Source organism: Bubalus kerabau, chromosome 2, assembly GCF_029407905.1.
Source record: "Bubalus kerabau isolate K-KA32 ecotype Philippines breed swamp buffalo chromosome 2, PCC_UOA_SB_1v2, whole genome shotgun sequence".
Classification (NCBI taxonomy): Eukaryota; Metazoa; Chordata; class Mammalia; order Artiodactyla; family Bovidae; genus Bubalus; species Bubalus kerabau.
The window spans coordinates 134,789,664-134,933,842 of NC_073625.1; the positions used below are offsets into that span (position 1 = coordinate 134,789,664).

General features: G+C 39.5%; 1 long non-coding RNA gene across 1 annotated transcript; it reads right to left on the reverse strand.

Moving 5' to 3' along the window:
* Window positions 1–224: 224 nt before the first annotated feature.
* LOC129644911 (uncharacterized) lies at window positions 225–111,098 on the reverse strand. Its single transcript, XR_008711045.1, has 3 exons — window positions 110,957–111,098; window positions 49,473–49,578; window positions 225–688 (listed from the first exon to the last, which is right to left on the reverse strand). It is a non-coding gene; the product is annotated as an uncharacterized LOC129644911 (long non-coding RNA).
* Between the last annotated feature and the right edge of the window lie 33,081 nt (window positions 111,099–144,179).

The following is a 144,179-nucleotide window of genomic DNA, read 5'->3' on the forward strand; positions in this document are numbered from 1 at the left end:
AAATGATATATCTGTTAATTCATAGAAATCTATGAAATGGAGCCTCAGAACCATTTCACTGCTGCCGCATCTTTTACTTCTGTCTTGTGCGAAAACTGAGCTCATTGTGGAAGACTTATGTTTTTATATGTGTGTATATGCTTTTATTTATTTGCTTGTGTAAAGGATATCATAACAATTGAAAAGTGGAATCCTCTGTTGGAGACTTGTCTTAGCAACCTGTATGTCCCCAGGCCTCACTAGCCTATTTGTAGGGAGCAGAAAAAAGTCAGTGTTTGTCTCCAAATTGTGCTGGCTGTTAGCTCTCCCCAGGCTGAGCACGCTGGTAAAGGATCCTCCCCCGGCAGGCATTTTGGCTGCCTCCCAGACTGTTGAGCATTTGTTCAGAAGCGTCTTTGTCCACAGGCACTGTTGGCCTTCCTCCAGGCTTCCTCCTGAAGAAGAGTGCTGCCTTGTCTAAGGTGCTATCTCCAGCTATGTTCCAAAGTTGAAGAATCACACACCAGAAGAGAACAATTCCCCTTCATCTCCACAGTCCAGGAGCCTCAGCTGATTGCACACGGGCTTTCCCTCTCCTCTGGGCCTGGACGTGCACCACTGTGTCCTCCGTTGCCTCCATCTCCTTGTTTCACCCCAGGCCTGGCAAAACCAAGGCCTCCCACCTCAGAGGCCTCTTCGTTAGACTTCACTGATTCAAATAAACAGAGGCCAATGAACTCATAGATGCCCTATGAATTCAATCTCAGTTATCCCCATCCTGTCATCTTAAACATCTCTCCCTAAGATCCTGTATCAGAAAGATGGCAGCTATGCAATTTGGCCTTCGAGTCTAGCACTGGGCTTTACAACAGTGAACTAAATTCTGGGTCTTAGTTTGATCTGAGGGGTTTAAGAACATACTCTGTGCGCTGCCTTTCTCCCTTGATCTAGGCACTCTGTGCCATAGTGTTGTTGTTTGTTATGGGGATAAAGGCAGAAGGACACACCCACCATCAGACACCTGTGTTTTGAACCTCTGTTTTGAGATGTGTACATGGCCTGAGGCATCACGTTATTTTGTTTCCAAAGGAAATAAAAACATCAGAATAAATGGTCTTGCCTCCCAGATAATACAGAATAATTCATGATTTCAATTAAACTGCTCCCAAACCTGTTGCACTGTCAACCTGTTGCAGTGAATGCCAACTAAGTAGGCCATATTTTTATTTTAAAGGAAAACATTTTCCAGGCAAAGCTGGAAACCATGAGTGACATGAAGCTGTGGCTAGAATCACTATGTTTTCCATAGGAGAACTAACAATTAGATCCAGTAGGCTAGATACACTTGTATGGATTGAAAATAATATTAAAGTGATTAAGTTTTCAATTTAGTTCAGTTCAGTCGCTCAGTCGTGTCCAACTCTTCTCGACCCTATGAATCGCAGCATGCCAGGCCTCCCTGTCCATCGCCAACTCCCAGAGTTCACTCAGACTCACGTCCATTGAGTCAGTGATGCCATCCAACCATCTCATCCTCTGTCGTCCCCTTCTCCTCCTGCCCCCAATCCCTCCCAGCGTCAGAGTCTTTTCCAATGAGTCAACTCTTCGCATGAGGTGGCCAAAGTACTGGAGTTTCAGCTTTAACTCAAATTAGCTAAAGGAGTGGCAAGAGAAGCTGAAATCTGTAAGCTGAATTTTAGTCAGTAGTTCTAGTCCCACCTTCTATCATAAAACCTTTTAATTAGAATTGCAAGAAACAGAACATATGAATGTGAGTTTCCCTTTCTCATTCTTTAAATACCCTGGCTCTAGTCAGGAGTCATTATCCATCCATCCATCCATGCATCTTCCACTGATGGTATACTTCAGATCAATGGCAGATTCATGTTGCTATATGGCAGAAACCAATACAATATTGTAAAGCAATTATCCTCCAATTAAAAATAAATTTAAAAAATAAAAAAATATTCTGCAAACATTAAAAGAAATGGAATAACTATGTTTTATGTGGGGGCTTCCCTGGTGGCTCAGTGGTAAAGAGTCAACCTGCAATGCTGGAGCCACAGGAGATGCAAGTTTGATCCCTGGGTTGGGAAGATCCCCTGGAGAAGTAAATTACAACCCACTCCAGTCTGGAGAATTCAATGGACAGAGGAGCCTGGTGGGCTTTAGTCCATGAGGTCTCAAAGAGTTGGACACAAATGAGTGACTGAGTACACACGGTTCAGGCATCCAATATGGAGCCGGAGGGCCATTGTGGATGAGCTTTCAGACACGTTCCCACATCACTGAGAACTTGAGTTTTCTGAACTGCATCCAACTCAATGACACCACCAGCTGTTTTCAAAAAGTATCTCCTAGCTGCTGCTAGCTGCAACCTTGTCATTTCAAAGTCCTCGCCTCCCAGCTTCACAACTCTGTAAACATTTTGAACCCCAACCAATCTCTGCTTAACAAATACACTTACTTCTAGTCAGTTCCAATCTTACTTCCTGATGAACAATTAATAATTTATGTAACCTTGTGTTCTTTTGCCTTTATAATCTTGCTGCATTTTGTAGTCCAGCGGAACACAATTCAAGTGCTTCTTGGAACTGTGTTTCCTGTGCTGCAGTCCTAACAAACCCTAAATAAATGCCTTTTTTTTTTTTTTTCTCTGCCTCAACCAGGGGTCTCTGCCCTTGGAATTCTTGGTTAGCAAACTACCATGTGCTATTTGTGCCTAAACATAGCAGCGAAAGGGGATACCAACAGGACAGGCAGAAGCTGAGAAGTTTTGTTGGTTTGTTGGGCATTGTGGGGTGAATGGATGTAGGTTCCTCTGGCTAAGAAGCTTGGGTGCCCTGGCCTGTTTCCCCAGTGTAACCATGATTGATGACACTAATAACTTGTCAGCCCCTCTTTGGCCCTTTTTAGGTGGGAAGCACTCCTGTGAATGATGTCTTAACAGCAGTCTCAGAAAGCACTGAGAGGTTTATCAGTCACACAGAGGAACAAAACTCCAATGGGAAGACAGCCAAGAGGGTTAGGTAGTGAGAATTAATTTTCTCCTCCAAAGACCATGTCAGGAAGAGTAGAAGGGGTCTCAGTCTTTCTTGAGGTTCAGTTATCTAGATTCTTTTGAGAGCTAAGTTTCCATTAGGAGACAGTTTCCACTGTCTTAGAGATGCTGTGCAGTTTGCTATGCAGTTTTACTAAGTGTTTTTGTTTTGTTTGCTTTTTTTTTTCTTTTGGTTTTTTGCTTATAAGTCATGCCTCACATTTTGAGCACTACCAAAGAATAAGGTGTTCCAGGTACTTGTGATTTGCTTCTTAAGATACTAAAGCTGGTTAGTCTTTCATGGAAATATTCTTAAAAACTATTCCAGCATTTTGGCCTTAAGAGCTGAGTTCACTAGTGTTAAGGAACGTATTTCTTGGCAGATCTTAAGCTCAGGCCCCTATCTTCCACATTGGTTTGTATCTACTGATACCTATAATATGTTCTTTGGAGAAGGAAAGATAAGAAAGAGAAGGGAAGGAGAAGGATGGAGGAAGTGCTGTCCTGTCTGTTACCCTGTTACTCCCTTGTACTTACTGTGAACTGGCATCGGAAGCCCATAGTATAGCTATAAGGACCAGAGGCCAGCACAACTGTTTTTTGTGATTATTTGTGATATTCCAGACCCAACCTGAGTCTGGTTAGCGTCCAGCTGAAAAAGCATAGCAACGAGTTTGGAAGGTGTCATTTTGTCTGTGACTGTAATCAAAAGAGCTCAACAGTCCATAATCTTGGCTTTAATGGTGACTTTCCAGGGGAGCTCTACAGGGGTGGCAATCTTATCGGAAGGGGGTGCTAAAACACATATTTTGATATTGATTTTGTCTTGAAACACACATTTTAACTTAGATTGTAGATTTAGTTGGCAGCAGATTCTAGGAGAGCACTGATGGAAATTGTCAGGGAAGGAGGGAACGGCAGCCTATTCAGGTTATCCCTTGAGACCAACTTGTTTGCTATGGTTCTCACATGAACAGAAATAGATTAACTGTAGCAGAGGGTATTTTAAAGCAACTTAAGGGAAGTGGACTTTGTGGTCATTCATGCATGGAAGTAAGGTCAGAGAGAAGCAGTGTGGTGGACACTGGGATAGAGTGAGGTCTTTCTTTAGCGTGGAGATTCAGAACTGTATTTGAGTATAACCATAAATGTGAATCTGTTGGTAATGCCTGTTAGCATTGGAAATATATTAAACATTATCTCAGTGTTTAAAATTTTACCTGTCTATCCAGGTTACTGTGTACTGATTTGTAATACAGAACTGCCCTTGAAGGGTACAGAAGTTCAGAAGAACATTTTACTACTCTACATGGGTCCAAACTTCCTGAGGAGGTTCAGTTTGGAACCTCACCACTTCTTCTCCTTAGGCTTTTACTCACTTCTTGAATTATTTGTGTTCTTTGGATATCTCTTTGAGGTTGGAGAGTTTCTCTTACTAATCTTTGTATCTATCAGTGGCTGGCACAAAGCTTTTATGAAGTAAAAATTCATATTTTATGTCAAAATGAGAAAAACTTAAACATAAAAAATTTCCTCTGTCCTTTGGCCTCCCCCCTCCCCTCACTGTGTATTGTGTATCTGTGTTATGCATCAGCCAAAATGTCCCCATTGGCAGAAATACCTGCTCAACTGTAGACAGCAATATTTTCCTAGCATCAACAAGACAACTCCTTAAAAGACAACTTTCTTTCTTGATCTTTTAAGGGGGCATAGATATGGGTTATGTAAATTGTCAAATGATATTAATACATCATTTAATGTACAGCCCTCTGTCTCAAAAAACTTATATAACTGTGCCTTGACTTCTCATGGGCAGACCTGTTAGCAGAGCTTTCTGAGATGCTCTTCCTGGGTTATAATCCTCAAATTTGGCTTGAGGATGGAAAATAAACTTTTCCATCTCTTGCTTAGCTCAGACTAATTAATTTTTTGTCAACACTTTTCACATAACAGGCACTCAATAAATGTTTCATAATGAAGTACAAAGATGATGATAATCATAGAATATTAGTGCCATATTCCTCAGAGCAGGATCCTATTTATGTTTTTATGGACGTCTCTGATTCATGGCAGACATTCCTAATATGATTCCAATGTCTCTTGTCCTCCTCAAACCTCACATCCTCACCCCAACCAAAGCAGACACTACAGATCAGGTCTTGACCTTGAACTTGATCAGCCCCTTGGCCTTTTGATAGAGAATTTTCCCTTTACCCTAAGAGAGATTATTTCTTCTACCCTTGTTAATTTTTCCTACAGAATTGCTTTCAGTTCATCCTTGCTTGCTCTATACTGCAGAACCCACTATTTATGAGAAAGAAACAAATCTAGGGCAAGAAGGTGGTGTGAATATATGTACAAATGTAGGAAAATTAAGGACATTCTATAGTGAACAGTGAGTAATTCAATATGGCTAGTGTTGAAAATGCAGGAAGTCAAAGAATTGAAGTTTTTAAAGTTAACTAGGACATGGAAGAAGGAGTTTGGGTTGTGATATAGATAATGAGGCGATTTAAACAATATTTGCAAAAAGAAGTATTCTGAATAAAAATGTTCATTACATACATTAAGCTCAATTAAATTTATGTCAGTTAGACAAGTGAATATTGTATTTCTGAGATCATGTCAGTAGAAGGTATTTAAGTAGAAGAGATCTTATAGTGAAAGTAGTCCATATTTTTGGTGTATGAGCAATTTGAAACTGAGTATGTTTTCTTAGATATAAATGTAATAGTGAAAAAACACACGCAGTTGGAAATATTTTATTCAGGGCAACCCAACTAGAATTCTATAAAAGACATAGGCATTTGAGCATCTGCCTTTCTCATTTGCTTTTCCCTTTCCCAAATCCCAGGAGACCATATAGTGTTCCTTAATACAAAAGTCAGAAAATGGCCTCTCACAGCAGAGTCAATTATATTTGTTCCTTGAGGGTCTTTTTTGCAATTGCATCTCTCAATAATGGTTCTTCAATTCATCTGAATTATAACCTAAGCTGGGCACTTACAAAAACTCATCAATTTTTTCTATAGTTTCAGACTGTAATTCACTGAGTATATTGCTAGGTCACCAATCATCAAACCTCATTCTCTAACCTCAGAAATGATGATTGACACACCCATATTTGACAACATTTATTCTTTATATCCTGTGTTATAGGAAGTTAAATGCAGTTTAATTGGTGGAAACCAGGATCACTATTTTTCCTTTTGCAGGAAACTTGGCAAGAAATATTTATTTATGAGATCAAGTGGGAATAGAGTTTGGTATTCACAGAGGAAAGCCCAATTCGCTTGTGTTTTATCTTCCTTTCAGCATTAAATATTGGTGCAGAATCCAACAAAGGGGTGTTTAAGGAGGAGGGTGTTAGCAGAATGGGGGCAGGGCAAGGGGGATGGTTGCTGTATGAGTCACATAGTAACCTGTCTCTAAAATCATTCACATTGAAAGTGTGGGTATGAATGTATTTCAAAAATGTAAAAATATGGATCAAGATCTTATATATAGTTAAATCAGGGCTAAACTGTTTACTTGATTAAAACTAGATTAAAACTTGATTAAAACAATTAAAATTGTTATTTTGCACTTGTAGACACTGGCCAGAAGATTCACACTGGCTGTTTCCACACAATTACAGCTGGCCTCTAGCATTTTCTGGATTTCAAGTTTTGCTTTTGTTCCTCTATCAAAATTTATATTCTTGGCTTTCCTTATGAAAACCAGTGACTGAAATACAAGATCTGGATTTGATTGCTTTGGGTACTATCTCTGTAACGTGGTTCTTAGTCTTTGAGAAGCAACAACTTATTCAAACAACAATGTTATCTGATTAGCGTAATCATGGTTGAAATGGCTCATAAAATATAGGTGGAAATAGAGCAGCATAATCAGCAGCTGTGGTCTGTTCTTTTCCACCTGTGACTGTAAATCACATGGTCACCCTGATGAGAGCAAGTTAACAAAAGGTTTTCAGGGACAAAGTTGAGGAGCTATCTCAACATTTTTGGGAAAAATTATTTCCTGGAGAGTGTTATTATAAAAGTCAAATAAGTCAAAGTGAGATATTTTTCTGATGCACTTAGAACAAATCTGAAAGTTCCTTTTAAAAGACTAGGGGCTTTGGATTTTAACATCAGTTTGAAGATAAAGATCTGGACTGGAACATAAAAATGTCCTCCCGGGACATTCCATTATAATTCCTAGATGATTATTCAAAGTCATGCACTCAGACTTCAAACTAGTTTCAGAGGCAAAGTTAATGAAATGACATGGTATAAATTGATCTGGTGTTTTCTTCAAAGTTGTACGTTTAAGAAAAAGCCTTACCAGATAACAAAACAATTTGGGGCAATAATGAATGAACATAAAGAATTTCAACTTTCCTTTCTAGTCACTTCAGAAGCTTAGGCTTTTAATAAAGAGAGAATAAAATAAATCTCTAAGTTTGTCAGTAATCTAGCTGACTCAAGCCCTTAAACCTCAACGAGGCAATCAACAAGATGGTATTAATAGTACTTTATTATTTTACAAAGGAGACATAAGCATTTATAAATTGCTTTTATAATCTTGGACTGCACCATTAGCTAGTGTGAGGTAACATAGTTTTAGTAATAATGATCACTTGTTGAATGCTTACCATGTGACTAGCACTTTGTTTTATTTAATCTTCTCATCTTGGAGTTGTATGGAAGAGTTTATTATAATTTTAACTTTACAGATAAAGAACAAATGCTCAGAAATATTAAATAATTTGCTCAAGTCTGACATTTAATCAGTGGCAGAACTGATGTTCAGATTCAAGTCTCTGATTCCAGGTCCCTTTTGCTTTTTTGCAAGGTCTTTTATATTGCCTGAGTGAACACTGCAAGCAATAGAAGTTTACAGAAACATTTCCTGCTATTTTCCATTTTCCATTGTGGTATCCTAGGATAAATTCAAGTCTCACTTTGTAGGCTTCCTGTCAAGGCTTTACCTTTGGCAGCTAATGCACCTGGACAGACATGAACAGATGACCCCTAATTTATCTGAGCAGGGTAGGTAAGTGAACAGAGGTGCACTGAGCATATTCTATGTGCTAAGTTGGTAGGCACAGTATTTCTTTTAATCCATATGATAGTCCATTTTGCAGAGGAGGCAGGATCAAAAAAATTGAGTGACTTGCCTAAGTTTGCATATCAAGTAGGTGATGAGCTGGGATCTGAACCCAAGGGTGTCTGACTCCTGGCCCTACCTCCCTTCCCCTATTTCACATTGTTCTAGGCATCGTAATAGAGCACAGCCTTCTTTGTAGCAACCTGTTCTCTATGTTCTGAAAGAGCAATTGGTATAGGTTAGAAAATGGAAAACTATTTTGACTTCTTTTTTTTTTACTGTTTTTATTTTTTATTTTTTTAATTTAAATCTATTTAATTGGAGGCTAATTACTTTACAATATTGTATTGGTTTTGCCATACATCAACATGAATCCGCCACGGGTGTACATGTGTTCCCCATCCTGAACTCCCCTCCCACCTCCCTCCCCATACCATCCCTCTGGGTCATCCCAGTGCACTATCCCCAAGCATCCTGTATCCTGCATTGAACCTGGACTGGCGATTCGTTTCTTATATGATATTATACATGTTTCAATGCCATTCTCCCAAATCATCCCACCCTCTCCCTCTCCCACAGAGTCCAAAAGACTGTTCTATACATCTGTGTCTCTTTTGCTGTCTTGCATACAGGGTTATCGTTACCATTATTTGACTTCTTCTGAGAGGCCCTCCCCACTGCCCAGTTTGAGGTATTACAAAAATTAGTAACATAGAGGTAAGATGGATCATACTGAATAAATGATGTATCTTCTCAATGAGTGTGTGTAAAAGGGAGAAATTGACGCTAGGCAACATTATACATTTTCTGCAGTGGAATTAAGCCATTTTCTTTAGTTTCTTTAGTTAGGAGACATTCTGCAGCTGCAAAAATGAATTTGTGTGTTTTCAAAAAGCCAAGGCAATAATGAGAAACATTTTTTAAAAACTGAGCTGTTCGTGGGCTGGGTACCAATGAATCAAGGGATAAAAAGAAATAGATACACTGGAAGCAGGTTTTGGTTTGTTTTTAATTCTCTGAGGCTTGATTAAAGGGAAGTGAGGATCTGCCCTTACTTGAATGCTTGTGGCAGTTTAAATTTTCCCTGGCATGATTCAAGTCTCATATGGATGAGGGGACTTGGGTGAACTAAGAGATCTGGGAATTGGGCCCAGACAGAAATAACAAGTAGGTGCTAATCCATGTGGAACTCAAGGCTCTGAAGTGGGCAGGTGTGTCTGATGTAATTTCTCATCCCTGTAGTGCAACTGTCCTTTGGGTATCCTGTGATCTGTGACCTTCTCTCAGGAGAGCTGGGCAGGTGTTTTCCCTATGAAATTAGACCAAAGTCCTGCCCAGAACTGAAGGAAAGGGCTAGTTGGGGTTTACCCATGACATCATGGATGGCTCAGAGATGTCATTTTAAGTCGAGACCTTGAATACAGTCCACCAGTATTGATTTGTAGATATTTACAGGGCATTTTCCCCTGTAGTCAATGCATAGGCAAACCATGAGGGAAAACTTGGAATGAATTATGTAAATTTGCTAAACCTTAAATCACATAAACAGAAAATTGCATTGAAGATTTACTGAGTATGGCCCAGCCCTTCAGAACAAGACCCAGTGTCCCCTTCAGTCAGTCTCTCCCATCAGGAAGCCTCCATAAGCCTGTTATCCCCTTCCATCAGAGGGCAGACAGACTGAAAACCACAATCACAGGAAACTAACCAATCTGATTAGTCTAACTCAATGAACTATGAGCCATGCCATGTCAGGCCACCCAAGATGGATGGGTCATAGTGGAGAGTTTTGTCAAAACATGGTCTACTGGAGAAGGGAATGGCAAACCACTTCAGCATTCTTGCCTTGAGAACCCCATGGACAGTATGAAAAGGCAAAAAGATAGGACACTGAAAGATGAACTCCCCAGGTTGACAGGTGCACAATATGCTACTGGAGATCAGTGGAGAAATAACTCCAGAAAGAATGAGGAAATGAAGCTGAAGCAAAAACAACACCCAGTTGAGGATGTGACTGGTGATGAAAGTAAAGTCTAATGCTGTAAAGAGCAATATTGCATAGGAACCTGGAATGTCAGGCTCATGAATCAAGGCAGATTGGAAGTGGTCAAACAGGAGATGGCAAGAGTGAACGTCAATATTCTAGGAATCAGCGAACTAAAATGGAGTGGAATGGGTGAATTAAACTCAGATGACCATTATATCTAATACTAAGCAGAAGAAACCCTTAGAAAAAAGGGAGTAGCCATAATAGTCAACAAAAGAGTCCAAATGCAGTACTTGGATGCAATCTTAAAAGTGACAGAATGATCTCTGTTTCCAAGGCAAACCATTCACTATCACAGTAATCCAAGTCTATGCCCTGACCAGTAATGCTGAAGAAGCTGAAGTTGAACAGTTCTATGAAATCCTACAAGACCTTCTAGAACTAATACCCAAAAAAGATATCCTTTTCATTATAGGAGACTGGAATACAAAAGTAGGAAGTTAAGAAATACCTGGAGTAACAGGCAAATTTGGCCTTCATTCTGTGGAGTACAGAATGAAGCAGGGCAAAGGCTAATAGGGTTTTGTCAAGAGAATGCACTGGTCATAGCAAACACCCTTTTCCAACAACACAAGAGAAGACCCTACACATGGATATCACCAGATGGTCAATACCAAAATCAGATTGATTATATTCTTTGCAGCCAAAGATGGAGAAGCTCTATGCAGTCAGCAAAAACAAGACTGGGAGCTGTCTGTGGCTCCGATCATGAACTCCTTATTGCCAAATTCAGACTTAAATTGAAGAAAGTAGGAAAAACCACTCAGGTATGACCTAAATCAAATCCCTTACCATTATACAGTGGAAGTGGCAAATAGATTCAAGGGATTAGATCTGACAGACAGAGTGCCTGAAGAACTATAGACAGAGGTTCATGACACTGTACAGGAGGCAGTGATTAAGACCATCCCCAAGAAATAGAAATGCAAAAGGGCAAAATGGTTGTCTAAGGAGGCCTTACAAATAGCTGTGAAAAGAAGAAAAGTTAAAGGCAAAGGAGAAAAGGAAAGGTATACCCATTTGAATGCAGAGTTCCAAAGAATAGCAAGGAGAGATAAGAAAGCTTTCCTCAGTGATGAATGCAAAGAAATAGAGGAAAATAATAGAATGGGAAAGACCAGAGATCTCTTCAAGAAAATTAGAGGTACCAAGGGAAATTTTCATGCAAAGATGGGCACAGTAAAGGACAGAAATTATATGGACTTAACTGAAGCAGAAGATATTAAGAAGAGGTGGCAAGAATACACAGAAGAACTATATAAAAAAGATCTGGATGATGCAGATAATCATGATAGTGTGATCACTCACCTAGAGCCAGACATCCTGGAATGCTAAGTCAAGTGGGCCTTAGGAAGCATTGCTATGAGCAAAACTAATGGAGGTGGTGGAATTCCAGTTGAGCTAATTTCAAATTCTAAAAGATGATGCTGTGAAAGGGCTTTGCTTAATATGCCAAAAAATATAGAAAACTTGGCAGTGGCCACACGACTGGAAATGCTCAGTTTTCATTCCAATCCCAAAGAAAGGCAATGCCAAAGAATGCTCAAACTACTGCACAATTGCACTCATCTTACACACTAACAAAGCAATGCTTAAAATTCTCCAAGCCAGGCTTCAACAGTATGTGAACCATGAACTTCCAGATGTTTAAGCTGGATTTAGAAAAGGCAGAGGAACCAGAGATCAAATTGCCAACATCTGTTGGATCATAGAAAAAGCGAGAGAGTTCCAGAAAAATATCTACTTCTGTTTTATTAACTATGCCAAAGCATTTGACTGTGTGGATCAGAACAAACTGTGGAAAATTCTTAAAGAGATGGGAATACCAGACTACCTGACCTGCCTCCTGAGAAATTTGTATGTAGGTCAAGAAGCAACAGTTAGAACTGGACATGGAACAACAGACTGGTTCCAAATTGGGAAAGGAGTGCATTAAGGCTGTATATTGTCACCCTGCTTATTTAACTTTTATGCAGAGTACATCATGATGGGCTGGATTAAGCACAAGCTGAAATCAAGATTGCTTGGAGAAATATCAATAACCTCAGATATGCAGATGATACCACCCTTATGGCAGAAAGCAAAGAAGAACTAAAGAACCTCTTGATGAAAGTGAAAGAGGAGAGTGAAAAAGTTGACTTAAGACTCAACATTCAGAAAACTGAGATCATGGCCTCTGGCCTCATCAGTTCATGACAAATAGATGAGAAAACAATGGGAACAGTGTCAGACTTTATTTTTTTGGGCTCCAAAATCACTGCAGATGGTGACTGCAGCCATGAAATTAAAAGACGCTTATTCCTTGAAAGAAAAGTTATGACCAACCTAGATAGCATATTAAAAAGCTGAGACATTACTTTGCCAACAAAGGTCCATCTAGTCAAAGCTCTGGTTTTTCCAGTAGTCATATATGGATGTGAGAGTTCGACTATAAAAAAGTGAATGCCGAAGAATTGATGCTTTTGAGCTATGGTGCTGGAGAATACTCTTAAGAGTTCCTTGGACTGCAAGGAGATCAAACCAGTCCATCCTGAAGGAAATCAATCCTGAATATTCATTGGAAGGACTGATGCTGTAGCCGAAACTCCAATAGTTTGGCCACCTGATATGAGGAACTGACTCATTTGAAAAGACCCTGATGCTGGGAAAGATTGAAGGCGGGAGGAGAAGGGGACAACAGAGGATGAGATGGTTGGACGGTATCACTGACTCAATGGACATGAGTTTCAGTAAACTCTAGGAGTTGGTGATGGACAGGGAGGCCTAGTGTGCTGCAGTTCATAGGGTCACAAAGACTCGGACTCTACTGATCGACTGAATTGAACTGAAAGCACATAAAAACACTATTGTTTTTACTTTCTACTGAACTGAAAAATTAAATTTTCTTTTACTAAAGCCTATTAAACTGGTTTGAACCGAGTACATCTGGTGGGCGAGAGCAACCATTGGGATTCTGTATTTAACTACTTCTCTGGAAATAGGGGATAATATTAATACTTACTTTTAGATAAGTACTTATTTCCTTTACAAGATAATACTTGTAAAGGACTTAACACAGTAACTGACATCATAAACCTACAATAAACAATCACTTAAGCTATTGATTATAGTAAAAGCAATGGCAAAAAAGTGCAGGTTCCTACCAGGAAGTAAAACAGGAAGACCTAGTCTAGATTGGGTGAAAGGAGCAAGATAATAGTCCTGGAAGAAATATTTAAGCTGAGACCCAAAGGATGAAATAAGAACAAAGGTGTCAGAAGGAGAAAGGCCAAGGAGCTGGGTGTGAGAGTACACTGGACAAGAAAGCCTTTAGCGCCTTCTAGGAACAGAGAGGAAGCCAGAGTGGCTAAAATGGATGAAGGAAGGAAGGAAGAAATGGGGAGTTAGGCTGGAGAGGTGAAGAGGGGAACTTCTCCTCCATTAGTTCTTCCCTTGTCATTTCCACTGCCATCATGTGAATTCAAGCCCTATTATCTCAGGTCTAAATTAGTTCTGTTACTTTGCAAGTATTCTTCCTGTCTGTACTGTCTTATATCTTCCACTCATTGTGCATGTACCGGGCAGATGAAAGGCCTAGAGCATTACTTTGATCATGGCACTGCCCTACCAAAGACCTTCAAAAATTTGTTATTGTCTATCAAACTCCAAACTCATTAACCAAACATGCAATGGCATTTTCAAACTGGCTTTTACCTGTTTTGGGTCTTTTTCCCCCACAAGTTGTGCAAAACTTTTCTCAATTTTGCTCCACATTTCTCTGCCTGGAATATACCCTTCTTCCCTTTGTTTGGAGTATGGACTCATGTAAGTCCTATCTATCTTTCAATGTCTATCAAATATCATCTCTTCCATGAAAACAACTGAGATAATGCCAGCCAGAAGTTATATTCTTGTATTTATAATGTTAAATCTTTTTTTGTTCTATTTCCTAGGTATAACTTTTTCCTCTAAAAAATAAAAATTTTTATCTTTCTCTTTCTGACTCACTTCACTCTGTATAATAGGTTCTAGGTTCATTCACTTCATCAGAACTGACTCATTCCTTTTTATGGCTGAGTAATATTCCATTGTGTATATGTATCACAACTTCTTTATCCATTAATCTGTCATTGGACATCTAGGTTGCTTTCATGTTCTAGCTATTGTAAATAGTGTTGCAATGAACAATAGGATATATCATATTCTAATGCATATATACAGAATCTAGAAAAATGGTACTGAAGAATTTATATACAGGATAGCAGTGGAGAAACAGACATAGAGAATAGACTTATAGACATGAGGAGAGAGGAGGAGAGAGTGAGATGTATGGAAAGAGTAACATGGAAAATTCCATTACCATATGTAAAATAGATAGCTAACAGGAATTTGCTGTATGGCTCAGGAAACTCAAACAGGGGCTCTGTATCAATCTAGAGGGGTGGGATGGGGTGGGAGATGGGAGGGAGATTCAAAAGGGAGGGGATATATGTATACCTATGGCTAATTCATGTTGAGGTTTGACAGGAAACAACAAAAATCTGTAAAGCAATTATCCTTCAATAAAAAATAAAATAACTTTTTTTTTTTTTTTTTACTTTTAAAAAACTACATATAGAAAAGTGTGAAAAATCATCCAAAATTTTCTTACCCAATCTAGGTCTAAATTGCTAAACAATAGTTAGCATTTTTAGATTTTTTTTTTTCTAGTGGCACATTGGAGAGTATGAACTTAATTCTTAAAAAACTTTCATTATAATCTCATGTCCAGTGGGGTGGTCCCAAGATGGTGGAGGAATAGGATGGGGAGACCACTTTATCCCCCACAAATTCATCAAAAGTTTATTTGAATGCTGAGCAACTTCCACAAAACAACTTCTGAAGGCTGGTGGAAGACACCAGACACCCAGAAAGGCAACCCATTCTCTTTGAAAGGAGGTAGGACAAAATATAAAAGACAAAAAGAGAAACAAAAGGGTTAGGGACAGAGATCCGACCTGGGGAGGGAATCATGAAGAGGGAGAAGTTTCCAAACAGTAGGGAACCCTCTCACAGGTGGGTCTGTGGGGAGTTTTGGAATTTCAGAGGGCAACATAACTGGGAGAAAAAAAAAAAACACACAGAATATGCACCTAACCGCAACTGCCAGTGGAGAGGTAGCCCAGAGGCTCACTTCTGCCACCAGCGAGCAGGGGATGGACAGGGAGGTGCAAGCTGCATAATCAGTGCTTAGGATACGGACCAGGCCTGAATGCCCTGAGGACAATCTGAGGGAGCTAACCTGAGATAGCAGCCCAAACTGTGTGATCGCCAGAGAGAGAGAGAGAGAGAGAAAATGAGAACTTCCCCGCAAAAGGTTCTAACGCGCAGCCTGGCCTGCTCACAGAATAAAGGATTGAGCCAGTACCAAAAGAGAGCTAGGCGGCTGTATACAGCCCTGCCTCACCCTTCCCCCACCAGGAAGCAGAGAGGCAGGCATGTGACAACCAGAGCCAGAAGGCAAGGGGCTGCTGCAATCTCGGCCTTAGAGACTGGCATCCTCCACCAAACTGTGAGCAGGGTCCCAGTTGCTAACCACATCTTCCTGGGATCCTGGACAGTTGACATCCGCTAGGAGGGTTGCAGTCTGAGTCAGCTCCCCCAAAGAGAAACATGGCACACCCGAGATAGTACTCTCGCAGCGCACCTGGGAAACTGAGTGGCTGGAACCAGGGAGGTGATTAAGATGCACGGCTCACCTGGGACAGTGCGCTCGCCAGTCACCTGGTCACCCAAGCTGCTTGGACCTGGGGAGGGCACAAAACACATGCCCAACCGAGTCTGTGCCCTTGCAGAGTTCCTGAGAACCTGAGTGGCTTAGACCTGGGAAGTACAGGAAATGCAGGGCCTGCTTTGGACAGTGCCCCTGCAGGGCACCTTGGATCCTGAGCAGTGTAGACCTGGGAAGCACACACCACCTTGAGTTGGGGCAAACCAAGTGTGGTCCATACACTGTGAGCACTCCCCACACACACCAGTGATGTATGTTTGCAGTGTCCCTCCCTCCCCAGAACACAAGTGAATAAGTGAGCCTAAATAAGTGGCCACCTTTGCCCCCTTCTGTCAGGGCAGAAATTAGATAATGAAGAGACTTGCAAACAGAGGAAGCCAAAATAAACAAGGGAACCGTTCTGGAAGTGACAGGTGCAACAGATTAAAACCCTGTAGTTAACATTGACTAAGCATTGGAGGGAGTCCATAGACCTCGGAGAAGGCAATGGCACCCCACTCCAGTACTCTTGCCTGGCAAATCCCATGGACGGAGGAGCCTGGTAGGCTGTAGTCCATGGGATCGCTAAGAGTCGGACACGACTGAGTGGCTTCACTTTCAGTTTTCACTTTCATGCATTGGAGAAGGAAATGGCAACCCACTCCAGTGTCCTTGCCTGGAGAATCCCAGGGATGGGGGAGCCTGGTGGGCTGACTTCTATGGGGTCGCACAGAGTCAGACACGAGTGAAGCAACTTAGCAGCAGCAGCATAGACCTTGAGAACAAGTACAAGCTGGAACAAGGAACTCTCCGAAATGGAACTGACCCCACACTTCCCACAACAGCTCCAGAGAAATTCCTAGATATATGTTTACTATTATCACTTTTTATTTTTTTTTAGTTTAAGTCCTTTATTACTCCTTTAATTTGCATTTTTATAACCTACTATTACATTGCAAAAAAGACCCTATTTTAAAAGCAAATTTCATATATATATATATATATATTGTTGTGATTGATTTTGTTTTTATTTTTAATATTGTATTTCTGAGAGTCTAACCTATACTCTAGATTTTTAACTTTGCTTTTTGGTATTTGTTATCAATTTTGTACCTTTAAGAATCTAATCTTCTGTATCCATTTTTACTTAGAGGTGTGATTACTGGCTTGATTTCTCTCTCCCCTTTTGACTCTCCCTTTTCTCCACCAGGTCACCTCTATCTCCTCCCTCCTGCTTCTCTTCTCTGCTTAACTCTGTGAATCTCTCTGGGTGTTCCAGACTGTGGAGAGCACTTAGGGAATTGATTACTGGCTAGATTGCTCTCTCCTCTTTTGACTCCCCCTCTTCTCCTCCTGGTCACCTCTATATCCCTCCTCTCTCTTCTCTTCTCCATTTAATTCTGTGAACCTCTCTGGGTGTCCCTCACTGTGGAGAATTGTTTCACCATTAACCTAGATGTTTTACCATCTGTACTGTATGGCTGCAGAAGTCTTGAGACTACTGTAAGAATAAGACTGAAAGCAAGAGGCAGGAAGCTTAACTCCAAAACTTGAGAACATCAGAGAACTCCTGATTCCAGGGAACATTAATAGACAAGAGCTCACCCAAAAGCCTTCATATCTACACTGAAACCAAGCTCCACCCAAGAGCCAACAAGTTCCACAGCAAGACATACCATGCTAATTCTCCGGAAAAGCAGGAATACAGCCCTGAGCATTAAAAGACAGGCTGCCCAAAGCCATGCCAAACCCATAGACACTAGAAAACTCACTACTGGACACTTGGTTATATTTCAGAGAAGAGATCCAGCTCCACACACCAGAACACAGACACAGGCTCCCCTAGCTAGGAAACAGGAAACCTTGACAAGCCACTAGTCCAACCACACCCACAGTGAGCAGGCTCCACAATAAAGTGGAACCATGAGCTTCCAGCCTACAGAAAGGGCACCCCAAACACAGCAATCTAAACAAAATGAAAAGGCAGAGAAATATTCAGCAGGTAAAGGAATATGATAAATGCCCACCAAACCAAACAAAAGAGGAGGGGATAAGGAGTCTACCTGAAAAAGAATTCAGAATAATGATAGTAAAGATGATCCAAAATCTTGAAAACAAAATGGAGCTACAGATAAATAGACTAGAGAGGATTGAGAGGATGCAAGAAATGTTAAACAAGGACCTAGATAAATAAAGAAAAGTCAATCAATAATGAATAATGTAATAACTGAGATCAAAAGCACTCTGGAGGGAACCAACAGTAGAATAAGTGAGGCAGAAGATAGGCCAAGTGTGGTGGAAGAAAGAATGGTGGAAATAAATGAAGCAGAGGGGAAAAAAGAAAAAAGAATGAAAAGAAATGAGGACAACCTCAGAGACCTCTGGGACAATGTTAAACACCTCAATATTAGAATCATAGGAGTCCCAGAAGAAGACAAAAAGAAAGGGCATGAAAAAATACTTGAGGAGATAATAGTTGAAAACTTCCCTAAAATGGGGAAAGAAATAGCCACCAAAGTCCAAGAAACCCAGCAAGTCCCAAACAGAATAAACCCAAGGTGAAACACCACAAGACACATATTAATTAGACTAACAAAGATCAAACACAAAGAGCAAATATTAAAAGCAGCAAGGGAAAAGCAACAAATAACACACAAGGGGATCCCCATAAGGATAACAGCTGATCTTTTAATAGAAGCTCTTCAGGCCAGAAGGGAATGGCAGGACATAAAGTGATGAAAGAGAAAAACCTATGACCCAGATTACTATACCCAGCAAGGGTCTCATTCAAATATGAAGGAGAAATCAAAAGCTTTACAGACAAGCAAAGCTGACAGAATTCAGCACTACCAAACCAGCTCTTCAACAAATGCTAAAGGATCTTCTCTAGACAGGAAACACAGAAAAGGTTTATAAACTTGAACCCAAAACAACAAAGTAAACGGCAATGGAATCATACTTACAATAATTACCTTACATGTAAATGGGTTGAATGTCCCAACCAAAAGACAAAGACTGGCTGAATGGATAGAAAAACACAACCCCTATATATGCTGTCTACAAGAGACCCACCTCAAACCAAGGGACACATACAGACTGAAAGTGAGGGCTGGAAAAAGATATTTCATGAAAATGGAGACCAAAAGAAAGTAGGAGTAGCAATACACATATCAGATAAAATAGACTTTGAAATAAAGGCTGTACATAGAGACAAAGAAGGACACTACATAATAATCAAAGGATCAATCCAAGAAAAAGATATAATAATTATATATATATATACACACATATACACACCCAACATAGGAGAACCTCAACATGTAAGGTAAATGCTAACAAGTATGAAAGGGGAAATTAACAGTAACACAATAATAGTGGGAGACTTTAATACCCCACTCACACACTATGGATAGATCAACTAAACAGAAAATTAACAAGGAAACACAAACTTTAAATGATACAATAGACCAATTAGACCTAACTGATATCTGTAGGACATTTCAAGCATCTTTTCTGATTACAGTGCAGAAATATTACATGTCAACTACAGGAAAGAAAAACTACTAAAAATACAAACATATGGAGGCTAAAGAACACGCTTCTAAATAACCAACAAATCACTGAAGATATCAAAAAGGAAGTCAAAATATGCATAAAAACAAATGAAAATGAAAACATGACAACCCAAAACCTATGGGATTCAGTAAAAGCAATGCTAAGGGGAAGGTTCATAGCAATACAAGCTTACCTCAAGAAACAAATCAAATAAATAAACTAACTTTACACTTAAAGCAACTAGAAAAAGAAGAAATGAAGAATTCCAGGGTTAGTAGAAGGAAAGAAATCATACAATTTAGAGCAGAAATAAGTGAAAAAGAAACAAAGGAGACTATAGCAAAAATCAACAAAACTAAAAGCTGCTTCTTTGAGAAGATAAATGAAATAGACAAACCATTAGCCAGACTCATCAAGAAAAAAAGCCAGACTACTTCTTCATCTTGATAAGAATCAAACCAACAAAATTAGAAATGAAAATGGAGAAATCACAACAGACAACACAGAAACACAAAGGATCATAAGAGACTAGTATCAGCAACTATATGCCAATAAAATGAACAACTTGGAAGAAATGGACGAATTCTTAGAAAAGTATAACCTTCCAAAACTGTAACAGGAAGAAATAGAAAATCTTAACAGGCCCATCAGAAGCATGAAATCAAACCTGTAATCAAAAATCTTCCAACAAAGAAAAGCCCAAGACCAGATGGCTTCACAGGTAAATTCTACCAAAAATTTAGAGAAGAGCTAACACTTATCCTACTCAAACTCTTCCAGAAAGTTGAAGAGGAAAGTAAACTCACAAACTCATTCTATGAGGCCACCATCACCCTAATACCAAAACCAGACAAAGATGCCTCAAAAGAAGAAAACTACAGGCCATTATCACTGATGAACATAAATGCAAAATCCTCAATAAAATTCTAGCAAACAGAATCCAACAACTTATTAAAAAGATCATACATCATGACCAGGTGGGCTTTATCCCAGGGATGCAAGGATTCTTCAATATTTGCAAATCAATCAATGTGATACACCACATTAACAAATTGAAAGATAAAAATTATATGATTATCTCAATAGATGCAGAGAAAGCCTTTGACAAAATTCAATATCCATTTATGATAAAAACTCTCCAGAAAGCAGGCATAGAAGGAACATACCTCAACATAATGAAAGCCATATATGACAAACCCACAGCAAACATTATCCTCAATGGTGAAAAATTGGAAGTATTTCTCCTAAAATAGGAACAAGACAAGGGTACCCACTCTTACCACTACTATTCAACATAGCTTTGGAAGTTTTAGCCACAGCAATCAGAGAAGAAAAAGAAATAAAAGGAATCCAGATTGAAAAAGAAAATGAAAAACTCTTACTGTTTGCAGATGACATGATCCTCTACATAGGAAACCCTAAAGACACCACCAAAAAATTACTAGAGGTAATCAATGAATATAGTAAAGTTGAAAGATATAAAATTAATACACAGAAATCCCTTGCATTTCTATACATTAACAATGAGAAAACAGAAAGAGAAATTAAGGAAACAATCCCATTCACCATTGAGACAAAAAAGAATAAGTACTTAGGAATAAATCTATGTAAAGAAACAAAAGACCTATAAATAGAAAACTATAAAACACTGATGAGAGAAATAAAAGATGACACAAATAGATGGAGAAATATACCATGTTCATGGATTGGAAGAATAAATATTGTGAAAATGAGAATACTACTCAAAGCTATCTATAGATTCAGTGCAATCCTTGTCAAGCTACAAACGGTATTTTTTACAGAACTAGAGCAAATAATTTCACAAGTTGTATGGACATACAAAAAACCTTGAGTAACCCAAGCAATCTTGAGAAGAAGAATGGAACTGGAGGAATCAGCCATCCTGAGTTCAGACTATACTACAAAGCTACAGTCATCAAGACAGTATGGTACTGGCACAAAGACAGAAATACAGATCAACGGAACAACATAGAAAGCCCAGAGATAAATCCACCCACCTATGGACTCCTTATCTTTGACAAAGGAGGCAAAAACATATAATGGAGAAAAGACAATCTCTTTAACAAGTGGTGCTAGGAAAACTGGTCAACCACCTGTAAAAGAATGAAACTAGAACATTTTCTAACACCATACACAAAAATAGACTCAAAATGGATTAAAGATATAAATGTAAGCTCAGAAACTATAAAACTGCTGGAGGAAAACATAGGCAAAACACTCTGACATAAATCACAGCAAGATCCTCTATGACCCACCTCCTAGAGTAATGGAAATAAAAGCAAAAATGAACAAATGGGACCTAATTAAACTTAAAAGCTTTTGCACAATGAAGGAAACTATAAGCAAGGTGAAAAGACAGACTTAAGAATGCGAGAAAATAATAGCAAATGAAGCAACTGACAAAGAATTAATCTCAAAAATATACAAGTAGCTCCTGCAGCTCAATTCCAGAAAAATAAATGACCCAATCAAAAAATGGGCCAAATAACTTAACAGACATTTCTCCCGAGAAGACATATAGATGGCTAACAAACACCTGGAAAGATGCTCAACATCACTCATTATCAGAGAAATGCAAATCAAAACCACAATGAGGTACCATCTAACACTGGTCAGAATGGCTGCTATCAAAAAGTCTACAAATAATAATGCTGGAGAGTATGTGGAGAAAAGGGCATCCCCTTACACTGTTGGTGGGAATGCAAACTAGTACAGCCACTATGGAGAACAGTGTGGAAATTCCTTAAAAAACCTGGAAATAGAACTGCCATACCACCCACCAATCCCACTGCTGGGCATATACACTGAGGAAAGCAGAATTGAAAGAGACATGCGTACTCCAATGTTTATTGAAGCACTGTTTACAATAGCTAGGACATGGAAGCAACCTAGATGTCCATCAGCAGATGAATGGATAAGAAAGCTGTGGTACATATACACGATGGAATATTGCTTAGCTATTAAAAAGAATGCCTTTGAATTAGTTCTAATGAGGTGGATGAAACTGGAGCCTATTATACAGAGTGAAGTAAGTCAGAAAGAAAAACACCAATACAGTATTTTAATGCATATATATGGAATTTAGAAAGATGGTAATGATGACCTTATATGTGAGACAGCAAAAGAGACATAGATGTAAAGAACAGATTTTTGGACTCTGTGGGAGAAGGCGATGGTGGGATGATTTGAGAGAATAGCATTGAAACATGTATATTACCAAAGGTGAAATAGATGACCAGTCCAAGTCTGATGCATGAAACAGGACACTCAAAGCTGGTGCACTGGGACAACCCAGAGGGATGGGATGGGGAGGGAGGTGGGAGGCAGGTTCAGAATGGGGGACACATGTACACTGTGGCTGATTCATGTCAATGTATGGCAAAAACCACCACAATATTGCAAAGTAATTAGCCTCCAATTAAAATAAATAAATAATTTTTTTAAAGGGAAAAACTTTAATAAAAATGGGTAGAAAACCTGTGTGCAACAATGAAGACCCAGTGCAGCCATAAATAAATAAATAAAAATTATATTAAAAAAATCTCATGTCCATAAAATTTTTAAAAATCTCATTTTAAGGGCTGCATAATATTCAAATGTAGGACTATACCATAGCCTATGTAACCATTCCCCTATGAGAGGTTCAGAGTCTTTATCTACAAAAAGAGTCAATGAGAATACCTTTATCCTAGGGTTACTGTGAAGACTGAATGATATATATATTACAGCCCTTACCATAGTACCTAGAATGTGCTCATACTCAGTGAATGATGACCATAGTTCCTTTTATTTTGTCAGAAAATTTCCCCAGGGTTCATCTGCTCTCAGCTGAGAGATAGAACATGCAGTTAGGAGAAAGAGGACTCTCTTATATAACGGGCTTCCATGTGCCCCTCAAATAAAAATGGTTCTGCCTATGAAAAACAGAAGGCATCCACTTCTCCCACAAGAAAATGACTCTTGGACTCAGTGAAATTATCCAAGAAATGCAAATTTGTATTCTTAGCAGTTTGTTGGGTCAAGGAAAGAGGTTGGAAGCTCTAGTAAACATGTGGTTTGGACAGAACTGAGAGAGACACGTGTACCCCAATGTTCATCGCAGCATTGTTTACAATAGCCAGGACATGGAAGCAACTTAGATGTCCATCAGCAGACAAATGGATAAGAAAGCTGTGGTAAATATACACAATGGAGTATTACTCAGCCATTAAAAAGAATGCATTTGAATCAGTTCTAATGAGGTGGATGAAACTGCAGCCTATTATACAGAGTGAAGTAAGTCAGAAAGAAAAATACCAATACAGTATACGAATGCATATATGTGGAGTTTAGAAAGATGGTAACAATGACCCTATATGTGAGACATCAAAAGAGACACAGATGTAAAGAACAGTCTTTTGGACTCTGTGGGAGAAGGTGAGGGTGGGATGATTTGAGAGAATAGCACTGAAACATGTATATTACCATATGTGAAATAGATCACCAGCCCAGGTTCAATGCATGAGACAGGGTGCTCAGGGCTGGTGCAATGGGATGACCCTGAGGGATGGGATGGGGAGGAAGGTGGAAGCGGGGTTCAGAATGGGGAACACATGTACACCCATGGTTCATTCATGTGAATGTGTGGCAAAAACCACCACAATATTATAAAGTAATTAGCCTCCAATTAAAATAAATAAATTAATTAAAAAATAAGAAAATGACTCTTGGAACACACACACACACGCACACACACACACACACACAAAGATGTGGTTTGATGACAGTGATTAAATTAACTTATTTCCATATACAGTTGTGAACTGACTTTAGACTTTCCTTGCTTGATTTTTGCAAGTGGAGTTACCTTTGGGCCTATTTTTTTCATACGCTAATAAATCTTCATAATGAAATGTCTTGGAGGTGGTCTTATTTATTGCATTACTCCCAACTTGATTGCAAGTTCAAGTGCTTTTGCATCCCTCTTGGTATTCAGAGCCTATAAATCTTTGATAATTCCACCTGGCAGAGATCTTTAGCCAAGATGACATGTTTAGTCCTTTGGGTGTTTCTTTAGGCTTCTGTCCTCTTGGCCACAATTGAGGAGGCTGTTTGAGGATACTTATGTGCTCTGCATTTTGGTATCCATGTGACTTCTGCTTTTGTTTCTAAAAGATATGAATGGTTCCATATTTTAAATATATCTGTAATACCTGCAATGGATGGAGGGTAGTATATGAAGCCGTCTAACCTTGGTTCCTTCCTTCACAAGACTTCAAACTCTTTGAAGCTAGAGGCCATGTAATGCTTTACTCTGTATCCTCACACCTAACCTGAGTCTGATACATGGTAACTTTGCAGAAGTATTAGTGACAGAATTAAAGTATTAGATGACAGAATTAATTAACAATGACTATTGCATTTTCACCCTATTAGTTATAGAATCTTTTTAGGACATAGGCTTTAGAATCAAACAGAGTTAGGTTTTAATCCCAGTTTAGCTCATCATTGGCTGTGTATTCCTAGACAAATCATTTATCCTTCCTAGCCCCAATTTCTTACCCAAACTCTGGGGAAAATAACTCTTACCTCACCAAAAATCTAAAGGAAATAGTATGTTTGCCACATAGCACACATACAATAAAAAGAGACATCTTTTTTTTTTTCTTTTGGAGACTTCTCAATTCAAATTACACTTTTTATTCTCTTTGCCTTTTCTCTGTCTGAAACTAAAAATTCATAAGAGAACAAAAATATGTAAAGGGAAGGCTATAAAACATTAGAAAGATCATAAAGTGTCAGGGGCATCCAAACCTCTTTTTTATTTTCTTTCAGTAACTTTAATTTTACAAAAAGAGGTTTCTATTTGTCAGTCAGACAGATTACCTTATCTTAACTTTCCTATTTCTCAGTTGGGATTTTCAAGTGAGAAAGAGGCATGAAGAGAGTGAGGGAAAATGTCAGAACTCTCCATGCTTGTTTTCTGAATGCAAGAATGAGGCTTGCATTGCAAGACGAGTCTTGTTAGCTGTGTTTTTGGTCAGTCTGTCTCTAGAAATAGGGTGAGGTTAGAATAGCATTGGGGCTTCCCAGATGGCACTAGTGGTAAAGAGCCAATTTTCCAGGGCTTCCCTAATAGCTCAGTTGGTAAAGAATCCATCTGCAACACAGGATATCCAGGTTAGATTCCTGGGTAGGGAAGATCTCCTGGGGAAGGAAATGGCAACCCACTCCAGTTTTCTTGCCTGGAGAATCCTATGGATGGAAGAACCTGGCGGGCTACAGTCCATGGGGTTCAAAGAGTTGGACATGACTTAGGAACTAAACCACCACCCATTTACCAATGCAGGAGATGTGAGACATGAGTTTGATCCCTAGTTCAGGAAGATCCCCTGGAGGAGGGCATGGCAACTCACTCCAGTATTATTGCCTAGAGAATCACATGGCTGGAGGGGCCTGGGAGGTTACAGTCCATGGGGTCATAGAGTTGGACACGACTGAAGCGAGTTAGCACACATGCATGAAGAATAGCATTAGGGAATATGGTTCAGCATGCATATGTGGTCAGATGGGTTCTGAGGATAGAATTAAATAATGCATATAAAGAAAATCTTAGTGTAGGATCTGAAACACAGTGTGCCCCACATAATAGCAACAGTTATGATAATGACTGGTGATGATGATGATGGTGTGGTGGAGGTGGTTAGATGCAAAAGCCCGCTAAAACTAGTAAAAGGATTGTATTACTTGTGTTGATTTTTTGAAACCATTTTATTGAGATGTGATTGACATACAAAGAGCTATATATATTTAATGTATATAACTCAAGTTTAAGGTGACTTTTTAATGTGGAAAAGAATTTAAACTTATAGAAACATAATTTGATATTGATTAAAAAATTTTTCCTATGTTTCCTTACTTATTACCTATAGGAAATAAAATGAAATTTATTATTTTTACTTACAAATACTATCTATAAAATGATGGTAATTTTATTGAAATATCTATCTGAATTTTCTACAGGTATATATGCATTTGAAATGTATCATGAATGATGTTTTCTTAAGGTCAAGGATACTTTCTTCTTGACAATGGATTTCCTTTCAAGTTACTTTAAAACTTTCACTCTTGAATTTTTTAAAACATACAATTAAAAACTGGTAACAACATTTCTTTAGAATAACATGGTGATTTTTAAAAACAAGCACTATTAGAAGCATCATAAGAATTTGGATAATTCTGATTTGTTTTTATATTCCTTTTAGGATATAATATCACACTAAGAGTCAAATTAAAGAGTGCTGATATCTAAGCAAACAAACAAAAAAATAAAACATGACCATCAGCCCTGCCCCATTCCACATTTCCCTAGTGGGAGAGATAGATGTCTGTCTAGTTCTAAAATCCCTCTAGGAAAGAAAACAGAATTATTCCTCTGGTTATTCATTCCAGCCTGGTCTAGTGAGAAAGGAATGGATTGAAGGAATGATTATATCAAATTGTTTTCACAAATGATTTGATATAAATCTATAGGCATATCATGAGAGCTTACTCTCTTCTTCCACTTTTCCATCTCTGAAATGGGGATTATGAAACCAACCCTGAATAAAGTTTAGGGTTGTTTTAAAAAGGGAATAAGAAAAATTCGAGCATTTCAATTTTAACACTATGTCTTGAAAGACAAAATGATTTTTTACCAGCCTGTGGGTGAAACTGTAAAATCTTTCTTGGGCTAAAAATCTCTTGGAAGTCCTATTTGTCCCAGAGCATTTATGCTGTTTGTTGTTTTCCTTTAGAAGTTTGAATTTAATTTTCTTATCTTGTCTGTTTCACTCTGACTTCTCTTTGAGCCTCCATATCCTGTGACTATCTATAATTTTATTTCTCCTCAAAATATATTTTCAACACATTTGTTTAGAATTTTTTATAACATGAACCCATATTTTTAAGTTCTCCTACTCCCTTTGTGTTCTCTGAGTCTCCTACCACCTCCACATTTAAATTTCATTTAAAGGCAAACCTGGGAACCGCCACAGAAATGGCATTCCTGCAAGCTGAGTAGCAACAGGAATCCCATGACTGCTGACCCACTCTTTTTATTAAAACTTTAAAAGAAAGTATGGTTTTAAAGGATTGTATTTACAAGATACCAGAGCACAGAAGGAAATCATTCATGTTAGATTTTCCCTGGTTTAACCTCAGCAATTATGAATAGTTTCTTTGTTTTCAGTATTTGTTGATAAGTCAACTTGCAAAGCTGACACATATGAAGATGCACACACATCTTCTGCACAAACTTTGAAGGACTAATGCTAACTGAAGTGACAATGGCGTTTACTTTCGTCTCCACCTTGGTGATCCTATATACAAATTCTCAACTAAAATAATATGTTTCCATTGCTGAAAGTGAGAAACAAACAGCACTAATTATAGCCCTGAAACGTGAACCCTTTAAAAACAAGTGAACAAAATGTTGTAACTAGAGATCTTAAAGGAGTTCGAAGGTATTTGAAACACACAAACATTAATTTTAAGCATGCAATACTGTATCCCACCCACAATTCTTCTTGTCTTTTGGTTTTCTTAATTTATTATTTATTTCTCCTCAGCCATTCCATACATTTCAAATTATTTAGAACTTAGTCAAAAGGTCTTTCTTCAGGAAAATCCAGCCCATTTGTCACCATACACTGCCTTTTCTTACACCTGACTCACCACTGAGTTTTCATGTTAAATCCTTGGTGTCATCTTCACCTCCCTGTAAGAACCATATGCTGCAGCGGAAATAGTACTGGTCCTAAATCTGGTTCTGGATCTTGTCTTAGAAAGCTTCTTGACAGTAGTCAAGGCATTAAATCTTTTAGACCCACTTTTATTGTTGATCAGTAAAAACAGTGGGTTGAGTCTGATAATGTCTGAGTGTTCGTCAACCTTATAATTCTGCTGGTCACCTATTGTATGAGAGTTATCAGTAATGTGCCATAACTGAGTTCTTAGGCTAGCCAGGACCTTAGAGATCATTTAAACAAACTGAGTAATTTTACTAACTAGGAGACTGATGGATTAATTGGTTAATTGGCATTACATAAGTCATCCAACAACAGGACCAGATTCTGGACTTTCTATTAAGGCAAATAACTTCAAAATGAATATCATCATCAGATGAATGATTTAGTAAGGAGAATGCTAGCAGGTATTAGTTAAAATGAGATTTTCTGGAAAATCAAATATTGTCAGCCCAAACTTGTGAATTTCATTTATACTTTTTAGTTCATTTTAAAATATCCATAAAACTTTTAAACTTATACTTGAATTTCTGAACTAAGACCATAGGGTAAACTTAGGTTATGAGGCAAGAGTAATGTAGATTTCAGACATTTCAAAGTGCTGTTGGATATATGCTACAAAATATTCATGGTTCTGTGTTATATTGTGTTTTTCCCCAGGTTTAATCTCTTCTTTCAGCATGCTTCTGTATTGAATGAGAATGAGAATTCAGCTAAACTTTGTTTGTGGCATTGTCTTTTGTGTTTTGTAATTAATTTTGTAATTTCTCTGGGTCACGACTGACATAGTCTTGTCTCTTTTCCACACTACTTGCACACTCTGCTCCACCTTCATGACTCTCCTGTGGTCTAGTTCTTTCGCCCCTAGATAGTTATTACACTTAGTAGGGAATAGCACTCCTGTTTGCTTTGCCCCAGAAGGGTGAGACTATTAGGGAGAGGTTGTCAGAGATAAGGGTGTGTTGAGGATGAGAAGGTGAGAGAAAAAGAGCAGAAACAAGATGCTCCTCAGGGAGGAAGTGAGTAGAGTCCTAGCCATCAAGCCAGCCAGCTGAGCTTGTCTAGAAAAAGGCTACTACAGCTGCCTTGAAATGACTCTGGGACTCCTCCATGCGAGGACTCTTGTTCTGGGGCTCTGAACTATGTTACAGGCACTCTCTTCTTTTCAGACCAATATATGTACAACATCAGTTTCACTTATCAGCACTTGAATTTACTTTCCCATAGACATGACATTTTCAAATGTCCCTGAACCTAGAACTAAGGTGCTTAAACTAGATAATCAGCAGTAGAATTTCCAATTCACAACAGAATTTTCACTGCATAGAATATGGTCTCATCAGCCTGGTACTACATCCAGTTATCCCTCTTGTCATGCAACTAAAGCAGAAACTCACATTACTCCCCCATAAACTCATAGCACTTCTTGTTTCTAAGGCTGGCGACTGTCTATGCCCCTCTCTGCTCTGTCCTATTTACAGAGGCACTTTCTCCTTCTTTGGGCTTCCCTTGTGGCTCAGCTGGTAAAGAATCCACCTGCAATGTAGGAGACCTGGGTTTGATCCCTGGGTTGGGAAGATTCCCTGGAGAACGGAAGGGCTACCCACTCCAGTATTCTGGCCTGGAGAAATTCATGGACTGTATAGTCCATGGGGTTGCAAAGAGTTGGACATGACTGAGTGACTTTCACTTTACTTCCTCCTTCTCTAAACTCTCTCTTCTGTTCTGTGCATTTCTTGGGTACTACTTCTCTGACCATTTTGATCTCCCTTTTTCGCTTTTCTCTTTGCCCGTTCCTCAAATTATCATTTGATTGTTTATTTTTTATTTGCTTTGTTTTATTTTGTTTTCCTTTTAGGATTTTGTTCTCAGCTTATTCTTATCTACATGTTCTCTCTGAGCCATTTCTACAGCTTCAATCTCTGTCTCTGATCCTTAGGTTATACCTTCCTGGGACCTTAGCCGGCATCTCCAATCTATTGAAAAATTTCCTTTAGCTCCTAAATACAACATACATTTGATATATGCATTCGAAGTAACATCCATTTAATTATTACTTCCTACTTCTGTGACCCATTAGCACTATCCACAAGACACAATGTCATTTTCTGCACCAGTCATTTCCTCTTTTTCCCATCTCAGGGACTAGCACACTTCTGACTCCACCCTCAGAACACATCATCGTCTTCCATCGCACTGGGTCGTTGAGAGTTGTCAGTTCTGCAGTCTCCACACCGCTCCTTCACCACTCATACCCCTCTAGTTCAGGCTGATGACATCTCTTACTATAATGGCCACTTTGGGGGTGTGCTCCAGTCCCCAACTCCACCGTGTTGCTGGTTGTCAGTAAGTTCCCAGGCCAGCTTCATCAGCATCACATGGGAGCTTGTTTGAAATGCAAATCCTCTAGAGCTTAAACATCATAAACTCTGGGGATGGGCCGAGCTCTCCAAGATTTAATAAGCCCTCCAGGTGGCTTTGGTGCTCACTGGTGTGAGCCTCATCAGCTTCATTGTCCAAGTCACTTCACGTTCATCCTACTGAACTACTGTCATTTACCCACCACACCAGCCTCTCTACAGCCACAGGGCCTTTGTACACGCTACTTCCTCCTCCTCTTCCCCTGGCTGACTCTTCATCCCCTAGGTTCTAGTGAGGTGCTGTGTCCCCTGGAGGGCCTCCTCCAGTACCCAGAGCTCAAGCAGGGGCTTGTCCTCAGTGTCCCACAAGGTTCCAACATAGACTTTTTGTTGACCCTGCATTGTCATAATTGCTGGTTGCTTTCCTGTCACATCCTCTAGTAACTCCCTAAGGATTTGGATCATGTTTGTTCTATTCACTAAAGCTTTCTCATCAACTAGACTTATTTCAGGCACATAGCAGGTGATCCACACAAAACAAGGTTTGGACAAATGATTCTAGCTTGAAGCATGTTTCATTCCAGCTTCATGTTGCCCTGTGGCTACACACTGAATGTACGCCAGGCCTCTGCTGGGCTTCCATGGTGGTTCAGAGAGTAAAGAATCTGCCTTCAATGCAGGAGAACTGGATTTGATCCCTGGGTCAGGAAGATCCCCTGGAGAAGGAAATGGTTACTCACTCCAGTATTCTTGCCTGGAGAATCCCAAGCACAGAGGAGCCTGGCAGGCTATAGTCCATTGGGGTCACAAAGAATCAGACACAACTGAATGGCTAACACTTCCACTCCCAGGCCTCTGCCATATCAGCTAATGCATCTAAGCTGGTGACTAGGGTATTATCCTTGATCCTTCCTTTTCACACCCTCCTTCTCCAACCAGATCAAGACGCACAATAGGCCTGGTGAGGAAAAGTTATGCAGAAGTCTGTTGTCAATTATACAGAGGCCTAACAATTCAGTCCGGTAGAATTCAAGTAGCTACAAGTCAGTTACTCACCTCTATTCTTTGCCAGGGCTACTCAAGGTGGGCAGGCAATTACTGGCCAGATATTTGCATAATGGCTTCCTTTTGTTGCCTTTGTTCTTTTCTGGTCCCAACTAATTGCTTGCTAGTGACGCTGTCAGTTCTCCGCTTCTGATAGGAACCTTCTCTATTGATGTGTAACTTTTAGGCAAAGGCCAAATTTACCGGAGCTGCTGTCCTATGATTCCTCCTCTCCCTCTTACTCCCTCTCTCTGTCCAAGGCAGCAAGTTACCCCCTCTTCAATTTTCAATAAATTCTTAGGTAGAACTTTATTATAGATAAAGCTGCTTTTTATAAGGATACATTTATTTCCCAATGTGCAGCTTTAACTTATTAAAAGTCAATGTATTCCTCAAAAGAGTGAAAATAGAATTACCATATAATCCTGCAATCCCACTTCAGGATATATATCCCAAAGAACTTAAAGTGGATAGCTTCATGTTCGAAGCAGCGCTGTTTACAATATACAAGAGGTGAAAGCAACCCAGATGCCCATCGACAGACAAATAGATGATGAAATGTTTATGTATGTGTGTATTATTATTCAGCCTTAACAAGAAAGGTAATTCTGAGATATGCTGAAACATGAGTAAACCTCAAGGACATTATGTTAAGTGAAATAGTCTAGATGCAAGAAGGTGAATTTTGTATGATACCACTTTAATGAGATATCCAGAGTAGCCAAGCTCATAGAAACAGAAAGCGTGGTGGTTGCCAGGGGATGGAGTTGTTGTTTAATGGGAATAGAGTGTCAGTTGCAAAATGATAAAGCTCCAGAGACTGGTTACACAACAATGAGAATATACTAACGTCACTAAATTGTACAGTGAAAAATGGTTAAAATGGTAAATTTTATTTATATGTATTTTGGCACAACTTGAAAGTAAATGTACAAGAAAAAAAGTCAACGTATGATAAAGAGTTTGAAGAACACAAATATTTGAAATTTGGGGGAGTTTCCTGATGGCCTAGTGGTTAGGACTCTGGCTTTCACTGCCATGGCCTGGGTTCAATCCCTGGTTGGAGAACTGAGATCCCACAAGCCACATGACAGCCAAAAAGAAAAAAAAAAGGAAATTTGGGGTCATGGGTGGCCATTCATTTTTAACATTCAATGTGTGTTATGGTTTGGTTGTATAGTATTAAAAAAGTCCTGTAGCCTGATGATGCTTTCCTTCACCCCCTCACCTTTTTAAAACAAAAAAACAAACAAACAAAAAAAAACAGCTTGCCATATAATCCCAGGCTGTTCACCTATTAAAGATCTCAGAAATTATATAGAATTGTAGACTGCCTTGGGTAGGACATTGATCCTTCCAATCCAAGAACATGGTTTATCTTTCCATGTTTGTGTCATCTTTGATTTCTTTCATCTGTGTCTTACAGTTTTTGTAGTACAGGTCTTTTGCCTCCTTTGGTAGTTTTACTCTGAGGTTTTTTATTCTTTTTGACAGTAATTAAATGCTTGTTTAAAAAGTTGAAGCAAGTGTTTTTTACCTCTTGCAGAAACTCTGTAAAATTTTAAAGTCTTGATGAACCGTGGTTTGAACACCACTGCTCTAAGAGACAGATTAGATTCCTGCTTGATTTCTACCTCTCTCCATCACTTCTCCCCACATCTGCTAGACTCACCTTTCTAAACCATAGAATTGACCTTGACATTTCTCTGCTCAAAGATTCTCAGCATAACTTTATCCCTGTAGAGTGGTGCTCAGCTCTAGCTACACTTGGTTAGCATTTAAAATGACTTCTTCAAGACCTTCCCCAAATCCAACAATTCAAATCTCTTAGAATGGGATCTGAGTATATTTCAGAAGCTTCTCTAGTGTGAGGTACAGCCAGAATTGAAAAGAACTGACTTAGAGGAAAGTGTACACCCTCCTTAACACACCTCACAAGACCCTCAGGATGGTGTCTTTCCTCAGTGCTCAACTTCAGCATAGCCCTGAATATCTCAGATCAAATGAGATTCCCTGGGCACATGCTCACTCTACCCCATCTCTCTGTTCAGGATGCTCCCTCTGACTCTAGCCTTTTCCATCCTATCCCCTGACAGATTGACAATACATGTTGAAAACACAGTTCACATATCACCAGTTTCATTTTGGTCTCTTCCTTTACCCCTTCCCCTCTTCTCTCTTCTGATCGATGAACAAACTACTGTAATCATAGCTTTTTCTTTTCGTCTCTGCCTCACCAGCTGTTTGGCTTATTATTGATGTGTATTCCCTGGATAAGTTTCCTTACTTGAATGAATGAATGAACAAATGAATGAATAAAGAGAACATCTATCAGATCCCTGAGAAGACTGATCACTCTACCTCTGTTTAACAATTTATATTCTGTAATGCTTTATGGATGTTAATTATCTATAATTTGCATCTCAGAAAAGTGCCCATAAATAGTTACCACTTGACTGTACTCTAATGCAGAGTCCTCCATAAATCCCAATCTCAGCTCACCAAACCCTTTTTTACCCAGAACTGTTCTCTTGGTTCAGATGAAGAGAGCGTAGCTAAAAGGTCAGATAATCTGAGCTCATAACTGTGTACTCTGCAGAGATTTTGATGCTGGTGTCAGACTCTAATTAAAAACTTGAGGTCTTTATACCTTGCTTTTATATTTCTACAGATTTCTTGTCATCAAACTACCGTCCCTTTAGAATTTAAGCATCTGAGTTTTTGTTAAGGCTTCATCATTTGATTTTCCTGTCATTCCCTTTCCCCCCGGATTTTAACTTTGGAAAATTTCAGAGCCAACACAAAAGAGGGGATTGCAGCCAGGGAGATTATATACAGGGTCAGTTAGTATAGCTCAGGCAGAGAGGGAAAGATGAAAACCAGTGTTGAAATACCTTAGCTATAATCATGTAAAACAGAATCATGGCAGTCCAGAAAATGAATTTATTCAAATAAATTTACATGAAATTCCTGACACGGTAGTATTCCAGCACCTCCAGTATTTCTGCTTCCGAAGTCCTAATGCGATTCATGGTGAATGGTGTGTTTGTTTTATCACTGTGTCGGTAATAGAAATGACAATGTGACTTTGTCCCCACTTTCATGCTTTGCATGTCAATTTCATTTCAGTCAAAACTTTCCCTTTGATTATTCAGTGCGCCTGACTGTGCAAACTCAGTGTCGTGCTCATTTCGTGAGGAATGAAGCTGGGGAGAGGCAAGTGGCTTTTAGATGCCTGCATGCTTTTCCCAGTAATGTGTCCTAAGGGTCATTTTCTCCTTCGTAATGATGATATTGGAAATAAACTTTAAACTAGACGTTAATGGAATGGTTATTGAGCTGCACATTGTGTACCTTTGTACCTATTAACATCACAATCAACAGAACATTCCAGAGTGCCCTGTAATCATAATTGATTCAGCAGGCAATGATTTCCACCTGGCTGAGGAGCTCCTTTATGATGTGATAAAAGTGCATTATGGGCAAAAAGCATGAGAATGTCAGCTAGTGACTTAAACTCCTCCCCATGATGCCCATTTAAGGCAGGTAGCTTGAGACTGTGTGACTAATCCTGTTTCTTTATATGTGCCCCCATGATGTCTGGCGTCTGCGTAGAGAGTAACAGCAGGCACACCTGGGAAGACTGAGCCTCAGGATAGAAATCCCACTGACCCTCTTCTCTCCTTTCCAGCCATATGCCACACAGAAACCTTGGTTTAAAGCAAACAATGGGATGGAGGTGTTAACTGAAAAAGCTTCTGTTTTAAATCATTTCCTTTGATTTTAGTACAGATTTATGGGAGCTGTTTGAGAAACAGATTGGAGACTGATACAAAATTGAATTTTCTGTCTTTTAGACGTATGGAAGTTCCTTTCAGTCTGGCAGTTGTAAAGATCCTTGGTTCATTCCTGGACTTCACCAATTCTAACAAAGTTTCAACACCCCCCAAGGTGGTGGTAGTGGGGATGTGGAGATAAAGAAGGGAGAAGACCATGGAAAATTTTGTTGGATTGTTTAAGGCAGAATCAAGAAACAATTAACCTCATCTAGAGGGCAAAAATAGATATAATTTAGACTGGGTTGATGTTGTCTTACAGAGAATGAAACGGTTCTAATGAGAGGAGGAAGTAGTGCAGAGTTAAGGATTAAGGAAAGAGTTTGGATTTTGGAGTAATGAGGACTTAGACTCACATCTTAATTCTTCCAATTAATAGCAGATATCTGACCATAGGAGTTTGTTCATGTCATTCTGAGTTTGTTTCTTCATTTGTAAAATAATGTCTTTCTGCTTATGACTGTCATGCAGCATAGATAACATAGGTAAGGGATAAGGGTGTAGCAAGTGTAAAAGCAGTGGTTTATGCTCTTATTCTGCATTGTCATTGAGGAGTTGTTAAAATAGGTCATCTGTATCTGGATGTGGGGGAATGTGTAGGTAGGACTTAGAAACTTAGTTCCTAAAGGGAAAGTGTCCAAGATGGGAGGCTAATGCTGGAGAGACATCAGATCTGAGGGGGGGACAGATGTATGTTTCGGCGTCTGAGGGTTCAAATCTAAGCATGAAGGAGGCAAAAGCTGACAGGAGTGAGGTGGTTAAGTGGTTGGTGAGTCCAGACACGTTTCAGGGTCACTATTCTCCTTCCCAGCACTGTTTTGGAAAGCCTGGGATCCTATGCCTGAGGGTGTTTCAGGTGATTCAACCCAGTTCCAAGACATATGCAGAACAACTGAGCTGCTTAATGGTATCCACTGAAGACCAGTTATTTTCTGTATTTTCTATGAAATGGAAGTGGGATCATGCCTCTTCCCACTCTGTGAAAATTTTGTTGGGCTGCAGCTAAGGATGGGGCAGACCTTGAGATCCTCATGAAGGTGACATGCAGAAATGGAGTGGGGCACTCATTGGATCACCAGGATTCAAGCCAGGAGGACTCACTCATCTAAGCACACAAATGACTTTGCCTCCTGAGCTTGAGTTTGTTCATATTTAAGTAGGGGACAATATTGCCCATATGCCAAACGTATGGATGTCATAAGACTCAAAGTCAGAGGGGATGAAGTTAAAGCACATTGTAAACTGGAAACCATCATGTGAGGATGTGAGGAATTTTTAATGTGTTCAAATATCTCTTGTAGCTGTGATGAAAGTGAAGTGAAAGTGATAGTCCCTCAGCCGTGTCCTACTCTTTGTGACCCATGGACTGTAACCCTCCAAGCTTCTCTGTCCATGGGATTCTCCAGGCAAGAATACTGGAATAGGTTGCCATTTCCTCCTCCAGGATATCTTCCTGACCCAGGGATTGAACCCAGCTCTCCTGCGTTGCAGGCAGATTCTTTACACCAGGAAGCTGTTATATCCACATGTAAAACTCTACAGCCTCATCATATCGATGTATTGATTTTTTTCTTTTTGCAAATATATGGCCACTACAGAATAAGAAGGCATCAGTAATTTGATATATTAAAAAAGATATTTGTATTCACTATGTCTATATGCATTAGTGGTATATTCTAGAAAATGAGAGTTGCCAACAAGTTTTCCATTAGAGAAGAAGGTAAAGAATGAAATCCTGTGAATGTTACTGATATGAGACTTTTATACTATTTACTTCTCTCTGCAAGTTGGCATCTCAATCAGTATAACTCATTCATTCACTTATTCATTCACCTCACTTTTTCAGTGTTTTTATGTGCTGGCATTTCTTTCTTATATCTATACTCACTAATAAATAATGTATGTTGACAACTTCCAAATTAATTTCTTTAGATACACCACCACCACCAGATCAGATCAGATCAGTCGCTCAGTCGTGTCCAACTCTTTGCGACCCCATGAATCGCAGCACGCCAGGCCTCCCTGTCTATCACCAACTCCCGGAGTTCACTCAGACTCACATCCATCGAGTCAGTGATACCATCCAGCCATCTCATCCTCTGTCGTCCCCTTCTCCTCTTGCCCCCAATCCCTCCCAGCATCAGAGTCTTTTCCAATGAGTCAACTCTTCGCATGAGGTGGCCAAAGTACTGGAGTTTCAGCTTTAGCATCATTCCTTCCAAAGAAATCCCAGGGCTGATCTCCTTCAGAATGGACTGGCTGAATCTCCTTACAGTCCAAGGGACTTTCAAGAGTCTTCTCCAACACCACAGTTCAAAAGCATCAATTCTTCGGTGCTCAGCCTTCTTCACAGTCCAACTCTCACATCCATACATGACCACAGGAAAAACCATAGCCTTGACTAGATGGACCTTTGTTGGCAAAGTAATGTCTCTGCTTTTGAATATGCTATCTAGGTTGGTCATAACTTTCCTTCCAAGGAGTAAGTGTCTTTTAATTTCATGGCTGCAGTCACCATCTGTAGTGATTTTGGAGCCCGGAAAAATAAAGTCTAACACTGTTTCCACTGTTTCCCCATCTATTTCCCATGAAGTGATGGGACCGGATGCCATGATCATCGTTACCACCCCCCCTTAATTTCCAGACTCGTACATGCAACTGCCTATAGTGCATTCCCACTTGGCTGTCTTATAGCCACCTTAAATTCAACACCCTCAAGACTGAACTTCTGATTTTGCTACCATTCCCTGCAAACGTGTTTCACTTGTTGTGTTTCAAAAAAATGAATACTCCATTTTCCAACTGCTCTGACCTGAAATTTGGGGATCATCCTTGATTTCTTCCTTTTGCCACACTCTACATGAATTCATCAGCAAATACTAGGCTCTAGACTCACAATATATCCAGTCTGATAACTTCCCACTATCTCCACTGTTTCTACACTAATTTTTTGCTCCAATTAGTGTAAGTCTTCCTAAGTGATCTCTCCGCTTCTGCTATTATCACATTTCCCCACTCCCGCTGACCATTCTCACCACAGCAGCCATAGTGAACTCAGTGTTAAAATACAAAACAATTAGCAAGGTGAAAAGACAGCCTTCAGAATGGGAGAAGATAATAGCAAATGAAGCAACTGACAAACAACTAATCTCGAGAATATACAAGCAACTCCTACAGCTCAACTCCAGAAAAATAAATGACCCAATCAAAAAATGGGCCAAAGAACTAAATAGACATTTCTCCAAAGAAGACATACAGATGGCTAACAAACACATGAAAAGATGCTCCACATCACTCATTATCAGAGAAATGCAAATCAAAACCACTATGAGGTACCATTTCACACCAGTCAGAATGGCTGCGATCCAAAAGTCTACAAGTAATAAATGCTGGAGAGGGTGTGGAGAAAAGGGAACCCTCTTACACTGTTGGTGGGAATGTAAACTAGTACAGCCACTATGGAGAACAGTGTGGAGATTCCTTAAAAAACTGGAAATAGACCTGCCTTATGATCCAGCAATCCCACTGCTGGGCATACACACTGAGGAAACCAGTAGGGAAAGAGACACGTGTACCCCAATGTTCATCGCAGCACTGTTTATAATAGCCAGGACATGGAAGCAACCTAGATGTCCATCAGCAGATGAATGGATAAGAAAGCAGTGGTACATATACACAATGGAGTATTATTCAGCCATTAAAAAGAATACATTTGAATCAGTTCTAATGAGGTGGATGAAACTGGAGCCTATTATACAGAGTGAAGTAAGCCAGAAAGAAAAACACCAATACAGTATACTAATGCATATATATGGAATTTAGAAAGATGGTAACAATAACCCTGTGTACGAGACAGCAAAAGAGACACTGATGTATAGAACAGTCTTATGGACTCTGTGGGAGAGGGAGAGGGTGGGAAGATTTGGGAGAATGGCATTGAAACATGTAAAATATCATGTATGAAATGAGTTGCCAGTCCAGGTTCGATGCATGATACTGGATGCTTGGGGCTGGTGCACTGGGACGACCTAGAGGGATGGAATGGGGAGGGAGGAGGGAGGAGGGTTCAGGATGGGGAACACATGTATACCTGTGGTGGATTCATTTTGATATTTGGCAAAACTAATACAGTTATGTAAAGTTTAAAAATAAAATAAAATTAAAAAAAATTAAGAAAAAAAATAAAATAAAATGGAAAAAAAAAAAAAAAAAGATTTGTTTCCAGTTGGGAAGCTATTGGAACTATAATTATATAGATCCTTAAAGATGAATAGAATTCAACACAAATAAAGAGGGCCACATTAAAACTTTAAAAAAAATAAAAAATAAAATAAAATACAAAACAGATGATGCTACTTTTTTGCTATAATCCTCCCAATGACATTCCATCTCACTCTGAGTATTAGATGCTGTATGATCTTCTTTATTTCCTATCTCCCAACTTATCTCCTAATAGTCTTCCCCTTGCATACTTTGCTCTTGCCTCAGTGGTCTTCCTACTATTGATCAAACATACCAGGCATATTGGGTACATAAGGAGGAGAGCATCCCAGAAGAAGGGAACAGCATCTTCAAATTCATAGTTATATAAGAACTTAGCATGACTGGAATTTCATATCTAGGGATAAGCCTGTACAAAAGATATAGGCTTAGCCAGGTAATGAATGGTCCATCATGTCATGTTCAAGACTTTAGACTTTATCCCAACAGGGCATGAGTAGCCCATAAAGAGTTTTAGGCAGAAGAGTGACAGTCAGATTTAAATTTTAGAGGTTTAGAGAGGAAGATGTATTGAAACTGGGTATGCCCTTGGGAGGACATGGCAATGGCACAGGCATTGGTGCAACGGGTCTATGGCTGGGACACAGGAAAAAGAAGACGATTAAAGGATTTCAGGAAGTACAACATGACACACTATAGACATGGAATAACTACTGGTCAAAATCAATAAAAGTTTGTCACCATCTAGTTTTAGAGAAAATATCGGGGGGAGATTCAGATCAGTGACTCAAAAACAAAAAACAAACAAACAAAAAAAACCCACAAAAAAAAACTACTTAGAAACAAGTTCAGAAACCTTAACTGATCCAATAATAATGCAGACTTATAAAGGAACAAATCATGTCTTTTGACGGGGTATTCTCTGGCTAGACTCCACAGTATCTCTTAAATGTGAATTTCAAGACATCTCGTTTGATTGTCTCTCTAGGAGTCGAGTGATATATGAATTCTTATATGAAAGTCGTTCAGTTGTGTCCGACTCTTTGCAACCCCGTGGACTATACAGTTCATGGAATTCTCTAGGTCAGAATGCTGGAGTGGGTAGCCTTGCCCTTCTCCAGGGGATCTTCCCAACCCAGGGATCAAACCCAGGTCTCCTGCACTGCAGGTGGATTCTTTACCAGCTGATCCACAAGGGAAGCAGTTTCACTTACTTTATTAGATACTTTCTCATTTCCGGAACTTGTTCCCAGATGTATCATTTTCTATTTCACACATCATAAATATGTGCATAAATATTTTAAAAGTTTCTGTTTATCCAGGTTGAATATGTGCAATTTAATGGCTATTAGGAAAAGGAAATGGCAACCCACTCCAGTGTTCTTGCCTGGAGAATCCCAAGGACGGAGGAGCCTGGTGGGCTGCCGTCTATGGGGTCGCATATAGAGGGGGACATGTCTGAAGCAACTTAGCAACAGCAACAGCAAAATGGCTATTAGCTCTAACTGAAAAGTACCTAAAGTAGTAAGCTGCTCTGGCCTCTAAACCTAAGTTCAGTTCAGTCTTTCACTTGTGTGACCCCTTGGACGACAGCACACCAGGCTTCCCTGTCCATCACCAACTCCCAGAGTTTACTCAAACTCATGTCCATTGAGTTGGTGATGCCATCCAACCATCTCATCCTCTGTCGTCCCCTTATCCCACCTTCAAAAATTCCCAGCATCGGAGTCTTTTTCAATGAGTCAGTTCTTCGCATCAGCTGGCCAAACTATTGGAGTTTCAGATTCAGCATCAGTCCTTCCAATGAATATTCAGGACTGATTTCCTTTAGGATGGATTGGTTGGATCTCTGTGCTGTCCAAGGGACTCTCAAGAGCCTTTTCCAACACCACAGTTCAAAAGCATCAATCCTTTGGCATTCAGATTTCTTTCTAACTTTCTAACTTTTTTTCTAACTTTCCAACTCTTGCATCCATATATAACTACTGGAAAAACCAGAGCTTTGACTAGATGGACCTTTGTTGGCAAAGTAATGTCTCTGCTTTTTGATATGCTCTCTAGGTTGGTCATAACTTTTCTTCCAAGGAGCAAGTGTCTTTTAATTTCATGGCTGCAGTCACCATCTGCAGTGACTTTGGAGCCCAGAAAAATAAAGTCAGCCACTGCTTCCCCACCTATTTGCCATGCAGTGATGGGACCAGATGCCATGATCTTAGTTTTCTGAATGTTGAATTTTAAGCCAAATTTTTCACTCTCCTCTTTCACTTTCATCAAGAGGCTCTTTAGTTCTTCTTTGCTGCCATAAGGGTGGTGTCATCTGCATATCTGAGGTTATTGATATTTCTCCCTGCAATCTTGATTCCAGCTTGTGCTTCATCCAGTCCAGCATTTCTCATGATGTACTCTGCATAAAAGTTAAATAAGGAGGGTGACAATATATAGCCTTGATGTACTAGTTGCCCAATTAGGAACCAGTCTGTTCCATGTTCAGTTCTAACTGTTGCTTCCTGACCTGCATACAGATTTCTCAGGAGGCAGGTCAAGTGGTCTGGCATTCCCATCTGTTAAGAATTTTCCACAGTTTGTTGTGATCCACAAAGTCAAAGGCTTTGGCATAGTCAATAAAGTAGAAGTAGATGTTTTTCTGGAACTCTCTCGCTTTTTTGATGATCCAACAGATGTTGGCAATTTGATCTCTGGTTCCTCTGCCTTTTCTATATCGAGCTTGAATATCAAGAAGTTCGAGGTTCACATACTGTTGAAGCTTGGTTTAGAGAATTTTGAGCATTACTTTGCTAGTGTGTGAGATGAGTGTAATTGTGCAGTAGTTTGGGCATTCTTTGGCATTGTCTTTCTCTAGGATTGGGATGAAAACTGACCTTTTCCAGTTCTGCGGCCACTGCTGAGTTTTCCAAATTTGCTGGCATATTGAGTGTGGCCCTTTCACAGCATCATCTTTTAGGATTTGAAATAGCTCAACTGGAATTCCATCACCTCCACTAGCTTTGTTCATAGTGATGCTTCCTAAGGCTCACTTGACTTCCCATTCCAGGATGTCTGGTTCTAGGTGAGTGATCACACCATCATGATTATCTGCATCATGAAGATCTTTTTTGTATAGTTCTTCAGTATATTCTTACTACCTCTTTTTATCTTCTGCTTCTGTTAAGTCCATACCATTTCTGTCCTTTATTGTGTCCATCTTTGCATGAAATGTTCCTTTGGTATCTCTAATTTTATTGAAGAGATCCCAAATATTAACAGCATCAAGAGTAGCATGTTTGAATTGGCAGGGACCTTAGAGATAATCTGCAGCACCTCCACCTCAACCCTACTCCACTGTCCCTAATTCATTAAAAAAATTAAATTAAATGGCCAGGGGACTTGCCAACCTCATACCTTTGGTGGCCAAAACATTTGGAATATACAAATGATGTATTCTGAGGCCATATTACAGCAAAAGAATCACGCACAAAGTAAAAGAACTTTACTGTGCTTTAGGAGCCCCAGAAAGCATGCTAACAATACAGTTTCTTCTTGCAGAGGTTCTGATTCACCATAAACTTCCACTTTTATAAAGTACCTCTCCACCATGATACTAATATAGATGGTCTATGTACCACAATTTGGGAGTGACTTAAATGAAACAAAATATGTAGGCATGAACAATGAATTTACCAAAAAAAAAAAAAAGAAAAAAAGCATATAGATTACAAATAGACTATAGTATTTCCCAGATCTTAGGCTGACAAACATTATACTTTTAAAAAAGTTCTTCCCTACTAAATATCTGTTTTTATGAAAAATACAGACCATCATGGAATATTTCATGGCTGATGCCAGCATAACATGATAATTATAAATCCAACCATCCCTTTCCAGCAATTTGAGTATCAAGTTCTCCTAATTTTGATGCATTTTACATCTGTATCATTTCTTAGGAGAGCCTGAGATAAACATAAACATTAAATGATGTCTGTGTCCTCAGTGAACGTCTGTCTAGGAAACCAGATGTGATCAGTCCTTTGGGGGAGGAAAAGGCTCATCAGTATTACCTTTGTATTCCACTTAGAATTCCTGGTTTTCCAGAGTCTGAAATAATGCTGTCAAACTATGCCTTTGGAAATGCTTTACTTGAGGGCTAGGAGTAAGAGATCACACATTATGTAGCCTGAACCAGATCTAAAGCTGCTGGTATGATTAAGATAATTCAGACCCTTCGTAAATATGGCCAATGAAAGCAAAAGGCCAAAAAAATAAAGGCTTCTAGAATACAGTATATGCTACAGACGTGACGGTGACGCACTCTCTTGGTCCTGCACAGAAATATACAAACTTCAATTGGGTTATTATTTCAAAAAATCACATAGGGCTGAAACAGACTTTAGGAATAATGTAATCCAGTAATTAAAAAAAAAATTTAGCTGCAGAATCTTTTTTCAAGCAAAGTTTATATAGAATTCCCAAATATAAAAAGATAAAGGCATAATTGCTCTGAATGAAGCTAGGACATTGGGAAAGGCTAGTTCTGGTTTTGTCAGCCTGTCGACTGGCACCTGATCCCGTACATCAGAGCCCCAGGTGTCACAGGAAGGCACTGTTTGAGTCCATGCCTTCATTTTTGAGAGTACTGATTATGACCAAAGAAGTTAAAGGGTTTGCCTATAGCAGGAATGGGTGGTGCCTTAAAGTCAAACTTAGAACCCAGATACCAGCATTCTCCTCCCGAGGCCAAGCTGCCCTTCAGCCCTTGATACAGACATTGGATTATAGTTGATTGTTGAAAGCAGGGGTTGGAACTGTGGTGGATCCACTTATCTGCGGGTATTTTTCAATAGTAAATATGCTACTATTAATACTTGGTCCGTGGTTGATTGAACCTGTGAGTGTGGAGCAACCTCAGATAAGGAAGGCTGACTATAAGTTACATGTGGATCCAAGGATCTACTATATAAATGCATGCTGGGTGACTTCTTTGTACTACTCATGGGAAGCTCTGGCTGAGGGCTGCTTTCTTCATAGTGAGTTTCCATGGGAAAATTGGTCTAAAACAAGGAGGATAGGGAATGCTTCCTCCCCCAAAGGGGGTCCAGGGCTGAGCACAGGAAACATTTTTGGAGGAAGCAGAGTCCATAAGCTCCATTTGCATACCTTAGAGCTCCCGGGGTAGAGCTGAAGGTTCTAGAAAAGAAGTGAGCTCTGAAGAAGGGAAAGCAGTGAAATCCTGGTAATCATGCAATTCATAGAATAAAATTAAAATTAAAAAGTTCCATCAAAAAGGGATTTATGAGACATCAGCCTCTTCTCCATTCTAGACCATACCACTTTTTAATGTTTCCTAGGCAAAATTTTGAAGTAATTTACTTTCAGTTACTAATCTTATGGTCTTTGTTTTATAGTGACTCATGAAACATCATAGAAATTTGGCAATTAAGTTAATAGATATGCCTTTTCTTTCATTCAAATAGGGTCTAGGAAATCTCTCTTGTTTTGGGGAAAAAAGTGTATGAATCCTGCTCCAAACTTTTAATTGTAGTATGGGTTTAACTTTATTTTAAAGCATAATTAAAGTATTAGATGAAAGTAGGGTGGCTGAGAGTATGGGCATCAGAATCAGACTTCTGGGCTGGAGTATTGTTTTTACCAATACAAGCTGTGTGACTCTGGGCAAGTTACTCAACTACTCTGTGCCTTAATTTCAACTGTAGATGGGAGATAACAGTGCTTACTTCACGGTGTTGTTGTAAGAAGTAAACAAGCTCTTGCTGAAGTGCCTGGAATGTAGAAAGTTCTCAATAAATGTCAGCTCTTATGTCTAAGTAGTGGGACAGTGGGCAATTCTTTTAATTTTCCAAAACAAATTTTCATATGATTATGTTATCTGTTTTGTTATGACAGAAACTAAAGTTGTAGATATAAAACATAGAAAAGTATCCCTTTTTGAAAATTGAAAATTTGAGAATTCCTCCTTTTCTTAAACCCAATGTCAACCAAATTCATGTTCCACTTGAGTAGCATAATGTGTTTACTATGAGGGGGAGAAAAGAGGGGGGGCACAAAAGGACAGAAAAAATTGTCACATCAACTCTTCTCGAAAAATCCATTCTCCCTTCTTTCCTCCCGTCTGTATTATGACGTAGCACTAAACGAGAGAGAAGAGGAAGAAAGAAAACAGGTAGATGCAATTTCTCTGTGAAAACTTCCTAAATCGCAATCATTTTAATCTCATGCCAAGCGTTTCCTCTCACTGTCACTCTTTGGGGCCAGTCATTTTTAGTGTGCTGATATGCAAACCAATCTGACTTGATCCCATCTCTTTGTGGTTTTAGCTAAGAAGGTCATTAGAAAGATTCACAGCTCAAAACAAACAATTCAAAGTGTTTCGAATTTCTTTAGGCCTCTTGCTTTAGAGAACGGCAGAATGAAGTTCTGAGCCCAAGCTTTTGCCTTGCCCTGCCATTTCAATCAGTTAACCAGCAAGTGCTTATTGAATGCCTGCTAGAATGTTCTGAGATGACCAGCTCAGACCCTTCCAGATGGCCTCACACAGACCCTTTACAGATGCAAATGGGCCCTGGCTGGGTTAGCTGAAAGAGCTGTGTCTGAGCTCTGGAATGTACAGGCCACCTCTAAGCCATCACTATGGTCCATCTGGAAAGAGACGGGGTTGCTCTGTAGGCTGCAGAGACAGTATCCCTTTGGATCAGCACAGCCTTCCGAGTGTGAATGTAGCCTTGGGTGGAACCAAGTGTATGGGCAAAATTGAGTAATTTTTAGTGCTTCTGTCAGAAATCTGGGGTCTGGAAATCTGCTCACCTGACTGGAGGGCTTGGAAGATGAAAGCTGAGCTGTTGAAATGTTGGAGTAAAAACCTATTACATGTGTTTCATAGTGAGCTTATATTTTAAATAATTTTCTTTTTATGTAAATATTTACCTTTCTTTCTACTAAAGTACCTTTTTATTCTGCAGGAGATGGTTAAAAATCCCAACCTAATAAGTATTTAGTGTTTGATGTGAGCCCAAGAGGGAATCATTTTACTCACATAGACTCTGTGTGGTCATCTAATAGTTGTATGACCTGAACAGATATCAGCTGTTGAGCTCTTTTTTTGTGTGCCAGGCTCTGTGCCACATGTTTTGTATCCATTATCTCATAAATTACTCATGACAGTGCTTTGCATAGATGCTTGTGTTTTCTCTGTGAGGAGCCTGAGGTTTGGAGGAGTGCAATAATGACCTAAGGTCCTCTAAGTAGTGTGATGATGCTGGGTTGCTGAGCCTCAGCATCTTCAATTGTAGCTACCTCCCAGGGTGCTTATCATGAATAAATGAAGGTGTATACACACACACACACACACACACACACGATATATAGATATGTGAATTAAAATTATAAATTCTAAAATTAAATATTTGTACTCACACACTTATGTTTGTGTGTTTCTTATACATAATAAACATTTAATAAATAACATTATTTTTAACAAAGAACCCTTTCTACAAAGACCAAAATTTTACTTCTATAAACTCATATGTGGTGAGAAGTAAATGAAGAGGCTTCATTTGTGGTTTGTAACACACTCCACCGACAGAGTTCTAGTTACTTTCTGCCATCTCCCTGCTCACAGTTTCCTGAAAATCATTCAGCCCATTAGTTAAATGATTTATTTGTTGATAAAGCTCTTCTGTTTTTAACCTCCGGTGGTAGGGGCCGGGCTTTTAACCTCACATTCAGCTTCCAGTTGGAATGAGACCCCTTTCTCTCCTGGTGTCTATCCCTGCCCTGCTGTGTGCTCTTAGAGGCAGGGACTGAATCTGGTCAGGAATACTCTGCCACCTGCTATCTCCTAGCGGGTCAGGTAAACTCCCCTGACACCTCCCACAGAAAGATCACTGGCAAATATGGTCAACCCACCAAATTCTGTTTATTAAAGGAGAAAGAGCCTTGGACCCCAGGGCTCCTTTTTCTACCCTCTATTTCCTAACACTTCCCAGGCTTTGGCTCAACCTGGGATAGTTCATCTCTGCTGGAAAATTTACTAGGAGTTATCTGTCAAGAATGGTTAAAAATTTTCCCTAGTAGACAGAAAAAATACTACAATATCCCCAGAAATTAACACCCATACAGGATCAGTAGAAGAAAAGATAAATAGACCAATGGAGCAGAATAGGATACAAATTCTGTATATCCTGTATATACAAATACAAATATCCTTCATCCCAATATTATGTTTATATAATAATCATGGCATTTAAAATCAGTAAGGAAGAAGAGACTATTTTATTATAACCATTTGGAAAAAAAAGAATATTCCTTTTAATTAATTTAAAACAAATTTTAGGTAGATTGAAATTCTAAATCCAAAAAAATATATTGTCTTAGAAATAGTTTAGGAGAATAATTTTATAATCTTGACATCTAACCCTGAAACCATAAGGAAAATGATAAGGGAAAAGACTGGCATTTTGACTACAAAAATTTAAAACCCTAACACAAAATATACATACAAACAGAAAATAATATTCAATAACATCTTAGGTAAAGGGCATGCAATCACATATAACTTAGGCTACCAGAAAAACATTGAGAAGAAAAAAGTTTAGATAAAATATATTTTTATCTACCTACCTGAAAAAAAAAAAGGATAAGATCTTTAGCCACCTTTAACTTGTATCAATTTTACCTTTTATCAGCCCTCTACTTATTTTACTAGTAGAGATTATTATTTTCATCTTACATGATTCTAGAAACTTCCTGCCTTCCCCTCTTCTTCTGAGAAAGACCATAACATAAGAGATTGCCTTTAAAACTAACTGCTAAAGACCCAGGATTTATTTTAAGCTGAAATAAAATGTTGACTAAAATAGTACATCCTTAGCCTTCCTGTTTGACCTATAGCCACAGTTATTATCTTTTTTTTCTGGCCAATGACATACCACAAAATTCTGTTTTGATTTGGATCTCTGTACATCTTTGCAGCCAGAAATTATTTACAACTCCTGTTTAGGGCAGGGGAAAGTCAGAATGGGAAGGAAAGTTAGAATTCACCTAGTCAGACCTCCATTCCACACTTGAATCCCCCCACAGAATCCCTTCTTGCTCCAGTAATGTGCTCATGCCAGTTACCCCAGTCTGTGTGAATGAGGCAGAGAGCATGGCGCAGAGACGCAGCAGGACAGGGAGCTGTGGCAGACCTCACCCCTTAAAAACGCACTGTTTTATATGCCACTCTACCAATATAGAAAACACAAAAGGAAATTAAAGATTGCTTTCTAAAAGGGGTTACTTTCTGGATGGGACCTCTGTAATAAACTTACACAGAGTGTGGAACATTTATGAGAATGAGTCATTCCTAAATTATCATCTCAAATTATCATATAAATGATCACTTTTGCTCGCTCTCCCAATAGTGCTATAATCTCCAATAAAGCACTTTACACATGTTTTAAGTGAGACTACAAATGCCCCAGGAAACTAACGTTATATTGCTTTAATAATAAAAACGCAAAATTATTCAGGCAACTTTTCTTGGATGCCCAAGTCTCTAGGTCAGGTCCTGTTTAGTCCAGCCTATGTAAGTAAGGAAAACAAGTCAGACTGAACCCTGAATATGGTATTATATGAAGTGTCCCAGGCTTGGTTTAGTAAAAAACCCAGATCAAATTGCTGTTGATGAAATCTGCTCCCAGTCTCTGATTGTCTCCTCTTCCTAATCCTAAAAACTCTTCCTATACAAATTTGGGTCTCTAGAAGAGAAAATAAGTGGAAAATAATGATCCTACCTTTGATGCATGGTGGCCATGATATGGACAATTAAAAAGAAGTTCTCTAGTCTAGTGAAAAGGATGGCTAATATAATAGTTTGATTTTAAGTGATGCAGATTGGCTCTGTGGAAAAAAAAAAAAAAAAAGAAATGAGCCTGAGGGGGGAAAACAGACCATAAATTTCATCATGCATCATGTGGGACAAAAGAGCCACTGAAATTAGAGCTTGTACAAGTGTATGATGATGATGATGATGATGAGGTTTTCATCAAGTTCTGCCAAAGTCTTAAAACCACAAACACTTTTAGAATTGCTAATTGCATGGGGGAGATAATCTGCTTTCTGTTTTAAGTGTGTTTCTGTTCTGAAATCTAAGTGAAAGAAAGAGGATCCTGCCCAGAGAGTTTTCATTTGCCCCTTAGCCTTGATCAGATGATGGATTTCCTCTGTGGACCCTTCTCACAGTCTGTCAAGAAGAGCCTTGCTGCTGAATCTGAAAATGTTGGCAAACACTCCTTGTTAGAAGTACGAACAGTGATGGGTGCACACAACTGCAGTATGTAAACAGTGGCTCTGCCTCAGATGGTTTCTGTTTGTTTTTTGAGTCGAATGGAGGAAGATATTTGAAATCTTTTGCCAGTGCAAAACAACAGGTGTAATAATTAGCTTACCCTTTCATCAAGAGAGTGCATTTGAGTAGGTCCTGCTTACTTGATATTAATATCATAGAAATCTGACTATTCGGTCTCAAATCAAGAAATAGAGATTTCTGAGTTTTCAATACAAACTTTGGTTCTTGGAGAAGGAAGTGGGGAGAGAGGACTTATATGAGGTTGAACAGACTCTTTTGTAACATCAGAACACATATTGCTTGGGGGCAACATCTCCCACTAAGCCTGACCAATTTATCTTAGCCTATAAATGTAAGAGTTCTTTACTACTGGAACCTTGGACCAATTTCTCATTCTTGTTCAGGATTTTTATAGTGAACAATGGACTACTCTGGAGCCACTAAACTTGTCTGTTGTCTGGGATGGAAAAACTATAAGCTTACCCCTTTCATCACCTTACTGAAGCAGAGATGTTAACCCCCTCAGCCAGGAGAACCTCTTTGTTAGCTGCTCTTTTCTTTCTGTATATCTCCTTTGTGAGTTTTCTTGTAGAAGTTGGACAAGACAGAACATCACCAAATAACACCGTTTCTGGTTAAATAATTGATTTCAGCCCAGGTTTTCCTGGCTGCTGAGAGCAGAAGGTTTAGTCCAGAGCTGCACAGACTCCGGGTTTCTACTCTCCTCCTGCTATAGTATCCCTTTCAGACTATGAGCACAGGTGATTATAATACTATGGACTGCAGTGAATAGCCTTCCATGGGAGCTCAAATAAAGGAGCCACTATCTCTGCCTGTTTCTTCCTTTCTATTTTAGTGTTTCAGAGTTTTCTGAGTGCTTCTATCTGCATTACCTCATTTGTTCCTCAGAATAGCCCTGTGAAGAGAGTAGGGTAGACATTTTTTATAAATGAGAGTTCTGAGGCTCAGAAAGTTTAAGTAGCTTCCCAGGATTACACAGATAGTAAATTTTAGATTTGTTGTTAGTCGCTCAGTCGTGTCTGACTCTTTGCAACCCCATGGACTATAGTCCGCCAGGCTCTTTGTTCATGGAATTCTCCAGGTTAGAATACTGGAGTGGGTTGCCATTTCCTTCTTCAGGGGATCTTCCCAACTCAGGAATCAAACCCAGGTCTCCCACATTCCAGGCAAATTCTTTACCATCTGAGTCCCAAGGGAAGACTTTAAATTTTAATCTTGGGAAGGAATTTTATCTTCTGCTTCCAAATTTTATCTTCTTGAGGCCATCATGGTGTAAGTTCTAATCAAAGGCAAGTCATTATGGTTCCAACATTTTGTGACTCAGTCATATTTGAAAATAATATCATTCAATTTTTTGAACTGCATCTTCATGGTCACAGAATATCATCTCCAGCTACTGAATTAAATAATATTTATCATAAGTTCTCAGCCAAAAAGAGACTGAAACTTGACATTATTGAGTTTCCTTTTTGTATTTGTATAACTTAATTCTGGTTTAGATGAGAAAATGAGATTTAGCCAATGATTAGAATAGGATTAGCCAATGAATATAATGTAATTGCTTACATTACTTTGTGAAATGCAAATAGCAGATGGATCATATTTTAAACAGTCAATTATCCTGTCAGTATAATAGCAATTTTTATAATAGCTTTTTTATTTCTGAAACATGTATTTTAAAATATATTAATAACTCTAAGGCAGCCATTTCATACATCAAGTAAATAACGTGCACTTAGTCTGTTCACTTAAAGTTCTAAACCATAAATTATGCTGAACTCAAAGCACATTATTTCTGTTTCTACTATAATCAATTGTACATATAGAAAATTATTCTATCTTGAAAGAGAACTAAGATCATTGAGTTCTTATTTTGTGCCCCCAATTTTATATACACCATCTCTTTCAATCATAAATTTTACCAATGAAAAAAACTGAGTTTTAGAAAAGTTAAATAACTTACTGATGTGCTGTGCTTAATCACTCAGTCATGTCTGACTCTTTGCAATCCCATGGACTGTAGCCTGCCCCCATCCATGGAATTCTCCAGGCCAGAATACTGGAGTGGGTGGGCAATCTCTTCTCCAGGGGATCTTCCCAACCCAGGGATTTAACCCAGGTCTCCCACATTGCAGATGGATTCTTTACTGTCTGAGCCACCAGGGAAATATTATAAGCATTTTTAGGTTACTCAGAATTTCTAAAAAGTGGAATTGGTGGTATTTACTTGGCTTGGGATTCATTCTACTTCATTCTACTTTATTAATAGTAAAGCTTGTGATCCCCCATATCTAAAATTGCTTTTACATGCTTGATATCATACTGGCTTTTAACCTGTTAACAATCCTGTGGAATAGGACTCTTAGCTGATTGCCATTATTTCTTACTATCACAAGAATATCTGTATTGTATTGGATTTGTGCTTCTACATGTTTGTAAGTTGATTCTTCATTACTTATAATAACTTGTATGTACCTTTTAAGCTTGATATATTCATTTGAATCTTGGTTGGGAGGAGAACTGGTATGATGACTTAGCAGATACATGTTACTGGTGGATATAAAATAACCCATTACTGAACCACACTACTCATTCTATTCCTTTACTTACTGAATACCATTTCCTTATGTAACCACCCAGCCAAAATTAGCATCTCTTCTTCCCCACTTCCAGTTATTCTTGTTTAGTATTATATTATTAGTAGTATTTCTGTAGCATTTATCACCAGCTGAATTTATCTTGCTTGTTTTCTTATTTTTATTATTGTCTCTCCAAATAAGAATGAAAGCGTGATAAAGACAGGGACTTTTTTAACAAGAAGTCTTGTTCACATTGTATCATCTAATACATGAAACAATAGGTGAAGAATGAATAAATAAATGTGTGAATGGAAAAGAAAGACCAAACAGTCACATTTTGAGCCACTTGACCCTTTCCCTTTGATCAAAGCTGATTAGACAATGGTTGGGCACCCCATTCTAGGGCAGCCCATCCTTAAGCTCCACAGGGATATTTGACATGACCTGGCATGAAAAAGATATATGTAGAGAGGGGAGCCCTAATGTAGAGTCTGAGACCAAGCTGGGTAAGGGCAAGTAGAATATGGAGGAGAAATGCTCACAGAGCAGAGAGAGAAAACATGCTGGGTAAAAATAAAGCTCATGAGGTTCTGTAGTGAGAAGAAGAGGGGCCCTGTGAAGAGTCAAGTTAAAGGGGTGGAGACAAAGAGTGAAGAAGTACAAGTCTTGCTGCTTAGGGCCTCAGTGCAACTTGGGTCTCCAAACTAGTTTCTGCTTGCAGCTCTTCCTCCAGGAGGACCTGCTCCGCCTGGCATCTCTTTGTCTGGAGTGTAGTGTATTTTCTTGATTTGTGTGCCCTTAGCAGCAGCAGCCGGAGAAGGCAATGGCACCCGACTCCAATACTTTTGCCTGGAAAATCCCATGGACGGAGGAGCCTGGTAGGCTGCAGTCCATGGGGTCGCTAGAGTCGGACATGACCGAGCAACTTCACTTTCACTTTTCACTTTCATGCTTTGGAGAAGGAAATGGCAACCCACTCCAGTGTTTTTGCCTGGAGAATCCCAGGGACAGGGAAGCCTGGTGGGCTGCCGTCTATGGGGTCGCACAGAGTTGGACACGACTGAAGCGACTTAGCAGCAGCAGCAGCAGCAGCAGTGGACCTACGTTTTTACCTCCAAGAGTGCCTAATCCAGCTATCCTTCTTGATGCGTGCTCTAGAGTGTAACCTGTTCCATTCAGCTCTTGGGAAAAAAAAATCATCTAATATTGGAGCAGGATTTTGTAGTTTCAAAGTGCTGTAATATATATATTATGCTATTTGTTCCTGAAAGTAACTCCTCTCCATAAAATGGTTCTTGATTTCCTCTGAAGTGAAAGTGAAAGTCACTCAGTTGTGTCTGACTCTTTGCGACCCCATGGACTACACAGTCCATGGAATTCTCTAGGTCAGGATACTGGAGTGAGTAGCCTTTCCCTTTTCTAGGGGATCTTCCCAACCCAGGGATCGAACCCTGGTCTCCCACATTGCAGGTGGATTCTTTACCAGCTGAGCCATGAGGGAAGCCAAGAATAATGGAGTGGGTAGCCTATTCCTTCCCCAGAGGCTCTTCCCGACCCAGGAATTAAACCAGGGTCTCCTGCATTGCAGATGGATTCTTTACCAACTGAGAGATCAGGAAAGCCCTTGATTTCCTCTAGGTGGGGAATTTCTCTATGTACTTTATCATGTTGATCTCTCTTTTAGCATGAATCATAGGCTTTATTTGTATAAATGTTTTACCGTTGCCATTAGACACTAAGTGTCTAGAAGGCAGAGGCTAAATCCTGTTATTGCATTGCTCACAGTGTTTATGGTCCATCACAACATTGTTACAAAATAAAATCTTTGTTTCAATATTAAACTGATTTTAAGACTGAATGCAAGGCAATTCCATGAACTCTGATTGCACTTATCTATGCTAATAAGAGACCTTAAATTATAAACTTGGGAGTTGTTACTAAAATATTTCTTTCTTCAAATATATTTGTTTAAAAAATATTTCTATCTGTAGATATATTTGCATTATAACCCACACAATGTCCACAGCAGTTTTTGAAGAACCTCCCATATTGTTGTATGAATTTGTGAAAAAATGATCAAAAATAACTTAAGATAGGTGTTCAATTATAAAATTAGTGAACTAGGTGCCAGATCCATTTTTTAGTTCTTTTTTCAAGCCTTTGTTTAGATTTTATTCTTCAAAATCATAACCTTTCATTCCATGTCTCAACGAAGTTCTTTAGATTTGGTGATTGCATTTCTTACTATGTAAGTGGTATTTAGAGGACAGAGTCTGGAGTGATTAAGGTCATTCATTATCCAAAGGATCCATATTTGCCTCAAAAACACTGGAATTTCCCTTTGTTTCATCTTGCTATTTTATTTTTAAAGATGCAGGACTGAAGAGGGGGGATGCAAAGTGTACCAACAACTAGAATGTGCGAGATCACAAGTCTTGCCAAGATGCAGAAGAGATGGCACTAGAATTTTGCTAACATGAATAAATCTCCTTTTTATTCTCATTAGGCATAAGGTCCTAAACAACTATGTTATTAAATACCAAGATCATATGTTTGAGATCCTTGATAATCTTACATTAACATTAGTTAGAATAGGGTATAAGAAGTACCAGACAAGATAATATTTTATCTTCAGATGGTTGTGACCTTGAGAAAAATCAATGAATTTCTGTTTTATTAGTTACCCATATGTTTGCTTATATGGAGAAGGAAATGGCAACCCACTCCAGTATTCTTGCCTGGAGAATCCCATGGACAGAGGAGCCTGGCATGCTGCAGTCCATGGGGTCACAAAGAGTTGGACACAACTGAGTGACTAAGAACATGTTTGCTTATAACCCCCATCTGTCAAATGGGTATTCATGCATTCATTAATCATATGGTAAACATTTATGGCGTGTGTGCTTAGTCATTCTGTCATGTCTGACTCTTCGCGACCCCATGGACTGTAGCCTGCCAGGCTCCTCTTGTCCATGGGGATTCTCCAGGCAAGAATACTGGAGTGGGTTGCTATGCCCTCCTCTAGGGGATCTTCCCAACCCAGGGATCAAGGCTGGGTCTCCTGCATTGGAGGTGGATTCTTTACTGTCTGAGCCAACAGGGAAGCCCAAACATTTATGGAGCACCTACTATATCTCTGTATATTGTGCCAGGAACAGGGGCAATAAGATTAAACATGGAAGGATACATACAAACAACTGATTACAAAATCCTGTGATAGGTGCCAACATAGAACTTAATAGTTCACTCGAGTCTAGTTATGCACAAAGAAGAGAATCGTCAACCCTGCTTTGTGGAGGAGCAGGAAGATGCTCAAGGAGTTTTACAGGCAGATGCTTGAACTGGCTTTGAAGAAAGAGTAGAGTTTTGGGGTACCCAAAAGGCATGAAGAGACCTTTCAGAAAGAAGGTTGACTATAGGCAAAGGCATGGTGATATAAAATGACTTGGGCTATTTTGGATAACTGCAAAGTTGTTTGTTCTAGTTGGAAAGAGAAAGGAAAGTGTTGGAGGAGTTTGGAGAGGAAATGATGATTAGTTCATGGATAGATGGAACATCATCCTAAGGAGTTTATTCCTTATCTTGAGGACAATAGAGAGCCATCGGGAGGTTTTAAAAATGGAAAACAAGGCCAGAGCTTCACAATGTGAAATTTAACTTGGTGGGGGCAAAACTGGGATAGGGAGAGATGATTCCTCAAGTTGATATGTGCTGTCAGAACATTTTGGAGACAAGATTGCAAATAAACTAGTACTTCACTATAAATTGCTATTATTGTTGTTCACATATATAGCAATTTTAAAGTTCAAACATTAAGCATTATTGGCTAAAATAAGTTTGCGCACATGGTTAAATACCATTCCAAAAAGCATATTATGTCTACTTGTCCACCTACTTATTATCCTTATTTTCACTTCAGCACTGGAAAATAAAGTGAAGATGCACTGAAGGATATATGAACACGTGAAAAGAGAGGCAAGTAGATTATTGTCTACCTTGGTGGAGGAGGGGTCCGATATGTATGTCCATAGGTACATGAGAAACAGTGGTGTAGATTAGTGCTTGAATTGGTGGAGCTGGGTTTGAGACCCAGCCCTTGTTCACACTAGTTACGTGACTTACAGAAATTGATTTCTCTGAGTTTCAGTTTCAGTTTGTTCATCCTTAAAATGGGGTAACTGATTCCTGCTTCAACTATTTTAGATGGTCACTATAATAATCCATGGAAACAATGTCTTCAGTATTAGAAGTGCTGAATTTATGCATGCTTTCAAAACAAGGTATTCTTGAAGAATATCAATAGCTAGAGATCATAAATATTACAGGAGAATCTTTGTTCAAAATGCTTTCGTATAAGTATCTGCTCTAGAAACTTGGGTTTACCCCCTCTCTGATCTGTTTTCCCTCTATAAATTGATGTACAAATGTAAGAATTTTTATGAATAGTGGTAAAAATTTTACCATTATGAATGTTATCATGATTATTTCTTCAAGCACTGGGACATTTTCTAGGACTAGCTGCATGGAATATATACTAAGGAAGGGTGGCTGGGTTAAGACACAAAGTTTAATTACTTTTTAAAAAGTGAAATACTTTTGTGCTGAGGAAAGAGAATTTCGGGTGGAATCATATCTCTTGTTCATTTAACTGGCTTAATTAGGATATGAAATTATATCCACAGGGAAAATGTAGATTCACATATCCACACAGTTTACCCCACTTACAAATATTCCTTCAACATTCAGTCACCAAGTAACACGTTATCAGAGGTTGCTTGGGAAGATATATTAGCAACATCAGAATTGGAACTTCAAAGCATTTCTGGTAAAACTTCAAAGCATTTGAAAAGTGAGCAAAGTCAAAAGCTTAGCCATTTTTTAATGCTCTTTTTATCTGCAAAGTAATTAGTATGGCAAGATCATACAGAACTCACTAGTTTTGCATGTATTCATGCTCAGTTGTGTCCGACTCTTTGCGACCCCCTGGACCACAGCCTGCTGGGCTCCTCTGTCCATGGGCTCTCCAAGGCAAGAATACTAGAGTAGGTTGCCACTCCCTTCTCCAGGGGATCTTCCCAACCCAGGGATCGAACCCATGTCTCTGGCCTCTCCTGCAATGGCAGGCAGATTCTTTACCTGAGCCATCTGGGAAGCCCTTAGAACTGACTAGAGCCCAGTAGAACTGTTGTGCCCCAGTCAGTTACCTTTGTCCAGGGCTGTATGAACTGGCTTCTCCTGTTTGAGGAATGGAAATGGATATCTGTAGATCTTGCTATGATGAAAAACATGTGATGAAAAACATGCGATGAAAAATGAATTTTATTTTTCTCCTTCATTTTAGAATCTAAAGATTTTGGGGGGAAAAAAGTGAAAGTGAAAGCTGCTCAGTTGTGTTCAACTCTTTGCAACCCCATGGACTGTGTAGTCCATGGAATTCTCCAGGCCAGAATACTGGAGTGGGTAGCCTTTCCCTTCCTCAGGGGATCTTCCCAACCCAGGGATCAAACCCAGGTTTCCCACATTGTGGCCAGATTCTTTACCAGCTGAGCTACTTCAACCAATTCTGTACCAAGACCACTCAGGTTCCTGGCCAGTAGATGGCTCTCTCTCTCTCTCTCTCTCTTTTTTTTTTTTTTTACTCAAGTCAAGATGCTGTCCAATGTACTGAATTGAGAGGTTGAGTAGCCCGTATCATAAAGATGATAGAAGTAATGGAACTTGAGTTCTTGAGGCCATTTCCTCCTCAGTTATGTAAACTTGAATGGAGAGACAAAATGAATGTTGTAAGTGGATCTTCCTTGTCTTCATAATTAGGATACAACCACGTTGAGGCCTCTTTACATGCCTACACATTACATAGACTTTTCCTTCTGCCCTTATTTCCTCAACAATGCTGCAAATTGATGATAAAGCCAGTGTTAGATCTAAATTATTTGATTGTAGGCAATGCTGACTTGTTTCACTGCATAACATGCTTTCCAATTCTTCTTATATAATACTATCAAGCATCTACCATAAGAAAAAAGCTGTGGCTATTTTATAACCATAATTTATATCTTATTCCAACACATGATCTAAATTATTAGATGTCCTCTACATCTAAGATGATGCTAGTTGAAAGGAGAGCTACAGAAAAAAATACTTGAGGAGTAAAGCCATAGCATATACATATATATGTGGGACAACTAAAAAAAGTAGAAAGAATGAAATTGTAATACATTTGAGATTATACTCAAAAGGCACACAGGGCCTCAGTGTTTTAAATATATGTGGTTAATTTGTGGAGGGCAACAGAAGAGATGTGGTGTTATGGAAACAGCACAAAATGTTCAAATCAGAAGATGGCTAGCTTTCTCTCTTAGAAAAATCACTTGAAGTCTGAATTTCAGTTTCTCAATCTGCAAAGTGATAAAAGTATAATATAATATCTACTTTATAAATATGTTGAACAGTTACACCTTGTCAGATGATACAGGTAAAACTTTTGTGTAACCTGTTATGTAAGATAGAATATCTTTTTGGTCAAAGTCCTTTTTTTTTCTTGGCAGAGTCCATGGGTTCTATTACTGATTTCCTCCTCCTTTGCTAAAGAATGAAACTACCATGTTTCATATTTCTCTTGACAGCATTTCTTTTTGAGGAGGTTTTTGCTGTAGTAAGTAGTGCTTTCTGCTCTCTTTCCACTTACTTTTCACCTTAGAATCAAGTGTTCAGGCTCTTTCCCTCCACAATGGCTCTTGACAATTAAGTGGACAAGAACTGAGAGATAAAGCCTTTGCTATGCTAAGATTTGAATAAAGGAGACTTATTTTAGCAAGAGTGAAAGGCATCATTACTATTGATCACTGACCAGAGACAGCTAGGAAATATTTTAATTACAGTGAGCTACTATTGCTGTAATGTTCATTTTAATGAGACTTGACTTTATAGTCTTATCTTTACTGAAATATTTTCACATTTTCTCTGCTTACTTTTTCCTTTCTCAGGTTAAATAAACATTCAGTTTTAGGGCAATTGTGTGTGTGTGTGTGTGTGGCAGGGCATGGTGAATGGTTTCAAAACAATGTGTAAAGCATGGCCCTCCTTTAGAGAGTTACAATTTGTTTCCCCGTTGTTGTTGTTCAGAAAGTAGGGAAAACCACTAGACCATTCAGGTATGACCTAAATCAAATCCCTTATGATTATACAGTGGAAGTGAGAAGTAGATTTAAGGGACTAGATCTGATAGATAGAGTGCCTGATGAACTATGGACTGAGGTTTGTGACATTGTACAGGAGACAGGGATCAAGACCACCCCTATGGAAAAGAAATGTAAAAAAGCAAAATGGCTGTCTGAGGAGCCCTTACAAATAGCTGTGAAAAGAAGAAAAGTGAAAGGCAAAGGAGAAAAGGAAAGATATAAGCATCTGAATGCAGAGTTCCAAAGAATAGCAAGAAGAGATAAGAAAGCCTTCCTCAGCGACCAATGCGAAGAAATAGAGGAAAACAACAGAATGGGAAAGACTAGAGATCTCTGCAAGAAAATTAGAGATACCAAGGGACCATTTAATGCAAAGATGAGCTCGATAAAGGACAGAAATGGTATGGACCTAACAGAAGCAGAAGATATTAAGAAGAGCTGGCAGGAATACACAGAAAAACTGTACAAAAAAGTACTTCCAACCAAGATAATCACAATGGTGTGATCACTGACCTAGAGCCAGACATCCTGGAATGTGAAGTCAAGTGGGCCTTAGAAAGCATCACTATGAACAAAGCTAGTGGAGGTGATGGAATTCCAGTTGAGCTATTTCAAATCCTGAAAGATAATGCTGTGAAAGTGCTGCACTCAATATGCCAGCAAATCTGGAAAACTCAGCAGTGGCCACAGGACTGGAAAAAGTCAGTTTTCATTCCAATCCCAAAGAAAGGCAATGCCAAAGAATGTTCAAACTACCGCACAATTGCACTCATCTCTAATGCAATGGCACCCTACTCCAGTACGCTTGCCTGGAAAATTCCATGGACGGAGGAGCCTGGTAGGCTGCAGTCCATGGGGTCACTAAGAGTCGGACATGACTGAGCGACTTCACTTTCACTTTTCACTTTCATGCATTGGAGAAGGAAATGGCAACCCACTCCAATGTTCTTGCCTAGAGAACCCCAGGGACAGGGGAGCCTGATGGGCTGCTGTCTACGGGGTTGCACAGAGTCGGACACGACTGAAGTGACTTAGCAGCAGCAGCAGCACATGCTAGTAAAGTAATGCTCAAAATTATCCAAGCCAGGCTTCAGCAATACGTGAACTGTGAACTTCCAGATGTTCAAGCTGGTTTTAGAAAAGGCAGAGGAAACAGAGATCAAATTGCCAACATCTGCTGGATCATCGAAAAAGCAAGAGAGTTCCAGAAAAACATCTATTTCTGCTTTATTGACTATGCCAAAGCCTTTGACTGTGTGGATCACAATCAACTGTGGAAAATTCTGAAAGAGATGGGAATACCAGACCACCTGACCTGCCTCTTGAGAAACTTATATGCAGATCAGGAAGCAACAGTTAGAACTGGACATGGAACAACAGACTGGTTCCAAATAGGAAAAGGAGTACGTCAAGGCTGTATATTGTCACCCTATTTATTTAACTTATATGCAGAGTACATCATGAGAAATGCTGGGCTGGAAGAAGCACAAGCTGGAATCAAGATTGCCGGGAGAAATATCAATAACCTCAGATATGCAGATGACACCACCCTTATGGCAGAAAGTGAAGAGGAACTCAAAAGCCTCTTGATGAAAGTGAAAGAGGAGAGTGAAAAAGTTGGCTTAAAGCTCAACATTCAGAATATGAAGATCATGGCATCTGATCCCATCACTTCATGGGAAATAGATGGGGAAACAATGGAAACAGTGTCAGACTTTGTTTTTGGGGGGCTCCAAAATCACTGCAGATGGTGACTGCAGCCATGAAATTAAAAGACGTTTACTCCTTGGAAGGAAAGTTATGACCAACCTAGATAGCATATTCAAAAGCAGAGACATTACTCTGCCAACAAAGGTCCGTCTAGTCAAGGCTATGGTTTTTCCTGTGGTCATGTATGGATGTGAGAGTTGGGCTGTGAAGAAAGCTGAGCACCGAAGAATTGATGCTTTTGAACTGTGGTGTTGGAGAAGACTCTTGAGAGTCCCTTGGACTGCAAGGAGATCCAACCAGTCCATTCTGAAGGAGATCAGCCCTGGGATTTCTTTGGAAGGAATGATGCTAAAGCTGAAACTCCAGTACTTTGGTCACCTCATGTGAAGAGTTGATTCATTGGAAAAGACTCTGATGCTGGGAGGGAATGTGGCCAGGAGGAGAAGGGGACGACAGAGGATGAGATGGCTGGATGGCATCATTGACTCAATGGACGTGAGTCTGAGTGAACTCTGGGAGCTGGTGATGGACAGGGAGGCCTGGAGTGCTTCAGTTCATGGGGTGGCAACGAGTCGGACATGACTGAGTGACTGAACTGAACTGAACTATTGCTGTAATGTTAATTTTAATGAGACTTGACTTTATAGTCTTATCTTTACTGAAATATTCTCACATTTTCTCTGCTTACTTTTTCCTTTCTCAGGTTAAATAAAAATTCAGTTTTAGGGCAATTTTGTGTGTGTGTGTGTGTGGCGGGGCATGGTGAATGGTTTCAAAACAATGTGTAAAGCATGGCCCTCCTTTAGAGAGTAACAATTTGTTTCCCTGTTGTTGTTGTTCAGTCACTAAGTCCTGTCCAACTCTTCAACCCATGGACTGCAGCACACCAGGCTCCTCTGTCCTCCACTGTGTCCTGGAATTGTCTCCCTAATGTAATTGTAAATGCATGATAATCAGAAAGCCTTAAGAGAGAAGCTTAGAAATAAAATTCTAGGAAAATAGGTGATAGATGAAACTTTCAAGGTGGCAATGACTTATAGGTACCGAAAATATTTTGAGACTATTAGTCACAAACAAATTCGTCCTGAGCATTAAGAGAAACATCATCTATAGGAGAAAGCCTGTGCAGACTGGATTAGGTGTTATAACTAACAAAAAGGAAAGTAGATGTGGCTGCAGTCCAGGTATTTTGCTCACTGCCAGGAATAGGAACAATATTACAATGGGTGCTCTAAGAGTTATACTTCCAGGTAGTAACATAGTTATTTTATTTTCAGCTCCTTTATGATATAAATCAGGAAAAAGGCAAGCAATAAAAAGATATGAGTTGAAGGAAGCATAGTTACAAAAGCCATTGGCAGAAACAGTCCTGCTTGATCTCCTAGGATCACTGAATTTTGAGACAGAAGTTCCAATGCTTTCAACTCTCTCAGAAGGTTAAAGACAGTTAAATGTTTTCCCCTGAATGTTTACATTTGTATCATCCTTTACAGTTTACAAAGTATTTTTGTGTAAGTTATTCCTTTAAATTAGAGAGTGCCTACAATGTTCAATGATCCACATTGTGAGGAAAACACATTTGCTACCCCAAGAAAGTGTAAATTCAGAGGTCTGGGGTAGGTAAAGAACTGACTATAATTTTTGGAGACTCATGGAGGGAACCAAGAGAGAATGAAAATAATCATGGTAGGGAACTGTGGTTGACATTTATTATTTTGTTTTTCTTACATCCTTCTCTTTTAGAAACTGCTTCTTTCTCTAATCATGGAATTCTGGTAAGAATATCAATTAAAGGGCACTCCTCTCCCTTACCCTACAGACGTAGTCACATATTCGCAAATCACAATAACCTTTCCTTCTATCCACTGTGATCAGTGCAGGACCAGTTAACTCACGTGAGGTTTACTGGAGTTCTTTTGAGGTAATTCAGTTCAGTTCAGTCACTCTGTCATGTCCGACTCTTTGTGACCCCATGAACCGCAGCATGCCAGGCTTCCCTGTCCATCACCAATTCCTAGAGTTTACTCAAACTCCTGTCCATTGAGTCGGTGATGCCATCTAAACATCTCATCCTCTGTCGTCCCCTTTTCCTCCTGCCCTCAATCTTTCCCAGCATCAGGGTCTTTTCAAATGAGTCTGTTCTTCGCATCAGGTGGCCAAAGTATTGGAGTTTCAGCTTTAGCATCAGTCCTTCCAATGAATATTCAGGACTGACTTCCTTTAGGATGGACTGGTTGGATCTCCTTGTTGTCCAAGGGACTCTCAAAAGTCTTTGCCAACACCACAGTTCAAAAGCATCAATTCTTTAGTACTCAGCTTTCTTTATAGTCTAACTCTCACATCCATACATAACTACTGGAAAAACCAGAGCTTTGACTAGACTGACCTTTGTCGGCAAAGTAATGTCTTTGCTTTTTAATATGCTGTCTAGGTTGGTGATAATTTTTCTTCCAAGGAGCAAGTGTCTTTTCATTTCATGGCTGCAGTCACCATCTGCAGTGACTTTGGAGCCCCCCCCAAAATAAAGTCTGGCACTATTTCCATTGTTTTCCCATCTATTTGCCATGAAGTGATAGGACCGGATATCATGATCTTAGTTTTTTGAATGTTGAGTTTTAAGCCAACTTTTTCACTCTCGTCTTTCGCTTTCATCAAGAGGCTCTTTAGTTCTTCTTTGCTTTCTCTCATATGGGTGGTGTCATCTGCATATCTGAGGTTATTGATATATCTCCTGGCAATCTTGATTCCAGCTTGTGCTTCATCCAGACCAGTGTTTCTCATGATGTACACTGCATATAAGTTAAATAAGCATGGTGACAATATTCAGCCTTGACATACTCCATTCCTGATTTGGAACCAGTCTGTTGTTCCACGTCCAGTTCTAACTGTTGCTTCTTGACCTGCATACAGGTTTCTAAAGAGGCAGGTTAGGTGGTCTGGTATTCCCATCTATCGAAGAATTTTCTACCATTTGGCTTTGGCATAGTCAATAAAGCAGAAGTAGATGTTTTTCTGGAACTCTTGCTTTTTCGATGATCCAATGGATGTTGGCAATTTGATCTCTGGTGCCTCTGCCTTTCCTAAATCCAGCTTGAACATATGGAAGTTCATGTACTGTTGAAGCTTGGCTTGGAGACTCTTGAGCATTACTTTGCTAGCATGTGATATGAGGGCAATTGTGTGGTAGTTTGAGCATACTTTGGCATTGCCTTTCTTTGGGATTGGAATGAAAACTGACCTTTCCAGTCCTGTGGCCACTGCTGAGTTTTCTAAATTTGCTGGCATATTGAGTGCAACACTTTCACAGCATTATCTTTCAGGATTTGAAATAGCTCAACTGGAATTCCATCACCTCCACTAGCTTTGTTCGTAGTGATGCTTTCTAAGGCCCACTTGACTTCACGTTCCAGAATGTCTGGCTCTAGGTTGGTGATCACACCATCATGATTATCTGGGTCATGAAGATCTTTTTAGTATAGTTCTTCTGTGTATTCTTGCCACCCCTTCTTAAAATCTTCTGTTTCTGTTAGGTCCATACGATTTCTGTCCTTTATTGTGCCCATTTTTGTATGAAATGTTCCCTCGGTATCTCTAATTTTCTTCAAGAGATCTCTAGTCTTTCCCATTCTGTTGTTTTCCTCTATTTCTTTGCATTGATCACTGAGGAAGGCTTTCTTATCTCTCCTTTCTATTCTTTGAGGTAATATTTGGGTGTTTAAAAAGAGGGCAAAGTCTGTCTGAAGACAAAATTTATATAAGTCTGAAGCTGCTGATGTCTATCTACTCTTTAAGACATGGAGAGTCACTTCTGAAAGACATACCCAAACCATAAGAAAAACAGCCAAGAAATGAGGAGAGGACATTTTTGAGCAGTTGTATCTAGCCGTGCCAAAGGTATGCCAAAGCTAGGCCACTCCTGACATTTTTACTTCATAAGCCCATACAATTCTTATTTGCTTGGATGTGTTTGAGTTGTTTTCTGCCATTTAAATGCAGAGTTCTGAGTAATAGAAAGACTCAATTCTTTAGAACCAAGTCGTAATTTTATCTATCTATCATGAAAGATTTCACTGACCATTCCAGGTAGGATAAATACATTTATTAGTTCCATAGTGCTTTTCAAGCACTGGAGAGGCACTGGCTATTCTGTTCTCTCCTTTCCTTTTACTGCTGCTGCTGCTGCTAAGTTGCTTCCGTCGTGTCCGACTCTGTGCGACCTCATAGACGGCAGCCCACCAGGCTCCCCCGTCCCTGGGATTCTCCAGGCAAGAACACTGCAGTGGGTTGCCATTTCCTTCTCCAATGCATGAAAGTGAAAAGTGAAAGTGAACTCGCTCAGTCGTATCTGACTCCCAGCGACCCCATGGACTGCAGCCCACCAGGCTCCTCCATCAATGGGATTTTCCAGGCAAGAGTACTAGAGTGGGGTGCCACTGCCTTCTCCTACTCCACTTAAAAGCTGTGAAAGAATATTAAACTGATTGAATATCCCCATGATCATAGCATGAATGTCATCAGAAGATTTTGTGTTGTTTCATAAAGGAATTCCTTCTTCTCACATTGGATATACAAAATATCAGTGGCATTTGTATGTGTATATTTGGAGGCATTCACATTTTGTCTGTGATTTTAAATGGATAAACATAGAAGTGTCATGAAAGGAGCAACAGAAAGATACTTCCAAGCAAGCGTAGTTACACTTATAAAAGTGTAGTGACTGTTCTAGTTTCAATAATTCAACAGTCTTTTATGGCTGAGACATTTGTGAACTTGCTTTGACTCAGATAAAGGGGGAGAAAAAGACAGTATTCTTTCTTTTTTGCATTTTGGTGATACATTTTTTCATCTACCTGTGTCATTATATATTGTATTATAAACTAAATCTTCATATTCATGGTGGGATCATATGGGAATTAGGCTATCTATATGTTAATTTTCTAGATAACTGAAAATTACTCTGTTAAGTGACAAGTTGCTTTATATCATTAAACTATTTAAAGAGATCTATTATTTTTATTTCTTTAAAATTTATTTTTATTTAAGTATAGTTAATTTTCAATGTTGTGTTAGTTTCAAATGTACAGCACTATGATCCAGTTATGTACACACAAATATATATTTTCAGATTCTTTTCCATTATAGGTTATTATAGGATACTGAGTAGAGTTCTCACTGCCATACAGTAGATCCTTGTTGTTTACCTATTTTACATATGCTGCTGCTAAGTCGCGTCAGTCGTGTCCGACTGTGCGACCCCATAGATAGCAGCCCACCAGGCTCCCTCGTTCTGGGATTCTCCAGGCAAGAACACTGGAGTGGGTTGCTATTTCCTTCTCCAATGCATGAAAAGTGAAAGTGAAGTCGTTCAGTCGTGTCCGACTCTTAGCGACCCCATGGACTACAGCCTACCAGGCTCCTCCGTCCATGGAATTTTCTAGCCAAGAGTACTGGAGTGGGTTCCATTGCCCAAACTCTTAATTGATCTCTCCTTCCCACTCCATCTATCCCCTTTGGTAGCCATAAGTTTGTCTTCTGTCTGTGAGTGTACTTCTGTTCTGTAAACAAGTTCATTTGTATCATTTTTTTTTTAAGATTCCACATTTAAGTGATATCATGTGATAATTTGTATTTGTCTGACTTATTTCACTTAACGTGAAAATCACTAGGTCTATCCATGTTTTTGCAAATGGAATTATTTCATTCTTTTTATGGCTAAGTAATATTCTATTGTATATATATGTCTTGGCTATTGTAAATAATGCTACTATGAACACTGGGGTCCATGTATCTTTTTGAATTAGAGTTTTATCAGGATATACATCCAGGAGTAGGCATGCAGGATCATTTGGTAACTCTATTTTTAGTTTTTTTTTTTAAGGAACCTCCATACTGTTTTCCATAGTAACTGTACCAATTTACATTCCCATCAACAGTGTAGGAAAGTTCCTTTAAAATGCATTAGCTGTTTTCTTAAGCAAAGCATTATTATAATAATAAAGCTGCTATTTAGCCATCAAGTGGATTCCATGTAGTGGTCTCTGTGTTAGCCATTTATATAAAACCTTTCATTTAGAGCTACTCCTGTGAGGGAAGAGATATACTATGATCCTCATTTAAGAGAGGAGTAAATTGAGGATCAGGATAGTTAAGTAACTTAGCCAAGATCACAGACTTGGAGGTGGAGCTGGGACTTAAGCTCAGACCTATCTGACTCCATGGCTGCTATTCCATAGTATCATCATTAAGAACACAAAGCATGTGCTTTACAAAGATCAAATGATGCTCTCCTTGGCTTCAATTACTCCAAAATATTTGTCTTGCTGCAAATGACTTTATATTGCTCTTTCTTTTGAATTATGTCTGCCGTTTATAGTTTCCTCAATATTTTCCCCCTTGTTGTCAGAATGTTAACTGTAACTTTGCTGTTTTAAGTAGGCCTAGCTGTAGCAAAATGTATCCTCCATTTCAGTAGATTGCTTTTTAGCTGCTTTAAATCTAAGTGGGTTTTCTAGGATGTTATTTCAGGTCCTTTTTGAAGCCATGTGGAGGCAATAATGATGACAATAATATGGGGATTATTTATTGAATATCTTCTATAAACCACCAGATGTGTTACACATGTGCTCTACTTAATCCTCATTTTAGACATTTCTGTTGGTTACTCAGGACTCTGGCCCCTTATTTTCTAGATTTCATGTAAATTTCAAACTGATGATAAGTGAGGTACTTAGACATATTACCTATATATTGTATGTATTTATATTCACATATATGGACACTCAGGAACTCTAATTACTCACACAAGCCTTTTTGCCTTGGATCAAATATTGACAAGGGTAAACATGGGACTGAGAAAATCCAGAACAAAATGATATGCCAAGGACACCTTCGATAGAGTCACCATGTCCTCCTTGGGAAATGATTTTAACTACTTTGTTAACTGCTGAAACATGAAAGCATCTCATTAATTCATACGATTATACATTATTATGTATCCTCAGTACCTAGAGCTACAAAAGGTAGAAAGTTTATCTTTAACTGAATGCTTCTCAGTTATCCTAACACCAATGTGTTTTGCTGTAATTGTTCCTTTGGAGCCATTAGGTGGTTAATCTGTAGAATATGAATACACATTTTAAAGCTCAAAGCTGCTTGACAACTTTCTGAAAAGTTTGAATTGTAAATGTATCTTTAGTAAATTATTTTTTGCTGAAATATCTTCACCCACGCAACATGCCAAGACTCAATGATATTATTTGGATGTTTTAGGGGAAATGCACATAAGGGAAGGGAGACCCTTAAAGGGCATCTAGTTGGACAATCTTTTGATGCTTCAATTTAGCATCATGATATTCCCTGCCAGTAAGTGTCCACCCTGCTTTGAAGTGATACTTCATTATTATATTAATCCAGTCACTATTCTTGGAACTTTGGGAATATCTATTAGCTTCTTATACTCATGTTCTACTCTGTCTGGTTTGCCTTCTTGTAGGGTTCTGTACCTCATTAATGATTATAATCATCAGTGTGGTTAAATATTGTAGTATTTCTAAAAAGCTAACTCTTCAGCCAGTGGATAAACTAAACTGTTGTTGTTTGAATTCTTTTATGCTGCTGCTGCTGCTGCTAAGTCGCTTCAGTCGTGTCCGACTCTGTGCGACCCCATAGACGGCAGCCCACCAGGCTCCTCCATCCTTGGGATTCTCCAAGCAAGAACACTGAAGTGGGTTGCCATTTCCTTCTCCAATGCATGAAAGTGAAAAGTGAAAAGTGAAAGTGAACTCGCTCAGTCGTGTCCAACTCTTCGTGACCCCATGGACTGCAGCCCACCAGGCTCCTCCATCCATGGGATTTTCCAGGCAAGAGTACTGGAGTGGGTTGCCATATACTACCAATGACCAAATGAAGCAGTGTAATGGGAATAGTTGAATGACTTTTCAGTGGTTAACATGCCCATTTAAAGAGTAACACAGGGGTCACTCTTTGTGACCCCATGGACTGTAGCCTACCAGGCTCCTCTGTCCATGGGATTTTCCAGGCAATAGTCCTGGAATGGATTGCCATTTCCTTCTCCACAGGATCTTCCCAACCCAGGGATCAAACCTGGGTCTCCCGCATTGTAGACAGATGCTTTACCATCTGAGCCACCAGGGAAGTATTAAAGAGTAATACTTACCTTTAGAAGAATGTTGTTGAACTCTTTGCATGTTATTTAGTACGATGTGAAGAAAACTCTTTAAGAAAGTACCCCGTTTTCATGATTCCTATTTGGAACTGGGGAAGAGGTCCTTATGGCTATTAAAGAAGGAGAAGGGGGTTCTTATACTCCATTTAATTATGAAGCAAAAGGTTTATTTGCTTAAAATGTCATTTAAAGATACTTAAGAAAGTGAAGAGGAACTAAAAAGACTCTTGATGAAAGTGAAAGAGGAGAGTGAAAAAGTTGGCTTAAAGCTCAACATTCAGAAAACTAAGATCATGGCATCTGGTCTCATCACTTCATGGGAAATAGATGGGGAAACAGTGGAAACAGTGTCACACTTTATTTTGGGGGGCTCCAAAATCACCATAGATGGTGCTTTCAGTCATGAAATTGAAAGACGCTTACTCCTTGGAAGGAAAGTTATGACCAACCTAGATAGCATATTCAAAAGCAGAGACATTACTTTGCCAACAAAGGTCTGTCTAGTAAATGCTATGGTTTTTCCAGTGGTCATGTATGGATGTGAAAGTTGGACTGTGAAGAAAGCTGAGCGCTGAAGAATTGATGCTTTTGAACTGTGGTATTGGAGAAGACTCTTGAGAGTCCCTTGGACTGCAAGGAGATCCAACCAGTCCATTCTGAAGGAGATCAGCCCTGGGATTTCTTTGGAAGGAATGATGCTAAAGCTGAAACTCCAGTACTTTGGCCACCTCATGGGAAGAGTTGACTCATTGGAAAAGACTCTGATGCTGGGAGGGATTGGGGGCAGGAGGAGAAGGGGACGACAGGGGATGAGATGGCTGGATGGCATCACCAACTCGATACACATGAGTCTGAGTGAACTCCGGGAGTTGGAGAGGGACAGGGAGGCCTGGCGTGCTGCAATTCATGGGGTCGCAAAGAGTTGGACACGACTGAGAAACTGAACTGAAACTGCATGCAAACTTTATTTACTGTACAGAGTTCTGGATGTATTTATCAAATAGAAAAACCACCCTGGACTTGATTGTTCACCTGTTTTATGATTTCCCTTGAAGAGAAAAATATGTTGTCATAGCTCTTGATATTTTACTAAGTAATGTTCTGTTACACTGAAAGGGATGTTTTTAAAATTTTTATTTGGAAACAAGTTTTCAAGTAGAGGGACAGTTGCTTACATATTGTCTTGTATACACACATCCTAAAATGTTCCATTTATGAGATGTGTGTATATGGTTCAGCCCTGAGTTTACTGTGCTGATTAACAGGTACATATAAAAATAGCTGAAATAGAAAATTGCTGATCAGTTGTGCTAGAAGAACATGGTAGGAGAGAAAAACCCAACTATTTCTTCTTATTAAAAATGAATATAATAAGAACATTGCAAAAGAGACCAAACCCACATTTTGTAACTTTTTACAAGAGCAAAAATTCACAAACTAGTTTTCAACTTCCTTTAGACTTCAAAATTGTTTGGACAGTTTTGTCTTTAACTTGGACCAATTGTAGATTGTTACAGGCTTCCTGGGTTTTAGCATTCCTGTTTTCTCTACCAAAGTTTTTTTTGGAAGCACCTCAACTCTCCTTTGGAGAAGGCAATGGCACCCCACTCCAGTACTCTTGCCTGGAAAATCCCATGGATGGAGGAGCCTGGTAGGCTGCAGTCCATGGGGTCGCTGGGAGTCGGATACGACTGAGCGAGTTCACTTTCACGCATTGGAGAAGGAAATGGCAACCCACTCCAGTGTTCTTGCCTGGAGAATCCCAGGGACGGCGGAGCCTGGTGGGCTGCTGTCTATGGGGTCACACAGAGTCGGACACGACTGAAGTGACTTAGCAGCAGCAGCAGCAGCAACTCTTTTGCCAGCCATGAGATTTACACTGTGACAATGTGATTTATTAGAATACTGAATTTCAGCACGATACTATCTGAGAAAAGCCAGAGGAGAGGCTAAAGGTTTAAATTTGGAGATATAAAGACTTGATAAATAGAGTACGTGAAAGTGGGGTAACAGTGACAACTGCGTGGACCTGGTCATGCCTGCCAGGGTAATTTAACAGTTGGAAATGCTGTAAAGAGCTGCATTCTTGGGAAAACAAACTCATATGACACAGCACTGTTTTGTATAAAGCTTCACGTCTAGAAATGTGTATTCATTTTTTTGGCAGGAAAATGTGTTTATGGTGGCTTCCATGGCCTCTGTCCATGCTTTAATTGATTTTCCTTGGAAAGTTTTTGCCTGCTCTCTCAGGTAGTTTTACTTTACACCATTTGCTGTCCTAGATAGCGTATACACAATTCATGGGGGTAGAATTCCCAACCTGTAAACATAGAAGTAGATCCTGGAGGAAGCACCGTGCAGAGTTGTGACTGCTAGTGACTGTGTGATCTTGCGTTCAGTATGCCTTTCCGTCTTTTTTTTTTTTTTTAATGGGACAGCACAGCGCCTGTTTGTTTAACAGTTTAAATAATACAGACGAGTAGAAGGTAGTAAGTGATCTCTTTCACTCCAGCTTCTCACTTTTATTCTCTAGATATAACTACTATCAATCACTTGGCAGGTTCTAGTCCAGGTCTTTTATTATGTACATACAGAAGTATATATACTATCAATAAAAGTTGATTTGCTACATGTAATATTTTTACTTTTGACTTCATCTGTTTCAGTTTTTTTTTATTGGATTCCAAATATGCTGGAATATAGACATATACTGGTTATTTTACTGAAGAACCTTTAGGTTGTCTCCAGATTTTCAATATTACAAATAATGCTGCAGTGGAAATAACTGCACATAATACCCTTACACACTTGTGCAAGTCTTTCCAAGGAGTACACAACTACAAATGGAATTGCTGAGGTGATAGTTTTGCTCCTTAAAATTTTTGATAAGTTCTGCTGAATTACTCTCCAAAGAGTTTTTATCGATTCATAACCCATCAAAAGTGTATAAGAGCTGGGCAAGTTTATTAAGTTGAGCTCTAATTTTCTTGTGAATAGCATGGGGCAAATTATCTTTTTCTCAAGGTTAATGTGAAGATTAGATAAAGTAATGCTTGTGAAGCATTCAGCATGGTACCTGATCAAAAGCAGGTACTTGATAAATCCTTATTCCCAGCATTTTACTTCTCCAACTCTTCCACTTTACACAAAGCAACAATGCAGCAGTTATTATTTGGATCCAGTTCCTGACCCCTCCCCCCAGATTACATACCATGGTCTCAGCAGTTTATTATCTACACCTACATCAGTACTGAGTTTCTTAAGTTAGTTTTGGACACTATTGTCCTTATAATGGAGAAGGCAATGGCACCCCACTCCAGTACTCTTGCCTGGAAAATCCCATGGATGGAGGAGCCTGGTAGGCTGCAGTCCAAGGGGTCACTAAGAATCGGACACGACTGAGTGACTTCACTTTGACTTTTCACTTTCATGCATTGGAGGAGGAAATGGCAACCCACTCCAGTATTCTTGCCTGGAGAATCCCATGGACAGAGGAGCCTGGTGGGCTGCCGTCTATGGGGTCACATAGAGTCGGACATGACTGAAGTGATTTAGCAGTCCTTATATTGATCATTATCCTTCTGTGATATATGGTACCCATCATAATCAGAATTTCAATATTTTACAAGTATAGTACTTTGTAGACATCTTAGTCTTTTTGTTGTGACTCTTAGTTTCCATAGTTTTGGAGTTTTGAGACATGGATTTGTATTTTGAATGATCCAATATCAACTTGGTCTGACAAAAAGTTATAAGGGAGGCTCTGAGAGATTTAGAGAAGCTAAATGCTGATGTTTTTCATCACTGTGCCTGTACCCGCCAGATCTTAGCTGGAGGACTCTGGGGGCACCCTGACAGTTCCTTTCCACAGTCCCCACATGTCCATTGAGACTACTTTTACTTTCTATGGTTGTATATACCACCCCCATACTTTATTTTTTATGGGGACTTGATGTAGAACTTCAATTGGTTACCATCTAAAAGCTGGGATGAGTCTTACCTGAGAAGGGAAATGTGATGCAAGACCATTCAGTAGGAGGGCTGTCTTTCACTTTGTTTACTTTATGCCCATTCAATGGAACTCAAATTTACAGGTTACCTTAGAGAACCAGCCAGGTCTGGACACTATATCCAAGAGTGAGTGGCCTTTCTGTTCTTCAGAATATTGCCCTCCAACCATCCCATGAGGTACCCTCCAATCACCCATCAGAGAGCCCATTTAAACCTTGAACAACTCTGACTTCCAAGTGCATTTAGATATCTGTACAGTGCTAACTCTGTGCAGACACTGCTCTGAGTGCTTTACAAATATTAGCTCATTTAATCCTTAATGGTTGCCCCCTATTTTTTTGGTTCTGCACCTTAAGGGAATATAAAACACTTAAACACTTGCTTTGTGTACAGTCTTTGAATACTCTGAAGACAATCGCTAGGTTCCCCAGGGGCTGCTTGTTTTCAAATTAAAGCATTCCGTTTACTCAGTTGTTTCGTATACTGCATGACTGTGTGTTATTTCCTATCCTGACCATTCTCCTCTGAATGTCCTTTGATTTGATAATGACCCTTTCAGAGACTGCAAGCTGTCTGGTTCTGGTCCACAGATGTGTTTTGCTTGGCACAATGTCTTTTTTTATTTGTTTTGTTTTTAAACAAAAAATAAAAAGCAAAAGGAATGTGAATGCCTTTCCACAGGCATGCGTCTCTAGCTCCAAGCTCCCATCAGTACCTATTGTCTGAATCCCAGCTTCACTGGACTTGGCCTCTAACGGCCTCTAAAGGGTTGAGAGCCCTGCTGAAATGTCTTATCTAGACCTGAACCTAGACACAGTGTGGTTACAGCTCAGTTGAGGAGAACTTTTGTTCTATGTTGCTATCAATATTGCGAATTCATCAATAGATAACGGTGCATGTCCTTGGTGTGCTTTATAAGTCACACACCAGCCATTCCTCCATATAGCCTCTGAAGTTGGACTTAATAATTTTTATTAATAATTTTTTACCTTCAGAATAAAGAACTCATTTGCACCAAAGCATTACTGAAGAGTGTACACTTTACTGACATCTTAAAATTAGAGGCAAAAAAGAGAGTTTATAAAGCTTAGCATTTTCCCCCAGGTCTCTTTTCATAGCCTTTTATTTCTTGGGTTTTTCTATCCCTTTACCCCCTCTTTGGTGCCAACATGTAGCTTTACTGATTCCTTTCCCAGAATCCTCTCTGTGGGGGCTTCTCAGTCTTCCCCCTAATTATGTAGAGCAGTTTAGTCCTGGTCTAGTTATGCTAGTGGTCATAGCTGCCATTTGCTCAGTCAACAGCAGAGTCTCATTTATCAGGAACCCCTACACATAGAAGGCAGTAAGTGATCACCAAAATCCAAACATTTTTTTCCTAACACAGTAATGCTCCTTGTTCTAGAGCTAGACAACTTATCCATGCCAGCTCTTTCTTCTTTCTCATGGAGAAACCCAGATTCAGAAAGGTTACATTAGTTACTTAAGATAATGATCAGAGAGGTAGCCATAGAAGGCATCACTGGTACTTCCCAGGTGTCTCCCTATAAAACTAGAAACTGTATTTATACTAATTCCAAGTATGCTAAGTCTTAGTGATATTATTTGAGATTTGACCTTGACTTAACCAAAGCAGAGGGCTTTCCAGGTAGCGCTAGTGGTAAAGAACTCGCTTGCCAATGCAGGAGACATAATGAGATGCAGATTCGATACCTGGGTTGGAAAGATGCCCTGGGAAAGGGAAAGGCAACCCATTCCAGTATTCTTGCCTGGAGAATTTAGTGCACAGAGGAGCCTGGTGGGCTACAGTCCATGAAGTCACAAAGAGTCAGACATGACTAACTGACTCACACATACACGCACACACATACCAAATCAGACAACTGAATTTCCTGCCCCCTTACCTACACGCTATCGCTGCTGCATCACAGCTTTGTGGCTAAAAGGCTGCTGTATTTCTTTTCCTACTGAGTTGCGCCATTAAGTGTCTTTTGGATCTCCTGACACAGAACCTTTTGCAAAAGGTAAAAAATTACAAAGTGGGCATTTCCACGTGTGCTAATACTGGAATCTAATGCAGCAATATTACAGAATGATGGCATGTTAGAGTAGGAAGAACTTTATAAATCATCTAGTCTGATCCACCTCTACTTTTTTTTTTTTTTTTTTGATCCACCTCTACTTTTAACCATGAGGAGACTTAGGCTCAAAGGGATCAGTTTTGTGCTTTGTGTCAAACAGCCACTGAGTTTTGGAACTGAAACTGGAAGCTGGCTGTTCCAATTCTAGTGTAGTTGCACACTCCATAGAGCTTTTATATAAAAACAAATAAACAAGAAAGCCTAGTTCTCAGCATTGCTTTGTGATTATTGATAGCAAAGGAGATCATGTGCCACTTACAGTAATCTCTTAAGATTTTATAATAATCCTTGCATTATCCTGTTAAACTGTGGCTGTAGCTCTGTGCTTAATAGATTGAAATCTATTATTCATAATGCCATCTTGTTCCTCTTCAAATAACATTATCTTTATGACTAAATTTTATGAATTCATACTGTTTCATAGCACAGTGAGAGGATAACACATGAGAATAGAGTTTTCATTTGTGAATTCAATTCAAGAATCATTTTTCAAGTGCCTAAGATGAGCGCCGAAGAATTGATGCTTTTGAACTGTGGTGTTGGAGAAGACTCTTGAGAGTCGCTGGGACTGCAAGGAGATCCAACCAGTCCATTCTGAAGGAGATCAGCCCTGGGATTTCTTTGGAAGGAATGATGCTAAAGCTGAAACTCCAGTACTTTGGCCACCTCATGTGAAGAGTTGACTCAATGGAAAAGACTCTGAAGCTGGGAGGGATTGAGAGCAGGAGGAGAAGGGGACAAAGAGGATGAGATGGCTGGATGGTATCACTGACTTGATGGATGTGAGTCTGAGTGAACTCCGGGAGTTGGTGATGGACAGGGAGGCCTGACATGCTGCGATTCATGGGGTTGCAAAGAGTCAGACACGACTGAGTGATTGAACTGAACTGAACTGTATGCCTAGTATTTATTATCCTTGACATTAAATATGTGGCAGCACTTTTAGCCTCAGAAAATATTCTACTGTGGGCTTCTGTGTGTCCAGGAACATCTGGAAAATAAGGAAGTGTGTCTCTAAGGAGTGGAAAGGTGTAATGGGTGACAGTATGGACTTTGAAGTCAGGCAGTGTTAGGGTTGCACCCTGGTTCCTCTATTTACTAGCTATGGTATCTTGGGCAACTTTAGTCAAGTTGCAGTGTCCTTATCTGAGGATTAAAAAACAGCACTTCATAGAATAATTTCAAAGATTCTGTAAAAGACAAGACAGCAATCACTTAGCATATGTCTGACTTGTAGTGTTCAAAAATGTTACCTAATGTTTAAAACCCTTATGATTGTATGTCAGTTAAGTCTAATGTGCTTTGAAGAAGAGAAAAGCCAATTATTTCAGTACATTTAGGGGAAGAAAACTTTGGCTTTGGATCTGAAATATCTACATTTTATTGATTGACTGACCACTGTTTGATTGAGTTCTGTTGTAGGGCTCAGAGTAGCTTGTTTGCCCACCATGGTGATCTCAAGCTTCAAAGAAGAATCCTAAGGGTAAATTTGGGATAGCAGTTGCTTTGCTGGGGAGTTATCTTCAGTTTAATTTTGAATTATTTGGCCTTGTGAGAAATGTCCTCCAGATAGAAGTCTCTGTCCCTTTGCCTGTCAGCGTTGCCTGTTCATCTTGGGTTCTCAGACAAAGGCCTCCTGATGGGTTGTCAGTTACTTGGGTTTCCACCTGCCTTATCGCTAGTACTCTCAGTTGTTGCTAATAAATCTGCCCCTCAGAGTGAAGCATTTGAAATAAATGGTGCACAGGTTTTAGAAAGACCTGAAGTATTCCGTTTGGTGATGTGAAATAATCAAAAGAACTAATTACTTGCCAAATCTTTTTTACTTTCATTTCTTCCTCCCCCTCCTCTTTTCTCCCTTTCCTTCATTCCCCCTTTCTTTCAAGTTTGGTTTTTTTTTTTTTGGGGTGTGTGTGTGTGTGTGTGTGTGTATGTATGTATATATATATATATATATATATATATATATACACTTTTTTTTTAAAACAAGGAAAATAAACCAAATACAGGGAATGAAAATGACCTTAACAATGCATCTGTAATATCTAAAAGAAACAAAATTATGCCTAATCTGAAATGAAATATATCTTAAGCAACTTTGCAGTCAGGCTATTAATAATCATTTTGCAAAATGGGTGAGATATAGCAGAGCATATTGGAATATTAGGGATCTGTGAATTGCTGTCGCTTTGAATTTGTATATATTAATATTTTCTCATCAATAAAATTACTGTGCTCTAGTTTTCAGAGCAAGAAAGTCTCCTATAAAATAACACTGTTGTTACATATGTTTGTGTAAGAAAATTTCTGAGTGTGCAATACCAATTAGAGATCTAAACACATAACTGAATAATTGATATTAGTAAAGATCAAAGACTTGTTGCCTACAACCACCCATTAAAATATTTTTCTAGTCATCTAGATGTTTGTATTCTTTCTCCGAGTCAATTTGCGTGTCTAGACAGACATTCTTTCAAAAATTTGATCTAACAGAAGAAAATTCTGACAGTAAAATAATTGAGAATGTGAAAGACTGAGAGTTTATTACAGTTGAAACCTGCAACTTATGAATTAACATCACTCCATTTTTGAAAATATTTCTCATACACACAAGAATCAAGAAACAACCCTAAATCCAACTGAGAGAAGGCAAATCCCTTCCCTAAGAAAGAGGCATTCCCATGAGTTATCATCTCCCTCAGCTGTAAGTCAGCTGTCACACAGTTAATTCCAGAGGCAGGAAACATGGCATTCTCTAGTTTTCCATCTTCTAGCCATTTTCTGAAACACTGAAACCAGTCCCTTTCTCTTTAATTGTAGCTTCTTGCAGAGTAGCAACCACCACGGATTCCTTGCCTAATCAAGTGGATGAATATAAAAATAACACAGTTCTCCAGGAGAGTCAGCTTACCTACAGTGCATGGCACCCTGTCATATCACTCTGTGCTTTGCTTCTTTCTCTCAGTTCTTTTCACCGTGCCCACAGGGCTCCTCAGAAGACCCAAGAGTGTGCTGAACACTCGAATAGGATAAGAAAAACAGGAAGGAGCAAGGTGCCCGGGGACCTTTGTACCAAAATACAGTACTCATTGGTCAGTGCCCTCTCTGGCTGTGTGGGAGGAGGGAACAGACCATTCAACCATGTAAGGTAAACAGCAACTAACCTTGCGCCTGGTGCAGCTAACCTTGCGCCTGGTGCAACTAACCGACAGCAGGGAAAAGGCCATGGATGCACAGAGCTGCGAGGGGAGACTATCGACCCAGGACTCCTTTACTTTACAGATAAGAAACCTGCAGTTGAGACATAAATTTATTTATAATTTAAAAAGAACTGGAAACATGATCCATGAGATAGTCTATGTAGTTTGTTTTAAGCTATTTCAGAACACTTTTGTGGAGGATTATGGCAAAAATTAGAATACAGACAGTCAAAAATAGAAAGGATCTGACAGATAGATAGCTCATTCATCTTGCTTTCCAGATAAAACTCAGGCTCAGGGGGTGAAAGCCTCTGTCCATGAACTGCAGCTAGGCAGTTCAGGAGGCACACTGATCTTGTCACTACGCACTGCTCTTTCTTAATTACCTGGAATGTGTTTATTTTATTTGTTTGGTTTTTATAATTTTCCAGGCTCGGTCTTGCTGCTTCTCTATGCTTGCAAGTTTTCCTCTTTCTCTTTGACTGTATTTCATATGATGTACTGAATGTGGCAACTGAATTATTACAGTTATCTGTGTACTTTATAGAGCTTCCCTGGTGGCTCAGATGGTAAAGCATTGGCTTGGGTTAAAATGGGAAACTTCACACTATCGTAAGAAACTCTTAAGAGCGGCAGCAGTTCAATCTGTTTCACATAATAATAGTAATAAAGAAGAAAATGAACATTTTTTTTTCCCTCACAGTGAGCTAAAAGCAATTTACAGATTTCTTATTAATCCTCCCTGAGGAGCTACTGCCATTTTGCTTACTGGAACTCAACCACAGAGCTCATGAGGCTGAGTGTATACAGGAATGGTGTACACCAGGCTGAGAATCAGAAGATTTTATTTCAAGGGGTCTTGGTGGCACTTCCTTGCTATTTGTTCTGGTTGAATCACAGAATCTCTCTGCATCTCAGTTTACTCATCATTGACACTGGAAGAGCTGAATGAATTGATCTCAAGATCCCTCCATGGATGAAATCAAAGTGATTTCACAGAGATCCGAGTCTGCAACTTATATGTTCTCCCTCTTAATTAATGTTATTGCTTAGTTGCTAAGTTGGGCCCAACACTTTTGTGACCCCATGGACTGTAGGCTGCCAGGCTCCTCTGTCCATGGGATTTCCCAGGTAAGATTACTGGAGTAGGTTGCCATTTCCTTCTCCAGGGGATTTTCCTGACCCAGGGATGGAACCCAAGTCTCCTGAACTGGCAGTTGGATTCTTCACTGCTGAGTCATCATTCACTGAGGTTCTATAATTTAATTTTTCTAGATCTTTCCTCTTTATAAATTTTCTTTTCCTTCTCTTTTTCTGAAGAGGAACCAGAAAGACAGTAATGCCTTTCTATGTCAGGATAGACATGTTTCTATGTTGGCTCACAAATAAAGGTGGAGAGAATGAAGCAGGAAATGGATAATTACCTTATTTATTCCTGGTGGAATCCTGGTAGTTGTTCAGGACATTTTAATTTCTTTTATGACTTAATGTCACTCCTTCCCCCTTATTTGAAGCATCTCACCTCCTTTCGTAGACTGAAATCATGCATCTTGAGTTCTTTCAGTATTTTTTCTTCTGCTCTTAATTCATCTTTTCTTTATTCCCCATCCCAATATTAGAGGAAGAAGAGTGCCTTTGTCATCCAAAGTGACCCTCTATTGTGGCCTTAATCCAGTGCTCAATTCTTATAAGTCATTGGGTCCCTCACCTGAAAATATATTAAAATTACCCGGGAGAACTAATTAATAATAGATGAGCCTGTCCTATCCAAAAACAATTTAATCAGAATCTCTGCAGATCAGGACTAGACATTAGCATTATTTTAAGGGTCCTAGGTGAGCCTAGTATTCAGAAAGTGTTGATAACCAAGGCTCTGAGGCCTTGGAATATTAATTAATCTTTGTTTATTCTTCAACTTTAATCCATTTTACTGGCTCCTTCTCATCAATCCACAAATGTGTTCAGCCTTCTGTTATCTTAATAAAACACCTTCCCTTGTCCCTCAAGCTTACTATTCCCTGCATTGTCTTCCCTCCTAGTTTTCCCTCTCTACAGTTCCACTCCAGGCCAGCCCTGATGTGACTTTCTCTGGGGTTACCACATGTCTTCATCCTCCCCAGGCTCTCTGCAGGATGACATTCCCCATCATCACAGCCTCTGTGAAATTCTCTCTCCTGTCAGCTTCTGGAAATCCACATACTCTTGGCTTCTTTCCCCAGGCCCCCAAAGCTTCCTATTGTTAGGTAGTTAGAATGGGAAAAAGGAGTCCAAAATGGCGGTGGCTAAAAGACAAAGAAGGGGAAAGCCCGCGAAAATAGAACAAAGGAAGGTCCAAGGACTGGAGTAAGCACCTCAGGTAAAACAAGCAGCCCTCCTGGCTAGCCCTATTTACATAGGGCAGGCATAGGGGGAGGAGAAAAAACATATAAAAAGAGGAACCAAAATTGAGCCACAGGCTTCTCTTCGTGTGTTTTGGGTCAGCCCACCCTCACTCCTCAAGGGTGTATTATCCTTTATTTTTCCTACTAAAACTGAGCTATAACACTGGTCCGTCTGTCACTTCAAATTTTTGCTACAGCAAGACAGAACTGAGGAAATTACACATTCCCCTGACATATATGGTGCTGTGACTCAGATTTAACCTGGTTCAAACAACCTCAGCTCAGCCCCCGTGAGGCGAGGCCAAACACAGCAGAAGCCCAACTTGGTGAAAGCTCCCATGATAGAAGCTGAGTGTGAAGAAAACCCAGCACAGTGGCAGTGACAAGAAGCCCAGCGTGCTGGAAATCAGGACAGCAAAACTAACTTGGGAGAAAGCTCACGCGGCTCATTCTCAGATTCCAGAAGACCTCCGGTTGGGGTAGGAAGTCCTCACCCCTATGGCTGAAAGGACATATGGCTAACAAAATATTAATTCCTTTACAGTCTCTTATTTCTTGTTTCCTCTAACCCCCCATGAACAGGCGAGTGGCAGTGGGTGCAATTGAGGGACTTTGGCAGGAGCTACTTAGTAGCTGTTGCCCAAGCAGGTGGGGGTTCTTCTGACCTTAATCTTCTTTGTGCCAAGGATCAGGCCAAGGAAAACTGTGAGCACAGGTCAGGTATTTAGCAGGTTTTCTGGCAGGTTATAATGGGGATTCCTTGGCATGTTTTTCTTACTGCTTTCTCCTTCTGTCCTTCAGCTCCTCTCTCCCGAGGCTTGAGCCCAGCCAAAACCCATGATGCCTGGTTTCAGGACGTAATGGAGCTCAGGTTCTTGATGTCTCATTGAAAAAAATTCAGTGAGAGACACAGCGATAGGTAAGAGGTGGATTTGTTTGGATTCAGAGAGAAGCACACTCCAAGAGTGTGGGCCATCACGGAGGGGAGTGGCCATGGAGTGTGATGTGATTATTTAGGGGCTGGGTGATTTCATATGCTAAAGAGCCGGAGGATCATTCCAACAACTGGGGGACCACCCACTCCTCAGTCTTTGGACAGTGACTTGGAACTGTTCTGGTGCCTCTGGGTGTGTCATTTATCTTGCAGATTGAGGAACAAGGTTTAGTTGAATATGACTTGTCATCTTGGACCCCATTTGATAGTAATAGGTTTATATTATGCCCTTGTGCTATGTCATTCTTTCAAAAGTTGTGCCCTGCCCCCTTCCTTCCTGTTTCATGCTCTTCTCCTGAGCCCTGTCCAGGCCCACAGTGTTGCCTCTATAATATTCTGGAGGGACAACCAGAAAATAGCTGGCCCTTGGGAGAGAAATACTATATAATATCCAATCCTTCTCAATATTTAGGCCTCATCTTCCATGTTTCCTACAACAAGTGCCACGACAGCATTTCTCAGTGAACCCGCTAGGGCAGGTGACAGGCACACAATGCCTGCTAGAAGTCCATTTGTGGGTGGCATCCCTTCAAGGGAAATTGGGCTTCCAGGGATAATGTTTACCACTTTGGGAGTTAGCCCTGCAGGCCGTTTGGGCCCAAACTGTTACCACCCTTCTCCTAAAGTTACAAACATACCCCCAGATCAAATCTCCACTCTGCTTTTATGGAACATCTGGTCTGTTGCCTTGTTTTTAAGCTACTTACTAACTCTTACTACCAGGACTCTGCCCCTTGTAGACAATATTGCTCCACCCCACTTATTAAAATACTCTTAATGTCCCTAACAGGACCAGATAACCCACTCCTTTGTCATTACTTCTGTTATTACCTAAAGTGGGTCTATGACAATGAAATGTTTACCATTGGAAACACCCTAAACTGCTCTTATGGAGGACTAGGGGAGGAAATCAGTGATTTATATTCCCTCAGAGCAACAAGAGGATAAGGCTTATGGCTGTTCACCAGGTTCCCAGTCTCAGGGCACAGGCTTGGATTGCTTTGAAAGTGAAAGAAAGTGAAGTCGCTCAGTTGTGTCAGACTCTTTGTAACCCCATGGACTGTAGCCTACCAGGTTCTACTGTCCATGGGATTTTCCAGGCAAGATTACAGGAGTGGGTTGCCATTTCCTTCTCCAGGAGATCTTCCCAGCCCAGGGATTGAACCCAGGTATCCCGCATTGTAGGCAGATGCTTTACCGTCTGAGCCACCAGGGAAGTCTGGATTGCTTTACATCATGATATCTATTCCCATCCTGGTGGACAAACCAGCAATTAGTTAAAATTATAACCCCTTAATCCCACCAAGCATTGGTCACACTGGAGACCTTGGGCACTCCCAACTTCAGTCTAGGGGTCCCAGGAGGTTGACCTGCCTCGACATGCCTAGAGATATGGTTCTCAAAAGGTTGTCACGCCTCAACCTGCTTGGGGATCTGCCAGTCCAAGGGTCCTAGGAGGTCGACATGCGACGTGCTGAAGGACCCAATTCTCAGGAGGCCGACATGCCTTGACCTGCCCAGGGATTCCATATCCAGGAGGTTGTCATGACTCAATATGCCTGGGGATCTGCACACTGAACTGAGGACGCCTGGTTCTCAGGTTGCAACAGTACTGGGTAGGATAAGCTTCAGAAAGACTCACCCCTAATGAAGTCCACCCATAAAAAATAAAAGGAAGCCTATTAGTTGTGGGACTGTGCCTGGTCTCAGCAATAACTCAGGAGCCCAATGAGAACCCCATTGCCTTTCTGGAAAGGCTAAAAGAGGCCCTCTAAAAGTTTACCAATCTGGATTTAGACTCCTATGAGGGACAGGTGATTTTAAAGAACAAATTCCTGTCCCAATGTGCATCAGACATCAGGATAAAGTTACAACAGGTCCAGCAGCAAGACCCTGCTGCCTCTTTAGATGAGATGGTCCAGACAGCCACCAATATCTTTTATAACAGAGAACAGGAGAGGAATGCCAAGGCCCAGGAAAGGGAGAAAAGGAAAGAGACAAGCCATGCCCAGATGCTGGCCGCCATCCAAGGAAGTCCTATGGTAAACCCCGAGTCTTTAAAGGATAATGCTCGAGGCAAATGCCTAATCTGTAGATAGGTGGGACATTGGGCCAGAGAGTGTTCAAACCATGAAAAGTCTATGAATATCATCAATTGGAACACGGGTGGCACTCTCCCTCGGAACCCAAGAGCCTCAAAGTCAAGCACCAAGCCTTCCCTTACTATGGTTCAATAGGACCGACTGAAGTCACCCACTCCAGCCAGCCCACCTGTCACAGATAACCATCATGGGCCTGGAGCCAAGGGTGCAACTGAGTGTGGCAGGTAGGTCCGACAATTTCTTGGTTGACACAGGGGCTTCCTACTCTGTCCTGACCTCCTACTTCAGAGCCTTCTACTCCCAAATTTGTACCATTTTGGGTGCTACAGGAAAAATAATTAGAAAAGATTCACCCAAGCACTTCTTCATTTCTAGGATAGACAAATGTTTTCCCATCAGTTTTTGGTGGTCCCATAGTATCCAACTCCCATATTGGGATGAGATCTTTCCCTGCCTTTGAAATCTTGCAGCTATTGCAGACATGATAGAAGATGCTTTAAAACTCTCTCTTGGGGGCAAACTATTTTTATCAGCCACCAAGTGAAACAACTCCTGAATCGGAGAGGCCATTTATGGACGTCTGATCAAAGGATCCTCAGATATCAAGTAGTGCTGATGGATAATCCAGGCCTGACTACATCTCCTTGTGAGGTTCTTAACCCAGCTACCCACTTGCCTACACCTGAGGGCTCTCTCCCCTGTCACTCTTGGCTAGAAACTTTGGACCATTGGACAAAACCTGAGAAGGATTGTCAGAAGATCTTTGACCAGTCCTGAAGGAATCTGGTACACGGATGGAAGCAGCTTTGTCTTGGGTGGAAAAAGAAGACATGGGTACACAGTAGTCTCCAATTCTGAGACCATAGAGGCTAAACCTTTGCCACCAGGTACTTCAGCCCAGTTGGCTGAAATTGGCTGAACTCATAGTCCTGACTCAAGCTCTAGACATGGGAAAAGGAAAAAGAGTAGCCATTTATACAGACTCCAAGTATGCCTTTCTGGTGCTACATGCACATGCTGCTATTTAGAAAGAAAGAGGCCATTGACCACCCAAGGGCCCCCAGTCAAATATGGTGATCAAATCCTTAGGCTCTTGGAGGCAATTCATCTGCCACTGAGGTTTCCATCTCCCATTGTAAAGAACACCAAAAAGGGAACACGAAAATGGCATGAGGGAACCAAGCAGCGGCAGCTAAGAGAGCAGTATTACAGAATAATCACCTAATAGAGGTTGCCACCTTAGTTCCACAGACTAATGTGCCAGAAACTCCTTCATTTACTGACTTTTAAAGCTAAGAGTGAGGGCTCTCAAGAAGATAATAAGGGATGGTTCCAAAAGGAGGAACTCCTTTTTCTGCCTGGGAATCTCCAATGGAAGTTGGTTAATTCCTTACATGCCACCACTCATTTAGGGGAGAAGGCCCTCACAGCCCTCAAGAAAAACACTCAGATCCTACTGGATCTCAAAGAATGGGCTGGAGAGTTCTCAGGATAGCTACAGTCTGTCTTTGGGGAGATTCTTCTCCTGGCTATGGGCAATTTGGAGTTGGCTAAGGCCCCTACTAATCCCTGTTATCACCATATTGATGCTGCTTATGATTGCTCCATGTATTATCAATTGTCTAACCTACTTTGTCTCTGCCCAGGTCAACAAGCTACAACATGCAGTGCCAGTTCAACAAGGATATATAAAGCTACAGCTGACCACAGAAAATATCACTCACCCTTAGATGGACACCACTATAAGGACTCTGAGGCTTGAGACTAGCAAGAGGGGGAGGCCAAATGCCCCTTGCTGTCCCAGTTCAGCAGGAAGTACCCAATTCTGTTGGGCCTCCCATCCCTTGAGTGGGGAATGTTAGGTAGGTAGAATAGGAAAAAGAAGTCGAAACTGGCGGTGGCTAAAAGACAAAGAAAAGAAAAGTCCACAAAAATAGAACAAAGGAAGGTCCAAGGACTGGAGTGAGGACCTCAGGTAAAACAAGCAGCCCTCCTGGCTAGCCCAATTTGCATAGGGCAGGCATAGGGGGAGGAGAAAAAACATATAAAAAGAGCAGCCAAAATTGAGCCGCGGGATTCTCTTCTCTTCGCGTGTTTTGGGTTGGTCTGCGCTCACTCCTCGAGGGTGTACTATCCTTTGTTTTTCCTAATAAAACTGAGCTATAACACTGGTCTGTCCATCACTTCAAATTTTTGCTGCGACGAGACAGAACCAAGGAAATTACACATTCCCCCCAAAACTTTAATACTGGATCTCTGTGAGTCCCAAAGGGGTAGCCACTTCTCACAGATTTATTCTAATTGTTCTTAAATTCTTGATTTTTTTCTCTCTAGCAAAGTGATTGCTTAAGTTTAAGTGATCACATCCATGAAAAATGGCTCTGAAATCTACATCCAACTCCTGAGGAGCAAGTTGCCCTCACAGGGAGCCAGTCTCATCTGGACATCCTTTCTCTGTCTCAACACAAAATGTTCCAAAGCAGGTCCATCTTCTACCAGTTCCACTCCTTCTCTGATCCCCCAAGGAACTCTGCCCAGCACTGTTTCCCCCATTTCCTGGGCTTTAAAATTCTGCTCATCTGTCAGTTTTTTTCTATTTATTCCCTACATCCCTTGAACCTCCCAGTTGTATCTATTTTCAACTTTTTAATTTTTAGGACATCTATTTTTTACTTTTCACTGCTAATTTTTATTCAAACCCTTATTTTAGGCCGAAAATAAAATATTCAACCTTCTATGGTATAGCATATCATAGTCATTCCAAACAGTCAGAATTCGCATTCTTCTTAGTGGTCCCAAAGCCACGGGTCTTGTACGAGATTTGGCAATTCTATTTTTCCATGTATTACCACTTGAACACTTTTCATACACTTTCATTACTTAATTGCAAACCCCTTGATCTCAGAAACCATATTCTTTTTTTTTTTTCTTGGATAGAGTTAGTATTAAGAATAAGAGAAAATGTGTCTGAGTAAACAAAAATACACACACATAAAGCTGGCACAGCCACCATAGAAAACAGTATGGAGGTTCCTCAAAAAACTAAAACTAGAATTACCATACAATTCAGAAGCCCCACTCCTAGGCATATATCCAGACAAAACTATAATTCAAAAAACTACTGCTGCTGCTGCTGCTAAGTAGCTTCACTCGTGTCTGACTCTGTGCGACCCCAGAGACGGCAGCCCACCAGGCTCCCCCGTCCCTGGGATTCTCCAGGCAAGAACACTGGAGTGGGTTGCCATTTCCTTCTCCAATGCATGAAAGTGAAAAGTGAAAGTGAAGTCGCTCAGTCATGTCCGACTCTTAGTGATCCCGTGGACTGCAGCCCACCAGGCTCCTCCGCCCATGGGATTCTCCAGGCAAGAGTACTGGAATGGGGTGCCATTGCCTTCTCTGAAAATGTGGCTACTCAGCTATAAAAAAGAATGAAATAATGTCATTTGCAGTAACATGGATGGTACTAGAGGTTATCACACTAAGTGAAGTAAGTCAGAAAGAGAAAAATATCATATGATATTACTTATATATGGAATCTAAAATATGACACCAATGAAAGTGTATAAGAAACAGAAGCAGACTCACAGATATAGATAAGAGCAGACTTCTGGTTGACAAGGGGGAGAGAGGTTGGGAGAGGGATTGAGTAGGAGTTGGGGATTAGCAGATGCAAACTATTAAATGTAGAATGGGTAAACAGCAAGGTCCTGCTGTATAGTACAGTGAACTATATTCAATATCCTGTGATAAACCATAATGGAAAAGAATATAAAAAAGAATGGAAATATATATATATCCACCTGCAATGCAGGGGACCCCTGTTCGATTCCCAGATCAGAAAGATCCCCTGGAGAAAGGATATAGGCTAGCTACCCACTCCAGTATTCTTGGGCTTCCCTGGTGACTCAGATGGTAAAGAATCTGCCTGCAATGCAGGAGAACTGGGTCTGATCCCTGGGTTGAGAAGATCCCCTGGAGGAGGACATGGCAACCCACTCCAGTATTCTTACCTGGAGAATTCCCATGGACAGAGTAACCAGACTGGCTACAGTCCATGGGGTCACAAAAAGTTGGACACATCTGAGCAACTAAGTACAGCACATATATATATATATATACACACAACTGAATCACTTTGCTGTACAGCAGATATTAACACAACATTGTAAGTTAACTATACTTTATAACACACACACATGCACACCCCACAATTATAATACATTGGAGATGGTTATGCCCAGTAAGTGTAACGGTGAAACAGGTCTTCATGAAAATAAGTGATACATTTATAATCCTGACAAGTTTGGATTGATCACCCATCATACCAGCACATATTTTATATGTGTTATTTTGTGCAAACTTCCCCAGACCCTCCAAGGTCAATATTATGAGAGTCCACAGATTCAGAAACTGGTACTGAAAACATGAAGTGACTTCCCCAAGGTGACACAGCTAGTAATGGAAGAGCAGAGATCAAATTCAGATGAAAAAGCTCATGCTTGTGGGACTCTGCTGGTGGTCCATTGGCCAGGATTCTGAGCTGCAAATGCAGGGGCCACAGGTTGATGTCAGGGGGAAGCTAAGATCCCACATGCCATACAGTGTGGTCAAGAGATTTAAAAAAAGATTTAAAAAAATCTTAAGTTCATAACCCTGTTTGATTCCATTAGATTAAATCATATCATTTGCTCTTGTGCACAGGGAGTTGATAGACAGGGAAGCAGACCCTTTGGTAGGGAAAGTTTTGTGGATGGTGAAGAGATGTTTTATTGCTGAAAAACAGTAAAAATATTTTATGCATTCTTCCTCTGGACTCTCATTGTTCTTGCAGCTTTCCAATTGACTCCAAAGAGTCAACCTGAGCAGGAGGTAGCATGGGGGCTTTCAGTTGCAGCGAGGACGCTCTAATATGCCAGCTCCTATAGTCTGTAGGTCCACCCTTTATATCATCTCTCTTTTCATCCTAAAGCATTGTCTTTGAGGAATCCAGGTTAAAGTAACATGGACTTGCCAGCTCCTATAGTCTGTAGGTCCACCCTTTATATCATCTCTCTTTTCATCCTAAAGCATTGTCTTTGAGAAATCCAGGTTAAAGTAACATGGACTTTGGGCTTGGTCATATTTTCTTATCAGCTAACAATTGAGGAAGAATTTGTTTGACAGCCTTGTGAAGTCCTCCCTTGACCTTCCTACCCATGATAAAGTCATGTGCAGGGACCTATGTCCTTACATAACACCCATATGCTTTTGATAACACAGATAGTACTTTTTCTGAGTAGTAATCACTATTTGCTTACAACTTGAGGCCAGAGAGGCACATTCTAATCTTTTTACCCATTTTAAGTATCTTACTAGGCTACTGATTCTGAATTTAAATTATACTAATTTAATAGAAGTAGTGTTAATTTGAGTTTTTTAAAAAAGAAGCAAAAGCATAAGTGCTTTGTCTTGAAAGCGGTCCAATAATTGTTAAAAAGGATGCAATTAAATTGATTTACCATTGGGTGACTTTTTCTATATCAGAGAAAAAGGAGGTAATTGTCTTTTCTTTTTTTTTTTTTTTTGATATCTTTTCTAATATGATTTTAGGTGATTCTGATGAGAGAACAAACATTTTTTTCTTTAAATATAAATTGTTATGTACTCTCTAAATCTCACTGTGATTTTAAGTTACTTTCTCTAATGACATATGAGGAATAGGCATAGTGCTTTGCTACCAATTGAAGTTTCAAGATTTAAATCTAATAAGAATTTGTTTTGAATCTTTATTAGAAATTCATTCAAATTTACTTATAACCATATCATCTTAAAGTTATTATTAAATACAGTTTTTTGGAATTTCTTCAAAATATTGATTAAGAGTATTTTTCTATTTATCTATTTTTCAGATAAACAAAGATACAGAAAAATCCAGCAACTCACCCAAAGATACAGAGTTAATGTGAATCAAGACTTTGATTCAATCTTTGAGATTGGAGTGAAAACCGACCTTTTCCAGTCCTGTGGCCACTGCTGCGTTTTCTATACTTGCTGGCATATTGAGTGCAGCCCTTTCACAGCATCATCTTTTAGGATTTAAAATAGCTCAACTGAAATTCCATCACCTCCACTAGCTTTGTTCGTAGTGATGCTTCCTAAGGCCCATTGACTTCGCATTCCAGGATGTCTGGTTCTAGGTGAGTGATCTTGTTTTGCTGACTGCATAGACCTTCTTCATATTTGGCTGCAAAGAATATAATCAATCTGATTTTGGTATTGACCATCTGGTGATGTTCATGTATAGTCTTCTCTTGTATTGTTAGAAGAAGGTGTTTGGTATAACCAGTGCAATTCTCTTGGCAAAACTCTACTAGCCTTTGCCCTGCTTCATTCTGTACTCCAGGGCCAAATTTGCCTGTTAATCCAGGTATTTCTTGACTTCCTACTTTTGCATTACAGTCCCCTATAAAAAAAAGAACATCTTTTTTGGATATTAGTTCTAGAAGGTCTTGTAGGTCTTCATTGAACCATTCAACTTCATCTTCTTCAGCATTATTTGTTGGGGCATAGACTTGGATTACTGTGTAATTGAATGGTTTGCCTTGGAAACTAACAGATCATTCCGTCATTTTTGAGATTGCACTCAAGTACTGCATTTTGGACTCTTTTGTTTACTATGATGGCTACTCCCTTTCTTCTAAGGGATTCTTGCCCACAGTAGTAGATATAATAGTCATCTGGGTTAAATTCACCCATTTCAGTCCATTTGAGTTTGTTGATTCCTAAAATGTCAATGTTCACTCTTGCCATCTCCTGTTTGATCACTTCCAATTTGCCTTGATTCATGGACCTAACATTCCAGGTTCCTATGCAATATTGCCTTTACAGCATTGGACTTTACTTCCATCACAAGTCACATCCACATCTGGGTGTTGTTTTTGCTTTGGGTTTGTCTCTTCATTCTTTCTGGAGTTATTTCTCCACTGGTCTCCAGTAGCATATTGGGCACCTACCGACCTGGGGAGTTCATCTTTCAGTGTCATCTTTTTGCCTTTTCATACTGTTCATGGGGTTTTCAAGGCAAGAATACTGAAGTGGTTTGCCATTCCCTTCTCCAGTGGACCACATTTTGTCAGAACTCTCCACTATGACTCATCCATCCTGGGTGGCCCTACATGGCATGGCTCCTAGTTTCATTGAGTTAGACAAGTTTTATTGAGTTAAACTAATCAGATTGGTTAGTTTTCTATGATTGTGGTTTACATTCTGTCTGGTCAATAAATGTTAGCTATTAATTTTAATATTTTTTGCTAAAATAGTTTGGTCCTGGGATATTCTTTTGCAATGCTTTCTTTCAGTTATCTATTCTCTCTTTTCCGCCTACCATCACCTCTCTTGAGTTTATTTTCAGGAAAGCCAATATGAACAATCCCTGGTGTAAGAATCTCTGAAGTTAACCAGCCAACAAATGCCCAGTGCTAGGTGACCTTCCTGTCCTCAGCCCCATACTCTGTCTCTTTCTGTCTCTGGGGCACACTCCCCCTCATTTCTTGCACTCAGGTGGCTTGCCCATGTATCTGCTTTTTAATTTTGTTCTCAACAGGCATCCTTAAAAATTTATGTTGGCCAATATCTAGTACATCTTTCAAAAATTTTTCATCTAATCTTGTAAACACATCCAGACCAAGGCTAGCCCCAAATCAAATTCTTTGGTTTTTATTTTTTTTTAGCATGATGCCAGATGGTACTTAGGTAGGATAATAAAGAAAATCTGTTTTCTTCCTCACATTTTATATATCTGTCATAAATCATAACTGACTTTTGTTGAACAACAATTTAGAAATTCATGTTTCAGGTGAAGGTTCAGTTTGAATTTCATTTTAATGTTTTATTAAAATTGATTTGCTTTGGTGAATATGAATTAATATGATATCATTTTAGAGGAAATTTGTTGACAAGCAGTGATAAAAATTCAGCTAAGATAACACTTTGGCATAAGATGGTTTTGTTTTTTTTTCTCTTGTTAATCTTTATTGAGGAGATACCAGTAAGAAACCCTTAGCTCTTAATATGCCTTTGAAATACAGATAACATCAAACTGTACTACCTAGGTAAGAAGGAAGAAATCTAAACACTATTAAGGGTGCTGTTAGAATTGACTGTGGCATTTATTCACAAATCCAGCAGACCACTGAGGCTTAAAATGTATAGTTTATTAGGTCATTACTTTTGAATACAAATTATAATAATTTCAGGGTAAGAGTGTTTAAATTTCTATAATTTAAGGAAAAGCAAGGATAATTATTATATTTGCTTGAGTAAAACAGTTGCAAAAACAACAATAGAAGTGGAAGGACCTGTGATCCAAATTCTACTTAGACTGAGGAAAGGTAATTTTACAGGGAAGCAGCTCATGCACTACACTGATAAGGTCAAGGTCAATTTTGGGAAAATGGGATGGGAAGGAAATAAAGCTTATGATGCCACTGATACGTATTAGGTTATGGAAAGTATTAGGTAAAGAGAATTAGGACATAATTTATATTTTATCTGAAATGGATTGTCAACCTGAATTAGCTTGGAGGTTGGTTGGCAGAAGAATAGAATTATTTTTTTTTGTTTTGTTATTCAAAAGATAAGATTAAGGAAAAAATAGAAAAATCATGTGATGATATGTTAAAAAAATGTAAAATCTGTTATGAATCATTTTGCTCCTTTACTTAACTTTCCTTTGTCTTTTACTACTTCTCAGTGTAGAAGCTGGTGGTGCAAGTGCTGTTAAATCCTTCCTCGACAGTTATCATTTAGAGTCATATCTGTAAACCTTGGTCAGCATCTGGCTGAGGGCCAGCACCATGCATTAGGGGTTTACTTAGTGGGTAAGGAGAGAGCAGAGATAGATGTTAATCCACAGAAAAGCAGATTGCCTGGGTCAGCTGCTAGCAAGACCTTTGTGCACGAGTCCTCTGCTTCCCTCTGTTTTTTCTTGAACCCTGGGCATGGTCTTCTTGGGACCTCACTGTCCATCCTGCACAGGGGAGCTTGTGCAGGTTGGCACCAGGGTAGCATATGTGTCAAATGGCCAGTGGATGTTAAATAAAGTGCCTGAAAATTTGGGAAACAGCCTGATTCGTCTTGAACCTCAGCTTCGCTACTTATAAGCTGTATTGCCTTGGGTAAGCCCATGCTCTCTGAGCCTCAGTTTTCTCAAGCATAAAATGGAATATTATGAGCACTCATTTCCTGGAGCTGTTCTGATGTATGCATGAGAGAATGTGTGTCAAATGCTTAGCACTATGCCTTGAACTTACTATGGGCTCACAAGCTACAGTCGATATTGTATAAAGGGCCTGCCATCTACAAAGTGCTCAATAAATGGTGTGTATCATTGTGGACATTTTTAAGGTCTTGTTAGCAGTGACCATATCAAAAACGAGCTAATATTTCTCCATGGTTATTGTCTCCAAATCTTCTCTGGAAATGTCTGTGATTGTTGAAACAGGCTCCAGAGGCGGAGGTGATAGGTCCATATTTAGGCAGGCAATGTGGTCCAGGGGTTAGAGTCAGAGGAACTGGCTGGACTGATGATTCTGCAATTATTTTCTCTGGGACTTGGGGCAGGACTTTCAATGTCTTTGGACTTCAGTTTCCCTGTCTTAAAACGAGAGTGATAATGCCCACTGCCCAGAGTTATAGGACTTCTAGGAGATGAATTCAGTGTGAATTCAACATGTTACCTGAAAATTAAGATAAGATGCTCGTTCATCAACTATCAAGAGGCCCTCGTGGCCAGCCTATCAAAAGAAAGAAACTTTGTCCCTATTGGCTCGTTGTCAACTGCTCTCAGTCTTGCTTTCCTTTGGGGGAAAATTTCCTTTAAAGAATGGTCTGCTTCCTCACCATCTGCTCAGTCTTTTTATGCCATTAAAACTGATTTTAATGCTTTACCTTTGTTTTGGAAAATGATCTCCTACTTCACAATCCCAAATCACAGAATCCAAAGCCCTTCTACCTCTTTGAATTCTGTAGTATTTGACATGATGACTTACTTCCACATTAATAAAAGCAAGAGGGGCCATTTTTTGAGAGGCCACTGAGTGTGGTACTGTGCTAGCTAGCTCCCTTGCATTGTGATGCTGTGTAACTTACACAAATTCTCTAGGTGTATTATGGCCCTGTTTTATGGAAGAGGAAACTGAGCTGAGGCACATAGTTGTGAACTAACTTGCTTAGTGTAACTTAACTGTCACATAATTGCTGTAGAGAGATTGAAACCCTGTTAACCCTGCAGTTTCTTCTTGGGGTTTTGTCCTCTTCCTAGCTTCTATTTGGGGCTTCCCTCATAGCTCAGTTGATACAGAATCCCCGTGCAATGCAGGATCCCCTGGAGAAGGGAAAGGCTGCCCACTCCAGTATTCTGGCCTGGAGAATTCCATGCACTATAGTCCATGGGGTCACAAAGAGTCAGACACGACTGAGAGACTTTCATTTTCTTTCACTTACACTAGCTTCTATTTGTAGTATTTCTCTATTAAAACACTCAAAGTACTCTGTACATTTCTTAAGGCATTTGTCTCATTCTTAACTCCTGCAACTTGAAATAATTTCTGATAAATTTGTAATCTCCTGGAGGACCTCCTTTAGCATAATGCCTTGCTGAAATAAATTATTTTTCTACAAAGGGAACATTAGACAGAAAATTATCTTTGGGCTGCTAAGTCTAAAGAGTCACCACCAAGTAAGAACATACAAACAACATAAACTCCTTCCTTCCTTGTTCATTTACCTTTATAACAACATAACCGTGATTTTCTCAAACTAAGAGTTTCCTTTGGGTTAACTGGTCCAGAGACTTTTTCATAGTGTTGCAGGGGTAGAGAAAGATATCTTAAGAGATAAAATGTGCATATTTTCCTTAGAGGTTGCATCTGAAAACATCATTGCTGTTCTGATTAGTGGATTAATGGTAAAGAATCCCAGCCAGGGTGGAGTGTAATTTGATTTAGATAAACTCTAGGTTAGGTAATGCTCAGGAGAGAAATTTGAGCAAGTTTGTGTGATGCCCAGGTGGACCGTAAACAAGAGACAATGAGTGTTGTTACTTTTCCGGCTGACCTTTATTTAACAGAATTCTCTCATTAGAAAAGAGCCTGCTTTAGCTTATTGTTAACATTGCTATTTGTTCACCTGCTTTGAAAAAGGAACAGGCAAGGGCAACCACTGAGGGAGATTAATAGTTTGCCTGCTTCATGTTGTGCAATGTTCTTTTCTCTCTCTCTCTTCAGGCCAATAACAAAGATATACAGATAGATAGGGCTTCCCTGATGGTTCAGGGGTAAAGAATCTGCCTGCCAAGCAGGAGATGCAGGTTTGATCCCTGGGTCTGTAAGATCCCCTGGAGAAGGAAATGGCAACCCACTCCAATATTCTTGCCTGGGGAAATCTCATGGTCAGAGAAGCCTGGCAGGCTACAGTCCATAGGGTCTCAAAAGAGTCAGACATGACTGAGCAAGTAAACAACAATAGTTAGATACTTTCAGTGGGCAAGGGGTTATATATACATATTCAGTGGGCAAGGGGATGATGTATGAAGTGAATGCAAAGCATAATATGGGACACAACAATATTTTAAAGAAAAGTATACTAAAATATAGGCTTCTCTGGAACCTCAGCTGGTAAAGAATCTGGTTGCAATGCAGAAGATCCCCTGGAGAAGGGATATAGGCTACCCACTTCAATATTCTTGGGCTTCCCTGGTGACTCAGATGGTAAAGAATCCACCTGCAATGTGGGAGACCTGGGTTCGATCCCTAGGTTAGGAAGATCCCTTGGAGGAGGGCATGGCAACCCATTCCAGTATTCTTACCTGGAGAATCCCCATGGACAGAGAAGCCTGGCAGGCTACAGTCCATGGGGTCACAAAGAGGCAGACACAACTGAGTGACTAAGCACAGCACAGCACATTCTAAAATATAGATGACTACTACTAATAAAATGACCATTTTTCTGTAGGTGAAAATAACTGAATATAGGAAATTTCACATGGCTCAATGTTTTAAAGACACCTTGTTATATTGAACAAAATCTTGTAATGTATGTGATACTATCCCATATAACTAATAGAGACAAAGTTCAGAGAAATTAAATGATTTGCCAAAGGACACATACTAGATGATATTCAAACTCGTCACCTTTTTATTCCTTAAGTCTGTCTTTTTATAAAATACAGTTCCCCTCTTTATAAAATGTATAAATTGAATAATATAAACAATAAAAATGATGTTTTAATGTGTGATAGGAACTAGCCAAAGGCAAAATCTGCTGAAAGAATTCAAAGACTGGAGAGAAGTCCCTTCTAGATTGGAGGGCAAGGAATGCAAAGGGTAAAGGAGATGGAAAAGGGATGGAAGAAGTTTATATCCAGAAGGGGCCATTGGAGAGCTGGTAGGAGTTTGACAGATGACATTGAAGTGGGTGAGAGACCATCTTTGGATGTCAGAAATGCATTAGGCCAAGGAGCAAACTTGTAACACAGAGTGAGAGGAGAAAGGTAAAGATTAGGCTGGAAACTTATCAGGATACCAGAAATTGGAGAATCTTGATTTCCAGTCCTGGGAGAAGACTTTATTTGCTTGATTAAACAAGAGTCGTGGAAGGGCTGTGATTAGGGGAGCTCCAAGGTCACACTTGGTAACTATGCTAAAGTACAGGAAGATCTATGTAGAAGAAAATAGGCTGGGAAAGGGTTGAGCAGTTTTTCTCAAAATTTATGTGTAATAGATCTACTTTGGGTGTTCGATAAACTTTCTGGTCTCACCCCAAAAAATTCTGATTAAACGTAAGCCACACAAACTGATATTTTTTAAAAACTTCCCTGGTCATTCCTGTGTAGGTGATTTAAGGACAGCATTTTGAAAAATCAGACCAGGAGCAAGGAGGTTGGCTAGCAAACTATCCTCATAACCAAGGTGTGAGAATGAAGGTTCTCATTTGCATAGGGAGGCATAAAAGGCACAGATGTAAAAAATATTTTGTAGGAAGAATCAATAGGACTCAGGTTGGTTAGGTCTACAGTTAGAAAAGGATTCAAAGACCATGGTTGGTGTCAAAACCTGGGTAACAAGTGGCCCAATGAATAGAAACATGAAACAGTGGATTTATTAGGTCTTAATGTGAACTTAGTTTTGCCAAATGAATTTCACAGTGTAAAATGGCAGCCACAGGGAAATGTCTACCAGGTAGCAGGCAACATAGGACTTGACTTAGGGGCCAGGTCACACTTAGAGAGATGGTTTAAGCTATAGGTGTAGACAGGTAATACTTTCAATTACTGAAAGAATGTAAAAAGATAGAAAAGGAAAAAGAAGACCCAGTAAAGAGGAAAGATAGGAAAAAAATCATAAGGCAGGAGGGGACCTGGGAAGTTAAACATGATTAAAGTCAAAGGAAGAAAGGATTTTAAAGGAGAAAAAAAAATTAGAGAGAGAGCCAGAAAGAGAGAAAGAGAGAGGATAGTCCACAGTTTTGAATGCTGTAGAGTGATCAAGAATCCTGGGGGTTGTGAAAAGGTCAACAAATTGGATGATAAAGGATTCTTAGAAAGGGTGAAGAGGGCAGTCACAGGAATGCAGTGTGGTCAGAAATGATGCACCGGTGCCTTAAAAATAAATGAGGAGCAATAAAGTGGAGATAGTAAGTACAAACCACAATTTCAAAATGTTTTTTGATGAAAGAAAACTCTAGTAACTTTCCAGTGTTCCATAACCTCACCATCTATCCAGTTATTCAAGCCAGAAATCTAACATTATCCTTGACACCTCCTTCTTCACCCATCTACTCTCAGAATTAGCCCCTCACCAACTCTCTGATGTGGCTGCCTACACACGTCCCCTTCTGTCCACTTTTTGCCATCATGCTGCCTCCTGGTCCAGGATACCATCATATGGATTACACTACAGCCTTTCAACTGGCTTCTCTGTGTCCACTCCTGATCTTCTCCCTTTTGATCATCACATTGCAGCAGAGATACCTTTGCAAAGCACAAATATCTAGTCAGCCCCCTGTTTAACATTGTGGATACTTTTCCATTGCTCTTAGAATAAAGAGCAGCAAACACTTAACATGGCCAGCAAGGTCCTAACTATCCAAGCTCTTCCTGCCTTTCCAGCCTTATCTTTAACCACATGTTGCTTGATTCCTGCCCTCCAGCCGTACTGGCCATCTATTAGAGGCACAGTCCTCATCTACTCTAACAGGCTTCCTTTTTATCTATTTACTAATTTTTTAATTTACTAATTTTCATTAGAATGTAACTACCTGATGTGAACAGCCGACTCATTGGAAAAGACTCTGATGCTGGGAAAGATTGAGGGCAGGAGGAGAAGTGGGCAACAGAGGATGAGGTGGTTGGATGGCATCACCAATTCAATGGACACGAGTTTGAGCAAACTCTGGTAGAGAGTGAAGGACAGGGAAGCCTGGTGTGCTGCAGTCCATGAGGTCTCCAAGAGTCAGACATGACTTAGCAACTGAACAACAACAAGCTCCATGAGGGCCAGAAATACCCCCTCTCCATCCCTGCTCCCAATCCTCACACACACATACACACACATACACTTGGCACTTGGTCGATGTTGAATAAGTGAACAGCCATGGGTTAGCCTTTGCTCATGCTTTCTCTCTGCCTAGAAAGCTTCTCTTCTCATCCCGCTGCTTTTACACTTGCTCTTTTGCTTTCACTTTTATGCTTCTTCATTAAACAACTCAGTCATCACCTTTTCAGAGCTTTCCCTGACATCCTTGACTACCCTACCCTAATGTCTCCAATTAAATAATCTTAGTGTTTATTACCTTTGAGATTGTATATTTATTTGTGGGACCACATGAATACTATCTTTCTCATTCAGGACTGTCACCTCCATGGTTGAGGGGGAGGGCTTCGTTTTGATTTGGCTCAACATTGTAACCCCCAAACCCATCACAGTGTTTAGTCCACAGTGAAAGTTCAATTCAGTTTTGTTAAATAAATGAATGAATACTTGAAGGAATGCAGATATAAAATGAGGATTGATAAAGAGTGGGAAGATGGAGAATAGATTTTTTTTTTTTAAAGCACGGACATGGACACCTGAGCACATTCATAGGCCAATGGGAAGAATCTTCTACTAAACTATCTGAAATCAAAATTGCACACAGGCAACTTTTCATATAGACATGAATCAGCTTCTATTTTCTTTGTACCAAGTTTTTTTCTTTTTTCAGTTTCAGTTTAGCAAGAATAAATCCACTTGTCAATGAGGAAATAGGCCTGGAAGATTGAGAAGCAGGTCGTAATAGATATTCTCTAGCCACTTTTCTCCACATCAGGGCTATTGTTGTCTTTTATACACCTGGAAAGATTTTCTCAAATTTGGTAACATATTATCTAGGCCTTCCTTTTCCTTTTGATATGAACTTTATTTCCCTCTCTCTTTTCTTTTGATTCATTCCAGCAGAGAGTTGAGTCCTGTGCTGTTCTATTTTTATGTTTTTAAGGCAAATACTTACCTTGAGTTGTCTACACAGAGAGCCCCACATGGCTGTTCCCAAGCACCACACAGGATCAAAAAAACCACCAGGAAGTGAAGTTAAACCGGTCATTGATCATCCTCACAGAGAGGAAGAAACTGGACCAGTCCTGTTGCAATTTTGTCTAAAGTTAGGTATTATTTTCTTCTGGATTTCAGCTTGTTGTCCCCTCCCCATCCTGCCTCCAGTTTCTTCATTTGGAATAAATGGAAAATTTAAAAATATCCAAAGAAAATCAGTGGTCCCAGATATACTCAGAAATATAATCCCTTTGAGAAAATTATAGTTCAGCTTCATAGAGCTACAAATTCTTCCTATGGTCAGACATTTTGGGTGCTCATACACAACCAAACTCAAAAATTATGTCTTGGGAAAGATTTACCAAGGGTTTCTTTCTCCTTCTCATAAAGTGCTTTATGCAGCATGGCCACAGTGATCCTCTGCATCTGATGCAGAGCAAGAAAAGTTCTAGATTTGCATTTGAATTGCTGCCTATTTTTCAACTTTCTGAGTTTCACTTTGAAAGATACTTTACTTTTGTAGATAAGAATTACGGAGTCAGGCACATGACTTTTACCAGCTTCCCAGTTAAAAAAATTAAACAATAATAATAATAAAAAAATTAGTCTGACAAAACCAAACTAATTATTTTTAAAGTCCTGAACTATGTCACAAAATACAGTGGAATCCCCCAGACCTGCATAGTGTTGTAAAGGCTTTGTTTTGACCAAGTTCCAAATTGAATCCTCCTTCAGTAGAAGCCTACATGGGTTGGTTTTGTAAATCATTTCCAATTGCAAATGCCTGTGAGTTAATACAATTCTATGAATAACGGGCAACCTCAGGATTCACAAGCCCTTCTTTCCTTCCTCTTCCATAACAGCCTTGTCTACACCATAGTGCACGAAGAGGGTCCAGTGGAATTAAGACTAGTGTAGTTTCTAGAACCCTAAATGTCCAGTCCAGCAGCCTGGTAAATAATGATAAGATGTTAAATTCTTATCATGGTAATATAACTTCTGTAATGTGGCTTTACCTCGGGGAATAGGGAAGCCTAGCATGCTGCAGTCCATGGGGTCACAAAGAGTCAAATATGACTGAGCAACTGAACAACAGCATAGCGTTAAGACGGGAGTGTGTATCAGTCAAAAAGTTACTTTAAAAGCATGATATATACTTAATACAGTTCTATTCATCTGAGAATTGTAAAAAAACATAGTGCCTGCTCTCAAAGAGTTTGCAACCTAATTATCTAGTCTAAAATTATACTTTAAAATGTAGTTATATATTTTACTACTTGCCTAACTATTCTTTTTTACTCATTAAGTGGAATTATTGAATGCTGAAAATGAGCTCTTATGTCCAGAGTGTTCTGGGGTTTTAATTTCACACAGGAAAACACCAAGGTGACAAGGAACCTGCATGTGGGATTCATCTGACATTTTCCTCATTTAGTACAAACGCTGGCAAATGCAAACCAAAGCCTTCCTGTCTAGTAATATAAGCATCTTCTTTCTTTCCTAAGAAGTCGACAGGCTTGGCATTTTGACAACTGACTTATTCCCTCCCCTCCCTGTGAGCTGAAATCCTCACCCGGGCTCGTCTGTCACCCTGGCTTTGATGAGGAGGAGTTTAGGAATTTGCCGTCTGAGGCTGTCAGACTCCAAGTTGGCTTCGAGTGGAACGTCCCATCATACTCTTCACAAGATCGGGTAGTGACTGTGGATAGACAGTAGCAAGGAAAGATGGAGGAACAGTCACTAATGCACCTGAAAGGACCTAAGTGTAAAAAGAGGTGAGACAACAGGTGAACAAGAAGTGAGTAAGCCCATGGAAGATCCAGGCTTCACTATTAAAAATACAATTCCTTCCATGCGGCACTGTTTCTGAGGTTCCTGACTGAGTTGTCCACTTGGTCATTTACCCTCGTTGGGTCAAAGCGGATACTAAGAAACCTGGTGTAGACATCAGTTCAGTTCAGTTCAGTTCAGTTGCTCAGTTGTGTTCGACTCTTTGTGGCCCCGTGGACTACAGCACGCCAGGCCTCCCTGTCCATCACCAACTCCCAGAGTTTACTCAGACTCATGTCCATTGAGTCGGCCATCCAGCTATCTCATCTTCTGTTGCCACTTCTCCACCCACTTTCAATCTTTCCCACCATCAGGGTCTTTTCAAATGAGTCAGTTCTTCACATCAGGGGGCCAAAGTATCAGAGTTCCAGCTTCAGCATCAGTCCTTCCAATGAATATCTAGGACTGATTTCCTTTAGGATGGACTGGTTGTATCTCCTTGCAGTCCAAAGGACTCTCAAGAGTCTTCTCCAACACCACAGTTAAAAGCATCAATTCTTTGGTGCTCAGCTTTCTTTATAGTCCAACTTTCACATCCATACATGACTACTGGAAAAACCATAGCTGTGACTAGATGGACCTTTGTTGGCAAAGTAATGTCTCTGCTTTTTAGTAAGCTGTCTAGGTTGGTCATAACTTTTCTTCCAAGGAACAAGTGTCTTTTAATTTCATGGCTGCAGTCACCATCTGCAGTGACTTTGGAGCCCCCCAAAATAAAGTCTGTCACTGTTTCCATTGTTTCCCATCTATTTGCCATAAAGTGATGGGACCAGATGCCATGACCTTAGTATTCTGAATGCTGAGTTTTAAGCCAACTTTTTCACTCTCCTCTTTCACTTTCATCAAGAGGCTCTTTAGCTCTTCTTCGCTTTCTGCTGTATGTATAGACATCACTGATTCATTTATTCAAGAAAGAAATCTAATACAGACATAATTGATTCATTTATTCAAGAAATACTTATTGAGCATTAACCACTGCCAGGAGCTCTACTAGGTACTGGAAATATTGTCATGACTATGACCCAGTCCTTAACCTCTAGGGACTTAGAATTTCACTGGGGAGGAGGCAAGCAGATAAGTGAACCAAAGATTATAGCACAGTATGCTAAGGGCCATGGTAGAAATATGTACAGAGTATTTTAGAGCAAAAAGGAGCAATTTCTTGTGAAGATTTTTTAAAAAATCAAACCTTGAAAATCTGTGACATTTTTATGGCAATGGCACGTCTCCATTTTTGGAGAGATCTATCACTGTGGGGACCAGTTGCACTTAAGCATGTGGATTTGAGAAATGACAAAATATTAAAGGAAACATCCATACAATACAAGAGTTACTGGCCCAAACCAACCTTCAAGAAGATGAAATCTGAGAAGTTGTTTGGTGCAGGATGAAGTTCAGAACTGATTCAAGTTTAGCCTATGTAGTAGATTAGTATTTGAGTTTCCCAATAGTTTAATTGGTGGTGCTCATTTCTATTGAGCAATTAAATAAAGTTAAATTGCTATGCATTAAGAATTTAGTAATATAAATCTAGAATAATTGATAATGCTAATTGCCAATTTCATGCACGCCCTGCACAAAAGTCATACTGGATGATGATGCATTCAGTTTACCAGTAATTCAGCCCATACAGCCTTAAGCAGAGTGAAGACAGGAAATGTTGAAACTAGAGCTCAACAAGGCTGAAGAAAGACACTTGTTTAAAGTCCTTTAAAAACAAATCTTTAAAATTTGGTTTCATAGCTCAAAAAGCAGATATTTTCTTAATTTTTCCAAATTTGCATTTCTCATTTTATTTCTAATAAGAAATGAGCAAATGTCATACATTTCAGGAAATTATTTTTCTAGTGCTGACCAGGTGCTCAAACACTTTGAATTCTTATATGATGTCTAAATGCTTAAATGACTCTTAAATGATATCTACTGAATGAGCTTAGAGGCATGTAGAAGCAAGAAGTAAGAACTAAAGAGATACTTGAAATCAAAACTCTCAGTGTCATAATATGTGCATGCTCAGACTCTCAGTTGTGTCCAACTTTTTGTGACCCCATGGACTGTAGGCCACCAGGCTCTTCTGCCCATGGAATTTTTCAGGCAAGATTATAGGAGTCGGTTGCCATTTCCTCCTCTAGGAGATCTTCCTGATCCATGTATTGAACCAGAGTCTCCCGTATCTCCTGCATTGGCAGGCAGATTCTTTACCACTGCACCACCTGGAAAGACCATGTCATAATACATATAATGTTTAAAGTTCATTTTAGGTAATGATAGTTAAAGTGGTGATAGGTAATATGTATTATGTACTTAATTTGTGCCAAGCACAGGGCTAACAGCTATGCATAGATTATCTCATTTAATCCTCATGACCCCAGTGTGTACTATGACTATCTGCATTTCTGCTGAGGAAAAGGAGACTCAAACTAAGTTTAAACAACAGGAATGAGCAGATCTGGGATCCAAACTAAGGTCTTCATGGCTGTGAAACTGGTGTTTCCATGCTGCATTATACTGCATTCTAGAGACTGAGGTTTTTCTTAAGAAGCAAGTTAGCGTTCATTTAAGTAGTTTCACTGTGGTTTGAGTCTACTTTTTGTTTAAGGAAGGAATCCCTGAGGCATACACATGGTCATAGAGGAGAGAAAAATCTTTTCTTCATGTTCTCCCTTTTAAAAAAATTTCCCTAATCACTGGCAGCCTTTACTCACTAAATATATTAAAGATAGTTAATCTGACATCCTATTTATTAGGAGTCTCTATGGCTGAAGGGCAAGTAAATTTCAATAGCTTACTAGTTTTTTGACCTTGAGCAGTTTTAATGATTAAATTCTCTACACCTTGGTTTTCTTACCTGTTCAATGAAAAGTATATTTACTACTTTGACACACTGTAAAGATCAAATGACAATGAAAACACTATTACTTTTTAAGCATCTCCTCTGTGCCCAGTACTCTAATGGGGGCACTGGCATACTTTATCACATTTAATCTTTAACCCAAAGAAGTAGATATTATTATCACCATTTACCAGTGAGGAAACTGAGACTTGTTAAGATTAAAATCTGGTCACACAGCTATGAAGTGAAAAAGGTAAGTTTCAGACCAAACCCGTCTATTCCTAAAGCCTGCGTTTGTCTCAGATTTTATATCCTTTTCAGATTACACTTCTCTTCACTATAGAGCATTCAAGAAATACTGGGAATTATTATTTGTACTCAATTGGGAAAATAAGATTCTTTTGTTACAGCTTATTTGAAAATGTGTACTTTATGAGTGGTAAAGAGATCACTGTTAACCAGACCAGGAGACTGATCATGCTGATTTTGAGAGAAAGAAATGCATGTAAGTGAATAGTACAGTTGTTGATTGTTATTGATTGATTCCTAGTGCCACACAGGACACTGGGCCTTGTAGGCTCCGAGAGGCATACTGACTCCAACTGTACCTTTCAGCCTAGCTTTGCCACCCCTTCCCCATCACCAGAAGAGCACAGGAAACGCAGGATGCGTCTGTGTCCTCAGTCATTTATACAGATCTGTGAAGATGCCTTTTTGAAATAGAAGTCAACTTTTGGATAAGATCAAATTGAGGCAAATTGAATTTTTATTTGGTTTGACATAGATTGGGATCAGTGATGTGATTATTTTCCTTCCTATGTAGGGAGGAGAAAGAAAATCATCTTGATAAATCTCCTTGACTTTCTTCAAGGTGTTCAGTATCTTTTTTTGAAAAAAATAAAAGATGTTATGACATAAAGATTAGACCCTGAGGTTGAAAAACTTCTGCGTGGAGCCTAACACAATGGATTTTGATGGGGGAAAACGTTCAGTTCCTACATTCAACAGTTTATTCATTCACTTGACTATTGGTGCTATAGGATACATCAGGGAACAAAACAAAGCCCTTACTCTCATAGCATTTACATTCTAATAGGAGAGAGACAGGCAATAAAAACTCAACGTACAATATGTGGAGGGGTTATTTGGTATACTATAGAGAAAAATCAGGGACTAGGAATCAGAACTGTGCAAGGGGTGTGATTTGAATCAAGGTTTTCAGGGAAGTCTTCTCTGACAAAGTGGCATTTGGCTGAGACCAGAAGAAAGTGAGAAACTTAATCAAGTAGCTATGGAGGGAAGAATTTTGCAAGCACAGAAACGTTAAAGGCTCTGGGGTTTGAGTGTGTGGCATGTTTGAGGAATAGCCGGGAGGTGAGTATGGCTCAAATGAAGTACAGTCATAGCAGAAGGGTCCAGAGAGGAACCCAGCTGCTGATCATGCATGGCCTGTGTGCCATTGGAAGGATTTGGCTTTTATCTGTAAAATAAGATGGGAAGATATTGGAGACTTCTGAGCAAAAGATATTATGATATAACCAATTTTGAAATGTCCACTAATGTTGGGTACAGAATAGAATAGGTACATGGGAGCACAGGGAGGACGAAGCAAAAGATCAATGGTGAAAACACTGTAGTAATCTAAGAGTTGGTGATAACTTGCCCAGAGTGGTTATAGTGGGAATATTGAAGTAGTTGAATTCTAGGTACAGTTTAAAGGTGAAGGCAATGGGATTTTTGTGGTGTGTCAAGGGAAGAGAGGATTCAAGTAAGTAGAAGAATAGAGTTTCTACTTACATACATGGGGGAAATATGGGAGGAAACATTCAGAAATTTGACTTTCAGCATGTTAAGTATAAGGTGCTTATAAGGCATTTAAGTTTTGTAAGAAATTGAATATGTAAGTTTGGAGGTTAGGGGAAAAGTCTAGGTTAGGAATTAGAATTTGTGAGATGTTTATAATTTCTAAGGACCTGAGACTCATTTAGGGAGTAAGTATATAGACAAGAGTCAGAGAAGCCTGATGCACTGCAGTCTGTGGTGCTGCAAGGTGTCGGACACAATTTAGCAACTGAACAACAGTATAGATAAAAAAGGGATTTATAACTGAGTCACAAATCAGTCCAACATTTAAACATTTAGGAGATAATGAGGAACCAGTAAATGATGGATATTAAAAAAATTACTCTGTCTATAGAATTAAACACACACACACACACACACACATACACATTCTCCTTTTCTAAGAAATCTAAGTTGAGGTAGGAATCAGTCTCTGAGAAAGGGTGATGCTGAATTTTTCATGATGCAACAAGAAACCCAAGGAGGAAGGTGTCTAATAGGAAATAGAACTTCTCCTCAGTCTTGCTTGGATCAAAAAATTATTTTGGAATTTAGGGTGAAGACATAGTGTGTGATATGTATGATAATGAGAAAAGATGGCAGCATGGTTGGAAAAGAAACATGGATAAATTTTGATGTTAATCTTGTGACAATTAATATAATATTTTCTTTTTGAAAAAATATTAAGAACTCTAAAAATCTTTGCAACAAATAAATAAAAAGAATAAAATACATCAATAATACCACACTGAGATAACTACTGCCAACATTTTGGTGCAGCTTTTTTCTAGTTTTTATCACACACACATATATATTAAAATCAGGATTATATGTACATTATTGTGGTCTTCTGTTTTATTTTATATAATAGCAGGAATATTTTTAGATTTAATTTTCATATTTTGGTACAAGAAGAGAGATGATCAAAGAGAAGATTGTGCTAGTTTGAGAAATGTCTGGTCTGATATCTACTGATAAAGTAGAATGATGACTGGGTGTGTATATGAGAGGAACAGAGAACAAAGATGATGAGACTGGCCTTAGTAACTTGTGTCTTGGTGACTGATACAAGGGCTGGGTTACCCATGGGGACTGAGAAAAAAAAGACTGACCAAAGCTTTGCTTATTTTTTCATGTCAGGGTAGATTTCACACTTGCTTGCTGTGTAACTGGAGCATTGTTGCTTCTTCATTACTAGATGTAGCAGAAACTAAAAGGAAAGGATATTTGGAAATGTTTTGGTTGATATCTATTTATGTAAACAGGTAACGAAATTAACTTGTGACACAAAGTAGGTTATTTTGACTAAATTACTTGGTTTGGCTTTCCCTACCAGAGAAAGAAAAAAAATCATCGTATTTCCCCTGTAATTTTCATGTTGTAGGGATTTCAGTATAAACAAATACACCACCAAAATATTATATAGATATTTATAATATCTTTTTCCACAAATCTGTAAAAATTATGAAAAGCGATTTTAGTTGATCAGTAAAATGTTATGGGTATGACCACTGCAAAATAATTTCTTCTGTTGACAACTTTGATGTCTTACATTGCCTCTAAAATAAATGCCTAATTAGATTAGATTCAGAAGATATTAGTAAAACCAGAACCAATGAAAGTGCTTTTCAAATGAATGAAATTAATGAAAACAACAGAAACAATATTCAGTTGTAATCTGACAGTAGTGACTAAATGTGTGTGTTTCTGTTTATGTATTATGAGCTCTCTTTTTCTGTATATGAGCTCTTGATTGGTGAACACAATTGGCTAGAGAATGAGACTTTACAAGGTCAAGGTCACACATTCCACTAGCCCCATAGAAGCAGAAAACAATGTCATACCCCTCAATTGCACTACATATTCTGATGATTGTTTTTTGGACATGTGCTCTTGGTCACATAAAGACTAGCCAAGGGAGTTTGGTTCAGTAACAATCATCACACTATTAGGATAAAGGAACACACAACTTTAAGCATAGATGCCACACACTACAGGGCAATGATTTCAACTTTGTATGTTTCTGAATACACAGAAGTCACAAATTTGCAAACTCAACTGCATCATAGAAGAGAAAAAGCCCCACTTAGCCTTGATTCTAGTATTTAGCTGAAAACATAATTGTCTGTCACTTTTATTTCTACTTAATACTACATTACTATAGAAGTTTGAGATATACTGAAAAATATTACATTCTTTTATGAATATACAATTATTCTATGTATCTTCACCATTCATTATAACCAAAACAATGCATCAGAATATAGTTTTTCAAAATCTAAAGTAACATCTTTACATCTTGGAGTTTGTGAAGTCTAATAGAGAAATAACACAATAGCACGGAGCAATTCAGTCACTACGTTTCTGCCACTTCACATTGAGGGTCACATGCAATGACAAATACTGAAACTTGCACCATACATCAAGTTGGAGAAACACTGGCTTTTGATCATTGCATTTTTTGCTTAAAAAAAAAAAAGCTTATGATTTCCTGACATTTCCTTTTCTGATTGAACTATACTGATCCCATAATAAAGTACAAAGCAGTGTAAGTTCCCCCTGCAAATCCACTCATTATCCGCTGGACTTTGGAACCCAACTGCCCCTCTCATCTCACAAGGAGGACTGTGCTTTTATGCTGTTCTTTTAAAAAAAAAAAAAGGAAAAAAAAACTGAACCAAGTCCATAACCTCTAACAAATCACCATTTCCATCTGCAGCCCTGGCAGTTGTTTAAAAGCAAGAGCAGGAACAGAGAGAAAGCCCCTTCTTTAGTGCAGAACTCTTGATCTGCTTTAACCAAACCATTTATACAGTGTGGATCAGCCTTTCAATATGCAAAATGGACGAAGGTACCCAATTTTCTTTTATAATAGATTAAATTCAAAGTAGTTTTATCAGGGAAATCCACTGTAATCTTCTAATTTCCCTTTAAAAAAATTAGTCTCTGGCTATCAAAACACACTAACCATAGGAATAAAATATTTATCTAACAGGTTTCAAGTCTTAAGGACAGCTTCCTCTTTTTTTTTCTCGGACCTTTATGCCTCCCACCCACCAAAGTCCTCGCTCAACCCTACCAACAGCCCAGCTGGCACCACAGATAAGAAGCAAACTGTTTTCTCCATGACCTCTAAGCATTCTACTCCATGGGAAAAGCAACGTGGAATGCACACTCAGCAGGCTAAGAGTCTGGAGCCAGTTTGTCCTCGAGGCATTGCTGCCATAAAACATAATAGTATCCACTGTGTTTTGCTTTAAGCAGATCGGTCTCCCACTCCCTCTCTCCCCTTCCTGCTTCTCACTCTGCACCTGCCTGCAATACACGACCCACACAGCACAGAGCAAACAAAAAAGCACGAAACAGCAACAGATTCCTTTGTTTTACATGCAAATCCTACCTCCGGTAGTTGTCACATCTTCCTCAAAAGCCACGCTTAATTTTTAATGACAGCGATCCAGTGCAGTCCTCCAAATAGCCACCGGTTATCATCATTACCTCTTGTGCCTAAAGCCTTCCTGGACCATTAATGTCACAACCCTTGCTAACTCATAGCTTTAATACTCCCTGCTCAAAATGTCTGAAAGAGTTTGGAAGGACAATAGGAGTGACAGGCACGCTAGACAGCCATGCTTGAAATTAGTTATCTGAAGCTCCGTTAAAGCTGCTTCTTACTGTTTTTAAAGCGTGCAGGAGGTAGGATTTATTAGCCTATGATGGGCACGCTGTTTCTGTTTTTATTAAATACTGTAATAGGCTGTCTGTTAGCAATGCTGTGATAGGTCCAACATCAGTTCCCCACTGCTTTCAAATTCTCATATTAAAAAGAGAGAGAGGGCTCAGACTTCCTTACCGAGACTGAGATCGACACCACCCTGCCTACTGGATCACATTGCCAAATTCTTTTTAACTAAAGGAGAGAGAATTCCTTTTGCAAATTGGTGTTTTTACATGGAAAGTGAAGTTGAGAATAAACATTCTAGGATTCCCCAAACAATTCTCACTCCCAGCAAGGGAATCCTTCCCTTCTCAGTTACAAAAATAAGAATTCTCTGGAGTTAGGTAAAAGAATCAGTCCCCATAGGAAACGTTCTCATCATTACGGAGGAGGTAGGATTCAGGGCATACATTTACATAAAATTTCAAATGAGTTATAAAAGGGATTGAAAGTATCGATGAGCACATTATTTCATACTAATTTACAAAGCTCTATGTCCCAGTTTGAAGCAGTCATGTGCCCGGCTCTACTGTCCAAATGGAAAGAATGAATGATGGGTGCAAGGGATGGGGAAGTGTACACTACCTTGATCCACTTTGGACCGTTGTGATCATGGAAGGTGGAAGAGGGATTTCTTACCATTGGTCAGAGAAGACGGTAATTACTTGCTAGAAGTGCTACTCTGAAAAGTTCTATGTAGTTCTCCAAGTAGGGAAGCAGAAGAAAGTTCTTGGTGGCTCACAGTATCGCAGAGGATGTGATCTGCTTCCACTACTCAGGTTTAGTCTTTTCCTTCTGCTCTTTCTCCCTTCCTGCTACCCCAGGAGCAGTAAGTTTTATACTGGTTACTATGGAAACCAAGTGGTCTGCTCCAGGGGAGGGGCTTAGAGAAAGCAGCAGATGGAATACGAAGAAACTCTACTATTCTGGCCTATAGAAGTGAAAATGAGGTGGGATTAACAAACAAAAACTACTGCAAAACAAAATCTCAAAGGAGATGATTGCAGATCAACACTATTTAATTACTGGTATTTTTGTTATCTGGAAATATTGTTATGATTATAGCATCCATTATTTATTATATGCAAGAACTGAATATCTGAATTGCTCAGATATCTGATTTTTTTTAAAGACATATTTTTCCCTTTCTCTCTGTTTTTTCCTTTCCTAAACTTCTGGTTGTTGGTTTTATTCTGCCCTAATTGTATGTGAATTTTAGCTGCTATTTGGTCACAATTTCTTTTCAAGAATAAAGTGTGACTTAGTGAGAAAATCTCCTTGTATCACAAACTGTAAACACATTTCATTCTGATTAAGTATTCTTACAGTGATTTCCCCGGGCCAAAATTAGAAAATATTATAATTTAAATTTCAAAAAATAATTCTGCTCCCATTATGTTGGTAGGACAAAAAGGCTTTTTCAAATTTTCAGTTCTTAAAGTAGAAAAAAAGTAATTTTTTTGTATTTTGTCCAAAACCTTTCACTAGCCTCATGATCATGCAAGATAAACTGTTTCTTAGCCAAGTAATTAAATTTCACAGTTTTAAGGAGTCTGGGGAATACAAAATTATTGTCTTTAGTAACTCATTTTCAGTTTGTAATTGGAGTAACTCACACCACTGAAGGAAGAGCCTGAAATTCCAAAATGAAATTGTTGGGAGATTATTTTTCAGCATTTAATAAAAATTCAGTGGATTTATTTTTAAATAGGCAAGCATATCATTTAGAAGTTTTGTAATGGAAAAATATTATTTCATGGAAAATGAATTTATGATATTCTCTTTAAAAAATGACAAGAGTAATATTATAAATTGCATATCTCAAATAATTTTTTTAATGTAAGGAAGTATTTAAATGACAATTTAAAAACGTTTAACAGCGCCATATCTGATTTGTGGGGAGAGATAGAAAGAGAAACTCCCCTCCTCAGTTGGATACTTCCCTCCAGTCTTAAGTGTGATCATTTTAGGAAATAGCTGTTTATAATGTAAGAGATATGGATAGGACATTGATGAAGAAGATGGGACTGGGGCAGAGATAGTTAGTGATGCTTTAGAGAGGCTTTGTCTCTGGAGGAGCAAAAATCACTTGACCTCTCTGAGGATGAAGCAGGTTTCCAGAAGAGGCAGTTCAGATGGGAGTGGGATGGGGTGAAAGATGGCTCGTTGAGGTAATGGAGAAAGAGCAGGAAATGAGGAAGGGAAGCTAAAGGGAGGGAAAGAGAGAAGGAGATCTTTAAGAAGGAAGGAAAGAATTTCTGGAAGTAGCGTGGTATTGGAAGAGGATATAGGCTATGAAATAGGATGCCTGGTTTTGAAACTTGGCTCTGTTAGCATCCCCTGTAAAATGGGGTGATCAAGAATGACTATTGTAAGACTCAGCAATAATGAGACAGGGTACACAGAAAGGGAAGAGTAGTTCTTGTGAACAGAAATACTAAAATAAGTACTGGTTTTTATTGATGAAGATAAATGATTAGAGAGGAGGTCATCATTGTTCAGTTGCTCAGTCGTGTCTAACTCTTTGTGACCCCATGGACTGCAGCACACCAGGCTTTCCTGTCCATCGCCATCTCCTGGAGCTTGCTTAAACTCATGTCCACTGAGTCAGTGATGCCATCCAACCATCTTATGCTCTGTCGTCCCCTTCTCATCCTGTCTTCAATCTTTCCCAGCATCAGGGTCTTTTCCAATGAGTCAGTTCTTCGCATCAGGTGGTCAAAGTATTGGAGCTTCAGCTTCAGCATCAGTCTTTCCAACTAATATTCAGGGCTGACTTCCAGCTTTTTTTTATTGTACAGCTCTTACATCTGTACATGACTACTGGAAAAACCATAGCTTGGACTAGATGGACCTTTGTAGGCAAAGTAATGTCTCTGCTTTTTAATACTCTGTCTAGGTTGGTCATAGCTTTTCTTCCAAGGAGCAAGCGTCTTTTAATTTCATGGCTGCAGTCACCATATTCAGTGATTTTTGGAGCCCTGGAAAATAAAGTCTGTCACTGTTCCCATTGTTTCCCCATCTATTTGCCATGAAGGGATGGGACTGGTTGTCACGATCTGGTCCTATCACTGAAGGAGGTAGGAGGTATGATAGGGAAGAGGAGAAAAGAAAGTGGGCAGAAAAGGTGGCCTGGCTAGAGAAAAGAGAGGGAGTGTGGAACGAGAAGAATCTCTCTTGTTGGGTCATAAAAGATAGGATTTCTTGTTTTTGTTTTGCTTTCTGGATCACATTCCAATAACTGTGCCCTTAGTTCCTCCCTATAATGAAGTTTCAGATAATAAAGTATCTTTGGCGCTTACACCTCCTTCAACAAGAGAGAACCTATGCTGGATTTGTTTAAAGCGTGTTCTACCATTTCACAAACAGCTGATCTGAGGACTGAATTTGGTTATTCGTAGCATTGCTTTTTTGGATAGTTCCCTGGAGAATGAAGTTTGGGGCAGCAGAAGGCAGGAACTAAAGTGATATTTCAGAACTACATTACCAAAACATTCAGCGGGAGTACTCTCTGCATCCGTGACTTGATAACAGTTCTGACGGCATCTGCTCTCTGAATGCACATTAAAAAAAAACTTGTTCTGGAAAGAATGTGTGTATGTTAACAAATACTAGGTTGAGAACTGGAGCCTGGGTGAGAGTGATGCCATCACACCCGCAGAGAATTTGCAGTTTACATGCACAGCCTTCAAGTTAAACGATTTAATGAATGGAATGATGAATGCATAATTTTATTATGAGTCATCACTATTAAGATGAAAATTTGATAGCTACATACCAGAAAGTGTAGTTATATGTTAGAGATACAAGTGCTAATTGTATTTTGGAGTATATAATTTATGCTCTGAATAATACAGAGAGTAACTGCTTTTGCCCTGTTGTGACTATTTTTCTAGGAACAATAGGAAAGTTAACTTAGAAACTGCTTCCTTCCTGTTATATTCCTGTGAAAGATGACTCACTCTGAAGTCCCAGTTTAGATCTACAAAAGAGGCATTCTCTAGTATAAATGTGAAGTTTTAGGCTTAGAAAGTAGTTAAAAGAAAACAATTGATGAAAATCTAATATTTAAAATAGTGTCTGATTTCCAAGACAGAATGAAGTGCCTTTCGTTTGTCTATCACACTTTTCATAAAGATTTTCCTTCTCATTGGACAGTTTTAAAAGTTTACTAATGGAATGAGAATTTCTAAGACTTTGCATTTATAGAATATATTCACACACATCATATTTGAGTCTCAGAACAAAGTGACTGAGAGGCAGGGCAAGTATTAGTAGTTCCATTCCATCTGGAAAAATTGAGGATGAGAGAAGTTATAGGATTTCCCCAAGATCACATAGCCTATGTTTTGTAACTCATAATTCAGCATTATATTTGTTTCATGAAACTTTGAGATTGGCTCCTAATATTCCTCCTAGAAATATCTAGAAATTTGAACACCAGGTGAATTTTTTAAAAAACTGTATGGAGCTTACCAGCATTTTTTTTTTTTTTCTCTTCCTATCTGTCAAATATTCATGCCTGTTCTTTTGTTGTTGTTGTTGTTAAATCTTTGGTTTTGCAGCTCTTCATGTTTTTAAGGTAGAATTGGTAAACCTTTTTAAAAGATAAACTATAGGTTTTCAGAATTCTTCTGATTACAGAGTCAACACAATGTAATTCTATACTAATTATGGCAGCTGCCTGGGGCTCTCCAATCTATAGGCTCCAGCAGAAACCTATCTAGTGAGGTCATGACTTGGATCACTTTCTTGGATTCTTTGATTGAATTTCTGTCTGCCTTCATAAAAATTAGGAGAGAAATTCTGCAGGAAACCACCCCTTTTGTCAGTAGTTAGCCCTATCAGCAGTTTCATAGAGTTATCATTCTGTATGCCCGTGGTTGAAATGAGACTAGGAGGTAGATAATAATATACTATTCATGTTAAATAGGTGAATTTTTGGAAGAGGAGAAACATCCTCTTCAATATCCCCACTCCCACCACCAAGCACAGATAAAGATGCCTGAGCCCTTGCCTGGCTGCCCATGAGAGAGCACTGGCACAGACAGTTTAACCAACTTTCCAAAGCCACCATTCTTTGGCTGAGCCACTGTCTTCGGCAGACAGCTTATTGGGACTGCATTTCCATCCTTCTGAAGCCTGTCAGGGGATTGGACATAAATCAGCTTTAAAATAGAACTTAAAATAGAGCCATGACAGTTGTTGGAGTTTTATTTCATTTGGTTTCTCTTACTTCCTGGGGCCTAAGTGCAATCTTTCTGCTTCCTGGAAACATGCACTCACTATACCGATGTGATACTCCGGGCTCGGGGTATCTACGAGCAATCAAGGAGAAGGTGATTTCTGGTCGCTATTATTACCGTTATGACTTATGGTGCTGCAGTAATACGTACTTGCTGCACACTATAGCATCAGGTATGATATCTGTGCTTTCAATATCAGTTAATTAAAACACTTCTGTCTTCAAAACAAAAATCCCTGGTATGCAGAAGTCTCGAAGGTTGGGTAAGAGGATAAGGACTTATTTGTTGTCGTTTATGTTCATGTGTATATTTTAATAACTCACTAACCGTTGCTAGATTCTTAGGGTGGAAGAAGAATCATTTAACAAACAAAATGCTTTGTAGCAGGTGTATGAATATTCATGGTAAAAGGTCCTGTTTTGTAAACAACAGCAAAATCTCTTACTTCTTTGTTAGTTGGAGAATTTCTAAATGTTTACAGAATGCTAGACATCTAGGAACATGTTAATAAATATTTCTACATTTCATAATTTACTTAGGGACAGAATCAGCAAAATGGATATAAACAAATATGTTTTGTATACTGAAAAGTATCTGTAAAGTTACTTTTGCCAAGGGTATAAGTTAGACACGGTGGTACATGCCTTGTTTAACTCCCCAAAACAAAACACTGTTTAATTCTGATTATAAAAGTGACACTTGCTCATGATTAAAAATTGGAGTATGTAGAAAATATAAACAAAAGTCTCCTGAGATGCTACAGTCCACAGGTAACTTATATTAGCCCTGTTGCTAAGTTGTGTCCGACTCTTTGCGACCCCATGGACTGTAGCCTACCAGGCTCCTCTGTCCATGGGATTTTCCAGGCAATAGTACTGGAGTGGATTGCCATTTCCTTCTCCAGGGGATCTTCCCAACCCAGGGATCGAACCCGGGTCTCCCACATTGTAGACAGATGCTTTACCGTCTGAGCCACCAGGGAAGTCTCATTAACTTATATTAATATGTATTATCAAAATTTAAACAACTGGAATTATATTGCATATGTGGTTTTATATGTTAATTTCATCCTTAATGTTATAATGTGTTTTTCATGTTATTTTATTTTTAAAAATCTTCAATATTTTTAATGGTTGCATAATATTTTATCATATGAACCTTCCCAAAATTATTTAAGAAATCCATTTTTGAACACCCAGGTGATTTTTATTTTCCATTAGCACAGTGCTCTGGTGAAGGTCTTTTTACATAAATCTTTGTCTACATCTCTGATTATATTTATTTAAGGTAGAGTTTCATATCTGGATCACTGGCCTGAAACGTGTGACTATTCCAAAGGCTTTTGGTATGTATTTCGAAGCTTCTGTCTTGAAGGGCTGTATCATTTCCAAATCCCACCGGTGTTGCCTGACCAGCCCAGGGCAGGGTATTCGTTGTGGTGGGAAAAGAATGCCTTGTTCCTCTCTTTCACACATAGAGGTTTATTTCACTTTCTTTTTGCTTTGGGGACTGACGGGAAGCCAAGAGTCATAGAACAAGAGAGGAGAGAAAGGCAAACGAAGATGGTTACTAATGTTGGAATTTTTATTTTGGTTTCTTGAAGTGGAAATGTCTTTATTTCCCTTGTGGAAGGAGGGAAGTAAAGACTGGCTACAGAGCCTGGGGCTTGCGTTCACCATTCACAGTGTTCCTATGGCTCAGAGCAGTCTCTCTTCCCAACCATGTCCTTTGAAACCTGGGATATGCCTTCTCTAGGAGGATTCTGTTGTATGCCAAGGATTCATAAATCCACAAGTTAAATATGGTGTGTCTTTCTGGAAAACCAGTTTACTTAATGATTTTGGGAGCAGGAGTTTTGCATTTTTGGGTTTTGCAGTGTTTTTATCGCATACATAAACCAAAAGAATTGCTTTCTTAACATCATTAAACCTGAGACTTGTCCAGATAAGCTCAACAAACAGAACATTTTTATGAACTGGAAATCATAGGAAGTTTGGAACATTTTTTCTCTTCAAGGAATTCTTACGGCTTTCATCAAAATGAATAACATGTCTTCAGTAAGACCTAGTGATGCTAATACAAAGGGTGGGAAAATTTTCCTGACAAGTTAGAAGAGACCTGTGTCACTTGGTTTATAAAGAAGTTTGTAATCTTTCTAAGATTTGGTGATTTTTTTATGTCACACACTCAGAAATCGCCCACACACGAGTCAGATCAACATCCGTCAGAATTGCACTCAAATTTTAATTTGCACAGGAGCCCATGTTTTGTTTTAATTCCTGTTAGTGAAGTAACTCCAATTGTGTGTGTGTGTGAGAGAGAGAGAGAGGGAGACAGAGAGACAGACAGAGAGAGTTCAGTTGCATTTTTAGTTTGTCTTTTTAAACTATCCTAATTCTAAAATTATGTTTTCAACTGGGATCACTGACTGGTAGTTAAAACAATATCCTCTTTTGAAGTGAGCTTGAAATATCAGAAAATGTGCAAGGAAGGAAGGAAATGCAAATAACCTGAAATCATGGGGACGTGTCAGAACTGACATTCCCAAAACTTGCCACAAAGCACTTGGTAGCAACAAAGTAATGAGAAGCAGTCAATCAAAAACCTCTTAAATGTCCCCCAATATTTTTTAAATTATGGGTTTGTTTTATGGAGATGGAAAATTAACATTATAAAATGGAAAATACTGGATAAGGATTCCACAAAGTCATCACTTCTGCAGGGAAATTTGAAAACTAATCATACAGGTTTTGAAGAAAAAAGTCCCCAGAATTTTATCAACCAAAAAGAGAAAGTCTTAGGTAGATTTACAATAATGCATTGCATTATAAAAGTCAAGCAAGTCAGTCAAAACAACTTGACATTATCTTTAAGTTCAAAATATTATCTTTTCCATTTCTTGCTTCCCTAGTGGCTCAGAGGGTAAAGCATCTGCCTGCAATGCAGGAGACCTGGGTTCGATCCCTGGGTCAGGAAAATCCCCTGGAGAAGGAAATGGCAACCCACTCCAGTACTTTTGCCTGGAAAATCCATATGGACAGAGAAGCCTGGTAGACTATAGTCCATGGGATCGCAAAGAGTTGGATACGACTGAGTGACTTCACTTTCACTTGGAGGACAAAGCTCAAGGAATAGAAGATAATTTGGTGAAATCTTAACAATGAACATGGTCAGATGGGGACTTTGTGAAAATTAGAAAAAAACTACTTCTTCATCAGAACATTTATGAACCACCTCCTAAGAAATTGTCCCAATAGGTAGGAAAAAATTCTGATATCTAGGAAATAAATTATGGCCCCAGAATTACAGAGTAGAAGATCTGCATGACTATACACAGTGGTTTTGCATGTCTTAACCAAGAAGAGGTAGCATAGGCAAAAATCATGCTGCCGAATTTAAGAAGGCTGAAATTAACCCTACTCTTTTCTTCATATTTTCATGATAGCTTGGATGTTAATAATTTTGACACGTTTGATAATTCATGATTACATAGTCACATTATATACATACATACCTATATATACATACATACATACATATATTTATATATAGAGAGAGAGACAGAGAGAAAGCCCACTAAACACATGGTATTTCAACTAAACTTATTGGGTATTGAAGTGTCTGGGCTGGTCACCGTTAACATGGAGAGTGAAGTACAAGACATATGTCAAGGTACAGGATGAAAATATATTAATAAAGAGGCTGAAAACATAAGAGACATGGGCCTTTAATGCAGAAAATCAAACAGGTAAAAACAGGTGTTACAGAGGCAGAAGAAGGAAAATTTGATAAAGAGGCAATATGTTTTAAAAGATACCAAGAAATTGCTTTTTGTGATCAGAAGAAAGACCTGAAATCCTTTGGTTTCAGGGAGAACTCACATTATTTTCTCATCATTGTCTTAAAATAGCAGTACCCAATAGATCTTTGTTTGCTATGTGAGTATTTACTGAATGAAACAAACAAGCAATGCAGGCAGGAGAAGAGAAGACTTCAAAGCCGTGACACTTCATCCACATTCCCCTCGCACAGTCACACACACACTGGATAGGGACAGGCTGACTGGCGCCTGGCTGTGAAAATGCCCTGTGAGGTCACCAGAAGCAGAATGGTCACGCTGAAAGAGGGATGCTGATAAAAGCCTGAGACAGAGGGGGACAGAACGAGTACAAGCATTCCAGAGGACCCCTTCTCAGGGAAAAGAAGAGAAGAACAAGTATTTTAAATCTCATATTATAGAGGACAAGGAAGGGGATAAGTGAATGAGAAATATAGCGTCTTGGTTGTGGGAACAGTGTTCCAGTGGGAGAACAGTGTTTAAGAGTAGTGGGTATGGGGAAAGGAAACATATTCTGATGTAATGAAATAGTGCAAGAGAATTTCCAAGCTAACAAACAAACAAACAAAAACCCCACCACACTGGACACCATGATTAAACTATCAAAACCAGGAAAAATAAAAAAGAAGGAAAAATAATATAAAATAAATAAGATAAAGTGGAATGCTATGCTATGCTAACTCACTTCAGTAGTGTCTGACTCTGTGTGACTCCATAGACGGCAGCCCACCAGGCTCCCCCATCCCTGGGATTCTCCAGGCAAGAACACTGGAGTGGGTTGCCATTTCCTTCTCCAATGCATGAAAGTGAAAAGTGAAAGCGAAGTCGCTCAGTCGTGTCCGACTCTTAGCGACCCCATGGACTGCAGCCTACCAGGCTCCTCCATCCATAGGATTTTCCAGGCAAAAGTACTGGAGTGGGGTGCCATTGCCTTCTCCGATAAAGTGGAAAGGAAGAAATAAATTACAAACACTTATAATTTGCAAATAGAATTTTCCCTTTAAAAGAATGAGTCTATCAAATTGGGTTGAGAACAAATTTAACTCTTGTATATATTATACTATTGATAGAAAAATAAAGTCAAAGTGATAAAGATTGAAAATGAAGAAGTAGAAAAAAAGATACCAATAAAATATAGGATAACGAAAAGCAAAGGTTGCAATATTAATAAAAGTCAATATATTTAAACTTAAAAGTACCATAGAGGATAAAAATAAGCATTATGTAATGGTCAAATTGATAATTTCTGAAATAGCTATAATAGTCATAAGCCTATATTCACTCTCCCATCAATTAAAAAATAAATCAGTAAATACACAAGCAAAAACTACTAGAAATCAGAAAAGAACTTTTAAATAGTATAATAGGTGACATTATTTTAAGCCAGTGACATTGCTAAGAATTTGACAGAATAAACATACAAAAAATAAGCAAAATCATAGATAAGCAGCATCACACATCAGTATTTTTAAAAGGCTTCCGTCTTTGAAATAGAGAATTAAAATTTAAAATAATAACAGAAAAATAATAACAACAATGATAGCAATAATAACAAGGTACTTAGCTACACAGAAAACCTTATACATGTTTTAAAATTAATTTTTTATGAGCCACATTTTTCTATCACTTACAAATGAAATTAGAAATAAATAATACACTGATGATAAAATGAAAAAACAACAAACCAACCAACAGCAGTCTTGAATTATCACTGGATCAAGGGAGAGTGAAATGGAAATAGTTACTATGTAGAGAATACCAAGGACTCTAGATGTCATACCCTGTTACTCTAAAGATGCACAGCTTTAAACTTCTTTACTATTAAAGAAGAATGATGAAACAGTAAAGCAAATTGTATGCATCTGAAGAGACTAGAAAGGCAATTTTAAAAAGCAAGAAGCAGAAATTAAAGATAAAAGCGGAAGTTACTAAGATGGGAAATAAGAAATGGAGGAAGGCTAAATTCAAAACCTTAAATATCTAATGGGATAGATTTTCCTGTTATGAGATGATTAAGGAGAACAAAGTAAATGAATATGTGTAAGATATAAGTGAGGAGAAAGATATAACTATAAATATATAAGATTAAAATAATTAAAGGAAATAAAACATTTGAAAACGAAATGGATGTGGCGATGGTGGCTTCGTCGTTAAGTTGTGTCCACCTCTTGCGATCCTGTGGACTGTAGCCTGTCAGGATCCTCTGTCCATGGATTTCTCCAGGCAAGAATATTGGAGTGGGTTGCCATTCCCTTCTCCAGGGGATCTTCCCAACCCAGGGATCAAACCCAGGTCTCCTGCGTTGCAGGCAGATGATTTACCAACTGAGTTATGAGGGAAACCTAATGAAATGGATGATTTACTATCAAATATAAGTTGGCTGAAATACAAGCTGACTCAAAAATAAAACAAAAAATTTGATAAAGCAATCATCATAGAAAGAATCAGACCAGAGATTAGATATTTAGGTATGTAGAAAGCCCAGAAACACATGTTCATTGCTGAAATTTTATCTCAACCTTAAAGAACAGGTCATTATAAAGCTGTTTCTAATCCAGATCATAGGAGAATGAGTAAATCATTTGATTTGATTTTATAAGGTTAATATAATTTAATACCAAACCAGAATAAAGCTATTTCTGGGGGAAAAAAAAAAGGAAACGAAAACTATGCAGAGGGAATGAATGATCAGGAATCATTAATGAACATGATTCAAGATTCTAAATAAAATATTAGAAAATAAAATACAGCAAGGTATCAAAATATATCGTGACAAAGTCGGCTTTATTCAAGAAATGCAACATACCATCAATCTATTAACACAAGCCTAAGACAAATTCAAGGAAAACAAGCCATATGATCTTATTGAACGATGTTGAAAGACATTTGATAAAAGTAATCAGCCAGCCAGTAAAATTCTAAGTAAAATGGGAAAAGAAGAAAACTCAGTTCAGTTCAGTCGCTCAGTCGTGTCCGACTCTTTGCGACCCCATGAATCGCAGCACACCAGGCCTCCCTGTCCATCACCAACTCCCAGAGTTCACTCAGACTCACGTCCATTGAGTCAGTGATGCCATCCAGCCATCTCATCCTCTGTCGTCCCCTTCTCTTCCTGCCCCCATCCCTCCCAGCATCAGAGTCTTTTCCAATGAGTCAACTCTTCGCATGAGGTGGCCAAAGTACTGGAGTTTCAGCTTTAGCATCATTCCTTCCAAAGAAATCCAAGGGCTGATCTCCTTCAGAATGGACTGGTTGGATCTCCTTGCAGTCCAAGGGACTCTCAAGAGTCTTCTCCAACACCACAATTCAAAAGCATCAATTCTTTGGTGCTCAGCTTTCTTCACAGTCCAACTCTAAAATCCATACATGACCACAGGAAAAACCATAGCCTTGACTAGATGGACCTTGGTTGGCAAAGTAATGTCTCTGCTTTTGAATATGCTATCTAGGTTGGTCATAACTTTCCTTCCAAGGAGTAAGCGTCTTTGCTGCAGTCACCATCTGCAGTGATTTTGGAGCCCCCCAAAATAAAGTCTGACACTGTTTCCACTGTTTCCCCATCTATTTCCCATGAAGTGATGGGACCGGATGCCATGATCTTCATTTTCTGAATGTTGAGCTTTAAGCCAACTTTTTCGCTCTCCTCTTTCACTTTCATCAAGAGGTTTTTTAGTTCCTCTTCACTTTCTGCCATAAGAGTGGTGTTATTTGCATATCTGTAGTCATAGAAAACTACTTAAATATAAAAAGACTATTTATCAAAATCTAACAGTAGATATACTAAATGTGAAACTCAAGTCATTTCAAATAAAATAAGGAATTAGGGATTCTCAATTTAAAATTCTTGGTATATGAAGTCGTTCCTGTGTGACGTCTGCCTACTTCTTTTAGTCTCATTTCCTATCCTTAATTTACAGATAGGTCATCACCATCCACATCTGCATCTAGTCCCTCCCGAAAGGATGTTGTTTCATACTTCTTTGCTTTTTCTCAGACTGCCTTCTTTTTGCCTTGGTGCCTGCTTATCCCTATCCTCTCATCTTCATCTGAGCAAGTCCTCATCGTTAGACTCAGCTCCCACCCTCCCACATATGCCCTTGTATTTCTCCAGTGTTGCTCTGGAGAAATGCTGCTTGAGTACAAAAATGGGGTCCTGTTTTCTTCTGTTCGGCCGTTGTCTACCACTGTGCCTGACACATAGAATACATGTAATAAATGTTAACTGAATTAATGTATGAAGAGATGAACAAATCCATGAATACTATGACTGCTGCTGCCTTGCTTCCTTTGGGTTTATTCTTCCTAGTAACAGTGATGGTGTGACTTCCTGCTGAGAGGCTCGCTCAGGTTGATGACTAAACATCTCTTTGTGTATAGATGAATTCTCTTTTGTTTTATGACCCATATGCATACGTGGCAAATGATGCTGTTAATGCATTTTACTTGCCTTCTGCTTCATGAAGTGCCAATTGTGTCCATATCTGCTAAGTTTTTTTGCCTGCTTCTTTGTTTTCACCACTGGGTGCTGACAGTTTGAGGGGGTGAGGGTTAGGGCAGAAGAGATGTTTCAGAAGCTCTGCTAAATGACCCAGAATAACTCTTTACCTTGCAGATGGTGCTTCATATAAATTCTCTAGTGTCCTGCTGGGGTGCTTTTCTTGGCTAACAACTCATTGGACATTTTGACAACCGTTGCTTGTAGAGTAGACACCTTAGTGCTTTAACTACATCCCTAAGGCTGTGTAGGGGGAAATTGACCCTGAATGGATTCAGAAGAGTTCAGTCGGTGAGCCTGATTTTTCAGCTGCTGGAATTTGCCACTTCTTGTAATTTCTTTGGTCTCCCATTCTAGCTTCTGCCATCTGCCATTGTAACGTAGCACAGGTGCGCAAGATTTTCTTGTTCTCCTGTAAACATGGCTTTGCCATCCCCTTTATTTATCTGGTCATTAGTTATCGAATTGTTGATGGTTTGACCATTCCTCAAAACATCTGCTCCAGATGCTACTTCTCCAAGGGGAATGAGAAATAGCTAATGTGCTTTTTAGTCATTAACTTGGGTTTAATTGCTTTCTCCTAATTCAATGTGCACACATTTTAATAATTTATTTAATTTACTCAATTGTCCAGTTTATTTGGGTGTGTAAAATGTACCATATGGAAATCTACATCATACTCCTCTAACTATAAAACTCATTTCAAGTATCATGTTTTCTGGGAAGTCTTGCCTGACTCCATCTAGCATAAGTCAGAATTTCCTCTTCTACTTATGTCAGTATTTTAAATGTGACATATTTAATTATAGTTATTTATATCTCATTTACTAAGCGGTGAAGCTGGGTTGGATATGTCTTTTTACTTTGTAACCTCATTTATTAGTACAATTAGCAAGAGCTTAGAAATTAGCACATGTTAAGTAAAGGCATGTAGCCTGACCAACCAGCTACAATAGTTGAACTCTTCATAACTATCCTTGTGTGTCCTTAAAAAATACAGAAAACCAGTGGGAGGGAATATCCTGATAAGAAACTTCCAGTAATCCTTTAGAAGCTTGGTTTAGAGGCAAAGACACTGGATTTGTAGTTGGAAAATCTGGGTTTCATGGCTACCATTTTTGACCTATGTCTCCTTTGGGAAAGTCATGTACATTCAACTTTCCCATCTGTAACATGGAAATACTAATATGTCATGGCCACCTCATACAGGTTTTGTGAGAACCGAGTAAAAGGATATTTGATAAAACTTCAAGCAATATGCAGAAGAAAGCTGTTGAAGGTGCTTCTGCTCATTTTGACATATTTAATGCACTTACATAGGTCATATGATATTTTAATTTTTTACACTTAAATACTATTTTAAAAAATGATATATCACACAAGGAGTATTCAGACTTCAAAGGAGATGATGAGAGTGATTTTGCCTTTTGGGCCTAACCAAGGCCTTAGAAATGCCCAAAGATGAAAATATGGCAGGCTATAAAAAGTGAAACACAAATAAAGAGTTGCAGCATCCTTCTGCAAAACTTGTTGCTGACTATCTATCTTTTATCTGAGACTAAACGGAATTCCTTATATTCACATACATAGGAGGCATCTGACCAAATCAGGCTACCTGTATAAGACATTTATTGAGTAATTCCAAGGGAATTTCACACTCTTGCCCTTCTTGATATGAGGTCACAAAATTCACATGGCTTCAAACAGACCCATGTGGCTACTGAGAGATTGCTTCAGTGTCTCCTCCATCTGTATATTCTGCCCAGTTTGATGGATGCCTGCTGGCCTTTCATTTGTTAAGTGATGGCTTACCAATCAAGCCCTGTTTCTCTGAGAGGGCCTAGAATGACTTAGAAAACTTCAAATTTTACTTTCATTTGGAAGTCTCACAATCACTACCCTCTCTTTGCTAATTCTTTCAAAACCATACAATTGCTATTACCACTGTTCTTTTGTGGTGATAATCAAAAACTACTTAGAGACTGTACCCATCTCTACTCTGGAAAATATGGTACACAGGGTCTATATCTGGTCTCTGAACTTCTTTCTTCATCGCCTAGAACAGACATTTTTGTCTATGACCTTAAATTAGTTTTATGCCAACTGGTGGGATTCCCAGGTGGTAAAGAACCCACCTGCCAATGTAGGACCCTTAAGAGACGCAGGTTTGATCCCTAAGTTAGGAAGATCCCCATGGAGATGTGCATGGCAATCCGTTCCAGTATTCTTGCCTGGAGAATCGCATGGACAGAGGAGCCTGGCAGGCTGCAGTCCACAGGGTCACACAGAGTCAGACATGACTGAAGTGACTTAGCACGCACATGCATGCCAACTAGCCGTACTTATCAAAGTATGAGGGACTAATTTATTTCTTTTATCTTAAAAAAAAGATTCAAGATCTGTTTCATTTCCTTTGATCTCATCTCCTTATTGCCATTTTAAAATCACTGTTACTTGGTGTTTTAAAACCAGCATACTAAAAACTGAATATGATAAAACAGCACAGACCAGTTCTTTGAAAATGGGCAGACAGAAGAGACTGGAGGGCAGAGACAAAAATTCAGTAAAGATGAGTTCAAAGAAAGATTTGTAAAAATGTTGCAGATTTCTTTACTAAATTCTTTGAGATGTCATTGATTCAAACATTACTTATCTAGGTCACAAGAATTCATTCTACTGAATATCCCTTGCTATGAACCTAGGCTAGCATTTATTTTTAAGGATCACTTTCTGGTCTTGTTTCTTGTCTGAAAAGCTGTGCTGGCTTGCATTCCAGGACAATAAAATAGTTGCCTGCTGCGGTTGATGGGATGTTAGCTCAATTAATGAAACTAATAGAAGTCTGGAAACATGCTTGAGATTAAATGGTAAATTATAGGCCTGTGATCCTCATGTTTGATGGAGAAAACCATCATACAATTTACATTTCCAGATCCCTAGAGTTGATATAGAATTTGGCCTAATAATACTTGCCTTTGAATCTGAGTTTTGCCATTTGCTCTTATGTAAATCAGGGAAAACTCTTTAATTTTCACGTTTCAGTTTTCTCATCAATTGTTGCTATTCAGTCATAAAGTTGTGTCTGACTCTTTGTGACCCCATGTACTGCAGCTTGCCAGGCTCCTCAGTCCTCCACTATCTCCTGGAGTTTGCTCAAATTCATATCCATTGAGTCAGTGATGCTATGTAACCATCTCATTCTCTGCTGCCCTCTTCTCCTTTTACCTTCAGTCTTTCCCAGCATCAGGGTCTTCTCCAATGAGTCAGCTGTTTGCATCATATAACCAAAATATTGGAACTTCAGCTTCATCAATTAAATGGGACTTATAACACCTACCTTACAGGGATGTCATTAGGTTATTTGAAAGTTTTATTTTTTAACACTCTAAAGCATCATACAAATGTTAGTTAGTTAGCATTATGGTTATTGCTTATCAAGAGCAAATCCTGTCAAAAAAATCTAATCTCATTTAGAGCAGGAGGACAATTTTGCTTCCTGTAGATGTCATTTCCCTTGATCTTGGCAATGCTTCTAAATGGAGCTTTGTTGCACAATATCAACCCTTATGGGAATATGACTGAGAGCACATACAGTTCCTTAGTGTGTTTGTAACACCTGGTTAGAAACACAATCTGAGAATGGTCCTTAAAAATAAATGGTGGTCCAGAGAGGTAAGTAACAAGTGATGTTCAATGGGAAGAAGTCTTAGAACCAGGGTGACTCACCAAGGTAAGTTTCAATCAATGACACACAAACAGTTCAGTGAGACTAAGTTATTTAAGTATTCCAGTGACAAGACTGTATGAACTGGGTTCTGCTACTTTGATTAAAGATAAATTGAGAATTCAGAGTGACCTTGGTGGTTTAGAAAAGAGATCGGAAAAAGACTCAATAAGGTTTTGTCCAACTGGGAGCAGAGGTAGACACAGGATGGGAACAAGGCCCAGATGTGCCCATATTTATGGGGAAAAGACCAGGCTATGTGTGAGGAAGCAGAAAGAGAGAGTGAGGTTCTGGGTTGTTACAGATTGCTGTGAGTCAGCAACGCGGCACTGCAGTGAGAAAGAGAGCCGAGTGTTGCAGGGCAAGCCAGGAAGGCGGCATGGAGCAAACGCCGAGGGTGCAGCTCTTCTTAGAGGGAGAACTGGGCAGGCCACACTGCATGGTTCATTTGGGGAGCCTTCTGGTCTTCTCAACTCAGAATTCTGCCTCTGATTAAATACCTGAAAATATTTGTTTAGGATACCTCCCCTGATTACTTCTGCAGAGGGTTAAGATGGGTGCTAGAGGGATGAATTACACATGGGAGAGTGCAGTTATCTGAAAGGTGAATGCTACACCACCACTTCTCCCAACCATCTTACCCTTTTATTAAAAAGTTATTTGTGATTTATCTAGAAATTTGCAAAATATTTTAGGGTACCCTAATTTTAAGTCCCTATCATCTCTTGTATAAAGAATTCCCTAAGTTTACATTCATTAGGGTACTGTGTATAAGAGACCGGCTGTTTTGTCTAAACTCACTTCCTTCCCAGACAGGCCCACTGCCTTTTGTCTTCCTGCTGAGCTGCTCCTCATCCTTCAGGTCTCAGCTCAAGCCCTGCTTCTGGGTGAAGCCCTTTTTGACCTTCCTGGGAAGAGTTACATCCTTTGTGCTTGCCTCTGCCGCATCTTGTACGTTCCTTTGTTAGAGGTTCATTAATCACAGTGGATAGACTTAGAATGTGAGCTTCTTGAAGATATGGATAAAATCTTATTTATCTTTGTATTGTAATCACCCAGAAAGGTACCTGGCACATGGTGTGTGCTCAATAAATACTTATTAAATGATTAAATGAAGGAGTGAATGAAGGTAAGTATATAATAACAAGATTTATTGTGGATAGATTAAAAAAAAAGCCTGGCATTTAACTCAAAAATGAACCTCCAAATTTGTGCATTCCCTAGTGTGTACCACACAGGTACATAGGGTATTATATTTTCAGCTGAATTTTAAGAGTTTCCAGTCTTTGCTAGTAACAACTAGGCATATCCTTTCCTCCCTTCACCTACAGGGGAGGAGCTAGACAGTCCCTCTCAACCTTAAGATCCTTTGTTATCTCATGCTAAACCCCAGCACTTTCTTTACTTTTGCTTGGATCAGTGTGCTGAGGATGCATGATGGAGACAGAATCAGCCTGAAGGGCACAATTTCACTCTGAGCAACCTGCAAGAGGCTTCCTCTGTTGAAACGGTCCAAAAGTTGGACAAGTGATGAAATTTTCATATTGTCACATATTTACAATGGAGATGATTGGGAAGCCAGCACTTGTATTTTTGAAGGCTACAATGCACAAATGTGTCCTTTCTATTCTGTAAGTCTCTTTCCTCAAGGCAAATTTGACCAGAGGGAAACAGAAAAAATCTTTACCATATCATTGTCTCCCCATGTTCTGTTTCTGTCCTTTGAATGAAGCATGTGATGCCTGTTGGGGATTTTAATGATCTGTTCCCAACACTGAAGCTGCTGATCTCTGGGACGTGACGCCCTCCATCCACCACCATTTTTGTTTCAGAAGCAAATACAGCAACAGAAAACTGCATTGTTTGCCTAATGGCTTGTGTTAAAAACAACAGCAGAAAGTCTCCTTCTTTCCCTCCAGCTTGTTTTTAATATTAATCTTTCCATGAGTACATTCAGCTGTCTTTAATGTTGTCAACATGTTCCTAACAGGCTGACTGGGGTGTTAGCAAACATCAGCAGCAGGAAATCTCTAGTCCCTGACAGTTAGAGAAGACTCCCCTCCAAGCAGTGAGTTTAAAAAGCACATATTAGTTAATTTTTTAAAAAAGCCTTAGACTCTCAACAAGTTTATTAGTGTTATGATTTAATTGTGTATCTAAAAATGTCATGATTTTTACAGTGCCTCATCATTTTATTAGTCCTTTGGTTAACAAATAAATTATGGATATTTCAATTTATAGCTGAATTCTTAACAGTCTAGAAGATATCAGTCACAGATATCAAGCTCCCAGTGAGGGATCTGGTAGTGGTGAGAGCGTGAGCTTGGGAGCCAGACTTACCTATATTTAAATTGGGTTCTCCCATGTTCACTTTGCTGATAAAGGTCCGTATAGTCAAAGCTATGGTTTTTTCAGTAGTCATGCATGGATGTGAGAGCTGAGACATAAAGAAGGCTGAGCACCAAAGAATTGATGCTTTTTCCCCTCCATTTTAATTAATTAATTTATTTTAATTGGAGGCTAATTACTTTACAGTATTATAGTGGTTTTTGCCATACATTGACATGAATCGTAGTGCTGAAGAAGATAGACTTTTGCGAGTCCCTTGGATTGCAAGGAGATCAAACTAGTCAAACCTGGAAATTTCCTGGAAATTCAGGAAATCAACCCTGAATATTCTTTGGAAGGATTCATGCTGAAGTTCCAGCACTTTGGCCACCTGATGTGAAGAGCCAACTCATTGGAAAAAACCCTGATGCTGGGAAAGATTGAGGGCAAGAGGAGAAGGGGGCGTCAGAGGATGAGATAGTTGGATGGCATCATTGACTCGATGGACATGAGTTTGAGCAAACTTAAGGAGACAGTGAAGGACAGGGAAGCTTGGTGTGCTGCAGGCCATGGGGTTGCAAAGAGCTGGACATGACTTAGGGACTGAACAGCAATAACTACAGTGTTCTAGCCTCATGACTGGGGAAAAAACTGCTCTGTGCCTCAGCTTCCCCATTTATGAAATAAGGTTGACGTTATCTCCTTTGTAGAGTTATTGTCAAAATTAAATGTCACTACAAATAAGAGTCAGTACAATTTTAGAGTCATGGTAAATTCTTGGTAAATGATGATGATGAAGGAATTGAGGATAAAAATTTTTAACTGGTAGGTTGATCCTGACAGGCACATTCCTTGATTGGTGAACTCAAATCCTTATTCATAAAAACAAATTCCACCTCTTAAGATGGGAACAATTGCAGTCTTTCACAGTGTTAATTTTCAAATTTCTCAAAAAGCAAAAAACAGCTGAAAGCCTCACTGTTTAGGCTTTCTAGTAACAGCATTGAGGATAGAAAGCCCATTCTATGTAAATCTAGACAGTGTATTTATCATTTATTTTCTGAATGTCTAAATATGTGTCTTGGGCCTTTATTTTATGTAAACACTTGGGTAATAATTAAATTGCAGGAATATCCACAGCCATTTGTGTTTGGGTGACCTTCTCTTAGTCTTGAATACCATGCCAACACATTTTCTGACAAATAATTATATTTGAGAGAAGAGGGAGGAGGGAGGAGGGTTCAGGATGGGGAACACATGTATACCTGTGGCGGATTCATTTTGATATTTGGCAAAACTAATACAATTATGTAAAGTTTAAAAATAAAATAAAATAAAATAAAAAGAAATTTACAAAAAAGGATAAATAGGATCAGTAAAAATTTAAAAAAGGTGTTGCTATTTTAAGGTAATTAATATTTTAGGTTCCTTGGCAGTAAAAATAGGACTTCACCAGATGGCAGATGTGTTTTTGGTTACTAATGTCATGCTATATTTTGAATGAAGAGATGTCAGGGGGAGGAGTTGTTGAGAGCAGCTTTTGCAAATCAAACCAGGGCATGCAATATGGGGCTCAGAAATGGAGGAGGAAATGAGTAAACAAGGAAGTTATTTTTAATTGCATAAGCACATGAACTTGGTTTTCTTGAGAAAAACCTGACTTTTTCACATGAAATTGGACACATGAGTGTGGTGGGATTCTGTGTCAGGTGTATGAGTTTGAAATGGACAATGCAAAGACAGTAACATTCCTGATATCTCAGAGTAGGGGTTTTCAAGGTGCTTATGAGAACGTCTCCTTGAGGAGCCTTCCAGAAACAGGAGGGAGGTACGGGACAGCAGTTCTCCTCTGCTGTGGGCTCCACTGTGTTCTTCTTGTATCATTCAGAAAAGGCACTAGGGAAACAATAACATCTCCCAGATAGTTTAGAACCTGTTGGAGATGGTGGAATTTAGCTCCCATTGACAGATAGGAGTCAAGACTAGAGCAAGGCCACCATCTCTTAACTGTGACAGCTGGTGGCAGTTGGACCTGAGCCTGAGGTTTTTCTCAATTTGATATTCTTAAATCCTTGCCACATTGCCTTGTGGGGGCACTGGGGAACCAAACGGCGGAACCATGAAAAGGCCTCAGAGATAACAATAGCTGATATTTATTGAATGCTTACTACATGTCATAATCCTGACATGCGCAATCTCTGCTCTCTTGTAAAGCCCTCGAGATAGATTTTGTCTCCATTCCATTGGAACCACAGGGAACTGAGAATCATAGTGGTTGAGTAACTAGCTCGGAGTTGCACTGAGCTATCATTTAAACTCAATTATTTCTGGAGCCAAAGCCGAGGCTCTTCCCATGATATGGCATAGTTCTTTAGGGCATGCCTATATCTTCTGGCTTGTTTTCATTTTCCTTAGCATCAAAGTGAAGATGAGAGGAAATAGACATAGTTATGTGATAAGATTATGCACTTCCCTGGTGGCTAAGTGGTAAAGAATCTGCTTGCTAATGCAGGAGATGCAGGTTTGATCCCTGGTCTGGGAAGATACTCTGGAGAAGGAAATGGTAACCCACTCTAGTATTCTTGTCTGGAGAACCCTACGGGCAGAGGGGCTTGGCAGGCTACAGTCTCAAAGAATCGGACATGACTTAGTGACTGAACAACAACAACAATAAGATTATACTTCCAGATGTTAATGTGGCCCTAAAACATGAAGAATGTGTTATTTTTTTTCTCTTATTTTGTCATGGTGAAGCCGGGTAGTATGTGGAAAGGAGACTAATTGGGAAGTTAGGCCATGAAGATTTTAGTCCAGGTTGCACCACCACAAAGATGTGGCCTTGGATAAATCATTTAACCCTCCAACCCCACCCCATGTGCCCCAGTGACTTCAAATAAAAATGGAACCCTCTTACACTGTTGGTGGGAATGCAAACTAGTACAGCCACTATGGAGAACAGTGTGGAGATTCCTTAAAAAACTGGAAATAGAACTGCCTTATGATCCAGTAATCCCACTGCTGGGCATACATACTGAGGAAACCAGAAGGGAAAGAGACACGTGTACCCCAATGTTCATCGCAGCACTGTTTATAATAGCCAGGACATGGAAGCAACCTAGATGTCCATCAGCAGATGAATGGATAAGAAAGCTGTGGTACATATGCACAATGGAGTATTACTCAGCCATTAAAAAGAATACATTTGAATCAGTTCTAATGAGGTGGATGAAACTGGAGCCTATTATACAGAGTGAAGTAAGCCAGAAAGAAAAACACCAATACAGTATACTAACGCATATATATGGAATTTAGAAAGATGGTAACAATAACCCTGTGTACAAGACAGCAAAAGAGACACTGATGTATAGAACAGTCTTATGGACTCTGTGGGAGAGGGAGAGGGTGGGAAGATTTGGGAGAATGGCATTGAAACATGTAAAATATCATGTATGAAACGAGTTGCCAGTCCAGGTTCAATGCACGATACTGGATGCTTGGGGCTGGTGCACTGGGACGACCCAGAGGGATGGAATGGGGAGGGAGGAGGGAGGAGGGTTCAGGATGGGGAACACATGTATACCTGTGGTGGATTCATTTTGATATTTGGCAAAACTAATACAATTATGTAAAATTTAAAAATAAAATAAAATTAAAAAAAAAATGAGTCAACAAAATTACTATATGTCTATATTTTCTCCCAGGTCTAATACTCAATGGTTTTAAAAAGACCTCAAAACCCTTCACTAACATAAACCTGTACCCTTTACCAATCACCCTATTTTCATGTGAAATTAGAGTGCATATAGAGCAGACACTTATTTCAGATCCATTTTGAGTACAAATAGACTTCCCTCCTAATTGAGTCCTCAACGTTGCTACAAGTAGATTCAGGATCACACTTTCCAAATAATTACCAAAATTCATGAACGTAATTAACTTAGGCATTTGGAGGCATAATACAATGCTTGGAAATATCATCTGATGCCAGAAATATTTACTGAAGATTTATTTATTTCCCCAATCAGCTGAGGCATGAGAGAGAAAGAGAAGCTACTTTCCTGATTTTATGTGCTCTGTGGGTATATTTTTGGAATTCTCCCTAGTTTTATTATTTGCTTTCTAGACTGATTAATTCTGTTGAGAAAATTAAGTAAGCAAATGCTAGTGAAAGAATGAAAAACTCTAAAATGCCAGTATTAACATATGTTATCATGAGGAGACTCTTGGTAGCTGCTAATTTGTTGACTACCTTCTAGGTTCAGATTCTCTATACATATCATGATCCCTCTTCACAGTGACCTTTTAAGGTAGGCATTGCCATCTTTTTAAAAAGAAAATTAGCTTTATTGAGATATTATTCACACTGTCATCTTTTAGCAACAAGGATTAAAACTCTTACACAATTTATGTCATATGCTCAAAGGAACCTCTTGTTTATGGTAAAAGCACTACACAAGCCCAGATCTATTTACCTAAAGGATTGTGTGTTGTCCGTTAGGTTCCCTTTGAGGGAGATAACTTGACCACTGGAAGATGAGAAGGAATGTGAGATCAGTGATCTAGTTTACTCTGAGCATGCAGAGGGTGGGTTTTTTCCTGTTGGAGCATGAGAATTTGTGATGGGCTGTGGAGGGACATGGCTTCCAGCTGTACACTGGTGCTCTGCAAGCATTTCCCTTAAATTCTGTACATGTATTTTCTATTTTCTTTTGCTCATTGTCCACTGTTACTAAATCCTACAACCACCAACATTTAGAGGTTATCTGGTTCAATCCTCAAGTTTACAAATGAGACGATGAACACTCAAGGAGAAGAAGTAACTTACTTAAGGTCACATGTTCATCTGAGGTTGACTTGAGATAGAATCCAGACTGCTGCTGCTGCTAAGTCGCTTCAGTCATGTCTGACTCTGTGAGACCCCATATATGGCAGCCCCCATCCCTGGGATTCTCCAGGCAGGAACACTGGAGTGGGTTGCCATTTTCTTCTCCAATGCATGAAAGTGAAAAGTGAAAGTCAAGTCACTCAGTCATGTCCGACTCTGTGCGACCCCACAGACAGCAGCCCACCAGGCTCCTCCGTCCATGGGATTTTCCAGGCAAGAGTACTGGAGTGGGGTGCCATTGCCTTCTCCGAGAATCCAGACAGTCATATTTAAATGCCATATTCTCTTTCTTACTTCTTTCATCCACTTTAACCCTTGATCTGCTTGGGTGACAGTAAGGTAGACTCAGACCTTTGAAGCAGTTTGGTAACACCTAATTTTATCACCACCAGGTAACAGAACCACAAATGTGTGTCACAAATAAAACTTTTGAAGAAATTATCTATATATGTATGGAAAAATCAGTTGCATTATGTTTTATCTAAGCATTTTAGAACAAAGAAAGCGTCTTCACTACTGCCTCTAGCAGAAAAAGCTTAGTAGGAAGTTCATAATGTGAATATATTAAATAATTTGGAACTCAGTGGTTTCTATATAAAGATAGACCAAAGCATAATTTCTTACCCAGAATGTTTATTTTCTCTCTACATTATGAATACTCAGCACAATCAGCAATTTCATGTTACCTAATTAACCCATGCTTTTGATATTTTAGGAAAATATTGCTATTATGCTTTTGATTATCCTCCCACATTCTTGCCTCTGCTCCTCTACTTTTGTTTTGGCCTCTGTTTATGTTTTACTTGCTTTCTTTTAAAAAACATACCTACCAATATCTTTCATTATGTAAATTAAAAATAATCTGAAGGTGTTTTCAGTTCAGTTCAGTCGCTCAGTCATGTCCGACTCTTTGCGACCCCATGAATCGCAGCACACCAGGCCTCCCTGTCCATCACCAACTCCCAGAGTTTACTCAAACTCATGTCCATTGAGTCGGTGATGCCATCCAACCATCTTATCCTCTGTTGTCCCCTTCTCCTCCCACCTTCAATCATTCCCAGCATCAGGGTCTTTTCAAATTAGTCAGTTCTTTGCATCAGGTGGCCAAAGTATTAGAGTTTCAGCTTCAACATCAGTCCTTCCGATGAATATCCAGGACTGATCTCCTTTAGGATTGACTGGTTGGATCTCCTTGCAGTCCAAGGGACTCTCAAAAGACTTCTCCAACACCACAGTTCAAAAGCATCAGTTCTTCAGTGCTCAGCTTTCTTTATAGTCCAACTCTCACATCCATACATGACCACTGGAAAAACCATAGCCTTGACTAGATGGACTCTTGTTGGCAAAGTAATGTCTCTGCTTTTTAGTATGCTGTCTAGGTTGGTCATAACTTCCCTTCCAAGGATTTCATGCCTGCAAATCCTTGCCTTCCCATCTGCAGTGATTTTGGAGCCCAGAAAAATGAAGTCTGGCACTGTTTCCATTGTTTCCCCATCTATTTGCCATGAAGTGATGGGACCAGATGCCATGATCTTAGTTTCCTGAATGTTGAGCTTTAGGCCAACTTTTCACTCTCCTCTTTCACTTTCGTCAAGAGGGTCTTTAGTTCCTCTTCACTTTCTGCCTTAAGGGTGGTGTCATCTGCATATCTGAGGTTATTGATATTTCTCCCAGCAATCTTATGTATTAATGTAAAAGCCCACATTAAACCTTGTTTAAGATTGTGCCTTACTCTTTAGGGGATGCCACGTTATTATTTAACATTTTCAGTTTAATTTTTTATTAAAATAATATTGTCACAGATTTTGTTCCTCTGGCAGTAAACACTGAGATGAAGTTTGGGGTATGTATTAGTTTCCTAGCATGGCCCTAGCAAAGTGCCACAGACTGGATGGCTTAAAGGACAGAAACATATTGCCTTCTGGAGATGGGAAGTCCAAGATCAAGGTAAGGCAGGGTTGTTTCCTTCTCAAGGCTGAAGGGGAAGATCTGTTCTAGGTCTCTCCCCTAGCTCTGCTCATTTGTGGGTAATCTTTGGCCTTTCCTTGGCTTGTGACAGTATCACCCCAATTTCTGCCTTCATCTTCGTAGAGCCTGCTCCCTGTGTGTGTGTCTGTGCCCAAGTTTCCCCTTTTATAAGTCCACCAGTCATGTTGGATTAAAGCCTGCCCTGCTTCAGGGTGACCCCGTATTAACTAGTTATATCTGCAATGATTCTATTTCCAAATAAGGTCACATTCTTAAGTACTAGTGGTAAGGGTGTCAATATGTAAATTTGGGATTCAGAATGCTTCCTGTTTGCAGAGCACGTGGAGATGTGGGGAATGTTGAGCCCAGAGAACATGGAAACTTTCTCTCCTTTCCACATACCTAGCATTTGGCTATTCTGGAGTTATATACATTTATAATAAACCATTAAGTTCGTAAGTAAAATGTTTCTCTGAGTTCTGTGAACTGCTCTAGTAAACTAATCAAGTGCAGAGAGGAGGACAAGGGAGGGTCTTGTTCCCTTCCCAGGGGAGGCTATAAAACCTCCAATCTAAAGCCAATGGTCCAGAAGCATAGGCGACAACAAGTGCTCATTGTGTATTGCTAGGCAATGCTGTCTCTGGCTAGATATTGTCAGAAGAGAGTTGAATTATAGGACACTCAGCTGGTGTCCAAGGATCACTTAGTGTGGGGGGAAAAACACACATTGGAACTTGTGTCAGATTTGTAGTCTCGTAGGCCCAAGCAGAATGTAAGCTTCCTATGAGCAGAAACTGTGCTTTCATTTTATTTTGAATTTTCCATAGCGCTTAGAATGGAGCATCTGTTGTTACATGGAGATTAATATCATTTGCTTGAGAGGCAGTTTGTTGGAGAGTAGAAAAATGGTCTTTGGAGTCCAATAGATCTAGGTCCTCCATCTTATGTGTGTCACCTTGGGAAAAAGCTAAATCATTTCTCTCAGACTTCTGGTTGGCCCTGCTTTGCTATCACAATTTTGAGACTACAAGACTTTATAGGTAGGTGGTACTTGCCCTAGAAGACAGTCTTTTGTTCCAGGTTAAAGCCAAGGAAATACACAGCAGCCCTCATCCTAAAGCAGAGCTGAGTAGAGGGCACCATGTGGAAAGTGTTGCAAGAATGATTCATCTACTTTGTGGGGTTCTGGCAAGAATGAGAAGAATGGCAAGTGTGAGGAGCTCTCTCAGTGCGGGTATTAATGGCAGATGGGAAGTGATAGTCCTCTGTGGGGAGGGAACAGCCCTCACTTTAGCAAGATGTTTGCCTTCCTCATTCCCTGCCCGGCTGACAATCCTGTCCCCGCCCACCACTGTTTCAGCCATCAGGGCCTGTGTACATTTCCAAATGGCTCTGCGGGTCACTACCTCCTTTGCTGAAAACCACTGGACATAATTCAAAAAGTACTGGGGGTTCTGCCTTTGTCTTAAAGAACACTGAATAGAGCAAGATAGGGTGGAGGAGACTTCCTGCACAACAACAGCACTACTTTGTTTTATATTACTGAGGTTTTTTTTTTTTTTTGAAAATAGAAATGCAGTTGTACAGTTGAACTCAAACATTGCTTAACTGCAAAGACTGAATTCCAAACTATGTCAGATCAAGGCTGAGAAAGGGGTCCATTCAAGAAAAGAATGAAAGGGTTCTACTGTTTCAAGATGAATGCAGACCCTCCTCAATCCTCTAGAAGTGCATATGAGCAATGGCATCCCACTGCAATAATCAGTCAGCTCAGTTCAGTCACTCAGTCGTGTCCAACTCTTTGTAATCCCATAGACTGTAGCCTGCCAGGCCTCCCTGTCCATCACCAACTCCTGGAGATTGCTCAAACTCATGTTCATAGAATTGGTGATGCCATCCAACCATCTCATCCTCTATTGTTCCCTTCTCCTCCCACCTTTGGTCTTTCCCAGCATCAGGGTCTTTTCAAATGAGTCAGTTTTTCGCATCAGGTGGCCAATGTATTGGAGTTTCAGCTTCAGCATCAGTCCTTCCAATGAATGTTTGGGACTGATTTACTTTAGAATGGACTGGTTGGATCTCCTTGCTGTTCAAGGGACTCTCAAGAGTTTTCTCCAACACCACAGTTCAAAAGCATCAGTTCTTTGGCGATCAGCTTTCTTTATAGTCCAACTTTTTCATCCATACATGACTACTGGAAAGACTATAGCTTTGACTAGATGAACCCTTGTCGGTAAAGTAATGTCTCTGTTTTTTAATATGTTGTCTAGATTGGTCATAGCTTTTCTTTCAAGGAGCAAGTGTCTTTTAATTCATGGCTGCAGTCACCATCTGCAGTGATTTTGGAGCCCCCCCAAAGTCTTTCACTGTTTCCATTGTTTCCCCATCTATTTGCCATGAAATGATGGGACCAGAAGCCATGATCTTAGTTTTTTGAATGTTAAGTTTTAAGCCAGCTTTTTCACTCTCCTCTTCGACTTTCATCAAGAGGCTCTTCAGTTCCTCTTTGCTTTCTACTATAAAGGTGGTGTCATCTGCGCATCTGAGGTTGTTGATATTTCTCCCTGCAGTCTTGATTCCAGCTTGTGCTTTATCCAGTTCAGCATTTCACATGATGTACTCTGCATATGTTCCAGAAAAACATCTACTTCTGCTTTATTGACTATGCCAAAGACTTTGACTGTGTGGATCACAATAAACTGTAGAAAATCCTGAAAGAGATGGTAATACCAGACCACCTGACCTGCCTTTTGAGAAATCTATATGCAGGTCAGGAAGCAACAGTTAGAACTGAACATGGAACAACAGACTGGTTCCAAATAGGAAAAGGAGTACATCAAGGCTGTATATTGTCACTCTGCTTATTTAACTTATATGCAGAGTACATCATGAGAAGTGCTGGGCTAGATGAAGCACAAGCTGGAATCAAGATTGCCAGGAGAAATGTCAATAACCTCAGATATGCAGATGACACCACCCTTATGGCAGAAAGTGAAGAAGAACTGAAGAGCCTCTTGATAAAAGTGAAAGAGGAGAGTGAAAAAGTTGACTTAAAGCTCAACATTCAAAAACTAAGATGATGGCATCTGGTCCCATCACTTCATGGCAAATAGATGGGGAAACAGTGGAAACAGTGGCTGACGTTGTTTTTCTGGGCTCCGACATCACTGCAGATGGTGATTGCAACCATGAAATTAAAAGACGCTTACTCCTTGGAAGGAAAGTTCTGACCAACCTAGACAGCATATTAAAAAGCAGAGACATTATTTTACCAAAAAAGGTCTGTCTAGTCAAGGTTATTGGAGAAGGCAATGGCAACCCACTCCAGTACTCTTGCCTGGCAAATCCCATGGTTGGAGGAGCCTGGTAGGCTGCAGTCCATGGGGTCGCTAGGAGTCAGACACGACTGAGCGACTTAACTTTCACATTCCACTTTCATGCATTGGAGAAGGAAATGGCAACCCACTCCAGTGTTCTTGTCTGGAGAATCCCAGGGACGGGGGAGCCTGGTGGGCTGCTGTCTCTAGGGTCAAACAGAGTCAGACATGACTGAAGCGACTTAGCAGCAGCAGCAGCAGTCAAGGCTATGGTTTTTCCAGTAGTCATGTATGGATGTGAGAGTTGGACTATAAAGAAAGCTGAGTGATGAAGAATTGATGCTTTTGAACTGTGGTGTTGGAGGACTCTTGAGAGTCTCTTGGACTGCAATGAGATCCAACCAGTCAATCCTAAAGGAGATCAGTCCTGGATATTCATTGGAAGGATTGATGTTGAAACGGAAACTCCAATACTTTGGCCACGTGATACAAAGAACTGACTCATTTGTAAAGACCCTGATGCTGGAAACGATTGAAGGTGGGAGGAGAAAGGGACAACAGAGGATAAGATGGTTGGATGGCATCACTGACTCAATGGACATGAGTTTGAGTAAACTCTGGGAGTTGGTGATGGACAGGGAGGCCTGGCGTGCTGCAGTCCATGGGATCACAAAGAGTTGGACACGACTGAGTGACTGAACTGAACTGGACTGAACTCTGCATATAAGTTAAATAAGCAAGGTGACAATATACAGGCTTGACGTACTCCTTTCCCAGTTTGGAACCAGTCTGTTGTTCCATGTCTGGTTCTAACTGTTGCTTCTTGACGTGCATACAGATTTCTCAGGAGGCAAGTAAGATGGTCTAGTTTCCCATCTCTTGAAGAATTTTCCCATCACTTGAAGAAGTTTATTGTGATCCACATAGTCAAGGCCTTAGCATAGTTTCTGCAATCATAATGAAAATAATATTGTCCATTCATTTAGCATTGACCGTGATCCATGTATTGTACATATATTATTTCTACACCTAGCTTGGTAGGTATTATAGAGGCGAAATAGTCTTTCGAATTTGAGCAATAAACCTGCATTCACACAGTGAGTAACTGAACCTAGATTTAAATCCATTAGTTCAGTTCAGTCGCTCAGTCATGTCTGACTCTTTGTGACCCCATGGACTGCAGCACACCAGGCCTCCCTGTCCAGCACCAATTCCTGGAGTTTACTCAAACTCATGTCCATTGAGTCAGTGATACCATCCAACCATCTCATCCTCTGTCGTCCCCTTCTCCTCCTGCCCCCAATCCCTCCCAGCATCAGAGACTTTTCCAATGAGTCAACTCTTCGCATGAGGTGGTCAAAGTATTGGAGTTTCATCTTTAGCATCAGTCCTTCCAAAGAACACCCAGGACTGATCTCCTTTAGAATGGACTGGTTGGATCTCCTTGCTGTCCAAGGGACTCTCAAGAGTCTTCTCCAACACCACAGTTCAAAAGCATCAATTCTTCGGTGCTCAGCTTTCTTCACAGTCCAACTCTTACATCCATACATGACCACTGGAAAAGCCATAGCCTTGACTAGACGGACCTTTGTTGGCAAAGTAATGTCTCTGCTTTTGAATATGCTATCTAGGTTGGTCATAGCTTTCCTTCCAAGGAGTCAGCGTCTTTTAATTTCATGGCTGCAATCACCACCTACAGTGATTTTGGAGCCCAAAGAATAAAGTCTGACACTGTTTCCACTGTTTCCCCATCTATTTCCCATGAAGTGATGAGACCAGATGCCATGATCTTCATTTTCTGAATGTTGAGCTTTAAGCCAAATTTTTCACTCTCCTCTCTCACTTTCATCAACAGGCTTTTGAATTCCTCTTCACTTTCTGCCATAAGGGTGGTGTCATCTGCATATGTGAGGTTATTGATATTTCTCCCGGCATCTTGATTCCAGCTTGTGCTTCTTCCAGCCCAATGTTTCTCATGATGTACTCTGCATAGAAGTTAAAGAAGCAGGGTGACAATATACAGCCTTGATGTACTCCTTTTCCTATTTGGAACCAGTCTGTTGTTCCATGTCCAGTTCTAACTGTTGCTTCCTGACCTGCATACAGGTTTCTCAAGAGGCAGGTCAGGTGGTCTGGTATTCCCATCTCTTTCAGAATTTTCCACAGTTGATTGTGATCCACACAGTCAAAGTCTTTGGCATAGTCAATAAAGCAGAAATAGATGTTTTTCTGGAACTCTCTTGCTTTTTCCATGATCCAGCGGATGTTGGCAATTTGATCTCTGGTTCCTCTGCCTTTTCTAAAACCAGCTTGAACATCAGGAAGTTCATGGTTCACGTATTGCTGAAGCCTGGCTTGGAGAATTTTGAGCATTACTTTACTAGCGTGTGAGATGAGTGCAATTGTGCGGTAGTTTGAGCATTCTTTGGCATTGCTTTTTTTGGGGGCTTGAATGAAAATTGACCTTTTCCAGTGTGGCCACTGCTGAGTTTTCCAAATTTGCTGACGTATCGAGTGCAGCACTTTCATAGCATTATCTTCCAGGATTTGAAATAGCTGAATTGGAATTACGTCACCTCCACTAGCTTTGTTTGTAGTGATGCTTCCTAAGGCCCACTTGACTTCACATTCCAGGATATCTGGCTCTAGGTGAGTGATCACACCATCATGATTATCTGGGTCATGAAGATCAATTTACTATAAAAGCCATGTACTTTCTCCTCTATCAAGCTATGATATGGTTGTAATTTGTTCTTCACTGAATACTTCAAATTAAATACTTGTATTAGGCATGTTGCTATGTTTGCAATGCTTATACTTACATTCTAAAAGACTGTGCGCAGCTATTACATATGAGAATTTAGAGTTTTTTTCCTTCTTGTCAATACAGTCTTTGTTCTTCTAAAGGCTCCCCTCTGGAAGGTAAACAAAGCACTGGCCCTGGGGTATCCCATCAGCATTTGTCCTCTCCAGGTGACCAGTTTGAACATGCCAAGCCTGGGGCATGTCCTGTAGAAGGGCGTTTGAAAGGCCCCTCTTTCTGTGTCACTGATTACTCAGGATTGGTGCATGGATGTATGAATCAAACATCTTCACGGGGTACAGCTTTTATTTTTAGATAGTCTTAGGAATAGTTTTGGGAGGCAAACAAAGCACTATTTGAAAATTGAGGACTTGTGATTTTCTAAGTCAGAATAAATGTGTACCTCTTAGAAAAGCTCTGAGTCAGTCCTGTAGATGATTAAGTGTATTGCTACTGTTAAATAAATTAAACGAGTCAATTGATTCTCATCAGTGGGATATGGGAGTCTATCTTGCAAAATCAGCTAATGTACCTAATCATGCACAGAAGTTGGATATGAGACCTTTATGTGTACATCAATAATAAGCTATTTTTATGAAACTCAGAGATAGGTTCCCCCCTCTTTTCCCCTCTCTTTTTCCTCATAACACTTTCCTTTCATATGTTTCATCTTTGACAACACAGCAGAGGCATGCAATATTTCCCACTTATTTTCTGCTTATCCCATAGGTCAGTTGTCTGGGAAATGCCATAAGAATATTTTTTTATATTTACTTAGATTGCTTGTACAAACTGCCCCATCATTTCAGAATATGATGTTCCATGGGCACCTATAGTTTATATGTTTGTCTTAGGGTTCACAGTGTTTTTGGGTCTCATTGTCTTCTTTTTGAAATAAAGTCTGTTATACTGAGTTTGGACCAACCAACTCTAGACAGAACCATTTGCCCAAAACTTCAGAGGTTTTACAATTTTCCCCTCACTTCTTTCTACTACGTAGTGTCTCTGTTCATATGGTCAAAATAAAAAGTGGTATAATAAGATGAAATAAAATATATTAGAGGTAAAAGAGCATTGTGCTTGCTGCTTAAAAAGCTCCATGTTTTTTTGCTTTTAATGTCCTTGTCGAGTCTCCGGGTTGGCTGAGGGGCATGAAGCAAACCATTGTTAGTCTGGGCTGAGGTGTTCTCACCTGAGTGTATTGGAATGGGGAGACTGACTCTTGACAAGTGCACCCCTCTCTTTTGTCCTGCTTCCA